The 144179-nt window shown below is 41.7% G+C and overlaps 2 long non-coding RNA genes and 1 pseudogene across 2 annotated transcripts in view; 1 reads left to right on the top strand and 2 right to left on the bottom strand.

The window, feature by feature from the left end:
• Positions 1-3122, top strand: part of LOC143439051 (uncharacterized) — a 5483-nt gene extending 2361 nt beyond the window's left edge. Inside the window, exon 3 of the long non-coding RNA XR_013107504.1 lies at positions 2236-3122. This is a non-coding gene — a long non-coding RNA (uncharacterized LOC143439051). The remainder of the gene's footprint in view (positions 1-2235) is intronic.
• Positions 3123-27447: 24325 nt separating this feature from the next.
• Positions 27448-39076, bottom strand: LOC143439050 (uncharacterized). Its single transcript, XR_013107503.1, has 3 exons — positions 36782-39076; positions 35827-35983; positions 27448-29541 (listed from the first exon to the last, which is right to left on the bottom strand). It is a non-coding gene; the product is annotated as an uncharacterized LOC143439050 (long non-coding RNA).
• Positions 39077-80619: 41543 nt separating this feature from the next.
• Positions 80620-131262, bottom strand: LOC143438737 (glyceraldehyde-3-phosphate dehydrogenase-like; annotated as a pseudogene).
• Between the last annotated feature and the right edge of the window lie 12917 nt (positions 131263-144179).

Raw genomic sequence — 144179 nt, 5'->3', positions numbered from 1 at the left:
ATAATTAAAAAACGATAGATCTTTTTAAAAAGCAGGAGACCATATCACAGTAAGTAAGGGCCTGCAGCTTACACCATAGCACATAAAGCCCACGTAATTAAGAACAAGCCAGACAAATAGGCTCACGAATCTCACTCCTCTTAATATTAGTGTGGCATTAGCAAGGTTCTTAGCTTTTCTAAAGATTTGGCTTTTGTTTGTGAAATACAGATTTCAATGAAATAAGCCATAACAGAGCCCCTGACTGGTAGGAGGCACTCAGTAAGGGTCAACTGTTACTGCTCCTGTTATTTCCATGAGGTTCTTAGAAGCACTCAATAAGGACACACACACAGGTGAACATTGTCTAACAGACTCCGTAGTGTTCATGGTACCCGATCATGACTGTTGAGTAGCCTGTGAGAATGGAGCATTCTAAAGCACGCTATTGTTCTCACGGCCATCTTCTTAATAGAGTTACACTTATACTCAAGATTCTGAAAAAAAAAATCACTCAAGGCATCTTTGGAACTCTCCTTTAGAATGATGAATGGGGAGTTGGGGAGACAGGTCGGTTGGTAAAAGGCCTTGTAAGCAAGAATTCATGAGTTCAATGCCCAGAACCCATATCAGAAATTCAGGTATGATGGCACACAATTGTAATTCCCATGCTGGGGAGACAGAGATAGGTGAATCCCTGAGGACTGTTAGCTACTCAGCATCACCTGATAAGGGAGCCTCAGGCCTGTAAGAGACCCTCTCTCAACAAACAAGGTTGGTGGTGCTTACAAAATGACACTTGAGGTACATGCACACACACACACACACACACACACACACACACACCAGTAATCTTGGAATAGTGTCTTAAACATCTTTAATTACATCACATTTTCATCCTTGGAGGACGGGTATCTCACTGGGAGCTACTAAAAGCTGCCCAGAAGCTATGTCTTGTGAATCTGGTGGGCAATAAAACTGGGAGAATGCTTTTTCAGAAATACAAATTAGATTTGCTTTTTGTAAACTGAATCTGACCTCAGTTCCAAGAAAGGCTTATTGAGCAAATGTAGCCATTTTAGAATATGCCTATGATTTCCTAAAAAGAGAGTGCACAGAAAGAACTATCATTCCTAGTCCATCTGGGGGAGGGGGGAGACTGAAGCTTATTATTTCATGATCACAGCTTATAAACATACTTCCAGGAAGGAGCTTATAGTTCCACGTGGCAGAAAAAGACATGTTCTTGAGTGTTCTATTTTGCTTTCTGTCACTGTGCTAGAAATAGAAACACTGTGACCAAGAGCAACTTAGGGAAGGAAAGGGTTAATTTTAGCTTATACTTCCAGGTCACTGTCCATAGTGGATTAAAAGTCAAGTAAAAAACAGAAAACAGATAAACACTGTTTACAGGCTTGCTCACTGTTTCCTGCTCAGCTAGCTTTCTTAAAGAGCATAGACCCATCCACCTAGAGGATGACACCGCCCACACTGGGCTGGCTCCCTCATAACAATCATCAATCAAAACAGTCTCTTATGGATATTGCCCCAGGCCAATCTGATTGAGGCAGTTTTTCAACTGAGGTTTCCCCTTCCCAGGTGATTCCAAGCCTTCCAGAATTGACAATGAAAACCAACCAGAACAATAAGTTCTTTGCATGTTACCCAAACCTCGAGTTCACTGCTCTTGGCTTTGACCTCTTCTTGGCTTGTGTGCGGCTTTAGTGCAGAGTCAGTTTGCTCATTTTTTCAGAACCCATTGCTCGTCTTCTGGGTTTCTGATGTTTGTGCTAAGCCCCCATCAGAAAGGCACATGTATCATGTTAGTGAAGAGAGGAGAATGCTATTCTTGAGGGCACATGAGCACGGCCAGGTCCTGGAGGTTCTTGCTGTGCATCATGCAGAAGTATGTGAACTTGCCCTTAGAATTGAGAGGCAGTTTGGCCTTTACAGCTGGAGAGGATGAAATTTATCTCATTGTTCCTTTTGGTTCCGCCACACCCTCATTCTACCTTTCTATATCTTAAGAATAAACCAAATCTTACACTCCTTGCATTAACCATAAGCACAACAAGATTGCAAATTATCCTTGGTCCTGATCCTGGCTCTTCAATGAGGAAGTCTTTGTTAAGAAGGGAGGAAACCTGTCCTGAATCTCACTCCGGAAAGATTTACAAACTGCAAACTAATTGCAGTTTTACAGCATTGGGGTTTGGCTTGAAGAGGTTTCATTTGTAACATGTATGTCTATTCCAGGGCCATGAACTGTGGCAGGCTTCTGATAGCCCTGGTGGTATCTCCAAAGCCATACTTCTCATAATTGATGAGAAATAGCTTTGACCACAGAGAAGAAAGGGACTACCAGAATGCTCACAAGTCTAGAGATGTGGAAGAAATGCTTCTGATGTTCAGGAAGAACTTGGAGCAGCATCGTTCCTATAGGAGATGTGGGGAGACAGGAAGCCTGGAGTGCTTTTAGCCATACAGAGGCAGGGATGCTATTGTGCCAAGCACTGTAGTTGAAATGGATTCATTTGTTCAGCATTGGTATACAGAAAAAAACAATTCAGACTTCATTGTAGGTCAGAGCACCTAGAAACCTATGACTAAGATGGTAGAGACTATAAATATTCTAGTTATAAATTACCTGATGGCTTCGTGGTTTCTGGTCATTCCAAATGATCGTGGCATTACATGCCTTAGAAGAGTGAGTGTCTATGTAGGCTTTGCACGATATACACATTTCAGGTATGATGCAGGCATGACAGTGACATGACAGTTGGTTTGTTAACATCTATTGTTATCACTGTAAAGTCACCTTTGTTACCCCCTCTTCTCATGGCTTTCTAGAGTGAAAGAGAAAGGAGGACCTATGGGGAATTAGGGAGTCTCAGAATATCCCCCCCACCTCCATAAAGAGTATCATATATGTTAATTTATGTTAATGTCTTGTATGTTGCCAAAGGAAAGGAGGCTAGAACTGCTGTGTTGGAAAATGACATTTGATGTAAACACAGGCATATCATGTACAGAATTCAAATGGAGCTTAGGTATCTTAAGATAAGAAGACAACATAATAAGACAGTTTTCTAGTAAACGAGTTTAAGGCATATATTCCTTGAGGTGGGTTCAGCTGCTGAATATAAAATAATAAACTATGTATGAAGCTATCTTTTTTTTTTTTTGGTCCTAGTATTGTTTGGTTCTAGTTACCTTCATCAACCCCACAGGCTGTCTCATTACTTGGGCTCTTCCCTCAGCTGTTGCTGGAATTATTAGGGGACATAAGGAGATATAAGGAAATACGAAAAGTGCTGGAGGGAAATACCATTCAGTGAACATCTACTGAGCTGGTAGCACGCCGTGTGTGTGTGTGTGTGTGTGTGTGTGTGTGTGTGTGTGTGTGTGTGTCCAGTTACAAATGGCTATAGCACATACTTTAGTCCTTAAAAATAATCCTGTGTTTTCTTACTAATTAACAATTGAGCATTTTTGCTATACAAAGGAGACTAATTACTCAAACACCTACTAACTAATAGAGAGATTAAATAATTTGAACCCAGGTGCTCAAGTATTTTTTTTTTTCCTGAGTCCACACATAAGGTATTTACTGTGCGTGGTGGGGTGTATCTGGTCCCCAGAGCATCTCAGTAGGATCTAAGTGCAGGCATTGGATAATAGAAACTTTGAAATCCTGGGACCACTGTGAAGAATTAAAGGTAAGTATAAATCTTTTCAGCCATATCTATGAAATGTGGATCGAATTATGCGAAATTGCCAACATTTGACATATTTCTATTTATAAAAATGAGAATTTGAATGATTTAACCTAATGGAAGATGTATGATTGGTCCTGAGGTACACTCAATATGAGGACTGGAATCAAGATCTGGTGATTAAAATGAAAACATCGAGAGGTCATTTCCCTTAGCTCCAAAATCTACACATTCCACAGTTCTGAGATAACGGAATTGGTAGCCCCGAGCAACTTTTGTTTTATGTAGTACTGGAGATTGAATCCATAGCTTCATGCAAACTATGTAGGCATGCCACATCCCCAGGCTTTCAGAACACTTCTCTCTAGAGGAGGAGGAGGCAGTAATTTTAATTCTCTTGTAGTCCCATTGGCACTAGGATGTGAGATACAGGCTTCTCCAGCTTAAACCATTTTTCTGGCTCTTAGCCCTCTATCTCAGGTCCTGGGGGAACCATTGTTAACCATGTTGTGGACTGAGTTTCAGAGAGAGAGAGAGAGAGAGAGAGAGAGAGAGAGAGAGAGAGAGAGAGAGAGAGAGAGACTGAGACAGATAGAAAGAGAGACAGAAAGAAAGAGAGGCAGAAAGAGAAAGTGAGAGAGAAGACAGGAGGAGAGAGCGAGAGAGACTGAGACAGATAGAAAGAGAGACAGAGACAGAAAGAAAGAGAGGCAGAAAGAGAAAGTGAGAGAGAAGACAGGAGGAGAGAGAGAAAGAGAGAGAGAGACAGACAGACAGACAGACAGACAGAGAGACAGAGAGACAGAGAGACAGGATGGATATACCAAGTGCCTACCTGTGTTGTTAATCTTGTTTCCACCCCAGTTATAGTTATAGTGTTGTCTTTTATCTGGAAAATGAAGTTCTCTTGAGAAAAGATAGACATTATACTTCAGAAAGCCTAACTCACTAGACTCATTTCCAGAATGTTCTGGAGATTCTGACGATTTTCTTTCCAGAACTTTTGAGTTTGGAATCTGTGCATGCAAACACTTTTTCAGCAGGAGTTTTGCTGATGGTTACCCATATATTCAGCCTTACTCATGTCTATGGACTTTTGGACTCATGGGCTGCCTTTCTTGGAAGCAGCAAGGTCAGGGTGTGTGTGGGATTCTCTCTGGTAGTCACATCTAACTAATCCAGGATGCATTCAGCAGTTCTATGATCATTAGCTAGAAGAAGACATAAGTCAGCCACAATTATACTCACACAGCATTTACTAAGTATCTTCCCCGTATTAAACTAGGGTCAAAAGACTTCCAAGGCCTGATCCTGTTGACTGCGCTTGAACCTGGAATCCCCCTGTCTCAAGTCTCTCAGTGCTAAGCTTCCAAGCATGCACAACCACGCCTGGCTTGGGATTTAGTTCTTTTGACAGTAAGGTCAGAGATGAGAAGGTAAAAGGGACATCATTAGCCCGGTGCTACCCAGGACAGCATGGAAAAATGAAATCCCACTGAGACCTAGAAACAAAGAAGTCATATACAACTGAAACACACTGCTAGACGCAACAGAAAAACCTGGAGCAGATCTGAATATGAGTTTCATGGACAATGGAAGTAGGAGTTCTGTCATCTACTGGTCTGTGTTTGTGGATAGAAACTAAATTTCTCTGAGTTGCATTGTCCTCAATGGACATGTGGGTGCAACACTATCTCTGTCATTGAGATGATGTCAGGGTTACCTTGCACATACACATGCATAGGAGATGTTAGCTTATCCATACAGCTGACATTCTTGTTTTCTGACTTAGTGCTGCCTTAGAAAGTTATAGGTTTCTTGGAAACCCCACTACTTTGACCAGAATGCAAAAATATGGTGTTATATACTTAAATCTTAATAGCAGCCATTTCACTTTTTTTTAAACATTTATTTTACTTTTAGATTTATGCGTTTGTGTGCATGCATGTTTTTGTGAACACTTGTGTGCGGGTGCCCTCAAAGGCCAGAAGAGGGTGTTGATCCTCTGGAGCTTGAGTGGCAAACAGAAACAGTAGTGAGCTGCCTGGAATGGATGCTGGGAACTGAACCCCAGACAAGCAACAGGTACCTTTAACTGCCAAACTCTCCCTCAGGCCGCCCCTCCCACTTTAGTTTTCAAAATTAACAAACAAAACATTTTCCAAAGCATCTCAGTATTCATCCACTTAATCACAGGGTGCTGTTTGGTTGATGCCTATGCCAGGCCTGTCTCATCTAACACAATGGACCGAATGATCTGGTCCCCTGAGAAACAATCAGTCTATACCCCTTTAGGGAAGTGCTGCTGGGATTTCTGGTCTTCAGCATCTTCATCTTCAGCATCAAAATCTCTAGGTAGAAGAGGGAGTTAGAAGCCCTGGAGCTAGAAAGCATCACCGAGAACAAAGTTCTGTGCTATAGCAACTTTCTTATCATATACTTTTCTATCACCTGCCTGTGTTGTTAATCTTGTTTCCACCCCAGGGCATTTGAATAGTCCTGTCTCTTAGCTTCGTCAGTTACTCTTCATGGAAAAGTACCTCAACACCTTATCTAGAATATCAACTGTCTGTACACTGATCTACTTTTCCTTCACCCAACAGGCAAGTGGACTTGCCACCCAGAATTTTTTCATGGGCTTTTTTTTCAGTTATATGTGAATCATGGGTTGTCTCCATACCCACTTGCCCTTAAACTCTGCCTTATCTAGAGAGTGTGTCTATGAAGGCCAAGTCTTTATGTTATTCTTTGATGTATTGCCAAACTCGTGACGGTGCCAGGCCCATAGCTCAGGAGATGTTCTTATGGAATGGTTCTACCTGGGGTGTTTCTAGTGGAGGCGTAGCGCAGAACCTTTGGTAATGGACACCTCCCAGCCTCTATCATTCTGTATCCCTCTCAATCTGCAGCCAGTGCATGGCCCATTCTATCCCTCTTGCTCTATTTGGTAAAGATTCTTTTGTCTCCTTTTACTTTCACCAAGGTCAGGGCCCCTTACGTCTCCCAGAGCAGGGACATTTGTTCCTGGCATCTCTTCACAGACATGCATTTGATGCTGGACATCTATGTGAATAAGTCTTTATTCTTACTTTGCTGACTGGCTTATGTTCAAGGTACTGCTCGATGGTTGCTAATGCTTATAAATGTGTCAAGGAAGGAAAAGTGAAAAAGTCCGGTGTGTAATGAATCAAATGTGACCTGGTCTGAGCTAGAGCCCTTCCAGAGATACACCTGAGACCAACCCCCTCTCCACCCCATCCCACCATCATTTTCTTTTATCAGAAAGGACTCCAAAGCTCGGTAAGCACTTTGAGTTTGTGGGGGTGCATTGACAACAAGTGTACTTCTTGCCCTGCCCACTTGCAGCCTCAACAGGTTAGGTCAGGCTAGACTTGGTCAGGCCATCATCCTCAGTTTGACCATTAAAGGTAGCACGAAGGATTGGGCATAGTTGTGCATGCCTCTAATTTCAGTACAAGGGAGGCAGAGACAGTTGGATCTCTATGAGTTCGAAGACAGCCTGGTCGACAAAGTGAGTCCCAGGCCAACCAGAGCTGCTATATCATGATGCCCTGTTTAAGCAGGGTAGGAGAAGAAAAAGAAAGATCATGAAGGGTGAAAACAGAGAAAAAAGAGGGGTTATTTAATGTAGACACACCAGGATAAAAACAATGAAGGGGTCCAGAGATTCATCAAGTCCTTCTTTGGGTCCAGTCATGGGTTAGATTCGAAAAAATGGTGAGACAGAAAATCTTCAGAATCAAGCAGCTCCAGTCAAGGTGAGGTCCTACACACCATTAACCCATAGGCTCTAGTTGTCCTGCAGGATGTTGTCACTTGCTGGAGGTTCAGCCCCACCTTCACTGTTAATTATCCTCATCTGGAGAGTGGAGGAAGGGCGGATGGTCTTATGGAGTTCGAGGCAACATGAAGGAACAGCTGAGGACAGTAAGTTATATCTTTGCTTTTGGCCAAGGTACAGCTACAAAATGAAGGCAGAGGTGCCAGGCCTCCATCCTGCCTTTAGATGCCCGGAGGGCGCAAGTGAAGAGTGGATAGATGCCTTTAGCGAAAGCAACTTCTAAGTGCCTGTTGCATTTCCAGTTTCTCCTACATATAAGTAAGCTGTGTGTGTACCATTTCTCTGACCTCTTTGAAAATTAGTGTGTATCCACCGTTATGTCTCACATCAGTGTAATATATGCACCATGGGAATCACTGCTCAGTGTTCACAGAGAGGTGACTCCATTTAAGAACCCCTGCCTAGCAGTCAATACAGTGGGTGCTTCCTCTTTTATTATGGAAAGTTGTTATCGAAGGGTAGATAATGTTTCAAACTTTAAGAACTACCAGCAAATCATCCCACGTGTTGCAAAACCATCATCCATCCTTAGTCCCTCCATAAATAGTATGATAGCAGCATGCACTTCACTGCTTGACAACACGACATGAGCATGTCGCTTCCTCACCCACGAGGGTTTAGGGTTTGAAGAAGCTAATGGACAAGCGGATTACGTTTATAGGTTTGACTTGCCTCTCTACCCTCCTTTTCTCCTTCTCCCCCTCCCTCTTGCATGTGTACGATGTATGTGTGCCCACTCACATGTTTTCCCATGTGGATGAGGATGTACATGTATTACAAACACACATGTAGAGGTCAGAGGCCAGAGGGTGTCATTACTCATTGTCCATGTTTTCTGACGTGTACACTAGGTGAGCGAGCTGGCCTTCACAGCTCCTGGGGATCTTCCATCTCTATCCCCTACCTCCCCATAAGAGTACCAGGGTTACAGATGCTGTCTCTATATTTTCAAGACTTGCTTTCATGTGGGTGAAACTCAGTCCCTCACACTTGAGCAGCAAGTGCTTTTCCCCACTGAGCCATCTCGCCAGTCTGCATTGTTCATATTTATATCTCATGTGCTCTTTCTATTTCTGTGGGTTGTGAGTTCATGAGCTATTCTGTTATTGTTCTGGGTTATTGGCCATCTGACTGAAAACAAGGACCTTTGCATGTATTAAATGCACCAGCCCTTTGGACAATGAAAACATTTTTATCCAGTTTTCATTCATCTTTATGTTTTATTCATATCTAATTTACTGTGCCCAAAACGTAGTAAAATTGGTCACTTTTCCATTGAGAGATGATTTTAAATTCCAAGGTATTTCAGCTTCTTCTCATATTGCAATCTTAAATGATATATTTTTTTCATTATGTTTTCTTTAGAATATTTTATTATGAAATATATCAAGAAATGGCACTTAAAAGTATAAAAATATTCTTTTAGAAAATACATATTTGCCCATCACTTAACTTAAATAAAACACACTGACAAAGTTGAAACCTCCACCTGACTCCTGCCATATTCCTATCACTTCCTCTGTGCTAGTGATTTTCTCATTTAGTTTTGTGATTTGTGTGGTGTGTGTATGTGTGTGTAGGTGCCAGAAGGCCAGAAGACGGTGCTGGATTCCCCAAAGTGGAGTTACAAGCTATCGTGAGCCCCCTACTTGGGCATGCTGGGACCTGTACTTGGTCCTCTGCAAGAGCAGCCAGTGCTCTTAACCACTGAGCCGGCTCTTCATTCCAAGGAATAGCTCAAAGTCTCAAAGTTTGAGGAATGTGGTCCATCATGGCAGTGAAGGTATCGTGATAGGTGGCTTCACGGTGGTAGGTGGCTTCATAGCAGTGAAAACTACATATGGTTAAACAAAAATCAGAGGAAAGGCAGAAAGTAGAATAGGCCTGGCTGTTTATTTGGAGGTGTGTGTGTGTGTGTGTGTGTGTGTACTTTTATCTCAAGTTAGTTGGGTTCTAAGTGAGATGTTGGGCACCAATGTTTGTTGTAGTAATTTCCAACCCCAATTAGCCCATAAAAAAACACCCAATCCAGTAATTATATGATAAGCTATATGCTTAGATTGGGCAGATCTAGTGCCATACTCTTATTCCCCAGCTATGAGACCCTTGGTTACTTGTGGTTTCTCCTGGCCACACAGTTTTGTTTCATCCTTGCTTCTCCTTTCTCTTCTTCCATTGTTCTCTCTCTGTTTTCTTCTGGTCCTCCCTCTCCATTTTTGCCCCCACTCTCAAAAACCTCCCATCCCACCTTTCCCTTCCACTGCCCAATCACAGGATCTAACCTTTATTGACCTGTTCAAATGGGAAGAAGGTTCACATGAGACCACCTAAGTATGTGATCAACTTCTCATGGGGGCCACTCCTCTTGCGGAAGCAGAATTAACATCAGAATTCAAACAACATCAGGACAACCCATAACAGAGTATAAACCTTGAGACATGCCCTCTAATGAGCCACTCCTTCCAGCTTGGCCTCACCTAGGTTAGCCCAAAACCTTAAAGGTTCTATAATTTCCCTAAACAACAACATTAGCCAAGGACCAAGGGCTCAACACATGAGGCTGTGGAGGCATTGCACATTCAGAAGACTTTAAAGACATGGGCATATGTTCTTAAACAAGGCCTGGGATTGTCCTGTTAAGGAGGCTAGGCCTAAATCTTTATTTCCAAGAACTAGATAATTCCAGGCAAGTCCAGGCCTCAGAAGCTGCCCCGCCACCCGGCCTAAGGCAAGGAAAGACAAATGGGTCAGTAGCTGCTTCCAGACGTCCTTAGCTACTTCCTTAGCCAACAGTTTCCAGACCTCTCCAGCAAGTTTCCAGCTCCCACACCCCAGTGATGGAATGTCCGTAGAGATGGACCCAAAAGATTAACATAGAAGTCCCTTATCCCAGAATTCCCTAATGCTCCTTAAATCAGGCCTGCAAGCTCACTTGGGTGTCTCTCTATCTTGGTAATGGGGTGACACCAGCATGCTGGACTTCTGCAGAATAAAACACTCTTTGCATTTAATACTATTTGAGTCTGGACCATCATTCTTCAGTGAATCATGGACCCTTACGCTGTATGTTTTCCTCTGTAGCTTGCTTTGTCCTTTGATATACTTGTGAGGCTTTGTCTGTACCAATACACTAGTTCCAGTTGATTACAATGCTATTTCACAGTTACCCACGTGTCTTTCTGGAAGTGGACATTAGGATGTCCCTGTTGTCTTTTATTTATTAGAAATAAAGAAGCAAGGTGGTCCTGGTTGGGATCCTGAACAGTAGAGAAAATTTCCCTGGCATAGAACTGAAAGCCTTACTTCCCTGTCCATTATTCCAGCTCATGCCATACTTGTCTTGAGGGACACAGGGTCCCAGGAACTAGGCTTAAGGGACCTCTTGCTCTCTGATCTCACTTTGTCCTTAGAATATTGAAACTTTCATGCTATGCCAATTTGACAGGGCGCAAAAGAGAATCTTGTTCAGTTTGATTCACTTGATGAGTAGTGAGTTTGAGAATCCTTCCTTTTTATAATTTTCCTTCAGTGTTGGGGATTGAGCGCAGGGCTGCGTGCACCCAAGCTAAGCATTCTCCCTTTGACCTATAGGTACAGCCTGAATATCATTTGTGTGCTCATTAACAAGGTTTCTTTTTTATTTAAATGAATCAGTTATGCAGCTAGAGAGATGGCCATGCAGCTAAAAGAATGTGCTGCTCTCCTAGAGCACCAGAATCAGGCATCTCATAACTACCTGTAACTCCAGCTACAGGAGATCTGATGCCCTCTTCTGGCCTCATGGGCACCTGCACTCTCATGATTTGTATACACACACACACACACACACACACACACTCACTCAGGAATACAAATGAATCATAAAAACAACAACACTCAAAAGAAAAAGTTGATCTCTTGTCTATTTGAAAGGCTTTAATTTTTTTCTTATATTTTAAATGTAACTTGACTAGGGATACTTCTGTATCTTTTTTTGTGTGTATGAGCTATAGATGTATTTCAGAAGGATGTGTAAGAGGGGACTATACCATTTTTGCATTCTTTACTATTTGAAGAAGAACTCAGATCTCCTCTTGACTGTGGATTGGTCTGAGTGTGTCACTTCTAATGAAACAATGATGGCATTTTTTTAAATCAATTAGGCCACAAAGCAGGTGTGGCTTCCTGAAAGTTTGCACTTCACTTCGTGTGTGACTTGTCCTGGGGTAAACCAGCTGCTATGTTGCAAAAGCATTCAGACTGCCCTGGAGTGAGGCTCATGTGGTCAGGAACTGGGGCCAACATAAGGAAGAAATTGAGAGTTCCTGCTGACAGCCATATGAGTGTGCTCACTTAGATGTGAATCCCTGAACACCTGTCACCCTTCAGGTGGCAGTGGCTCCAGTCAACAGCTGAGAGACAGCTGCGTGGAAGACTCTGAGCAAGAACCACCCAGCCAGTCTGCTCGTGGCATCCCAGGAGACCTGTGTGGCATAATAAACATTTTTCCGTTCTAGTTTCATACTATATTTCACTCGTTATAACATAATATCATAAATGAGGTCACTTACAGATAAATTTGGTCCCCAGAGTCTAAAGGCTTGGAATTACAAGACTAAGACCTTAAGGCTGAGATTACACATTCTGGTCTACAAACAGCGCCTTCCAACTGTGGTATGGCCAGGAAAATACTGAACCTCTTTTTAGAGGGACACTAACTCTATTCTTGAAGCCTCTCTCATGGTGATCAAATCACCCCATTTCCAAACACATTTGAGTTGCATGTCAACATACAAAGGGAACACAAGCATTCAGTCTAAAACAACCGCTCAATGTTGAGTTAGCAAAAGCTATGGATAAAGAATCTTAAGCACCACCAGCCTCTCAAAGGTGAAGAGGAGGGAGGATGGGTTGAGGGACTGTGAGAGAGGAGGACCAGGAGTGGGGGGGCAGTAATTGGGATGTAAAGTGACTGACTAAATAAATAGATAGATAAATAAATAATCTAAAGCAGTAGTTGATATCGTTTTGAGACATTTTGTCAAGTAGTGCCCAAGAGTTAATACTATAACTTATGTCATTGTATTGTTGGTTTTCATATTTTGCCACTGATTTTATTGCTTAGGATTCTAATATTATATATATAATATATAATATTATATATATGTATATATACATACACACACACACACACACACACACACACACACACACACACACACACACACATATATATATATATATATATATATATATATATATTAAACCTGGTACTAGCTAAAACTCATTTTATTCCTTAACTACTAACCTGCCAGTAATTTAAAACTAAATTTCATAATTATGTATTTTGCTGTTTATTTTTGTGTTTTCATGAGCCACTAAAATACAATAACATAGAGCTTTGTCAGTGTCTTTTGGAATCCTTCCAAGAAACTTCACAAGTTTCCCTTCTTGCCTTAAACTTGAGAGTCTTCTTTTGCCTAGCCAGTTGAATGCTGGGATTACAGATGGATGCAAGGACAGCTGGCCGTAGTATTATATTCTTGCTGAGTTCTACTTTTGCTCTGCTGTTTTGTAAGAATGGAATTCAAACGCTATTGTTTATAAAATCTAGGCTACATCTGAAGCGTTCGTAACCTTTACTATTTGGCACCTTTTACAATCAACGTTAAATTTGTACCAAATGACAGAAATGACATGTTTCTTGTTTGTTCCCCATGCATCAAAACAAAATAAATCAAGATGGACAAATAATGAGTATTTTAGATTTTGTGGGCTACGTGGTCATGGTTCCAGTGACCCAGCTCAGCTATTATAGCGGGGACAATGGCTGTAAATAACATACAAATAAATAACATACAAATAAATCCTCTAGTTATGCTGCAATAGGATTTTATTAATGAAGAGGAAAGAAGGGTTGGGTTTGGCGGAGTTTTAAAATAAATCAGCTTTCAGAAACTTTAACTTGCACACAGACTCTCGGGAATCTTGTTAGACCCAGGTTTTCTTCAGTAGGTTTGAAGGACACCCCTGCATTTCTCACCAGCTCCTGGCTGATGACTGTCCGCTGGTCTCCAACCACTCTATCAATGTCGGAGTTGAGATGAACTGAAATCTGTCCCCCGTCTTTTCCTTCCACCACCTCCTTCTTCTCTACCCACTGGCCAAACTCATTTGAAAAAGGGAAGGTGTAGTTCTTTTAAGTTCTGAATTTCTTCGGTGGCTATCTGTTCTTTAAACTTTTGATCTCTTTCAAGGTTGGTTTTACGAAGTCACAGTTTCCCAGACAACTTTGTATTTATGTGCAAAGTGCTACACAGAGTAATTATTACAGATTCCTCTCCATGCGTTGTTATTTTTCCATTCTTACCTCTCATGTTATATGTTTCTGCTGCAATCTGCTAATTTTTATCTCTAGTCTACTTTATTTATTTTTTTAATGGTCCATTGCTTGAGAACATTCTTTGATTATATCCTGTTTGGTTTGTTTTTTTTTTTTTTTTTTTTTTTTGTAGTTTCTGTTTTGACCTTTATTCTCTCTTCCTTTAGCTCACATGTTCTTCTAGGGTCTAAGATGTCCATAAGACCCTGGTTTTCCACTGACCTTTGCTTTTATCGGAGTACACAGAACCTGTTATTAATCATGATTATTACTTTCTACAGAGGCATATTTGGCTTAAGGATTATGTAAGAGTTTCTACTTCTCTTCATGATAGTTTAGTTTTGAATTTAGGTTCCGCTTTACTGTGTGTTTATCTGAGAATGTCATCTACAAAAACTTTCTCTTGATCCAACCCCCTACTAATGGTTTTCTTCTGATCTTTGAAGGTTTTATGGCATGAATCTGAAAACGATGGTATTTGGTACCCAGAGTCACAAGTGATCTCCCCTGTGAGTTATGTCTTCCATTGTTTTGATGTGCCCTCTTTGACTTGTTTAAAGCTTTTTGGGTCAGTCTTTGACAACTTTCCCTATATCCGTCTTTCTCAGCTTGTTGTATCCGTACCAGATATTGGTGATGCCATTCTTTAAACCCAAGGCAGTATGTCACCTGACAATGAATGAAGGCCATCGTCATTGACAGACATTTGCTAACTTGACTTTTGTTATGACAGGGCATCTCTCAGTGTCTCTTTCTTACTTCCTCACTCCAACTATTTCAGGTGTCTCAAGCAATAGACAATGGAGCTATCCTCTGCCTCACTTTCCCTTCTAATCTTATCTCAGAGTTGGTTCTCGACTCAAACCATTCCTGGTTTCTAGATCTTAACAGTTTGGCCATCAGTGTCTGGACTGTTAAACTGAGTAGATAAAAGATCCAACACAACTGAGACACTCCCTGCCCCCTCGACTTATCCCTGTGCCAGCATTAGAACAGAGCACCTTGTCTGGGCAGGATGGCATCTGCATGGTAAAGCCTGAGCTCTTCACCATCTATGTATATGAATGTTGTACCTATCATCAACTCTTTGGGGTCCCAGAGGGGGCAGTCAAGTCAACAGTCCCAAGATTCTGGCCATTACTTCCACTTTTTTGTATATGTTACTGGAGTTCGTACTTCAGGAAAGCAGCTGTCTGCAGAGGACAAGCCATGTGACAGGAATGTCTGTGTGACTCTTCTCTTCTTAGTTTATGTTGGAAGTCATGTTTTTGTTTCAGCATATGCACTTTTGGTGTTTGTTTCCTGTGGTTCTCTATAAAGTTATCTGACTACAGTGAACTCTTCCCTTGAGATCTGTAGGACACTGTTGCAATGAACCTTAATAAAAGGCCTTCATGGACTAGCGAGATCGTTCATCAGGCAACAACACTTGTTCCTTAGCCTGATGACCCAGGTTTGATTCCAGGAAACCACTTTGTAGAAGAGAAAATATATGCCCAAAAGTTGTCCTTGGACCTACACACACACACACACACACACACACACACACACACACAGAGTAAATAGTAAATGTGTACCTATACTCATACACAGGAACATACACATGCACACAAATGAAGAAGGAGAAGGAGAAGGAGAAGGAGAAGGAGAAGGAGAAGGAGAAGGAGAAGGAGAAGGAGAAGGAGAAGGAGAAGGAGAAGGAGAAGGAGAAGGAGGAGAAGAGAAGGAGGAGAAGGAGAAGGAGAAGGAGAAGAAGGAGGAGGGGGAGAAGAAGAATCAACTTGAAGACTCAAAGAATGGGAAATTTTCTCCTCATAGTAATTAGTACTACAACAATGAAACAATTCTTAAATCACTATGTATAAGCTGTCTATATGTTTTATGTATATCAGTTAACCCACTTTGCAATCTTAGGTAAATGATGTCATTACTATTATCATCGCAATAGCTTCATAAGTTAGAAAACTTCGACTCAAAGAAGTTGAATGAAAAAAGTGACGTAAGTCTGAAAGAAACGTGGGTCTGTCTAACTCAAAGATTACACCATTATTAATGGTGCTTACTGATTGGTTTTCCCCAGAAGTAAACAGATTGTATATTTAGTTGATTAATAATCTTATGCTGAAATAGATTCCATATCATAATCAATATGAAGGCTTTGCTCACTAGAGAACATTCTATGAACAAGAGTAACACCAGAAACTCATCAGTCAAAGGTTACAGCTTCTAGATAATAACTTTCCAAGTTATTATCTACAACGTTTTCTTCTACGTTGAGTGTCAAAATTCTCCCAAAGACTCATGAGTTAGAGGCTTGTTCCCCATGGTGGCAGACTAGAAAAAGGAGGAAAGCTTTTAAGGGAAGTCTTTAGGTCATTGGGTGTATTTCAGAAGGTAGTTGTCAGATCCCAGGCCTCCCTCTTCTTTCCCCACGGCTTTCCTCTGCCCTGTGCTCCCTCGATAACTTGCCGCCTTGCCTTAGGATCAAAGCAATGTGGCCAATCAATTATGTACTGGGATATCTAAAACCACAAACTAAAACAAACTTTTCTTCTTTGAAAGTTAATTATTACAAATATTTCATTAAAGTAATGAGGTGCTAACACCGACACCCATAGAAGATGGCGACTTGGTTGGAATAAGTCAGACAAGTTGCTATAACAAATACACCTCAATGCCTGGTGATTTCAGCCATAAACCATTGTTTTGCTTGTGTTAATTCACATTAGCTGTATATTTCTAGTTATTCATTGTGGGACGTAGACTCCTTTTTTTTTTTTAATGGCTCCACTCTTACTAGGTCCTGGAGTCTTCTTCAATTAGTATTGTCATTCATCAGAAGAAGTAATGTTATGGAAGACTTTCTGTTATTCTTCAGTTTCTGAGACAGGGTCTCAAACTCAGGTTTTGTCTTAGTTTGATTTCTGCTACTATGATACAAATTTCCTGCGGGTTGGGGGGGGGAAGCACTTTAGGGAGAAATGGTACACTTAGCTTACAACTGCAAGTTAAAAATCTATTATAACTTGAAGCACATAGTCACATCTAGGGTCAAGATCAGAGAAAAAGAATGCACGTATGGCTACTGCTCAGCTCGCACTTTCTGCTTCTACTCATCCAACAACCCAAACCTAGGAATGGTACGACCTACACTGAGGCTGAATCTTCCCACCTTAGTTAACATAATCAACACAATTGTCCACAGACACGTCCATAGGCCAACCCGATCCAGGCACTCTCAGAAGCTTCTAGATTGTGTCAAGTTGACAATTAAGACTAACCATCATAGGTTGGCTATGTCTTCTGGCCCTGTTTAATTGGTTGCAATTGAGTCTCACAGTTCCATATAAAGGAGGTTGGGAAATGTAGTTCAGGGCCCAAAACAGAATAATACAGTCGTGAACCCAACAGTGTCTTTTAGACAGTTTGAGATCAGATCTCACTTTTCTTATTCTGAGTAGATAGCAATCTATTCAGATGCCATCATGTCTTTTTCATCTAAGGACTTCCCTAGCACAACCACTGATAGGCCCCTGTCTCTACAACTGGATTCTTCTGGAATGTGTTCGGTTTAAAAACTCATCGGGATTTTCTTAGCTTCTCTTTCTCTCACCGGGTGGCTGGTAATTCTTGACTGTAGGCCTGTTTTTAATGACTCACTTCTGGTGAGGTGAGTAGAGAGGAAATGACAGGATGTTGTCTGCAAATATGTATTATAAAAAGACTATTGATCTGTGTGGGGAGAATTCTCTTCCTTTCCTTTTTGACTCACTTCACTCTGAGCAGAGCCAGCTGTGATGTCATGAGCCACCCTGGGGAGATGACAGTCAGTTGTTACTATGTGAAGACATCTAGGAAACCAACAAGGAAGTACTGTGAAGCTTTCTAGCCAATGTGTAGCTGAGCTTGGAAGTGGACTGCGCCCCCCCCCCCCAAGTGAGCTTGTAGATAACTGCAAACCTAGCCAACAACTTGACTTTAATCCCTAAAGACCCCGCCAACCCTGAGTCAACTAAGCTGTTTCTTTGATTTCAAAACCACAGCCTCTATAAGATGCTAAAGCATTTACTGGTCCAGTCCTCTTGATTGGTAATAATTTATGGCAGAGAAATAGATTAGTGAGGCAAAGTATTTTCTTTTCTGCTTTAACTCCTTGGTCATCCTGTGGGTCTTTGGACTTTCTCCTATGAACACATACAGGTTAGCAACTTGTCCTATAACATTTCCCAGCATGCCCCTCAGAGCTGGCACTCATTATTGGCCATGGGATTGGCAACTGTGTGATCTGTTCCCGGAAGCATGTGTAAGTGCAGCAGTTAGATGTTCACAGAACCTGTTTCTCTTCCTTCTGCATACGCTCTTCCTTAGAGAAGAGAGGTGCTGACTTTTGCCTTTGGGTAGGTGTGTTCTCTGGGCTGTCACTGCACTCTTATAGAACAGCATGTTTTTCTAATCTTTGCACCTATCCCCCCCAACCCCCACCCCATGACACCATAGAGCCTACTTCATTCATCCTATTAGAGTAAGTGACAGAGAAAACAAATCCATCCTGGTTTCAGACTTTGTAGATGGAAGAAAGCTGCCAGCTTTCCTCTTGTATCCTATGTGCAAGCAGTTGCTATCAGTTATCACATTTAGAGCATGTCACTACTTGGGTACGTTTAAGTAGTGAAGCCTAGCTGGAGGAACTATGTCACTCGGGGTTGGTTTTGTGATTAAAAGCCTCATCCTACTTCCCTGTTTGCTTTCTTGCTTTGTTTGAAATACGAGATGTGATGTCTAAGCCTCCTGTTCCCTCTCCATGCCTACTACTTGATGCCATGGTTCCTACCATGATGGACTCAGCCTCCGGCACAGGAAGCAAAGATAAACTCTACCATAAGTCACTTCTTGTTTTATCACAGCAACAGAAATGTTACTGGAGTAGATGGGGAAGGCGGGGAACTTGAGCTGGGTAGAGTTTTATCCAAACTCCTAGTTCTATTACAAACTCTCCCAGACTGATGAGCCTTTAGGCTTCTTTCTTCCTTGGTAAGAGGGGTTTTATGTACTTTAGAAGAGAGATAATCTTCTAATTAAAACCAAATGGTAATGCCTGTGGGGCAGAACATAGGCTTCTGCAAACCCATTAGTAGAATAGAATTTTTTTTGTGTGTTTGGTTTTTTTGTGTGTGTGTGTGTGTGTGTGTCTGTGTGTGTGTGTGTGTTGTTTTGTTTTTCAATGTCTGTACAGTCATTTTTTTTTCTAAATGACTGTTTTTAAAATCTCTTAGTATTTCTGTCGGGGAAGAGACTTCAAAGGTAGACTCCTCTTAGCTTTCAAGTAGTACATTGATTTCTTGGCCTAATCTTGTGACTGGAGAGTCAGCCCTTCTTCAAGTCACATAGGCCTGGGATATACTCTTCCTCCTAAAGGGCTGCCTGAGGGGCTGATATACTAAAAGGAGATGCAAATGGGGGGCAGCTATGGAAGCATATACTTCATTTTATTCCTTAAATTCAAAGGCATAGCCTTTCCAAATGCTACTGCAGCCTTTAGCTTAACCCAGTGTGGCTGGGTGCACACTCTCAGTTCTCCCAAGAATTAGGGGAGGGATATATTGGTCAAGTCAACAGGAAAGAATTCCACAGAGAGTTTTGTCAAGAGCTTTACTTGACAGGCTCAGTGATGGGCCCACTGGATCCTCATTCCGCGATGCAAGGCTGAACTCTGTCAAACGCCTCCTACTTGGGGACATGTTCCTGCAACCTAATTCTAACCTTTATCACCCAGCTTTTATGTTTTAGATTTTGTATTTTAATCTTTGTTTTCATGGCACGCATATGCGTGTTTTGCCTTCATGTATGTCTCTGCACCACATGTGTGTGATGACCATGGAGGCCAGAGAAAAGCATTAGAGTGCCTGGAACTAGAGTTACGGATGGTTGGGAGCTGCTGTGTGGGTGCTGGGACTTGAACCTGGGTCCTCTCGAAGATCAGACCATGCTATTAAATAGTAAGCTCTCTTGCCTGCCCAGCTCACCTTCTTTAATACTTGTTTTCTTGAAGAACAGACAGAGTAATTTTAAATAACCAATACATATTTAATGATGCACAATAGAACTAAGTATATTAGTATTGATTTTTGAAGGAAACGTTATTGATTTAGTTCTGCAGCTCCCCAAACAATATTGTCTACCAGCTGCAGAGAGTTTCCTTGTTCCAAGTAAAATTAAGCTCCAAAATCCTCAGCTCGGAGTAAGATTACCCAAGTGCTTTCTTGAAGGAACATTCTGCTGAAGTGAGAATGGAAGGTCCGTCCAAAGAAAGGATGGGGGTGGAGATGGAGTTCACCTTTGAATGGGGCCAGCAGACCAGCAAGCCATCAGCAGACTCTACAACGGTGAGTAGCAATTGCCATGCGCAGAGGTGAACACAAGGCCTCCTTGTTTAAGTAGTATTTTCTAGCCTTAAGGTTAGACCACAGATTATGTCTGCAAGGTCTCTCTCTTCTTGGTCTGTTCTCTCCCCCCACCCTCCCACCCCCCTCATATCTCTCTCTCTCTCTCTCTCTCTCTCTCTCTCTCTCTCTCTCTCTCTCTCTCTCTGTGTGTGTGTGTGTGTGTGTGTGTGTGTGTGTGTGTGTGTGTGCATACTCCTGTAGGCATTGTAATTCCATGGACAGCATTTAATAGAAGACTGCAAAGAGGAACTGTGGCATGTTTGACAGCCCTAGATAACTACAGGGGTCAGGCAGGTGACAATGTATTTTTCTTTGTTTTTTTTTTTTTTTCCTCTTCTTCCTTTTCTTTTGTAATGATGCTGAGCTGACCTAAAAACACATTCCTAATTCCTAATTGGGAAACGCACACATGGCCAAACCCACTCGGTAGGGGAGGTGGCGAGCTCCATGGGAATGACCTCACGGTACACTGTCACTCATTCTGGCTCTAACTTGTCCTCATGCTGAGGCACACATGTCGGGCTCAGATATTCTCCTCTACAAAATGTGTCTGTGGAAGACATAAAGATACGCACCTCATGGCTTCCTCCAGGAAAGTCTCTGGAAGGTGCATGGCTTGGCTGAGGGTCCCCAGGTGCCGCTGTCCTTCTGGATCTGGGGTGGAGACCATGCTCTCTACTTTGCATGCATCAACAGTGACAGACTGGGGAGGCTGTGGAGCTGGTCTCTCCCTAGCTGGAGCAGGACTCTTAGGAAGCCTATGTTTCAGCCTTCCACGATGTTCCTCAGATTGTCTCGGACTTGCTAGGCTTTCTTCTCCCTTCACATGTGTCTTTCCAGCATTGTACTTGGAGACGTCCTCTTCTTACCACTGCTCCTCCTTCCTTTGACCGCTTCCTAGGATTTCCTAATCTACACTTGATGGTTTGGCTCTGCCTTGGCATCTGCTTCTTCGGGGAGTAGGATATGCTGGCGCAGCTCCTTTCTCAAGAGCCTGTTCTCTGGGTATTTTCTGATCTGCTAGCCAACCTTCCATCATTAGAACAAAATACCCAGATAATCGACTTATATAAATAAATAAATAAATAAATAAATAAATAAAGGCTCATGTGGCCTCAGTTCATGATCAGTTGACAGCGTCAGGATGCAGCCGAGCCACATTGCCTATGGTATGGCCAGTGTACTAGTTTCATTTATGTTCCTGCGATAAAATACTCTGACATAAAAAAAAAAAAAGCAACTTAAAGGAGAAAGGTTTTATTTGGCTTTCAAATCCAGGTTACAATCTACAAGGCAGCTGCTAGTCACATCACATCTTACTTTGACTCAACTTGATTTCTCCACTCTTACGTAGCTCAGGATCCCCAGCCTAGGGAATGGTACCCCCCCCCTCCCCACAGTGGCCTGGGTCTTTCCACATCAATTAGTTTCAAAGCTGACAATTAAATTGAGTCATCACGATCAAAGAGCAAGAGAAAAACAATAAGGAGTCTGATGTCTGGGCTCCCATAAAGTAACCCAAGTGAACTTAGGGGAAGAAGGTTTAATTTTTGGCTCATGGAGTCTATTACAGTAGGAAAGGCATAGCAGCAGACGGGATCCCAGCCAGAGAGGTAGGAATGTGGTCATGTCTGGGCAGATCTGTAAACAGAGAGATGGGGTTGCCAATGCTCACGTTCTCCTCCTTCCTTATACTTAGCCCAGCCTATGGTAGCGTGATTCATATTTTCAACACTTGTCTTATCCACTCAGTTCACATTCTCTAGAAAAGACTGTACAAACCTAGTCAAAGTGTGCCTCATTAGTGCCCTAGCTGCTTCGTAGTCTTATCAAGTTGACAACCAAAGTTAACCACGGCATGGCACGTCTAGCCAGCCTTCTGCCCAATTGCTTCCTCAACTCTAACTCCAGGACTTCAGATCTCTAAGGTGTTTGGCTCAATAAGATAGCTATAGCAGGGAGAGGAATGTGAATACTTAAAGAGGGTGTCTTTAAGAAGTTCTGGTGCTTTCCTTTACTGATGCTAGAACACTTGTGTATGAATACATGTCCACTGGTTCATATCCTCATGGACAGCTTTGTTCCAGAATGTTCTGAATTGCTTTTTTCTCTTTTAACATTTATTTGTTTGTTTATGTATTTAGTATATGTGTGTGTGTGTGTGTGTGTGTGTGTGTGTGTGTACACATTTACATGCCACAGCATGTATGAGGCCAGAGGACAACTTTCAGAATTCTGTTCTCTCCTTCTACCATTTGGGTCCTGGGGATTGACTTCAAGTGGTCAAGCTTGGTGTAAGGTTTGTTTACCCAATGAGCAATCTGGCCAGCCTGGTTGTGAATCACATACATTGAGTATCATTCCTGTTACATACATTGAATATCATGTTAGCTCACCTAGGGGAAGCTGAGTGTCAGACCAACAGTAGAGAACAACAGTTCTCTAAAAGAAAATATATGAACCTCCATGCTGAGTCCCATACATAGAATGTGACAAATGTGTTAAAAGTTAAGCAGTGCAAAGTTAGCTTCAGGTTCAGTTTGGCTGGACTTTCCCACAAGTTACTTAAATTGGTTTGATCTTTGGAACTTTTCATGTATTTGAAGAAGGCGTTGTGTCCTCTTTGTAAGAGAAGGACCCTCACTTATTAATCCTTTGCCTTGAGTGAAGCGTCACAAAGGACCTTGAGTGCTCCATTTGGGTGCTGATTTATTCCATTTCACCTTTAGCATCATGAGCAGACTTTTGAGCTCCATTTATAGGTGAGAAAAATGGATTTTAATTAAAAACTTGTCCAAGAACTGGCAAGTAGAATACAGGAAAGATACGAACCTTTAGGTTGTTTGAGTAGTTTTGTTTGCCCTGTGGTGATTTGAATAGGTTTGGCCCCCAAAGACTCATGTCTTTGAATGCTTGGTCCATGAGGAGTGGCACTATCGGGTGTGGCCTTGTTGGAAGAAGTGTGTCACTGTTGGGGTGTGCTTAGAGATCTCCTATGGTCAAGCTCCACCCAGTGTGGAATTTCAGAGCCTCCTCCTGGTTACCTGAGGAATACAATCTCCTGGCTATCTTTGGATCAAGATTTAGAACTCTCAGCTCCTTCTCCAGAACCATGTCTGCCTGGATGCTGCCATGCTTCCTGCCATGATGATAATGGATTGAACCTCTGAAACTGTACTCCAGCCCCAATGAAATGTTGTTCTTTGTAAGAGTTGCCTTGGTCATGGTGTCTTTTCATAGCAACGAAACTCGAACAAAGAGAACTCTCATAATTATTGTTCCGAACCACTATATCTCCTTGCTTGCCTGGGTACATTGTTACACGGCCCTGACCACACACAGCATGATGTAATGGAACAAGTCTGCCCTAGAAGTCAGGAGGCTTGGGAGTTAGCATAGATTCTGCCTCTTAGAATATGACCTCTTTGAGCTTCTGGATCTTCACATATAAAAGGAGCTTAGTCCAATCTGACTCACCAGATGGATTGAATAAGAAAGTGGAAGGGGACACTGTGTGATCACACGCTGCCAAGCAGAGGAAGATGATATGATGATGGTGCTGATGTGAGACCATATAATAGCTGCTGCTTCAGAAGAGTCTTAGGACTCTCAGGAATTGCTTCCTTGGCCGTGAGCTGGGTAGACACTTCAACCTCCTTGAGCACCTTGGATCTTGAACTCCAAAGAAGGTATGAAGCATCAAAATGATGTCAAAAACAGACCAACATACCTACCATTGAACTTGGGGAGGCAGAGCTGTCAGGTCTACAGATGAGATTCCATCTGTGTGTTCAAATAGATAATACAAACAAACAGGCAATTACACACACACACACACACACACACACACACACACATGGAAAGACAGACTTTGATTCCTTCAAAATTAAATAAAGATAATCCTTAGAAGTGTCTCTTGGGTGCAGTGTTACCGACAATTGTCAGTCATAGTGTCTTTTCCTCAAATGTCTGAAGTCTTATCTGTCCTTACACTACTGCCCAGTCCCTGTCATTAGTGTTTGGAACATTTAAGGGGCACCTGATAAATGAGACAAGAGAAATGTTTCTGTGTTAGGAAGGGTGTGGTGCACAGGCTGTAGGAAAGAAGCCTTGCTGGGCAGTCAGGATTTGTGTAGAAAGAGGTGTGAGTGATCCTCTGATTTTAGAGATGAGGCTGGAGTCAACAATTTTACTTTAGATCAAACTAGAGGAAGAAGCACAAAGAGTATATGTCAAGTGAGGTAGGTTGTGGGTGGTCGTGATCATAGAACAGAACAGGCAGAGTCTAAAGCCAGAAGCAGTGGACGATATCTAGGGTGGAAACTGAACTAAAAAAAGGATAATACGTGTGTGTGTGTGTTTGTGTATGTGTGTGAATATATATATATATATATATATATATATATATATATATACATACATACATATATTAATATATGTTAATACATATATGATAAACAACATGCCTGAATATTGAATACAAAAAAGTCATTCAGTTCCATATACTAATTTACAGACCTAAGCAAGATATACGAGTTGGTTTGACCTCATTAGGAAACTAAACTCTTCCATTTAACTCATTGTGCAGCAGGAAATAAGTTGCCCACCTAACAGATAAAATTATTATGTGGTAGTGTCCTTGTGAGGTGTATGATATAGTAGAAGATGTGTCTAGAGGTAATCCATGTTTCATAAATGTTGATGGTTATAACAAACTGTTATGTTAGTCTTTATCCTTTGAGAAAAGGGACTATCTTTTTTTTTTTTTTTTTGCTTTAGATATAATCCATCTGAAAGATCATAGAATTGGGTTCATAAGTGTGATTTGCAGAGATAGGCAGTGAAGGCATTCTTGTCCCTCTGACCAAATATCTGACAAGGAACAACTTAAAGGGGAAAAAAATCATTTACTTTGTCTCATAGCTCCGAGGAATGAAGTCTATTGTATGAGGGAAGACATGGGGATAGGAGCCTTAATCAGGAATCCTCTCTTCTCTCTCTCTATCTCTGTCGCTCTCTCTCTCTCTCTCGATATATATATATATGTGTGTGTGTGTGTGTGTGTGTGTGTGTGTGTGTGTGTGTGTGTGTAACTTTTTTCCTGTCTTTTTTATTCTGTATAGGTCTAGCCTGTGGAATGGTATAGCAAACATTTAGGACGGGCCAACCAAACCTCCTTGGAAACATTCCAGAGGCAATCAATGTCTCCTAGCTGATTACAATATATTTCAAATCAACAATGAAGATCATTTCAATTAGTCTAATTGTCAACTTCATTCAGCCTGATAGGAAAGTCTTAATGGGGAAACTTCCTGGGGTAGGGGTAGGGGTTTTGACTTGTTTGTTAACTAATGGAGAGGAGTCTAATGCATTAATGCATAACCCCATTTCTAGGCAAGTAGTCTTTGCCTGGTGGAGTTCATGGTTGGGGGTTGTATGTGGCAGATGCTCCTCACATCATGGTGGCTCAGGAGATGGAAAGTGGGGTCAGAAGTAGGGTTGGGTTATAGGCTTCAAAATCCCACCAATTCCTGCTAACCTGATCCTACCTCAGAAAGGAGCCATAGACAAGAATTTTACTAAAATACCATTCTCTGGGGATCAAGCATTCAAATACTAAGCCCACTATGGGAAAATCAGGGTTCCCCTTTGTGGGTTGTTAGTCTCATTAATAAAAGAAATGAGAAATGATTGTGGAAGGAAGCATGAAAAAAAAATTATATCAGAGTAGGAAAAGAAACACAACAGGACAGGCAAAGGCCTTTTGCAATGGAGATTGGTGAACAGCAACACAGCAAAGGTGAGGCTGGGTAGAGATTCAGAGAATGAGCTAGAAGGTCAGGCCATCAAAACTTGAAAAAAAAAAAGGGATGAAGAATTAACTTTTTCAGACTTGGGATTCAGAAAAGCAGGCATGCCTGAAGGGAAGCAGGGGTAGACTTCACAGTGTTCTCTGACAGGAGCCCTGTGAACAGCTATGCTGAAGGAGGGGCTTCTGGGAAGGAACTGTCCAATGTAAGGGGATGATTAGTCCTCCCTTGACCTTAGTCTAAGGTCTCATTGGGTAGAATCTTCAGGTGTGGCAGTTAGGATAACCCTCAATTGGGCCCATCTAAGAAAGCCTGAAAGTGCATTGCTTGTGGTTCTATTTGTAGAGCATCCAGGTGGGATGGGAGAGGTCTTTGACAGGTACCTGGATGGAGATGTGAGGGAATAAGATAAAAGCAGGAGTCATCAAAAAGAGAAACAGACACCGAGTACGTTGGAAGCATAGGGGACTTAAGGTTTCCACTATTGGAAACATTCAGGCCAAGGAGAGTAATCAATGGGAACTTGGGGGATGATATTAGGTTGCCAAGGACTATCTGAGTGCTGGTTGACTGTAAATGGGAGATAAAATGAAATCAGCAGTTAATTATACAAGGTCCAAGACTAATAGGACCATTGTTAAGATTATAAGAAATATAACCCAATTTTAGCATCGAAGCCCAGAGATCTAATTCTAAAGCTGTTGACTAATAAGGTAAGGGAGATGTTAGCAGAAGTGTATTGTATAGAGAAGCGACATTTTGTTTGCAGTTAGGGAGAGAGTGGGAGTCTTTTAACTTAACAGCTGGTGGTCACTGGGTCACTGCACCTGGCATGTCAGCGGTCTAAACTCAGGGTATAACAGGGAAGCCTTCAAGGGACTGGATCATCATCTTTTGTTTTTAAAAAAGCCTAGTTTAGTCGTTTTAAAATGTATTTTTCCAATAAACTTTAATATTTTTATATTCAGTGTTTAAGACCATGTAAAAGAACATGTAAGAAACATGTGAATGTGTGTATATAGGTATGTATGTGTATGTGTGTGTAAGAGTGTGTATATGTCTATGTGTGTAAGTATGTGTGTGTGTATGCTTGTGTATATGTGTGTGTTTGTTAAGTCAAGGTCTGATCCTCAGGGGTCACCTGGCCTCCAGCAGAGTCCCTGAGTCCTTTATACCCTTTCTTTACTGCAGTTGAAAGGTCCGGGACTCCCCAGAAGGGAGGTCCACTTAAGTCACAGGATAGCACGCACCCAAAGGACACACGAGAGACCGTCTTGCTGTAAAGTACATGAGGTGCTTTATTAAATCAGAGCTCTGGGCCAGCCCATATCCCCATATCTCACATAGGGGATAGAGGGACTGACCTCGTGTGGCTCAGGGGTCTAGCGCTTATATATAGGCGGGGTGGGGAAAAAGCGAACTTTTGCGCGGGTGCACAGGATTGGTTGTTTTACTTTTTTTTTAACACTAGCAGGCCGTACCATGGGGGCAGTGTGTAGTTCCTCCCTTGGCCAGTCAGTTTCTGGGATGTTCTTAACAGGCCTTTGTCTTGTAACTCCCCCTCCTCTGTAACTAATTAGATGGGCCCAAACCTGCTGGCAGGCACTTTTAACTATTTAGGTTAGGGAAAGGGCCCTGTTATTATTATTAGTTTTGGCCTATTGTTTGAGGCTTGATTCACATTCACCTGGAATGTGTCCTGGGGTGGTGAAAATCTTACATTCAGTTCCTCGTTCTGGAATCTGCACTTTTCTGCCCAAGGTCTAAGGCGAAATATCTACACACATTTCATAAAATGGCCTTTATAATTTTTCACTCTACACAGTCACATCGTATGTTAGCATAAATATTTAGCAAGAGATGTTACATGTGTGGCCAGGTAAAATAGCCTAAGGGATATAGGCACAAAATAGCAAAACCAGGAGACAGAATTTTTCATGCCCTGATCCAAACCACCCACCAGGAACAGCAAATTATCTGGATCTCATTTTGATCTTCTCTGGCTGATAGGGCTGAGGCCCTTGTATGGTCCCTTCCTGTTTCCTCAGAGGAGTTTGTTTAGTAGCCCTTTGTAGTTGCCAGAAGTTACCAGGAAAGTCAGTCGGGATGCCCTTTCATATGTTCATAGCATTGTTAATAAGAGAATTTAGAAACGGACCTAGCAAGAAGCTCAAGGACAATATTATTAGAATTTAGGAGAAAAACAAGGTCAGTAAGCTCTCATAATCCCCAAACTCTTGCATTCATCTGACCTTAGTGTCTAACACCATGTAGATTCCATCAGGTCCCACTGTGAGTTCCTTGGATCATGGATGCAGAAGCTTCTGAATGCCTGAGTGGCTGAACCTGGGTAGATAGTTCCCTCAGTGGCCTTGTGCAACCCTCAGGCTCTCTCTTTCTAGTGTGCTTTCAGTTTTGGAATGCTAGAAAATTTAAATCTCCACAACACCCAAAATAGGGAGCTCTAGGAGAAGAGGGAAAGCTATGCCTTTTGCAATGGAGATTAGCAGGCAGCAGTATGGTGGAAGGTGGCTGGGCTGAGGGGCAGCACATCAAATGAGAGGAAGCTTATGGCCTCCAGGAAAGTATCCCCAGGCTTTGCCCAGTATCTGAAAGAAAAGCAGAGAGAAAATGAGGACAGGGAAAAGTCACATCTTTCTGAGTGTGACTCATAAGAGCAGGAAGGCCAGGTGATAGAGACTCCACAATTTCTTTCAGATGGAGGCTTTGTGAATAGGTGGGGCTTCAGCATGGATCAAAGCACATTACCTCATTAGGTAACTAATCCTCCCTCACCTTGGCAAGTCTTCAGGTAGCTCTGGGTTTCCTCAAGGCTTGGACTCCTCTCTAGGTAATAGATAAAGCCCAGTTGGATTAACCATTAAGAAGGACACAGACAAGTAACGACTTGGGCCACCACACAGAGCCAGTGGTAGATCTTAGATTCATTCATTCCTTCTGGTCAAGAAGGAAGTAGGTTGGCCTTCAGGGTGTGGCTTCGTCTTAATGGGCCTCCAGTAAGCCCAAGGGCTTCTCCTGTGGTAACTTAAAGTCTAAAGAGAAGCAGAGTTGATGCTTGCCTTTCTAGTGTCACTGCAGAAACAGGAGGTGGAGTTCAAAGCCTCAACAACCTCTAAACTCATCTTTAAAAGTCCAGGGGAACCATTTCAGATTCAAGGCAAAACATTCTGCCCCTTTTCTCAAAGTTCCATATGCATCCCATACAAAAAAAGCAAAAGCAAACCAGCGCTTAACTCAACCTCGACGGTCCTCATGGTCTTCACACGTTCTTTAACAGTTCCAATACCGCTCAAGAAGAGGAAGTCAAAAGTCTGTTCTGAGACTCAAGGCAAACTCTTAACTGTGATTCCTGCAAATAAAAACCAGAGTCATATCCTTCCATTATACAATGGCAAAGAGTAAATATCCCCATTCCAAAAGGGAAGAACAAGATAGCAAGAGAAGATTAGAAAAAAAAAAATCAAGACAGAAACCAGCAAAACAAACATGAAATCCCAGAGTTGTCCAGTGGGCCACATGGTAGCAACAGCTGAATTTGAATGGGTTTGGGCAGCTGTGTCCTTATGGTCTTGCCATTTATAGCACACAAGGTCTCTCTCTTATGCCAACTTTCTTTATGCATGCCTATTGGCTCAACAGATGTTTCACTTTGCTGGCATTTCCAACATCGTGAGGTAGCCAGTGTAATTTAGGCCTCATCCTCGGAAGCTCACAATTCCCCATCAGTATCAGTGTCTAAAAGAGAAATAAACTAAGTCCAACCCTGTCACATATTTCCTAGCTTCCTAGACCTTCCTCAAAAAGCTGGGAGCAAGCTTTCATGATTCCCAAACTATTGCATTCATCTTACCTTAGTATTCAAGATAATGTAGATACCATAAGGTACCTTTGTGAGTACCTTGGACCATGGGTGCAGAAGCTTCTGAATGGCTGGGTGGCTGAAACTGGGTAGATAGCTTAGTAGGTGGCCTTGAACAGCAAGTAGAGCCACTCACATGCACCTTCTTTCTAGGGTGCATTCAGTTTTAGGCCCTGGAGCCTGTGTGGATGAGGTGGTACTGTTACCTGAAATACCTCCACCTCACCTTTCTTGTTGTCTTGGTGACAGTTGTTTGGCATTTTTTAAAAGAATGTTATTTTCATTTTTTTTAAACAATTATGACTTCTTTGACTGTAACTTTAAACTTGCTAGCAAGACTGCATATTTGCCATGTCTTGGTGCTCCAGTTTTTGCTCTGCATTCTCACTATGTGTGATTCTATTACTATTGCCAAAATTAATCAGCAATAATCATGCCACCGCCTTAAGATTTAGTTGTCTTGACATTATCTCCACCAAATCATTTCTTCACGTTTTAGTTCAATCTCATTCAAATTTTTAGAACATGAATAAAATAATAATAATAATAACAATAACAATAATAATAATAATAACTTTTTTGCCAGATTCTAACATTAGAGGCCCTTTATTCCAGTTCCTGGTAGACCAGTTATTTCAACTTGAAATCCCAAAAGCTTGTCTTTCATTGTCCACATCATTATTCATTTTTATTCTAGTCTTCCAAAATTAGGCCAAAATTTCCCATTAAGCTGCTTAAAACACTCTAAAGATTTCTCTACCCTGCCTCTCCAAACTCTTCCCAATCCCTTCCACAAACCAGTTTCAAAAGCCTAAGAATCATGCAGTCAGATTTCCTCAAAGCAATGATGCCATTTCTCCTAAGCCAGTTTTGTGTACTAATCATTTTTGCATTGGCATGACCAAGATACATGATAGAAACAACTTCCAAGGAGAATCCCACACCTCAGAGCATTCTAACCCATGGTAGAGGGCAAGGCCAGCAGAGCTCATGATTGGGAAAACATATGAGAGGCTCTTCATGTTACAGTGGACCAGCAAGCAGAGAATGAGCCCCGAAGCAGGGGCTGAAGTATAGCTTACAATGGCTCTTCAGTACCGACCTACTTCTACTATCTGGGTTCTGCTCCCACAGTGCTGTGCAGTCTACCAAAAAGGAAGCATTAACCAGAGAATAAGACTCCCAATGTGAGGCTTTTGGGGAACATTCAAATTCAAAGAACACAAACGGTGTTCTAAATTTTGGATATTTCTATCTGGAGAGTCTACTGCAATTTTTTTTTTTTTTTTTTTGCATCTTCTTAGGTAGTTTTTCTGAAGTCATGGATGATATCTTACTGATATGTTAAAGATAACTTAGGAAGCCAGGTTGCCCGGAGTCCAGTTTGCAAATGTGTGGGTGATGGAAAGTGAAGCAAGCAGATGTGGAACCTCTGGGGGGGGGGGGGGGAACAACAAACCATATCTGCTATGGAAAATGAAATGAGACGCAGACTTTTACAGAGACTAAAAGGGAAAAACCTGAGCTGAGGAAGTGGGAAGTGTGTGAGGGTAGGGACAGAGGAGGGAGCTGAGGGAGGGAGCACAAAAAAAGTTAGAGATCTTCGTACTGCAAGGTCTCATAAGCAGTGGAAAGGGCTCAATTGCCCCAGACAGAGAAGAGTACTGTCTTTAGAAAACCAGAGAGTTGAGGGTATGGAGACCATTGTAGCCTGGGCATAAATATCCCCATGACGGCGGAACATCTCACGTTTAGTTTAGTCATTTCTGACGGAGCAAAGCGCTCCCTTTCAGTCTCTGATTCAGATCCATTCTTATGAAAGAGAAAGACTTACAAAAAAAAAAAAAACCGGTTAAGACTATTGTTCAAAATATCAGGGCAGCATTATTTTGTTCATCAATTCAGATTTAAAATTTAATTTCATGGTACAGTGAGTCCACACACAGTTATACCTATTAAGGTCACCCATTCTGAGTTCACCAGCTCACTCTGGGCATTGGTGATTGTAAACCTCTTTAGGAGATATGAATCACCGGTTCCTCTCTCTCAGTGGTCACCATTTTCGTGTGATTCAAGACTTTCAGTTGCTGGCACACCTACAGTGTGGGTTATCATTCACCCAGTTTCCGGTCACTGCTCCTGGACCCATCATCTTAAGAAAACAAACACAAACTTCTACAAGATCCTCTCAAAGCTTTGAAGCAAGGCAAGGTGGGGAAGGGAAGAATAGAGTCTTGCTTTGTTTCAGAAAGAGGCATCTGTACTTCATTTGAATTATTTACCGAGCTTCTCACTTCTTTTCTTAAAATCACCACTTCCTCTTTGTGCCACTCATAACGCAATGGCCAGAACCCACTTAGCTTTTGTAGTTCTTAGTGTGTGTGTGTGTTATTGGGATAATGGGTGTTCAATTGGTTAAATTCTTCTTTGTGTTCTACTCGATGTGAGTCTAGAATTTTCCTGGAAGGCAATGCAGTAATGCAGGTTGGATTTTAACTGACCTGGAAATGCATTCACATCTGAAGCTATATGAATATGAACACACACATACACAAGTGGTACCAAACAACATTCAGATTATATTACATGTCCGTATCCACGTGTGTGTGAAATATCACTGGTATTTGCTGGTCTTTATGGCATATGCACATTTATAATATTTGTATAAGGAGAGTCATCATGCAGAAACTGTCTACTCATACCTTCCAAAACACCTGCAATTCAATTATGTTAAATTCAGCACTTGCAGAGATGTGAATTGGATTTGCAACAAGACCTAACAGAGTAGAAAGAAAGCCAACACCAGGGAAGTTCTACAAACAACCAGGAATATGAACTAGGGAGCTGCAGAGAAACAACCATCACCCTCTCGTCCTGCCTCCGTAGTGCTTGAACCTCCTCACTATGTAAGTAGCTGGCCTTTCCTCTTCACTTCTGCAACAGCATGTGTGTGTGTGTGTGTGTGTGTGTCTGTGTGTGTGTCTGTGTGTGTGTCTGTGTGTGTGTCTGTGTGTGTGTCTGTGTGTGTGTCTGTGTATGTGTGTATACATCTCTGTATGTCTGTGTGTATGTGACTGTGTCTGTATGTGTATCTGTGTCAGTATTTGTATGTCTGTGTGTCTATGTCTCTATATATGTCTCTGTGTGTGTGTCTGTGTAACTGTGTCTGTATGTGTATCTGTGTTAGTATTTGTATGTCTGTGTGTCTATGTCTCTATATATGTCTGTGTGTGTGTGTCTGTGTAACTGTGTCTGTGTGTATTTATGTATGTGACTGTGTGTGTGTCTGTGTCTCTGCATCTGTGTGTGTGTATATATATATCTGTATGTCTGTGTGTATGTGACTGTGTCTGTATGTGTGTATGTGTCTGTATTTGTGTGTATGTGTCTCTGTGTGTCTATATCTCTGTATATGTCTGTCTCTGTGTGTGTGTGTGTGTGTGTCTGGGTAATTGTGTCTGTGTGTATTTATGTGTGTGACTCTGTGTGTGTGTCTGTGTCTCTACATCTCTGTGTGTGTGTGTGTGTGTGTACTCACATGTGTGTAATCGTAGAGGTCAAAAGCTGATGTCAGATGTCTGACCTCAATTAGTCTCGATCTCAGATTATTCATTTACAGTGCTGGAAATTGAATTTAGGGTCCCATCGTGGTTAGTTAGGCAAGGACTCTCCCACTGAGCTGTACTTCCAGCTCTACCTTTGACTTTGTTGAGATAGAGACTCTTATTGAACCTGAAGCTTCTTGATTCAGCTAGGCCATCTGGTCAATGTGCAAGGCTCTATCTGTTTCTGATGCCTCAGTCTTAGGGACACCTTATGTACATGGGCCACCATATGTGTTTCTTTGTTCTAACTGTGGATTCTGAAGTTCCACACTCAGGTCCCCATGCTTACACAGCAGGCACTTCACCAACTAAGTTACCTCCCGAGCAGTACTCTTCCTATGTAAAAAGATAATTTAAATAAAAAATAATTTAAAAATAAAAAAATTGATATTTTTGTTATACATAAAACTTTGAGTCCAACTTCCCTAGCACAGAACAGTTATATTTTTCTTTGTATATTGTAGAAAGGATATGTAGATACATTGAAAAGAGAGCAAAATTATAGCATCAGAAGACTGGAGATCTAGTAATGACTCTGTAATGTCATTTATCCATGCGAAAGCTTACCTATGTATGTAGCCAGTCAACAGGGACTGGAAACCTCTTGCCTGATGTTAAGACAGAAATAAGAACAAATAAATCCTGTTCTCTGACCAGTGCTCATAAAACTTTGTAATGTCAGGAGGTAAATGCTCACATAGTGTAGGCATGGCATTGTGGGACTACAAAGGCAATGTATGCAGCTGAAGACGAAGCAGAGGGGAGAAACTTTCAGCCGAAGGGGGTGATGGCCTCAGGATGAAACTTTGCAGAGCCAGAGAACAACACTTAGAACAGAGCAGAGGCAGGTCACGTTTAGGGAGTTACCAGTGCTTTGGTTCAGAGGGATATTCAAACAATAAGGAACTTGGGGGGTGAGGGGGTGGGGTTAGTTAGGAATGTTCAAGATGTTTCAAAAACACGAGCTTCTAAAATTCCTTTTCCTTATCAGTGACAAATAAGACATCAAGTGCTAAAGTCTGTTTGGTGGCAAAGAAAAGGATTAAGTGTCGGTGGCAAGAGTAGGTGACTGGGGAAATGTTGACTTCTTTGGCTGCGAAATCTCTGATTTTCTTGAAAGCAATATGTCTTGTCTGGATGGCAGGATGTTGTGGTTTCACTTGGCAAGCTGAACTCTGGTGGAGGGGAAGGAGAGTCACGTTTGGAGGACCTTGAATTGAAGCCAAGAGTGAGGAGACATTTGTCTTGGGTACCTCACCACATACCCCCAAAAGAGCACACAATTTTTCCCCACTTTGAGGTGCAGGCAGGTCTTTTTACTTGGGAAGAAAACTATGATTTCAAGAGTTTGGACCATCAAGTGACTCATTCTAACCGTATTTTGATGAGGTAAGGATGCCTAAATGAAAAACATGTGGATCCATTTTACTGAAGATCCGTACAGATTTCAAATTAGGGAACAAGGATCGCGGGGAAAACCATGCCTTGAACTTCATCCAAGTGTAAATGCTTGAGGAATTGTTTGGCATTTTCATGAATCTCTGCAAAAATCCAGCTATAGAATTCTGTTCTGTTCTGGGACGTTCTCCCAGATCTTGAGATCTTTTGTGTTTGGACTTCTGTGTACATTTTTGTATGTATGTGCTTTTGTGTGTTCAAGTGTGCTGTATGTGTGTAGAAATCAGAAGAAGAAAAAAACCTTCCAGTTTCAGCCCTCAAGACATTTTTCACTTTTGTTTTTAAAAGACAACTTCTCACTGGCCTCAAAAGAGCAAGAAGGCCAGGCTAGCTGGCCAGTGAGCCCCAGGGACCCATCTGGCTCTGCCTCCACAGAGAGAAAATTCTAGCACATGACACCATGCCTGCTTTTAGTTAATTAATTAATTTTTTTTTAACATGGGTTTGGGGGCATTAAACTCAGGTCTTCATTCTTGCAAGGTAGGCATTTTACCAACTGAGCCATCTCTCCCTCCAGAATCAGAATCTTTTGTGAACAATTGGGAAAAAGTAGTCCAAACAGTGAGGATGCTTACTCTGTTGAATACACAACGCCCTCACATGGGTGATTAAAAATGTCAGCTCTTGAGATAAATTCCTAAGGACTGTCTAACAATCCTCTTCTAATCTCCTATAACAACACACAACCATACTCACGTGAGTTGGGTCTCACCAGGTCATGATGCTCTCAGGAGTCGGTGGTTTGTAAGAACAAAAGGTTTCTTTCTTCTCTGTATGTTGTGGCATTGGCTATGGGCAGCCAGAGGTCCTCTCCACACAGGTAGGATACAGAAAAGAATACAAGCCCTTACCTGGGCTACCTCATTCTCCTGTGAAAGGGAAAGAAATCACTGACAAAACCACACACTGCTTCCCCCAACTTTTGTCTACAAGTGTTATAACTAACTTCTACCTGTACTTGATTGGTCAAAGGAAGTCATGTGTCTAAGTTCCACAGTTACAGAAGAAAATAATTCACAGGGAGTGAGTTGCATCCGGGGGCTGTTCCATAGGATAGCTTTATAGAAACAAAGATGCTATCTTGTGTTTATCATATAGTAGGTGTTGGAACAGATATTGACTGGCCAGATAACAAGTACATTTTCTTCTTTTCTGTTTGAAAAGTAGGTCTATTGATATTCATTTTTATAGGGATTCTAACGAGATCAAATATTAATTAGCTTGGGTTAATTATTGCATATTATATTAGGATCAGAATAGTACATTGATCCTATAAATGCATGCAAGCATAATTTCTCAATTAAAAAAAAGATGGCCAAATGAGACAATGGGCTTTTCCCCTTATGATTATTCCTGATTTGGTTTTGAGACAGAGTCTCAAGTAGGTCATGTTGCTCTGTACATAACCATGGGTGGCCTTGAACTTCTGACTTTCCTGTCTTCTCCTCCCAAGTGCTGGGATTACAGAGGTGGCACACCTTACCTGGCCTCCTCCCTTATTATTATGGCATGCGACTGTCAAAGTGGTCATGATGTGAGCACTTTCCAAGCTGGTCAGAAAAGCTCGTACCCTAGAAAGGATACTGCAGACTCCTTCCTGGTTTTCAGTCCTCTCTCTGCCATCTGCACCCTCAGTGACACCCTTCAGCAGCACTTCCTGCTCTTACCCTGCGTGCTCTCCTGAGGTGAACCGTTCTGGGATATCCAGTTGCATGGATCCAGGGTGAACTTTCAAGGCTCCAAGCGCCTCTGTTAATAGAACAAGGATCGTCTTTGCCTACAGCCTTTAGATACCTCAATTGTAGACAACAATGCAACTGTGTTACTTGAAAATACCTCTTTGGGAGGCACACTTGTTGGAGCAGGTCTGAAATCCCAGTCCCCTGGAAGCAGAGCCAGGAGAACTGTTTGAGGCCAGCCTGAGCTACGTAGAGAGATAGCGTAACAAAGCTATGAAGCCATGAAGACATCAGTCCTGTTTCTAGAGACTCAAGAAGTTTTCGATCAATGTTTGCAGATAGGAGATGCAAAGGCAACCCATGCCATGGCCTCAGTTTTCTCAGGACAACAATATTCTATCAGTCAGCTGAGAAAACGGGGAGCCCAGAAATATCTGCGGTCCATTTAAGTTAGCAAACGGCTGCGTCCACATTCTGGAGTTCTAAAGCAGCGTTCATTATTAATCAGTCATCTTAGTCATCACTCTGTTAATTCAACACAATGAATAATTTGGAAGCCTTTCTGAGCCTCTTATGTTTCCAGACACCCTTATTATAATTACACATTTTTGTCTTGGTCTTTTTTTTTTTTTTTTCTTCCTTGCTGGATATAGACCATACATATTTGTTTTTCTAGTTCCCAAACACAGACTCTCGAGTGGATCCCTTACTAATTAGGCAACTTAAGGTCCTCGGAGTATCCTGCATTCTTGGCAAACATGGCCATTTACCAGCTGCCACCCCACTGGCCCTGCCCTGGTGGTCTTCTTAAGAACCTCCTTCAGGAGTGGAGAGTGCCGTGTCCCCAACTGCTACAGGATGGGTAGTGTTATATCCCTGCCTCACAGAGAGAGAGGGTGATATCCACTCGGGGAATGTGAATGTGTCAGGATCTCCCAGTCTTTCTTTGAGTTCACCATCAGCCAGCACAACTTGCAGAAGAATAGGCTTCCCTGTGCCTTGATGATAAAGGCACGTGTGGTCTCCTTCCTTTTTTTTTTTTTCTAGCAGTACCAAAGAGCAACTTAGTGTCTTTGACATCAGCAGATTATACTACAGGAAGGCAGCTGAGACAGGGGAGGAGAGGAGGGAAATATACCTCTTACTCGTACCTCTCACTCTTTCAGTCGGAGAGATTACTCAATATTGACCTTTCCACCACCATAGAAGTTTTCCCCCATGATCTCTCGGGGGTTTTAGGATTCCATTTACACCTGTATTTTGGCAGTGCCTGAAGTTAAGCCCATATCTCCCAACACAAAGGCTTTGTGTCCTTTGGATGCCCTGCAGTTACTTCAGATATAACATGTCCAACTAGGCATTGCCGATTGTTCTTGAGTCTGCTTTGCTTCCTCTCTGCCCTTTCTAGAGAGGTGAAAGAATAATGTCTTCCTTGCCAAAATCTCATGTGCTTAAAAGTCCCTATTCTCCATACCCAGAAACATGTACTAACCTTACTGCTTTTTTTGCTGGCCATGAGTTCTTTAATGTAGAGTTTATTATTCATCTATATGTCCCTCGCTGATAGAGGTGGGGACCAGACAGCAGTAAATGTCTATACAAACATGATCACATAAATATTGAATGTTTTCTTAATGCTTGCAATATCAAGAAGAACCTGCGGAGTGCTTGTAATCTAGAGAAGTCTGGAAGGGCTTGGACATGGCTCTAAACCTCATTTTGGAGAACAGTGATTATGAAAAAAAGTTCAGTTCAGGACCTACAATACAAAATATGGAGGTCATGATACCAACAGGCCTTAGCTCAAGCAGGTAATGAGTGTTGGGGTGAGGTCTGGTGCGATGGTGATGAAGATGGCAGATAGGGATGAAAGGCTTAAGATCCAGGTCCTAGGACAGCTTCAGAAATCCACACTAGGAGGCTGAAGGAGCTGAATAGAGCCTCCAAGAGGCTCTAGGAACGATACACAACAGGAATGGCTTATAGCTTAGGCCAGGAGGGTAGTGTGTAATTTTCAGTTGTCCTGGTGGAAGTACAGAGGAGGATACTTCCCCCAGTGTAGATTTCCAATAGAGAAGGGTTCAAATCCACAGGCTAATTGGGATGGCCATAGGGAAACTTGTGACTGATGGCCAGAATATGGCACCATATCAGCACTGCTTAATCCCCTCCCACACTGGGCAGGGGATCCCAGAAACAGAAAGGCGCTATGCCACTGGGTGAGAGTTAAAAGAGGACCCCCACATTAGACAAATATAATTCGCTCTAAAAGCTTGGCTTGACATTACTCAAAATTACCTAGATAGTAGAACCGGCATGGGAACAAGGTACCTAGTATATAGAAATTCTCTATCATTACGACAGGTTTTTTTTTTTTTTCAAATCTCAAAATATTCCTGAATAAAAGGCTTCCTGGAAAGGCCTACTAAGCACTGCTAGGTACTACGTAGAATCCACACAATCTCACTAGATTGGCTCTATTGGAATTCAAACATGCCTTGCATCCAAAGGAAATTAAATGAAATCTACTGCATTTTTATTGGTTATTAGACATCCAGCTGGCTAGGTTTGGTGGAGAGGAATGAGAGTTGTTTCCTGACTAGTTAACATGCAGCCGTTCCCAGGTTCTTCACTAGGGTCATAGTCAAGAAATGCTTACTCTGTCTCTTATAAACCTACCCTTGTGCCAGGCTGCAGAAATGGGCATGAACTCTCAATGAAGAAGAGGATATGTGTGGGGGAGGGGAAGATGAGATACTGTCGGGCTGGGCTGTGAAGTCGAAGTCAACCCTTTCCTTGCTTCCTCTCCTATCAAACTTGTCAGCTCCTGTCCTTATATGACCCAGAGAGCCTGTTTCTTGGGGCTGCCAGTTGACAAGTAAGGTTGCCAACAGAAGCCAGTTGCTCTCTTCTGACGTGGGAACTTACAACCTGTCATCTTTTGTTGTCTGCGGAGCTGAGGACACAGCCAAGCCAGCAGGGAGAGTCTGTCATTGAAGCCTAGATCGCATTGGAATGACGTAATGTATTCACACATACTGAGGAAGAGTAATGAATGCTTACTGTGCTTACCACAGCTACACTTCTCAGCTCTCAAGTAGCGGGGGGTGTGGGGTGTGTGTGGGGGGGGATTACAGGGGCAGTGACAGAGAGAGGAACTGTTTGTTCTTCCTTAGGTCTAAAGCCAAAACAAAGAGATGGATAACAGTGGACACAAATTGGCGTACTCATCCACCTGCATCTTTCCTAGCATCTTCAACAACCCATCCTGACTCAGAAGAGAGCCAAGCTTCTAGGTGTACTAGAGGTAGGATACAAGGAATTGATTGATTGAGAAGGTTGCAAACAACTTGAGGGAGAGAGAGAGAGAGAGAGAGAGAGAGAGAGAGAGAGAGAGAGAAGAATGCAATAATGGGGTGGGGAGAGATGAAAATGAAGATCGAGCAAAAATACACTACAAATTAAAAGTCCCCCTGGAGAGCTGTTGCATCAACACCCTACTGGATGGTCAACAAATAACCAGTGGACTCAGCAAGAAAGTTTGAATCATCCTAAATTGGGGTGGGCCGCACAGCTGCCTGGAATTTCAGTATACATTTGTTTAGGCAGCTCCCAGATTACTTCTTTCTTCTCACTCTCTCTGTCTGTGAGTTTCCTTTTGATGGGGGCAATGACAGGAAGCTCTAGGTGGCATCAGTTGGAGAAGCTTCGAGACCTACCAGGGCCACATGATAAAATATCATTCAAGAAAGCCCTGGAGAATATGCTGACTCAGGGCTAAAGTCTTACATCGAACAGACATTCAAGCATCGAGCCATTGAGGAGAGACCACCAAAAAAGATTCCCTGAAGGGGGAGGACAGGCTGGAGCAGCCAGATACAATCTACCCCCGGAAAAACAAGCCAGATTACCCCTGCACACTTCTAGGCCTTTGCACACAGTGTGACCCCAAATACCACCTCTCATATGAAAAGGGAACTTGGCCTGGTTGTCCATCATAAGGAGTGTTGTTAGATTCAACTGCAGTGACACACCAAAGCTATGATCATGGCTGTTGACCAGGTAAGACACCTCTGACTTTCACCCAGAACAGTTTTATCCATCCCCAACCTCCAAGACTGACCTCACCAGTTGTGAGAGTATGTGATTGTTTAATTATTTTCACTGTTACATGTGAAGATCATACTTCCATCTTAATTTGCTCAGATTACAGTCATTGGAGGGACTAGAGAGCCTGGTGGCAATAGTGTCTCCACAGTGAAATCCCTATTGATATTTCTCCATCGATCTCTCACATCCATCACTGTTGCTTTAAAGTCCCTGCAAATTGACCAAAACTCCCTGCCTGACACTTCTCCTTACCCATAATTCATTTCTTTCCGTGCCCGTGTCTTGAAGCAGCCAGTGAAGGATTATCGTTACATCCATCTCCCTTTGTCTGCACACACATATGCACGCAGTACCTGCCTGCACGGAATACCAAACCTTCTGGAAATAATGCACAATTAGGTCTCTTGGCTGCACTTCAAACAAACACAAAAGGGATATTTTCCCTGTTTTAGGGATGAAAGGCAGAGGCCCGCTCACTCATGGAAAGAACACTACAAGGACTTACACTGATTTCTCTGGCAGCCCAGTCCTCTCACACGGTATACCACAGTCTTCCTTACTCCCCTATGGAAGAGTTCAACACATCTACTTTCTACATTGGACTGGGGAAAGTGGCAAATCTATGCTAAATGACGGTGTACCATGGGGCCCTGGGGATTGAGGGGAACCAGAGAAACCAGAGAAGCATCTTAATCTATGGCCGGTCTTCAGCTTACACTTTCTGAAGTTGTTTCGTTTGACTAGTCAATCAACCCTGTGCCGATCTAGTTCCCTGCATTTGAGCTGTGACTCCCCAGCTACTAGAGGAAGCACCTAGTGCTTGGCAATTCTGTCATCTACCTTGCAGGCATGGTGCTAGACCAGGAGAATAGATCCAAGGAGCTCAGGGAAAGAGAGTGTGCCTGAAACCTGCTCTCAGCCCGAGTCGAGAGTCGGAGGTAGATGATTAGATGTCATTAGAAGAGTCTCTCTAAGCCCCGGGACATAATTAACAGAATGGTGGCCACCTGCTGTCAGGTGCCAGCTTTGGGGGTAATTAGTAACCCCCCCACCTAAGGATCACAAGGTCTAAGAAAGGAAAGAAGCAGGGAAAAAAAAAAAGAGCATTCAAAAAGGCAGAGCAAAATCCCAGAACAAGAATTTGAGAGTTTAGAACAGCGATCTGGAAGAAATCAATCAGTCCTTTAGGAACTGCTGATGTCACAGCAGTTAAGTCAGTGAAGTATCACTGAACCTGTACACCTAGAGACGCTGGCTGACCTACTCACAGCCCAAAGCCACTGTCACTGTGCAGCAGGGTCTGTCCTTTCGTATCTTACAAATAAAGGAAAGGAATCGATACGCAACATGACGAAAGCCTGGGAGAGCCTGGGAGAGCCAAACCCGGTTGGCAGGTCACAGGCCGAGAGAGGCGAGAGAGACAAAAAGGGCCCGGAGATGTCAGCCTCAGATTTCTCAAGCAACACAAAGGCTGTTGGCTTTCAATGCACACTGCTTGCCTCTGTTCACGGGAGAAAGGGGAACAAGGTGGTCAGTGTTAAAGGAAAGAGGGGGACAAACGCCTGACGACAGTCTTGGAGCTGAATTTAAAAACATCAAATTAGAGGCATGTGTGCTGAAACGAGGCTCTGCTGCCTGGGAACGCACCTCCCTAAACAAATGCAGCAATTACTACGGCTGGTGCTTTGGCTCCCGGGTAGCACATTGAACACTGATGGGGGCCAGCAAGCCCACTCATTTCCCAAATCGCCCCTTTCACAACATCTCCACGGGAAAGTTAGGCCTGTCAGCTCACAGCTTTGATGGCCACTAATACGACACTGCTCCAGGAGGACAAAGCTTAGTGTATGCTTAGACACTGTTCACCTAGCATGATCCATAGCCAGCAAGACTTACTAGTAGAAATCTGTCTTTTACCTTCCACATTTTAAAGACTCGGATCAGCTTACTAATATTATTAACCTAGACTTCACAATAGTATACACACACACACACACAGAGAGAGAGAGAGAAAGAGAGAGAGAGAGAGAGAGGGAGAGAGAGAGAGAGAGAGAGATGTTCCTAAGAGTTGTACCAAATGGCAGCCCTGCATCCATATATACCAGTCCATATTTTCTTTGAAATTCAAAACCACCTCTTGTTCTAAGCAGGTTGTACTTAGGTTGTACTCACAGGTTGCTGGAGTTGATACTGTAGCTACCAGGCTCCATTCTTAACTTCCTCCCTAACATAAAGTTTCCATAAACTCTGTTGTTGTCTCATTTCTGGATCTCTGGGTTTCTTTTAACATCCAGCTCCTAAGACCCCCGAATCGGCCTTATTCCTGCCCTGTCCTGTTCTTACTCCACATCTCCTGCCTTGTCTTATCTCCCTAGCCAAGGCTTGCAACTGCTTTTTGTAAGCATTCATTGTTCAGGGTCTTGGTGTGACCTGAATACATTAGGAAAGTGGCAGGAGATCAGGGAGAAAAAGAAAGAAAGAAAGAAAGAAAGAAAGAAAGAAAGAAAGAAAGAAAGAAAGAAAGAAAGAAAACAGAAAAGAAAGAAAGAAAAACAGCAAAGCAGAAAATGCTGTGTGCAAGGTCCTTCCCGACAGAAAGCAGCGTTTCCTCTGGAGTTAACAGTGACAGAGTTTGTTGGGTGGGTTTTAATGTGTTCTGTTCTGAGCTTCTAGTTTCTAAAGACTTGAAAACCAACAGAATTGAGGGAACTGTAAAACGGTAGCTAGCCAAGAGTGAGATCTATTACATAAGTATGAAGGAGTAGGAGATTCCCAATAATTATCCTAATATTTGTTCCTTTCAGTAACAGAAAGACTTTGCCCTGAGTAGAGTTGGGTGGTAGTCCCGGCTTCATTACTAACAGAGTTCCCAGCCTTACCTATCACAAAAAAAATGACTTTCCTACTCAAATCAAAGAAAAACATACCAGCCAATGCCTTAGAGATACAGGGACAAAGTCTGTGGGTACTATTAAAAGGTCAGAAAGCTAGGAGCTGTGAAGAAAAAAAAAATCACAGCAGGCCGAGGAGAAGTAAATTTATTCAAAAGTCTGTAAGAACAAATAACTTTCTGCTACCTTCCAGTGGGCCCAATGTGAAGAGGCACCTTGTGCTCCCACTGCCATGCATCCCCCATACCGTGGCTCTTCTAAAACTGTAACCCTAAATAAACTCTCCTTCCCTCAAAAAAAAAAGTGGGGTCTGGAGTTAAAATCTGGAGCTCGGCGATTAAGAGCACCTGCACCACATGGTTTCTACCACCGGCATGGTTGCTCACAACCGTCTGGAACTCTAGTCCCAAGACATCTGATGTTCTCTTCTGACCTCCATAGGCATCTGGACACAAGTAACCATGCAATAAAAAAAAAATCTTAAAAAAAAACATTTTTAAAGGAGGTGAATAACAACAAAATATTGAAAGACTAATGTTTTGACAAAAAAAAAAAATCAAAAGAAGACATTACATCTTACCAACAAGAATCACAAACCTTCTTAGGAATGAAGAGGCCACCGTTCTGGAGGATTGGAAGACTCCAATGTCTTGATCTCCCTAGACTGCTTTGAAGATTGAGCATAAGCTGATTAAAAACCCCCAATAGTAATGTTTAATGTGAAAATCAGATTCTAAAATTAATGCATAAATGCAAGGAACCGCAAAGAGCCACACACATTTTAAAATAAGGAAAAATGTTAGGGCATAGCATTGTTTGGTTGAAGACTTTAAAAGATCCAGACATCAAGATACTGAGGGAGAGACAAAAGGCGTGGGAAAGTGCAGAGTCCGGAAAGAGACCCACAGATCCGTATGTATGATAGTTTTGATGGTGGTTCTGATGCAATTCAATAGAGGTAAAGAAAGTCTTGTTACCAAATAGTGATGTTTTATAGGAAAATGCTACACCAAATAAAAATAATGAAGAAAGAAATCGGACTTCTGTTTTGTGCTGTATTAAAAAATAAATCTGAGAGAGATTATGTATCACAAGCACAACAAAAATACATCTTTTGTGCAGACAGGAATAATAGAAGACACTGAAACAGAGCAGGTGAAGAATGGGGTTCCTGGACCAGCAAGATGCCTTAACACACAAACCTGACAACCTGAATCTAGTTTCCAGATCCTATGGTGGAAGGAAAGAACTAAGTCATAAAAGCTGTCTTTTCATTTTTACATGTGTACCATGGCAGACATTCTCACCCTCAAACACATATATCATACACACTTATACACATATATCAATACTAATTTTTAAAATGAAGACTTCATGACTTCAAAGCAATACACCCATTAAAAAGAACTATTGTGCCAACCCAACAAGAGGAAAGTTATATCTGGCATTAGAGACCTAGTCAACTACACACGGCTATTGAAATCATGGGTCTTGAAGGAGAACCTCTAATGGCCACTTTACTAAAACAGTATAATTCCCAACTACATTCTAAATATTTATCTTCATACCCACAGAGAAGTGTAGTTCTGACTCCGTACGCAAGGAAACGTCTCTTTGCCACAGATGGAGACCATTACAGCAAAACCACAGTGGATCAAAATGCAGACTTGAGGAGCACAGCACTGACACATCTACAACTCCAGCACCTAAGGCTCAGAAACCGCTTCAAAGAGGAGGCTGAAAGATTGAAGATCCAGAGGCACAAGAAGATGCTGTAAGATTTAGTCTCCTACCAGAGAAGACACAACCACGAAGTCTCATCAACCTGGACAAAATCTGAAATACACATTCTCTCTCTGTCTCTGTCTGTCTCTGTCTCTCTGTCTCTCTCTGTCTCTCTGTCTCCGTCTGTCTCTATCTCTCTGTCTCTGTCCTTTGTCTCTGTCTCTCTGTCTCTGTCTGTCTCTATCTCTCTGTCTCTGTCCTTTGTCTCTGTCTCTCTGTCTCTGTCTGTCTCTGTCTGTCTCTCTGTCTCTGTCTGTCTCTCTCTGTTTCTGTCTCTCTGTCTCTGTCTGTCTCTGTGTCTCTCTCTGTCTCTGTCTGTCTCGCTCTGTCTCTGTCTCTCTCTGTCTCTGTCTCTCTGTCTCTGTGTCTCTGTCTGTCTGTCTCTCTCTCTCTCTCTCTTTCTCTCTCTCTCTCTCTCTCACACACACACACACCAGTATTAGACACGATAATGTGGATGCAGCAGAGTTCAGAAGCCCTCAACTGTAGACAACTACAGGCAACTGAGGAAGGCTGAGCACTGGAGAAATAATCTTTACCAGGGAGAAGTACACCAACCAGTCATCCAGTACGAAACAGTCATCCTTGAAAACACACACAGACACACACACACACACACACACACACGCAAGCACATGCACACACATACGTCATATATTTGACAACAATTAAAGAAAAAGAGGCCATGAATTTGAAAGAGAGCTGGGATGAAGAGGGGTAGGTTGGGGAAGATAAATGAGAGGTTTAACAAGATAAAAGGGAAAAAGAAAATGCTGTGATTATAATCTCAAAAGATATAACATTTTTGTTATCATCAATCATCATCACTATCGTCGTCGTTGGTGTTGGTGAGCTTTTTGAGAGAGGGTTTCTTTTTGTAGCCCTGGCTGTCTTGGAAATTAATCTATAGACTAGGCATGGCTTGAACTCAGAGATCCCTTGCCTCTGCCTCCTGAGGGCTGGGATTTAAGGCCTGCATCACCATCACCTGACCAAAAAAAAATTTTTTTTTTTAAAGAAAGAACTATTGTGTCACCTCCCCACCACAAGCCAGAAATACAAGAACCAAGAAAAGAAACACAAAGGCTCTAGAGAGCCTCAAACAAAGACTTCACAACAGAGTAAGGGGGGTGTGTCTTCACAGAAATCAGATTTTAAAATCTAAGAAACACAATAAAAATACCACTACTATAATTGAAATAGAGAGTGCAAAGTATATAATTAAGCATGAGGATAAACCATGAACCCAAGCAGATAATTCAAAATGCCACATATAAATTACGGGAAGCTGAAGATAAAATTTTAAGAGAAAGGTGGGTTTTAAGCAGAGTTCCTGATTTAGGAAAACATGATCACAGAAAAACAAAGCTGATGCATTTAAAAACTTAGCACACTGAAAACAAGATCAATACAACTGATTAAGTATAATTTAGTTTAGTCAGTGAAGATGGGAGACTGCAAATACATAGAAACAAACTGAGTGCCAATTGCTTAAATAGTAATGCAAAAATACTCTGATGAGAAGGGTCCATTGAATTGTATGCAACTTGGATATATCTGGTGGAAAAAAAGAAATTACCATAGGGATCTATGGCTTATAAATAATCGTCTTAATTTAAAATTAAAATAGAAATGAATTGCTTTCCTTTGAAAAGATACTCCAACAAAAAAAAATGTACTAAATCGCTGAAGGTTTGTGGGCAAATAGATTGAAAACTCTGAGAGACATGTAAGTCCAATATTATTTAAACAGTTCCAAAGGGAAAAAAAATACTGTTTCAAATTAGTTTATAAATCTCAATATTTACATCTTAAGATCACTGTGTTGGAAAATGATGATGAATGTCATTAATTTCTAAGCAAGATATTTGCAAGTGGATACTGGCATACATAATAAAAATAATGCAAAATGATCAGGTGGTTTTATTAAGTGAACAAAATGTTCTCCATATTAGCAAAGTCTCTGATATATTTAATCATATAGCTTTAAGGAGGCTAGAATCATCTGAGCATGCTCACTGATATTCTAACACATATCACCACAACTGAAGAATAGCTCCTGGTCCACCATGTTTCCACTGGACAAGGGTTTGGAAGATTTTCTCTATGGAACTGGTTGAAGAAGCACACCCACAAAACCCAGAAAGTACTAGAAGCCCACAGCCTGAAGGAATTGGATTCCTGTCACACACTGAGGATTATATAGAAAATCAAAAAAACAGATCTTGTGTGATGTTTGACTTAATTTATATAGTTCAGAAAATGCAGCTTAATCATTGGTTCCCTAGGAGCCAGGCTGGGAAGTTGGGCCTGTGCTGGCTAGTTTTATGTCAATTTGACATGAAATAAAGTCATCTGAGAGAAGGGAACCTCAATTAATAAGATGCCTTCATAAGATCAGGCAAGCCTGGAGGGCGTTTCCTTAATTAATTAGTGATTAATGGGGAAGAGCCCAGTCCACCGTGCATAGTACGAGTCCTGGGCTGGTGGTCCTGGGTTCTACGAGAAAGCAGGCTAAGCAAGCCATGGAAAGCAAGCCAGTAATCAGGATTCCCCCTGAACTGCAGCAGCTTCCTTCTCCAGGATTCTGCCTTGTCTGAGGTCCTGTCCTGACTTCCTCTGATAATGAACTGTGATGTGGAAGTGTGAGCCAAATAAACCCTTTCCTCCCCAAGATGCTTTTGATAATGGTATATTATCATAGCAATACTATCTCTGACTAAGATGGGCTTATAATGGGTCAAGAAGAAATGTTTTGGGAAGATGACACTGTTTTTTTTTTGTATTTGTGTTTATATAGGTTCATGCCAAAACTCAGCAAACTGAGTACACAATATATATAGTACACAATATATATTGTATATACACAATATTTTATATATAGTACACAATATATATTATAGAGAGAGAGTACACAATATATATATATACTTTATGCATTTTTAATAATTTTAATATTTCAAATAGTCTCTGAGCTCTCTACTTAAAAACCTGAATATTGATGTATAAAAGTTTTACTTCCACAAACATGAATTAAAAATAGCACTTTGATTTTTTTTTAAAGTGTGATAAAGTAGAGATGATAGGTGATTTCTTAACAACCTAGGGTATATCTGTCTCAGCCCCACATAGAGCATCATTCTTAATTACAAGACCACAGGCAAAGTCTCACTCAGAAGAAAAACATTGCCCGCCATCACCACTATTAAAATGATAAGGATTAGATATCTCATAATTAGGGAGGGAGAGACAGAGAGGGAGAAGGAGAGAAAAGAGGGAGGGAGGAGGAGAAGAAGGAGGGGAGGGGAAGAGAGAGAGAGACACAGAGAGACACACAGAGAGAGACAGACAGACAGACAGAATATCTACATGAATCTATGTCTGCAGGTATGGGTCATAACCCAGAAGGCTTAATTTAATTATCTGAATGAAACTGCAAATTAACAAAGCAAATTGCTAGGAGGACGTAATTGGTAAAGTTAAACCAGCACTATGATACCTGCACATAATGATCAATATCAAGACAATATTAGAAGAAGGTCCCATTTATATCAGGCCCACAGAACATAAAAGGGTTATTAAAAACAAAACCTGATGTGCAAAATCAGAGACTCATTAATAAAACTTGGTAAATTTACTAAAGGTAGCAAAAGTTTCATAATTAGACTTATTTTAGACCAAGGAGCCCGACATCACAAAGGTGTCAATAGCTCTAACCCAATTTTTAAGATCAATGCATTGGAAGTATTAACATTTTCATAAAAGCTAAGCAAAAGCCGGGGAAATGGCTCCATTTTAAAGCACTTCTCCCACAAGCAAGAAGTAGATTCTCGGGATACTCAGAGTGCACATATGTGTCATCCCGGATCTCCTGTGGAGGGGAGAAGAGATGCAGATCTATTTGTCATTGACTTTAAGATACAGATGGGCCTGGAGCTTTTGGCAAAGCAGAACCAAAAGATCAAAGATGGCCTGACTTATGGTCAAGATCCTGTCTTGAACAAGATGAAAAATGAGGAACCATCCCTAGGGTTATCCTCCAACCTCGATTGCGTGCGTGTGTGTGCGCACACACACACAGACACACACACACACGTGTACACATGCATGTGCGCACATGGACCTTTTTTTTAAAGTTAGGAAAGATTTTTAAAAAAATTTTAAAAATCTTATTTTAGAAAGACACACATGGTATGTACTCACTTATACGTGATATTAGACATAAAGTATAGGATAACCATGCTATAATCCACAGACCCAAAGAAGCTAAGGAGGACCCAAAGGAGGATGCTTAAATCCCACTGAGAAAGGAAAATAAAACAGACATCAGAAGTGGATGGAGAGAGGAGACTGGGTGGGAAATGGGGATGGTGAGGGAAACAGAGGCGGGGATCAAGTGTGGCTTGGGGTGGGTGGTGGGAATGAGAGAGAAGGGAAATTGGTGGGTTGGGGAACATCTCTGGGACAAGCCAGAGAGACCTGAGGTCTGGGAGGCTCCTGGGAGGATATGGGGGTGACCCCGAGACACCTAGCAGAGGGGGATATGGAGCCTGAAGTGAGTGGCCACCTCCTGTAGCCAGGGAGGACTTCCAGTAGAGGGAGGGGGACACCAACCCACTCACAAAGCCTTTGACCTCAGATTTGCCCTGCCTATAAGAAATGCAGGGATAAAGATAGAGCAAAGAGTCAGAGAAGAGCCAACCAAAGACTGGCCCAACTTGAGACCCACCCTGTGGGAGAGAGCCAACCCCTGACACAGTTAACCATACTTTTCTATGCTTGCAGACAGGAGCACAACTGTTATCTGAGAGGCTTCATCTAGAAGCCAATGGAAAGAGATGCAGAGACCCAAAGCAAAACATTAGGGAGTCTTCTGGAAGAGTTGGGGAAAAGACTGAGGGAGCCAAAGGGGTCAAGGACACCACAAAAAGACCTACATAGCTAACTGACCTATGCCTGTGGGGGCCCACAACTAACCAAAGAGCATCCATGGATTGGACCTGGTCACCATACCCATATGTAGCAGCTCTACACCTTGGTCTTCATGTGGGTCCCCCAACATTTGGAATGAGAGCTATCTCTGGCTCAGAATCTGTTGCCTACCTTTGGATTCCTTTCTCCTAGCTGGGCTGCCTTGTCTGGCCTCGGTGGAAGAGGATGTGTTTAGCTCTAATGAGATTGGATGTGCCAGGGTAGGTTGGTACAGGGGTGAGCCCCCCCCCCCCTCTGAGGAGAAGGGGAAGGGTGCATGGGGAAGGGAGTGGGAGGGTGGGACTGGGTGGAAAGAAAGGAGGGAGGTTGTGACTGGGATGTAAAATAAATAAATACATTAATTGATGGGAAATACTTATTTTATGCACATAACTGTTTATTTTCATGGATGTATGTGTACTTCTTGGTGCCTGTAGATTTCAGAGCATGTGTGACATTGGATCTTCTGGAACTGAAGTTACACATGGTTGCATCCACGAGGATGCTGGGAACCAAACTTTCTACAAGTACAGCCAGTGCTCTTAACCACTGAGCCAACTCTCCAGAGAGGCCTGAAAAGACGATTTTAAGATATGAGTTGGTATATTTAGCAAAATTCTGAAGCAAAGAACAAAGTAAGAGAAGTAGAGTATTTAACTTCAAAATCTTAATAATGAAAAGACTATGACCCCATGCATGCATGGCATTCCTAGAAAAACATAAAGTGCTCAGAAAGAAAATGAAAGAGACATATCAACAAAACTACCTCAAATGAGAGGGGGAAGATAAGTTATTAAATAAAATTGAGTAGATCTGGCGGCTCCTCTCCCCAGGCTTCAAACCAGGATAAATTCCAAATAAATCTAAGCTTAAGCATAAGATATAAAATCAAAAAAATAACTAAGAGAAGAGATGGAACAATTCCATTACAAGCTTGGATGGAGAATAAAGGTGTCTAAATATAGCTACAAATTAAAAAAAAAGATTGTTAGGCTCTAGTACATGAAAGTCAAAGAAAAACTTATCATGAGGACATACTAGTTAACAAAGAAAAACATGAATGTTAAATTCAGTTTAAATCCTTACAACAAGTATTCAGAAAGGAGGCTTATTTCGAAGAAGAAGAAGAAGAAGAAGAAGAAGAAGAAGAAGAAGAAGAAGAAGAAGAAGAAGAAGAAGAAGAAGAAGAAGAAGAAGAAGTAGCAGCAGCAGCAGCAGAGGAAGGGGAAGGAGAATGGAGGAGAAAGGAGAAAGGGGAAAAGGAGAAAAGGAGAAAGGAGAAAAGGAGAAAAGGAGAAAAGGAGGGAGGAGGGAGGAGGGAGGAGGGAGGAGGGAGGAGGGAGGAGGGAGAAGAAGGAGAAGAAGAAGAAGAAGAAGAAGAAGAAGAAGAAGAAGAAGAAGAAGAAGAAGAAGAAGAAGAAGAAGAAAAGGAGGAGGAGGAGGAGGAAGAAGCAGCAGCAGAGGAGGAGGGGGAGGGAGGAGGAAAAAGAAGAAAAACAAGAACAAGAAGCAATAGCAACACCCTTAATTTTTTTTTTTACAAATTATCATGAAAATAAGCAAATAATATTTAAAACATCCTCCAAGTATTCTTGAATACATGGAGTGCAAACTCCACATGTTCAAAGTACAGATGTAGACAGTGGCGGATGAAAGATGGAAGCACAGTTGAGTTTTTTGTTGTTGTTTTGTTTTGTTTTGTTTTGTTTTGTTTTTTGGTACAGTCACTGACAAAGCATGCATACGCCTGCAAAGAAACTTTCTCTAACCTTACAATCAATCACCCCAAGGAAACTCCTTGAGTCATGCTGAGAGTAAAGGGGGAAGGCTGCTGGAACAAGGCATGAGGTCACCAACATTGAGAAAGAAGAGAGGGAAGGACCAGGGAGTGAATATGATGCAATTATGTGCAAGAAAATATCACAATGAAACCCATTATTATATATAATTAATGCATGCCAATAAAAGCATTAAAGCGGTGTAATGATACCTCCAGAATCTCAGACCATGTTTTAATCTGATGGTGACTCTTTCTCCTGAACAGTCACTTTTATACATTGCTGGTGCACATATTAATTGTTGCCATCCCCAAGGAAGGCAATTTGGTACTATGTATTAAAATTACAAATGCCTACAGCCTTTGCCCCAGCTCTTCTCTTTCTAGAAATGCAACCTGGAGTGGCATTAGGGCACATGCAAAATGATATAGAAGAATCTCTATCACAGCATTGTTAGCCACAGCAGAAGATTGGACGCAATCCAGTTCTTCCGTAGAAGGACGCTGAGTTTTCATTCTGCTTACTTTTACAGCCACCCTGTTTCTGAGCCGAGCACAAAGCACTCACAACATATATATACTCCAGTCCTTCTTCTGCCAGTCCACACTCTGGACCAGCTAAGGCTGGAACAATCCCAACTGCAAGATGGCCTTAGGAAGCCTTTGGGACATCAGCACAACCCTGAGATGCATAGAAGAGGAAGGAAGGCAAAATCACAGTATCCCTGTTAGTCACTAAAGCAGAACTTTTCTCAGTTGGATAACCCCATAGAAAGGATGTGGTACTGTGTGCATTTTCCCTAGATACAGGAGGCGCCATGAATAGTTGTTGCTTCATCAACTCCTGTTTTAATTGGGACAAGATATTGCTGATTTACCCTTGTCTGTTTTAACAAACGTATCCCTTCTGATAAAACTACATAATCTGGATGATAATTTTGCCGAGATACCGATGTTTACGGGTTGTCTGTGAGGCCATAAACAGTGATAATGCCCTTCCCTTCCGCTGGCAGCCAACTCCCCTCAGATGAAATAGTTAGAAAATGCAACATTCTAAATGAGGGTTATAAAAACTGAAACTATGAAATGATCAGAAAGGCCAACATTGGATGGTCTCTACTTCTGCATTTACCTCAGAATTCTTTGAAAGAACACAATTTTAGCACATTTGTTGTGGTTGATAGTCTTTTGAGCTTTAGTCTTTATTCAGCACAAACTCTTCAAAGGCCATTCACAGAAAAAAAAAGAGGAAATCTCACTGGACAGTAGACAGCAAGAACTCTGCAGAAGGGTACTGGTTTCAAATCCGCTTTGTGTGAGAAGGCTCATATTAAGTGGGTCGATCTGTGTTCGTTGCATCACTTGAAGCGCTGAAGATACACTTTGGTGAATCCTGTGTTTGGAGACCTTTGGGGACATACTATATTTATACTCTGTTAAACTAGGTCAACTCCTTTGTTAGGACAATCCCAGTGGGAGCTCTACATTTCACCTAAAGATAGCAAGAAAAGCATGGCCACTTCGCCGGCTTGTCTAACCAGACTCATTCCGACGAAATTCAATCTTGTACTGTCCTCTGTCCAAAGAAATACTCTCTGACTTATTTATGTAAAAATATTTCCTTAGTGCCCAGTGCAAAGTTATTATTGTCCTAGGTGTGGTGGAAATACAAATCCCTGCTGCCAGAAGAAGACAAAAGAAGAGAAACACCTACATGCAAGCTATGAACAAACAGAAAGATGGTGGGTGTAGTGCCCTGAGATGCTGGCACTTGAACCAGAAGAGAGCTTCTTACAGGCAAATGGCATCTGAGACTCATAGTTAGAATGAACCCAGAACACTAGCTAGAACATTTTTAGTTTTCAATACTAGCAATGTTCTCTCTGGAAAAGTTAAGGCATAGCACAGACACAGTTTTCTCATGATTAAAACAAGTGCACAAGCCACAGACAGTTCTCTCTCATTACAGAATTAGATATGAAGTTCTTCCCTTTGAGGCCAGCCTTAAATTCAACTAGACAGCTGGTGGCTACTCCCAAGATGTAGGTGCCACTGTTGTACCATTGTGGATATATTGTTATGTTATGCTGGTCTTTGTTGTTCGTAGGTTTTACAGACAGGTAGAGCTATGGATTGCTTTCCTACTTCGGTAGCTTGTAAAGCACCTCTGGTGAGTATATCAGCTAGTCTTCAGGAAGAAGACTTCCAGGTCAATTCCACGGGAACACCTACTAGTCCTGCGTCTGAAGGGTGTGGTGTCCTCAACAATAGGGCCTTACTTTCAAGTTCTGGAGACAAGGGCATTAGAAATACCCTGTATTATTTTGAGAGTCTCTTGGGTTTTCTCGATCAAGAACTCAAAGGGATGTTTTTTATACCTAGCACTGGGGTTTTTAATGAGATGGGTTCTCTCTAATAAAAGTTCATGACTCTTGGAGGGAGTATTATTACTCCAAATAGCATTGTGTCATTTAAACTCTGTGTATATGTATGCGTGTGCACTAATACATATCATATATTTATTATTAAGTAAATGTAAAATGTTCCCTATGATTTATAAACTCATGGCTAGTGAGGTCACAGACCCTAGAGGAGATTGTATTTTTGTCACTTTCTAAAACTGGTATAATCTTTAATGCATTATAAAGACTTCTTCTTATGCCCATATATAAGTGCAGGTTTCACTTCTCATCAAAGAAACTTCTTATTGCAGCAGATGGAGCCACAGAAAAACCCAGCTGCTCAAATGCCTATGACAACTGATCGTGGAGTGCTCAACCCCAGTTAACACATCCAGAATACAGCCCTTACGCCAACGGCTCAGGGGACGTTGTGGAAAACAGGGGCAGAAAGACTGCAAGAATGAGAGGACTAGGATGTCTGCTGCAAGATAGTGCCTTTTTTACGTGATAGGGAAGCCGCACGCATGGAATTTCAGTAATATGGGCACTTAAAAAAGACACGCATAATGACAGCATCAGCTGGAATGCTAACACGAGTGGAGGAAATTTTGCAAGGACTCACTCTGGATGAAGCGCTACTTGCAGTTAATAGCTGCTCAGAGAGGAAGGATGGAGAATCAGAATCAGTCTTCTTCACGAGAAAGTCCTCTGATGGGTATCTAATCCCAAGTAGTCACTCCTAGACACGTATATGTACCGGTAACACAAAGTGGACTCAGCAGACTGTGTGTGTGAGTGTGTGTGTGTGTGTGTGTGTGTGTAAAGGAATAGTAGTTTAAAAGGAGATCATGAGTTGGAAAAGGTGTGGGGACAGAGGAGCAGTTAGAGGAAGAAAGAGTGGAGGAAATTATATAAATATTCATGATGTATGAAAATTACTAAAAGGCTTTTTTTTTTTTTTTTTTTTTTCTTAAGTTCAGGAAACTGGATGCAATGGAATGTACTGTAACCGATACCCTCAGGGAGCTGAGACTGAGGGATCAGTTGAGCTCAGGATATTGAGGTCAGCCTGGTTAACACAGTGAAGCCTCAGTTCCCAAAGCAAAACAAACACAAATATATAAACAAACAGGTTGTGATGTCTGTGATTAAATATTTTCTTTTAAATTTTAACTTGTCTGGTTTTAAGATGTATTTGATAATGTCTAAAGAAAACAGAGTCAAGGATAAGAATAACATCAAAACTCCAGTGATGAATCAACATTTAAACGGAATATGCTGTATACGAAAGAAGTTAAATCTTGCTGTGCTGGGGCATCTAGTCTTGTTTACTCAGTAGATATAATATTAGATTCTGGATTTGATTACTAATTGGGATACTAACGACTTAATATGCATTAGAAAAAGATAAAAAAAATCTCCGAAAATTGGGGTTTTGTGAAGAATGGCAATTAGTGAATCATTCTTCTTTGGGAAGAGAAGGCTGTGACCCATAATAGACACCTTTGGATAATTAGCATGAATCAGTGTGTTAGTCAGCTTTTCATTACTGTGGCGAAAAATCTTGAAGAGAACACTTAAAGAACTGAAGAATTATTTGGACTCGCGGCTCAAGAGTGTTCAGTCATCAGGGGACATTGCTTCTGGGTCTACAGTTAGGTAGTACCTTGTGACCAAGGGCATGCAAGGCAAAAAGAAACTTGCTCAGTGTGCTAGAAACACTGAGAAAGGAATGGGGGAGCTGGGAATAAAATGGACCTTTCTGGGTATATTCCCGGGACTTACTTCCTCTAGCCAGGTCTAAGGTCATACAGTTAGCTCTACCTCCTACTAGTCCATTGAGCCAGGAATCCAGCAGATTAATAGTATATAGAGTGGAGTAACTATTGCTGCCATGGAGACCAATCTCCAATGGAGGATATTCTCAGTCAAACTTCAGTCAATCAGTACTACTTGTAATTATTCTAGACTAGAGAAAGAGAACTCTTTGGTAAAAAAAGAAAGCAATTTTTATTTTATTACATGCGATAACTTGCTGGTTATCCTATCTACACAGGAACTGTTTGTGGTGTCTCGTGTTATTGTGAGCAACCCATAAAACTGATGACGAGCATTTGATCAGAGTACTCCTCAAATTTAAGATGCATTGAACCACCTGGGGTCTTGTAAAATACTCTTCGTTGTCAAAAAATACTTGATTATCATGAGTGTTGACATTGATTATCAATTTGACCCATACCCAGAGACACCTAGGAGACAGTCTTGTAGGCGTATCTGTGTCAGACTATCTCAGTTAGTCACTGTGTGTGACTGTGAAGGAATTTCTCCACTAGGTGAATTAATACGAGAAGATCTGCCATTCATGTAGGCAGCACCATTCCCTAGGCTAGGATCCTGAACTGTACAAATATGAAAAGTGGGCTCTGCACTAGCATCTACCACTTTCTGCTTCTTGATTGTGACTGCAATGTGATTATCTGTCTCAAGCTCCTGCTGCTATGACATCCTTGCTATGGAGACTGTAATCTTGAACTGGAAGCTTAAGTAAATCTTTTCTCTCTTAATTTTCTTTGGGGGGGGGTACTTTCCCCTACAACAATAAGATAAGTACCTAATGCAGGTATCAAGAACAGAAAGTGTTTTGTTTCCTTGGATGGAAATTCAGGTTAACAGAATTTTTCATTCACTTCCATTTTGAAAGGCCTTTTATTCTGTTATTCATTTAAGTCCCAGTGTAAGGTATTTGCTAGATGCTCTGGAATAGTTGAACATCACAGCACCTGGGATACTGTGGCAAATTTTGGAAATGGGGGGATACTTAGCACATTTGGAGTGTATTAACATGATTAAAGAAATGTCTCTGGACAAGGAAAAGCTGTAACAATAGTCTTAGAAGCAGATGGAATTTCCATTGTAAACATCAAGTTGAGACCTTCAGGCAGCCTTCTGGGGAAATGAGCATGGTTGGCAACAGACAAGACTTGCCATTGTCTGAACTAATACTCCTTCAGGATAATGGTTTGGCTATACAGATGTTTAGTTTTCCATGTAAATATAAGCAGTGTCCAACTGGACAGTCCAGGGTTAGTGTGACAAATCAATGCGCTCTCAGGGCTATATATATATTCTCTATATTCCAGTTTTATCATCCTCAGAATTTGCACCGCATTCAGCATCAAGTGTATCTCTGATTGAAGACATTTATGGTGGCTCTCACACACTGCAGGGTTGGGTAGGAGGAAGGAGATTAAGCAAGTACTTGTTACTTTTGAATAAACCGTTCACAAGGCAACTGCTGCTTGCACGTCATTGGTCAGAGCATGATCACAAATTGAATGTAGCTGGAAAGGAACCTGGGTAAGGAGGTATTCCTAGCTAGATAGATTTTTCATGCTTGTTTTTTTGTTTTGTTTTTGTTTTGTTTTGTTTTGTTTTTGTCAAGAATCAGCTCATTAATGAAGTGTGGGAAGCATCTAACAGTCTGTACCATTAGTGGTTAGTGGAACCGCTCTGAATTGGAAGGAACTACGCACCCGAGCATAATTTTTGACATACGAATGTGAAAGGAATACAAAGAACAAAATTGAATGCTGGGAGAGTCTGTAATCAAGATGAATAGTTTCTCAACGTTAAGGAGCTGCGAGGACGTTGGACTAGGCAAGCATAGTAATAGGTTAAGTGAAAGGTTTCAGGATGACCAGGATTATGATGGGCAGAATCTGGACAGAGAGAGAGAGAGAGAGAGAGAGAGAGAGAGAGAGAGAGAGAGAGAGAGAGAGAGAGAGAGAGAGAGAGAGAGAGAATTATCCATGATACACACTAGTTAGTTCTGAAGACTCACCATGTTCCGGATACTTGGTTGTGTCTGTTGTGATGGCAGAATTTTCAAAAGATTCGGAAATACTTGAACATTTCATGGTTGTGACTGTAGGGTTTGGAGGCAAGGCTCATTGGCTTTTTCTATGTTGACACTTGGAGGTCTGTTAGTTACCCCACACCTCATGATTTCAAAACCAGCACCCCCACCTACCTCCACCATAGTTTATTTGTTGAAGTCCATAGAACATTGGACCATTTTACTATTAATCTAAACAAAATACCAAAGCACAGGCATATTCTTTGCTGAGATGGGTTTGGATAATACCCTGAAGCTAGATATTAATTTTTTGTTATTATCTATTCTTCAAAAACGTTCCCCTCTGAATTTTGAATCATTTCCTGTTTGGATGCCCTCAAGTTCAATTTAGCTATGTGCTCAAAGGATGCTATAACCCATACACCAGTAAGTCTCCATTTAGCCAGTTTCCACAGTAATCTTTTCAAAGATAGACTCCATTTCCCAAGTGCACTTATTAATCAAATTGTAGACAAAGTTTCTTACCTTCTCTCTGGACTAAGAATCCAATTTTTCCTTGACAACATACTTCCAATGTCAGGGGTTAAGCTTTTATTAACCCTTTCTAAATCCACCCTCAAGTGGTGAATGAAACATCCCTAGAGTGCAGCTTTGACCTCAGCCTCAGCTTCACTGTCTTTAATTGGATTGGAGTTTTCCCTCTCTTCCTTCATTCCTTTAGGCTCCAATCAGAAGCCATTGAGCTCTTGGGATATATTAATTACACATATTTTGACCATGTCTTGGATTTCCTCTGTGTTCATGTCATCTCTATACTGTTCTTTACCACAAAACAGCTCAGGGACCCACAGCTTTGGGAGTTTCCTATCCCCAAGCAGTGCGGAGAGGACAACCTATGTGAGTGCATGGGGAAATTTCTATGATATCACGTGATGAGGAAAAGGTCCCCTTTCCATATTCATAGGGCTGCCAAGAGTCAGGGGCATCCCTCAGGCACCTCAGTAAATGCCAGAGCATCCTCCATGGAGGATACTGGCCTTTGGAGGAAGGACTAAAATCTACTTCTAAGTAGAATATCTACATTGGAAAAATTTTAAAATAAAAATGGTCACAAAAATGTGATGCAACTATGAGGTGTGTTTTTTTTTCATGGTGTTGTACAGACAGAGCAGAGCTTTGCATCCAGCAAGGCACCACCCATTTTCACTCCTTTATCATGAGCTCGGTGAGTCTGCAGAGAACGGGATGCTGAGAGATCTTAGCGGGTTGTTCAATGCGGGTGCAGCTGACTCTGTACAAAGCGAGGGGTCTCTTCTGCCTTATTTTCTTCTCCTTCTAGTATGATCACCAGCTCCTGTTCGCTTACCCAATAAGTGGTGCGACCTGCAGCAAGCAAAGATGTTGGACCCGTGGAATTAAACTGCATGTCTGAATCCATTCCCCCGCTTTCTCCCAACCATACAAACAGTACTCCTTCCCTCCACCACACTGGCAAACTACACTAAGACGGCCAAACAGTCGCCTTTCTAAGTTTCTAAACAGGATGACAAAGCTTAGAATGACTGAGAAAATCCAACAACAACCATCTAGTTTTACAGAAGAGAGAACTAAGGCTCAGAGACGGAAGTGGTACCCTGAAGGTCATAAAGACTGTCAAAAAAACAGACACAAGTTTGCAACTCTGAGTTCTTGACTTACGAGCTTTTTTATTTTTTTTCCTATTGTGTTTTAAAAATTATTTTAAAAGTCATTCTTTACTTATTTTAGTTAAATTAGACATTTTGCTAAGCAAGCGTGCAGCCTGGAAGAGTAGGCAGTCTTAGTAGCGTGATATGGGAATCCAGTAGGGACATAGCCTGGTAAATCCACTGTACATTGAAAATGTCATAAGTCAAAAAGTACGTTTGATACCCTAGCCTACTGACCACCATCGCCTAGCAACACAACACACCACAGAGCACTAATGCTTACCTTTGTGACTGCATACCTGATGAGAGCTGTGGCTGGCCAGCATCCTAAGAGATGCTGCTAGCCCTGGAAAGAGTCTGAGGTTAAATTTTCAAGTCTGTTTTCCACTGAATGTTTATCAGCTTCACACCATCTGTAATAAGGCCCGAGATTCTAGTCAAAACATTAGATGTTGGGGAGCTTCTGTATTCTCATGCCCCACTTCATCTTTGTGGCAGTGCTGCAAGACAAATCATGATGGGAAAAACACAATCAACCAACATCCTTAGAGAGCATCTTAGAGGTCTGTGCCAATGTGAGAGCCAAGCTCATGCAGGCACCAGTACATGGGAAACTGAGTATGAAAACCAGTGTACGAGTGCCAGTGCATGGGTGCCAGTGCATGGGTGCCAGTGTATGGGTGCCAGTGCATGGGTGCCAGTGTATGGGTGCCAGTGCATGGGTGCAGTGCATGGGTGCAGTGTATGGGTGCAGTGTATGGGCACCAGTGCATGGGTGCCAGTACATGGGTGCAGTATATGGGTGCAGTGTATGGTTGCCAGTGCACAGGTGCCAGTGCATGGGTGCAGTGTATGGGCACCAGTGCACAGGTGCCAGTGCATGGGTGCAGTGTATGGTTGCCAGTGCACAAGTGCCAGTGCATGGGTGCAGTGTATGGGTGCAGTGTATGGGCACCAGTGCATGGGTGCCAGTGCATGGGTGCCAATACATGGGTGTAGTATATGGGTGTAGTGTATGGTTGCTAGTGCACAGGTGCCAGTGCATGGGTGCAGCATATGGGCACCAGTGCACAGGTGCCAGTGCATGGGTGCAGTGTATGAGCGTCAGTGCACAGGTGCCAATGCATGGGTGCAGTGTATGGGCACCAGTGCACAGGTGTCAGTGCATGGGTGCAGTATATGGGTGCCAGTGTATGGGTGCAGTGTATGGGTGCCAGTGCATCGGTGCCAGTTCAAGGGCACCAGTGCATGGGTGCACTGTATGGGCACCAGTGCATGGGTACAGTGTATGATTGCCAGTGCATGGGTGCCAGTTCATGGGTGCAGTGTATGGGTGCCAGTGTATGGGTGCAGTGTATGGGTGCAGTGTATGGGTGCCAGTGCATAGCCACCTTTAATTGTGGGGCTTGTCCGGTACACATCTTTCCTTTGTTCTCTGTTGGGCTGTGTCCTTTCAGAACTGCTGAACAGTCTTACGCTGCCTCCTTCTTTCCCCTGTCCTTGCAGTGCAGCGCTGTGGTGTAGAGACAGTCTGTGTTTATCTTTACTCACTCCCCTGGACCTCTCAGGGGGGCTGCCCCCAATTAATGTCTTCTTACTGCAGCATGGCAGCTGCTTCTGGAACGACTATAAATGACACACTACCCTCTCGGAGCTTCAGTTTTTACATGAACATCACAGGTCTCATGAGTACAGAGCTGGGAGGTGACAAATGGCTGCTGTACAATTATTAGTAAGATTACAAATATGCCAAGGCTATTACGCATAAAGTGGGCAGAGACATCTGTTGCTAGGGGGACATCCAAGTGATCACTCATCGTTCTAGCCCAATGGGACCCATGTGACAAATCCAAGCCAGAGCACAGGAAACAGAAGTGATGTGTTTCTAACCAACAGAGAGTAAATGTCTTTTTAAGGTGGACGCAGCATGTACTGACTATGAAGGAGTCTCTATAGACCATGAGTTGTGGGCTACTGTAGAACCCAGATCAGGCTAACCCATACTACAAATGCCATATGTCAAGACACCAGGTCAGATTTTCTTCAGATGACTGATTTTTGTCCGTGTCAGACATGAGGATTTTCTTTTAAAGTCGGGTTCTATTTTTCTTCTGTCTTTGAAATGTGGCCTCACCTGTGTGCTGACACATGTAATTAAGAAGACTACTAAGGGTCCAGAGATGTGTCTCAGTGGCTCAAGTATATGTTCTGCAATTCCGAAGATGAGAGTTCAGAGTCCACGCAAAAGTTCTCTTAAGCATGGAGGGCAGAGGATTCATTTGTTACCATGGATAAGCTTTCCTTACCAACACATGTTCCATCAATTCAATAGCTCCATTAAAGCTTGAGGTAATTTCATTTTAACACGTCATTTTTTTTAAGCAGTCTTCATTTTTCATGTTTTTATTTATTTACTTATATTCTGTGGGGGCAGGGATGGGGTACGCCTAAGGAGTCAGAGTTTCATGCTGGTTAGATACCTTCCTCAATTGTTTCCACTTTTGTTTATGGAGGCATGTTGTCTCTCAAGCCTGGATCTCACAGGTTCAGCTAGGCTAGCTGGCTAGCTTGCACTGGGGACCCTCTGTCTCTGACTTATTTGGAATTGTGGTAGAGATTGGTTGTTCTGCTTTCTCAGCTTCTCTTGTGGATTCTGAGGATCTTGAAACAAGCCCACTTTAGCCACAGAAACATCCCCCTAGATCTATGGTCATCTTTCTCTTACTACATGGATCAACACAAAGATGGGGACGCATTTCAGAGACAGAACAAAGCCAGAACCTAAGCTAGAAACAAAGTCCTCAAGCTTAACAAAGGCAAAAAAAAAAAAAAAAAAAAAAAAAAAAAAAAAAAAAAACCCAAAACAAAAAACAAACAAAAAAACCCAGTAACTTGAAGAAAAATATTACTTGAAATTTTTCACTTAGAAAAACAAGAACTGCAGTTTGACTCCAGTGATGGCAGGCACAAAACCTGTGCAAGATCAAGACACGCCAAAATCCCAGCATGGGTCGGGGAGGGGGTTCAAGCAATCCCAGGGGAAAGTGTTAGGGAGGACGGGAGGAACTGGAAGTGTGTGGGGGGGGCGGGGGATGGGGGGGATTTGATCAGAATTCCTCATATGCATATATGAATAAAATTTAAAAACAAAACAAAAAGGAAGTTCAGAGCAGAATATGTTACACATAGTCCTAGCTTTCCTTAAAGTAGATAGTTGACCTACAGCACGGAAGATAATTTGCCTGACACTAGTTTCCACAGAGGTGTTATTCTGATGTTTCTTTTACTTAATCTGTTGTCACAGTAAGCTCAGAGCAGGGAATTTCTACCGAGGTGCTGAGGTGCTCTTGCTACGCTTCACTCACACATGGAGGTGACTTGGCACACAGGCGGCCATAGTGAAAACCTGTTCATGCTAAGCTAACCTTCTTAATATTGGCGTGCTGGTTAACTGGTGAGTCCTTTCTTCCAGCTTTTCGAGCACAACCAACCTAAAGAAGGGTCTGGCTAGTAGCCAGTCAGCCAGAGCAGGAAGCAGCGAGAGGTCAAAAAACGGAAGCAGACTTCAGATTTCCCAGCCTGGATAACACTGGGAATTTCACTGCTGTGAATTGGGCAAATGGCAAGGCAGAATTGGTCCAAGAATTGGTCTTTCCAGGGATGGAGCTGTGCCAGAAGTACCTTGCAGGAAGCCAACACCTTGAATTTGGAAGTAGAGAAGGGGATGCCTCTTTATCTGTTCATAGGGGGATAGAATCAAAATTGTAGACCTTGGTGACTCTCAGCGACACCATCCGGCAATGTTTTCTATGTGTCTTTCATTTTCATTGTTTCTGAGTGCTCGTACATTGCAACCATGGGCAGTTGGTCTTTCCTTGCATTGCATACTAAGTTAAGGAACAAACTGTAGCACTTTTATGGGGGGAGGGATGGAGAGATGTGTGGGGAGCAGAACTCAAGATGGCGCCTGGCTGGGTGCCAGACGCCCTTGGCATGTTGGCTCACCATTTCAGGAAGCCTGGGTGGCACGTAGGCTAGGCTTTACTGTGCATGCATTTTGCTTGTTCATCGTTACATAAGATCGGGCCATGTGATGTATGTGCTCAGCACCAATCGAGAATGACTTCGTGGCAGGTTCTGATTGGAGAGGACACAGAGATTTAAGGGCTGGGAGCTAAGCTCGGGGGCTTTTTGCGGTAATTCAAGGTTCCTGAATAAACCGTGTTGGGAAGGAGATGCCCTGTCCGTTGTCTTCTGTCTGTTGGTCGGTTCAGGAGGCAACAGAGATGCTGAATTCAAGTGCTCTGAAAAGTGACAGCAGTACAGAGGGAAGCAACCAGAGCACAGATGTGGACCCAGATGTGACAGGATAAAATAAGTGACAGTGGAATTGGGTGATTTACATTCGACCATGTTTGTGTGGCAAATCTACACTTGGTGCAGTTTTCTTACTAGTATCTAGCAGTTTCATATAAAGTGTGGCATCTCATCGGGATACTGAAACTGCATAATATTATATTTTAGGACACAGTGGAACCTAGCATCCCACTCCTTCATCCTTTCTCTTCCCCACTTCCTTTTGATATTTCCTTCCTTCCAACAGGAATGATTGATCTGTACAGCCATCTACTAGTGCATTTCTGTCATAATAAGCTAATTTGGTCAATCTACAAAATCACACCATTTGGTTAAGCTATAAAAATTGGATGATAATACATTTTTGCTATTGTAGAGACAACACAAAATAAAGTATTAAACAACTTAATAAGGACAAATGACTTGTCATTTTGCTTTCATTTGTGACATTGGTGTTGATGGCACTAAATTTCAGAGCTAGAAAAATCTGAACCTGGCCATCTGGGCTTTGAGATAGGGTTAACCAAAAATTATTAGGTGTGTTCTTTTGTCTAAATACCAGGCACTTTCCCTAATACTCTTTCCTTCCATTGTCATTGTGTGGGCTTGAATGAGAATGGCCCCATAGACTCATATATTTGAATAATTGACCCCCAGTTAGTGAAATTGCTTGGAAAAAAAAATTAGGAGATGTGGCCTTGTTGAGAAGATGGATCACTGGCATTGGTCTTTTATGTTTCAAAAGATGCATGTCATTCCCTGCTGCTCTGTCTCCTGCCTGTGGTCTGAGATGTGAGCTCTCAGTGGTCCCTACCACCAAGCTTTTGCTCCACCATCATGGACTCTAAACCTCTGGAATTATAAGTTCAATCAGGCACTTTCTTTTAAGTTACATTGGTCATAGTGTTTTACTTATAGCGATAAAAGGTAACTTTTAAAAACAGTCATATAGCTACGAATGCGCTCAGAGAGGCTAGAACTATTGCATGCCCTGGTTCCTGGGACAGCCTTACTGTCACTTGCCACTGCCTACCCTGTTGATACTTTCCAAAGTGTCTTAATTTGGAAAACCAGTAACAAAGTAAGTCCACAAAGAGAAGGCATGGTTGTAATATTTTGTTTGTAGGTTTGCCTGATTCTTTGTTTCCTCACTGATTAATCTATACGAGGCAATGCTCTATGGGACAAGGAGGTAGGGAGGGAGAGGAAGGGAAAGGAGAGGCAGAGAAGAGAGGGCAAGAGGGAGGGGGAGGGGGAGGGGGAGGGGGAGGGGGAGGGGGAGGGGGAGGGGGAGGGGGAGGGGGAGGGGGAGGGGGAGGGGGAGGGGGAGAGAGAATGAGAAACCAGGACCAGGAAGCTTGGGTAAATAACCATAACAATTCCTCATAGTTCTGATATCTATGACTTCTTACAGACGTCAGCCCTTTCTGTCTGCTTTACAAGGACTGTGCCGCTGTGCCACCAGCAATCTTTCAACACTGAAAAGGAGAAAGAGAATCCATTACTCTGTTACAAGAAGAAAGGGTTTCTATGGCAAGAACGATATTGAGAAGAACGGGTGATGGGTTTACAGGCACTCATAATGCAAAGCTGTGTGCTCAGACAGGAAGAGCTTGTAAACACACACACACACACACACACACACACACGCACGCACGCACGCACGCACGCACACACACACATACACACACTCAGGCATGCACGCACACACAATGCAGAGCAAGCAGTCAAGGACCACAAGACAATGTGTACATGAACAGCCACTGATACCTGTTTAGCAATAATATGACAAGTTACAAAACATTCCATTTTGAGTCTTTGCATCAATGATGAATCATTGACTCTTTCCATTGTAGCATCTTCCTTTTGTATTATTTTTTCCCCTTTGTATACACCAGTGTTTGCAAAGGCGATATCTAGAATATGGTTCTCACTTCCCATGGGAGGTTTCCTGCGAAGCACGTTGTGATAGAAAAGCTTTGGGCCTTGGGCTGGATGGGTTCAGTATTAATCCTTGCCCTGCCAGTTATCAAAAGCACGTGCTGCCTCATCTTTATCTGAACCTGGCTCCGTCATTCATGAAGAAATGCTAACATTGTGAATTTAGAGGAAATTTTTGAAAATCGAGTAAGGTAGTCAGGGCACTTAGCAAGTAGGAGTTGGTCTCTCTTCCCAGTCTGGTTCTTTAGAAGTAGCTATAAAGGGCTGTGGTGCTTGACTGGTGAGTGGTAGGAACATCTGCCTTGCATGCATGAAGCTCTGAAGTCAATACTCCCCACCCTAGTACTGCCGGAAGAAATGGATTGCAAACATTACAGCATAAACACTGTCATTATAAATGACATCTCCCATGTTTCATAGCCATAGCAGTAGCAGGGGTTTTAGCAGAGGATGGAGTCATGATGGGTAGCCACTGGCGACTTGATTCTTAATTCTACCATGAACTGATATTCTTAGGAGAAGAGGTTTGTTTAGTCTTCTGTGAGACCAGCTGTAAGTCTACTAGCACGCCGAGACTGAACCTCATGTAATTTTAAAATTCCTCAGTTTTAAAGTCTAAGGCACTTTCTCCCACAGGAATCTACATGTATTTCATGCTTAGAGGAAGTTGGGTCCACTCTTTCATGTAGTATAGGTTCTATTCTAGATTCCACACCTTAAATGCCACCTGTGTAGTCTAGGCATTAGGAACTCTGAAAGGATCAGAGAAGACAATTCTAAGCCATAGACACAGCCAGGTAGAATGCAGTATTTGGGATAATGTCTTTGATTGAAGCACTTTGAAGAAAAACCTGGAAATGATGATGCCTTTTGATCTTATATGAGGAGAACAGTATTTTCTTCTGGAAAAAACAGTATAGATAAGACAGAGGAACATGAGGAAGAGATCGTAGAAAGAGACGGCACAAATCAGAAACACTCAGGGAAAATAAACAATTGTGAGGAGAAATGGGAACTGGTGGAAGACACGTCATAACATCATATCCCTAAGGGTGTACAGTTCGTGAGTTTACTTCTGGGTCCTCTATTCCATTCCATTGGTCTGTGTGTCTTTGTTTATGGTAGTGCCTTACTGCTTTAGTTCCTATGGCTCTGAAGTATAATCTCGGGTCAGGCATTGTACTATCTCCAGATTTAGACTTTCTGCTTAGTCCTTTCCTTAAAGTCTTTAGACTTTAAGCTCTTTTAGGTCTTGTCCATCTCCATATGAATTTCAGAACTTTTGCTAATTCTGTAAGAATTGTCTGCTATTTTATTAATAAGTATTTGAGCATCAACTCCAGAACAGATGCTAAATTTGGTTCTGAATAAGGCTGTTCTCTGACTTCAAAAATGTTTTATTACCAAATTAGTGGAAAAAGTATACCATTTTTTATATTGTGGGCTACTTCCTGTTTAACCACTCTGTTGTATTTTTCTAAAGCTCCATTTAAATTGAAAACTCTTTTAGAGATCTTCACACAATCTTCATCATTCCGCTATGAATTCAAATGTCTGTTGTGTGAACTATTGTGGAGCTGTGTGAACGAGCCATCTACTTACCCAGGACAGGACTACAACACAAATTAGGAAATGATTCCACCTTGGTGTGGCTTGGCGAACCAATTAGTTTATTTTATTCTTAGGGGAGTGTGGATGAAAGGGTACCTAAAAGATACTTGGCACCTTACAAGCGACTGTGCCATCGAAGAAAAGTATCTCTCAGCAACTGTTAACTGCCTATTTATCCTCAGGGAGGTGGAGAGGGGTTGTGGCTCCACCCTGGCAACCATTAACTACTAATAAATCCCCAGGTTGGGGCAGAGCCTCATAGGTCCCTCCCCAACTCCTTAATGAAACCGTTATGGGCCCAATGTGTGCAGTTTGCCTATAGGGACTCACAGCCGTAGACAGTTCAGGAGGGCAACATCCATCCACGGAGTGCTTGGGGGACTATTTAACACAAAAAGGCCCGAGTGAGGACACTTAATGAACAACAGCTATTGGAATCTGCTGCTATTTGTGTAATTCAAACAGAGTTGATAGTGGGGGCAGTAAAGAGACTCCTAATGATGCTAGGTGATCAGTGGAGGCAAAACCGGAGACATTTCCCTAGAAGAGCCTTGGCAACTGTGGAAGACGATGCACTGATGACAAGGGAGAAGCAGGACAGTTCCAGAAGTCAGATTTCAATGGGGTACTGCCCACACCCCAACGCTGAGAGGTGATGGTCCAGTGATAAAGTGAAGATGAGGAACAAAGCAAAGTTGAAGCTCTAGGCTGTTCTAGTTTGCTTCCTTGTTGCTGTAACCACATGATGACCAAAAGCAACATGGGGGAAGGAAAGAGCTATTTGGTTTATAGATTACAATCTATTGTCAAGGAAAACCAGGGAAGGAACTCAAGGCCAGAACTTGGATACAGTAACAGAAGCAAATACTCTGAGGGAGTGATGCTTAATAACCATGCTTGGCTACTTTTTATCTACTGCCCAGACACACTCGCCTGAACCTACAGCAGGCCAGGCACTTTCAGACCTATTAGGAATCAAGAGAATTCTCCATCAACATGACCCAGACCAGTCTGACAGAGGTTATTCTCCAAGGAAGATTCTCTCTTCTGAAGTGTGTTGAGTTGACAAGTAAAGCTAATGACGATGCTCCAAGGTCACAGAAGCTGGAGGAGGGCCATGTTTAAAGAGGAAAATCCATGGAACTGCACAAAGCTCTCCCAGAGAACACAAAATCACATACCAAAGGGAATGATGAAGTCCTTAGTGAACAAAGCCAATCACGGGGAGCAGAAAGCACAGCCTCTGACATTGTATATAAACTAAAGGTAATTGAACACTAAGCAAGACATATTCATAGCAGTCAAATTATATAAAACATGAATACATCACTATTCTTGTCCATTTATCCAAGAGTATAGTGGCATATGCATCACATGGGTTGACAGAAGCTATTACCAGAATTCGGAGATGAATCTTTTGAAATATCAACAGAAGCATTATGGCCAATAACAATCCTATCTAAAATAGATCATGTAGATACTGCTCTATCAACACAGACCAAGAAGAGCAACAGAATTATAGACTAGAGTATCATACTATATGGTGCCTTTGTACATCCTAAGTTTTTATTTGATTTTTATTTGGCTTGGTGTAGAAGTTTGAATATGCTTGGAGGTGCCTTGTTGGAGTAGATATGGCCTTGTTGGAGTAGATGTGACCTTGTTGGAAGAAATGTGTCACTGTGGGCATGGATTTTAAGACCCTCATCCCAACTGCCTGGAAGCTGGTCTTCTCCTAGTGTCCTTCAGATGAAGATGTAAAACTCTCAACTCCTCCTGTACCATGCCTGCCTGGATGCTGCCATCCTCCTGCCTTGATGATATTGGACTGAACATCTGAACCTGTAAGCCAGCCCCAATTAAATGTTGTCCTTATAAGAGTTGCCTTGGTCGTAGTGTCTGTTCACAGAAGTAAAACCCTAAGACACGTGTTGATAAGGCTTGAACACAGGACTTTAAACTTAGTGCTACCCCAAAAGTATACTCTCGACCTTCCTTCCACAGATTTTAATGAGTTAGCAAAAAAATTTATCTTCTTCAACACCAAATATAATAATGAACTTCTGCCCTTTGAAGAGACATGACATGCATATATATATATATATATATATATATATATATATATATATATATATATATCTGTGTTTCCTTTTACCTATATTATGGCTAACAAAGTGTGAAACAGTGGCTAAACTAAAAAGTGTGTGAGCTGGTATTTGATGCCTGGAGTTGTAAGGGAGCCATTGCTACTGTCTTATGGGCAGTCTTGGCCATGATTGCTATGTTTTGTTTTTTTTTAAACTGGGTCACTGCAATTCGAGTTTTACGTTATAAGTCTTCATAAGTGCCTTAAAGAAGCAAGAAATCTCATTCTCCAGTGATTTTATAAACATCATGGATGTTACTATAACCTAACTATGTAGCTATGTGTTAGAGTACAGGATACCATAGGTCTAATCTGCTACACACACACACATACACACAAACACACACGAAGGGGTGTGAAGAGTTTACTGGAACGCTTCTCTTTCCATAGGCTAATATCAAACAAAGAGTTAAATCTCTCACTTTCAAACTTTGATGTAGATTTTAGGAGATCTGAAGCTAGGGGAAATAATCTTTAAACATCATGCCTTTTATTCCAAGAATCAACTACTTGAAATAAAAAATAACTTTTTTACTTCCTGACTTGAAATGCAGAAGTGCCAAGGCCTAGAAGATTCCAAACACAGTACAGAAAGAACAGATGGGGGATGTAAGCAGCACTGGGAAGTCTGAGGAAAGGAGCAGGGGAAAATGCTAGAAATCACAGACAGTGGTACCAAAGTGAAGACTGTCTTTGATGGGCTCCACCATAGACTGGATATGGCCAAGGAGAGAAGCAGTGAGCCACCACCCAAATAGGGAATTTATACCACTCCTTGCAAGGCTCGGGAACATCAAGGAAGAGGGAGAGGAAAGAATTTAAAAGCGGGAGGATGAGAAGCTTTAGGAAATGTTGTCTTCCAGACATGACCTGGCTGTTTCACTCATGCGCCCACATCAAAACTTGGACAAGAGCAAGCCAGTCAGTATTCCAGCATGATCTGGGGAGGACCAGTCAACGTTCCAGCATGAACTGTGGAGGACCATCAACATTCGAGCATGAAATGGAAAGGACCAGTCAATATTCCAGCATGATCTGGAGAGACTCAGTCAACATTCCAGTATGAACTGGGGAGGACCATCAACATTCCAGTGTGAACTGGGGAGGACCAATCAACATTCCAGTATGAACTGGGGAGGAGCTTATGAGGTTCCAGTCTCAGCTGAGGGATCGTTGCCAATGTCTTTTCTTCTCTTACACATTTTCATAGATGCAGATGTTCAGAATGAGCAGTGACAATGGCTAATGTCTGCTGAAGTCCTACTATGTGTTAGACATTTTCATAGGCACAATTAACTTTCTAACTTAAAGTACTGGTATTTAAGGTGAACGCTAACATTACATACCACTATGGAGAACATCAGAAACCAGGAATTCCATATCTATATTCTTCTTCTGCTCATTGGAAATAACTTGGCATAGGATGCTTTCCTCAGAAAATAGCCTTGGTTTTACATGGGAAGAAATTCATTGACATATACAGCAAGGCGGAGTGGGGAATTTAAAGATAAGAAGAGGGGCAAAGTTATTAAAATAATAAGAAGAAATATATACAGAGGTAGCATTTTTAATGAGCATAATAGTATTGAAATCTTGGTCTATAGAGAGAAAGAGTTCATTAGGTTCTGAAAACAAACAAACAAACAAACAAACAAAAAACAAACAAACAAACAAAAAAAAAAAAACACCTCACCCAAAGCTCCGTGTAAATAGAAAATAGAAAATAGTAGATGGGGAGGAAGGTAAAGATTTGTAAATGAGCAAGCAAGAGTCCAGAGAGTAAGTAAGCATTATGCCTGTGAAGTCACAGGATGCAAAACATAGACTGCCCCAGTAAGTTCTCCAGGAGCCATTAGTTCGCACAATGGAGACATAATCAAAGATAGTCAATGCAAGGCACATGGTAACAGAGCAGAACTCATTGCACTCCTCCGCCCTTAGCCCATTGTTAAAGGCCCAGTGTCCATTCTGTGTACAAACTCTCATTGTTGGCAGCCTGGACTGTGGTCTTATGTAGAGATGTCAGAGACATTGTTCAGGCCAAGCAAGAAAGAGGGAGGCTGGACTCAGATCAATCCAGGTTTAGCTCTCTTTCTCCTTCTGTTTTAGCAGGCAAATAATCTGTTGCAACTTTGCCGCTTTGCTTCCATGGCTTGGCTCTGTTCCCGTGCACCCTTTTGTTTTAGGGGATGCCTAAACGGATTTCTCACAGAGACCTGTGAGTTATCACTACCTAAAACAAATGTAAGCTACAAAGGGAACAGGTAAAGCAGTCTTTCAAACTCCAAAGCTGGTTGAAGTTTCTAAGAATTGTATTAAAAATCTTCCGTTCTTTCTGGACCATATCACCATGGAACGACCAAGTCTCAGCCTTCTTTGTGTACGTAAAGAAAAGTAAGCTCATTGTGTTTTCTGTTATGGGAATGTCCTCATATAACGTATCTATGTTAGTGTCTGGCAAATGGTAGTGTATTCAGTGTGGTCATATGCTGCAAGATGTTTCTGTTCATAGGATGGTGGTCCCGTACAATGACATGGCCTAGTGATGTCATAGCCATCTTAGTTCTAAGCCTGATTTGGCTATACAATAAAAATGCCTAATGACACGTTTCTCAGAAGTAATGCATGATAGGACATGTTTGCCTCCTCAGCTGGCAGTCCTGTTGTTTTGGAATCTTACATGGTAGACAAAAGGTTTTGGTCATAGAGATAATTGGAAATGAGTGTCCAGGAGTCACATGCCAATGAGGATTCTAGACTCCCCTCATCCTTAAAGACACCCTTCAATACTTACATTTAACTTCATCATTTTATTTGAAACTATACACTTTCGGGGTGTGTGTGTGTGTGTGTGTGTGTGTGTGTGTGTGTGTGTGTTCTTGTTACTTTTCTCTGTTTCTCCTTCCCATAAGTTTCCTCTGCCCTCGAATTCCCCACAATGGTGACTGGCACCCACATTTATCTAGACACTCTCAAAACTTGGGGATAAACTAATGCCTTTCAAGCTGCCATTTTGATTAAAGACTATTGTAAATATGGAATCACCTAAACAAATTTACCATGAGGTAGCACACTGGAGATACATCCTGCTTCCTGAAGAACCTGTGTCTGCAACCAATACGGTTGAGTTAGTAGTAACACCCAAATCTCTGCGGGGTGTGGGGGGTGGGAGGAGGCTTAGAACAGCCAATTTCCAGTTTTAACTTCATTGTATGGCCAAGAAATGGAAACCACCAAATGTTTCTTTGCCTTGATTTTGTATGATGGTTTCCCTAGACTTCCTGACCTCTCCATGACCTTTCCTGCATGCATGAAGACAAACTGCTTCCTAGGGCAGGTCTGCAAAGGATTGTTCTGCCTAAGGCAGCCTGAGCTTACAACTGCAGTCTGAAGAGATGAGGAACTTGAAACGTGCATATCCCACTTGGGCTCGCCAATCTCCCCTCGGACCTTGCAGCTGAATGGTAACCATATCAGGTATAAGAAAGAACAAAGCCATTTCCCAAATCTGCCTCCCCCCCCCCGCCCCTCTCTCGCCCAGTATGCCATGCTTCCTGTTTCCCTAGTTATGAAAATGTGTTCATCTGTCAAGGGGAAAGCTGCCCCACTGTCTTAGGTGTAGAGAACTCCAATCACAGCAGCTGCTGGGACCAGACCGAGAGCCAAACTCCTCATTTGTTTTGGCTAACACTGAAGAATCCGCTTAGGCATCCCCTAGAACAAAATGGTGCGTGGGAACAGAGCCAAGCCATGGAAGAGAAGCGGCAAAGTTGCAACAGATTATTTGTCTGCTAAAACAGAAGGGGAAAGAGAGCTAAACCTGGATCCATTTGAGTCCAGCCTCTCTAACATATTCTCCACTTGCAACACAGATGATTTCCTCTAATATTGCTCAACAGGTGCTAAACTGTAGCTTTCGCTGAAGACTAATCATGTAGCCTTGGAAACTGCATTAAAAAAATAACACGGCAACTCCCAGGATTTATAGGCTATTTCTCCAGAGTACTCAGCACAGACTCTATACAAACGGCATGCATATTATTACATATATGTATACTAAGTGTATAGTGAGTCTTTGCCAATGCAATTCTAAGGAAAATATTATTGCCATTAGGCACTCTATGCACGTATGAAGCACATTGCAAACCAATAAGAAATTATGCTTGCCTGTGTCTCTCTTAGGTTATGTGTTCTTTATGCTGTGTCCTTCACTGAGCTCTCGTTTTTCTGAAACAGGCACTCCACACACATGTGTGTTGAAGTCTGTGTTTGCTCACTCCAACTTCTCCAATGTGTCTGAAGTCAATCTCTCGCTGTCTTTCGGGAAGATGAACCTAGGATGGTCATTCTATTGAAAAATCGTCCAGCACTGTCTATATTCAAAGCTTCACTAATTTCCCTGTTTTATACGTTGCGAATAAAACCCAAGACTGTGTCGTTTTTAAATTATTCGGACAGTTCACGAAGCCAAGTCCACACTACAGTTCATTTAGTTAAACTAACAATGAAAGATAAGACTTTACCTTTCCCCTAAATTTGCCAGAATGTGGTTAACCTTGAACTCTGGTTGAATGCTGAAAATCTGATTAGAGAGAGGGAATTACAAAGGAAAACTCTAGCCAAGATGAAGAGACAGAGAGATAGCTTAGGATCCTTAAACAACTCAAGAACTTTGAGGGGCGATCCCCAACCTGACTAGATTTTATAAGACTGTCTTCATGGGGCCAATATAGCATGTGTGGGGCTTCATCAAAAAAAAAAAAAAAAAAAAACCTAAATAAATACTTTTCTGAGACAAAGTAAACAAGAACCCAGAAGTGGTGGGCAGTGGGAGTTGTAGTGGTGTACTATCTGAATTTCTGGGTCTTGGAATAAGGCTGTGATCTAGAAAGAACAAAAGGACATGCCTATCCTGAGCAATATACTGAACAAGCTCCAGATGGGGGAACATGAAGGATACAGTCAAGCCTGTAAGACCCTCGTGGTTGGATCTTTCTCCTTGAATGCCTCCCTTCCAGAGCCAGAGTGTTGACCTAACTGAAGCTCTTGCAGCTATAGCCCCCTTCTGTGAGGTATAGTGGTTTTTGTACTTACTTCTGACTGGAAACAGCCAGTTAATTCTGTCCAGACCCACTAAGAAGAAGGAAAAAAATCCTTTCTCCTTGACCCTTCCTATGTATCTCCTGCTTATTCCCCTGGGTTGGGTCCATCCTTCCACATTATTTCAAATGGAAAAGCGGGCAATTTCTTATTTGATCTGATTCCATTTGGTTGGAATTATTAAATGCAGCAAAAACAATGGGGCACTGTTGTGTTATTTCTGTTTTTGTTTCTTCCCGTACCATGTCATCTCAGTATTGATGAAAATCGTGCAATGTTCAGGTCATTGAACTCCATCTTGCTAAATATCAGATTCGGTAGCAGGATGCTAGAGCAAATTTCAAGATGGCCACTTGGCACTCCGTTGTCAGAGCCTGTCTGCGGTACCATCTCAAAGATCAGCATTACTGGAGCAAACGCAGAAGAATGGTAGAGTTATTCAGCATAAAAGTGACATTTATGTCAAACAAACATGGATGGAAAGAAACTATTCATTTACAAGAAGCCCATTGCATTTAGCAGAAAATTCTGCATAATGCATGCAAACCTGTGCTCTCACCTCAGGAGCCAAGCTCGGAATTATTACCAAAGAGTTCAACTCAATCCAACCCAATCAAATGCATTATAAATGTACATGTGTAAAAACCCTAAGTCTTTAAGACAAAAGGCCTATGAGGCAGGTGTCAATGTTGTACCAAGGCAATGGTGGTAACCCCACAGTCAGAATATTACATACTTAAAATTGATTTGTTCCACCGGTGCTCTCAAATATCAAATGCTTTGCTTTTGCAAAACTTTGCCTGTTTGTTTACTTCTTTTAAGTATGTCCTTATAGCTTAACGTACTTCCTTGAGGTTGAAATTTAGTCCTCTGTGCTAGGAGGATGAGACTCGGAAGAGCTTGATGGGTTTTGAACTTCTGAGAAAACATATTTAAAGTGACCATTAAACAGTTGATAATTTTTGCTCGATACTGGAGACTGGAAACCTAGGATGGTAATTCGTTTGGGCTTTAAAACAAGAACTTAAATGTATTAACCTCGGGTCCTTCTTCTTGGTCACCAAACAACATGGTGTTAATTTAATACTTCAATGATGGTCCACTTGGGATAAAGCTTAAGGAGACAGCTGCTAGCCTTGACTACTATGTTACCAGGGGAGTTTTTCTAAAAAGACCTTTTGATAGAGAACCCTCTAACAGTGCCAGACTTTTAAAGGGAAGGCTGACCACTGGCTCCGTCTCTCGTATGAGTGTGCCAAGGCTCTTGGGGTAGGGTGTATTACAGTGTTCACTGGATCTGTCACACATAACTTTGGTTGAAACTTGACACTGTCCATATTTGAATCTCCAGCTGGTAGCTGTGAGGATGCCTACAGCTCTCATGACCTTTGCTGTCTTAGCATTCTTGCTTACTCTGCGTTTCCAGAGAACTTCTGTCAGTTATCTCTGTCTGTATGTTTCACAATAGAAATTTAAATGAATTGTTTACTTTAAAACACCACCAATAAACTTAGCAAACTTATGGAACACACACACACACACACACACACACACACACACACAGAGAGGCACACATGTTAGTTGAGTCAGGGCCTCACCATAGTCTAGGCTGGCTTTCAATTTGTGATGTAGCTGAGAATGGCCTTGAACTTCTAAACACCCCCCCCTCCGGTGTCTATCTTCCAAATGCTGGAATTACTGACATGCACCACCACATACAGCTTATAGGGCATGTTATTGTGAAAATAATTGTATTTTTTTTCAAACATTAGAGAGAAGAGGATTAGTCCACCATTTTAGAATTCTTACAGAAGAAGCTAGAGTTGGGCTATGCTCTCTATGTAGTGACACCACAGTCATAGTGAAAAGGTGACACACAACTTCAGGGTGTTAATAAGAATAGCTTTGTTCCTCATGAACTACCTAAGAAAGAGGCCACCTGGGGTCTCCATACCACTTGAAGGACACTTTTTAGACATGGACACTCCATACCACTTGAAGGACAGTTTTTAGACATGAAACAGAGGCCCAAACAAGCAATTATATCATTGTGATAAATGTTGTAAAAGATGGATGAGCTAGATATCCTGGTTTGATTGTGACACAGTGTGTAAGTATCTCGAAACTTCACAGTGCATTCCACAAACATGTGCAAGTAGTGCAAATAGTATGTGATAACAGAAAACTAAAGGGGGCTGCTAAGATGCCTCAGCTTCTTCTATGTCTATTTTGTGGACATGTGAACCTGCAAGCATGTACACACACACACACACACACACACACATACACACACATAGAGACACATACACACAAATGCAAAAAATGAAAGAATAACTTGTCCCTGTTTTTTAGACAATAATAGATATATGATGGATATACGGTAGATAGATAGATAGATAGATAGATAGATAGTAAGAAAACTGTACTGATTCATGTATAGATGATGATTGATAGGAAGATAGAATATAGATAAGTAGATGGTAGATAGGTGACATGTAGAAAATAGATAAAAAATAGTACATAGCATTATCTTTATTTCCAAAGTAAGACCACTGAAGAAGAAAATGACTTTCCCAGAGTTCTACAGATTGCAAATGTTAGAGGCAGCTTCTGACCCTACTTACAGCCTTATCAGTGGCTATAGTCCATCTTAGAGCAGTGGTGTAAGCAGTGGTGATAAGGGGACTGTAACAGCCAGAGTCCTGATTAACACTCAGGAAAGAAGACCCTGGAAAGTTATGGGTGTGTTACATACAGGGTCTGCTCGTGTCCTCACAACAGGACATACTGTCACATTATCACCCATCATCATCATCATCACTACCATCACCAGTGTCAGAAGCAGCAGCACTGGGCTGACAAGAACCCTGCCTTACCTAGAATTGTAATGAATATGTAAGCTCTTAAATTATAACTTTGTGTTATTACTGTAATGACACATGAAATATATGCACAGAGGGCAATGTGGCCTGACACTTCATTTGACTCGAATCATGACCAAAGAAGACTTTTGCAGAAAAGACCTCTCCAGAGTGTCTCACTTTTACTACTTTGCAAAGGAGGTGTTCAAAGTATACCTGTCCTGAATAGCAGAACACTGGGAACCTTGGTGCAGACTCTGTGCCTCACTATAGGGATGCCTTCAGGGCTGTGGGTGAGCAGGCCTACTTTTTTATTAAATAAGCCAACCACACTCTGTATTTAGGCAGACGTCTTTTCAGGGTTTGTGGGGTTTTCTTTCATATGTTTTCTATCTACTCTGTATAAAGCCGACAATATCTTTGTTTTCCTCAGGAAAAATCTTTGTCCCCTTATAACTTATATTCCATTCTGTAACAGGTAAGAAAAAACTAAAAAAAAGGAGAAAAATACATTAGAAAGACAGGGGGAGAGTAAAAATGAACAAGAAAAGAGGGGCTAGTGAGAAGGAGAAACGGCTTGCTGTACAAACCTGGAGGCCTGAGTTCGATACCTGGAACCCATGTAAGAATGAATGGAAGGGAAAATCTGAACCCACATAGCTGACCTCTGACCTCTACATGCCAGTTGTCGTGTATGTGATTGATTACACTCATTACACACATACATGAAGGAAAAAAGAAACATTTAAAACAGGAACCAATGATTTACTATACTAAAATTGATCCAAGAAACAATTTTAGGTACTGGTCAAGGGCATTGATGGATAAGTAAAGCCTTCCATTTGCATTCTTAAGGACACTGAGATGTTAGAGCTGGCGCTTGCATGTCTGTCTGGGCATCATGTCACCATGCCAAAAAAAAAAGTCTATTCTCCAATTCTCCATACATAATAGTACAGTGAGTCTTTGAAAAATATCAAAAATAAAATTTCCATGTGATTCCTCTCAAATTTTACTTTGGGATATATACCCAGAATATTTGAAAGCAATATTAAGGCAGATCAAAGAAGTGTTATTCCTGATAGCTAAGGGGGAAACATAAGTCAGATATCCACCGAGAAATGAGTAGATAAATAAAATATGGTACATATCCACATGTACACACATTGAACTATTATTCAACCTTACAAAGGAAAGAAAGATTGAAGCATGGCCACCCTTATACATGTGACATTGCTTGGCTTATTTTATGTGGTCTTAGTTAGAGTTTTGTTGTTCTGAAGAGACACCATGACCATGACAACACTTATAAAAGAAAATATTTCATGGGCAGGGGGTGGGGGCTGGCTTACAGCTTCAGAGGTTTAGTCCATTATCATCATGGCAGGAGGTATGGCAGTCTGCAGGCATGAACAGGCTGGAGAAGGAGCTGAGAGTTCTACGTCATGATCTGCAAGCAGCAGAAGGAGACTGTGTGCCACACTGGGCATAGCTTGAGCATAGGAGACCTCAAAGCCTGCCTACACAGTGACACATTTCCTCTAGCAAGGCTTCATAATAGTGCCACTTCCTATGGACCAAACATTCAAACACAAGAGTTTATGGGGACTGTACCTATTCAACCACCACATAAGCTATAAATATTTTACTAAAATATTTAGGAAGCTTTTTTTTTAAAGTTGATATATATATATATATATATATATATATATATATATATATATATATATTTGTGACTGTAAATATATATATAAATATATATAAATATATATGTAAATATATTTACATATATATAAATATATATGTAAATATATATATAAATCAGTGCTGTGACTGGTTATGGTCCTTGGCTTGTAACTGAGCATCTGTACTCTCTGTGTTTGCCAACAGTTCTAATTCTACAGGAGAGAAAGAGAGGAATCCATCTGGCTGTGAAGGGTCTTCCCTTCCCAACCTAGCCACCTCTTTCAGTTTTCTTGGTCCACCCAGGAAATAACAGTTGACTGTTCTGCTGGCCCCTCCCCTGCCACCATCCTTCTTGGAGAGGCTACCAATCCCAGAAAGAACTTGAGAGGAGCTAGCGTATCATGGGGTGAGGATGTTTCTGATGCAGGCTGAAGCTCCCTCCTTTTCTACATACCAGAGAAGATTTACAGTTATACCAGATGGTGAACAAAGTGTTTCAGGAAGGGTAGCACCAAAACTCTGGGCTTTGTGTTTCTTCCACCAGTATTCAGTCTTGCTCTTGTAAGAAAAAACAAACAAACAAACAAACAAACAAACAAACAGACAAAACAGATGATGAAGGCACAGAAGGGTTGGCATTCTAATAAAACTTTATTGATAGGTATGAGAATTTGAACTTCATATAATTGTTATGCGTCTCAAAATGTTAAAGTTAACATTTTCTTCATCACTTAAAAGTACGTCACTCTTAGCTTGCCGACTATACAAAAACAAACACCCCCCCCCCAAAACAACCAACCAACCAAAAAACAAAAACAAAAAACAAAAAAAACAAAACACCAGATTGAACCAACACATTTTCTAAAAAAAAAATATACCTGCCACATTCTTTAAAAAGAAGGAAATATGTACGTGGAAGATTTGTTCAAAAAATTTTAGCACAGAATGGTGATAGCTTAGGTGAGCATGAAGGCTGGGTTTTAAAAGCTCCATGTTGCTCATAAGCTATGAACTCCTGCATCTTTTCATCCACAGATAAGTTGACTCCCGAGCGAGCTACCTAACAACCGTTTTGTGGATTCAATGAGTTCAGTGAATTAAGACTGTTGAGCGGGATGACTACTGTCTGGGACCTTCTCCTGTTAGCGGTTGTCAGGTCCTTGTCCCATTATCATGTTGGGTCCTGCCACATTTGATGATAAAGAGGTGGTTGCAGCTACTGGAGACATCTTTTCTGTCAGAGATCAGAAAAGACTTCAAGGTACTTTGAAGTGAAATGGATTGAGAGGGGCTCTGAAGCAAGAACGTCAGGTCAGTCCGTCAGTCCGTCAGTCCGGTTTCTCCCTTTCCCTATGCATATAATTAGACTTAAGCGGATGCTCACTGATGGCGTCTTCCTGAGGCTGCCTGGGGATGAGCGTTGTGTTCTAAGAACTCAAAGAAGAGGAAGAAGGTAAAATGGAGAGGCCAAGAGGAACTGGAGCCTTCCTGAGTCCCGTTCCTACTTCCATCTCCTTCCCATTATACTTAGGCTTCTGTCCAATCCTTTGTCTCTTCAATTGACACTGAGTTATTTATGTATCTATTTCTTTGGTGGTTTGTGTGTGCAGGCATGTGTGTGTGAATGTGTGTGTGTGTGTGTGTGTGTGTGTGTGTTTTAACCTTAACCACATTCATGCCATGGTAAATGTGTGGTGATCAGAAGACAGCCTGAGGGAGTCAGTGTTTTCTTCCACCATACAGGTTCCTGGGATTGAACCCTGGTCATGAGGCCTGATGACCAATCTCTAACCAGCCCAGCTGTCCTCTTCTCTGTATCTTTCTATCATCAGAAAACTGAAAGACAAAGTTCCCCTGGCCTACATTTCCTTCACTCCTGAGGCTTCTGAGTTGTGTAAAACTCTGCTGTATAGACCTTCTGTCTCGCTTTTGTCAGTCTTTGGTTGTAGGAGAGTCAGCCTTGGCCTTCACAAGAGGGAAAGACAGTACTTTGTTCTCATTCTTTGGTTCCCAAGGTGAGCGCAGGCTGGCTCTACCCTGGGAACTATCAGCTGTGCTCCAAGCTCTTTCCTCCCCCTCAAAGTATGCTTGCCTCGGAGCCTCTTATGAGGAATGAAGAACTTCCCACAGCTTCTGATAATGTCAATCATACATTTGATGACACAACTCCTGTCCCTGCAAGCACTCTTTCTCTTCCTGTACCTGTCTCTAGAGTGTTGGTGGTTTTTAACAGTGACAAGGGCAAGGACATCCTGGTTTTTTGTTGTTGTTGTCTCCTCCAGTCCTTTTCCTTTTCACAGCTCTGCTGGGAGCCATTGCCTCACACACTGAAGTCCCTCAGCTCTTTCTCCAATCCTTATAACTTACCCATGAAGCAGGCTTGAGAGATGGAAACTTAGGGGCTGTAGGAAGACAAAGAAACCCCTTACCCTGGAGCCTGGTTGAAATTTCATCTGATAGGTGAGAATTTTGATACAGTTAACAAAATTCACTGGGAAAATACCCTATACTGAAAAAGAAAATATTTAATTGCTATAGAGCTATCTCAAATTAAAAAAAAAAAAACTGGCAATCATACTCATAGCCAGTGCATATATGACTCGTGACTTTATTCTTCGCCCTTTCCCAGTCATAAGCCTGAAATTTTCTGAGCCTCTCACAAATACATTTCAAACCGTATTTACAGTCAAAGATTGTCTTCGTTTCATTGCAGCTTGCGTGCTGTGAGGATTCCTGACCCTTCGACCCTTTGTGTTTTCATCTCATCAGCTTGTTCTCTAGTCCAAGGCTCTGCAGAAACCACCCTATGACCTCACTCACTAAAGAAAAGAAAACAGGACGGTCCTTAGAAACACTTTGAACAATGGAAACTGCAGAAGCCACCCAGACTCTCCATGCAGCTATGTTAAGATACTCAATGGTTATTCTCTTTTACGTTGAGAACTCTCTTTTTACGTAAGCAACCTCCCCTCCGTTAACACCTGTGCTCAGATCTGTTCAAAACTTTCCCTTGGCAAGATAGATCAGGCGACTTCCCAGTCAGCAAAGTGATAGCCACTTGTAAAAATATTAGTCTTTTCTATCAAACACTGTAAAACTTATAAATTTGTTTTTGCGGGGGCAGAACAATCTATCAATGGTGTTCAAGAGAGTGGGGCTCCCTAAGCTCCTCCCCTTCCTCTGGGGGTCTGTGATGAAAACTGTGAAGGGAGATGTTCAGTGTCGGGGTCTGAGTTTGGACAGGGGCTCCTCGGCAGCTTAGGGTCTCTCTCTTGCTCATGTTCCTTGCTGGAGTAGGTGGTCCTGAGCTTCTTACTCCTATCACCCCATTGCTATAGTGTATTTATTGCAATCCCAGACAATAAGCTTTACAAAGTTGTCATTGAGAGCAATGCCAACCCCAGCATCAAAGATGGAAGAGTGGGCATCGCTGTGAAAGTCACTAGAGACAACCTGGTCCTCAGTGTAGCCCAGGCTGCCCATTAGTGGGCCCTTGTATGCCCGCTTCATCATCTTCTTGATGTCATGATACTTGGCAGTTTTCTCCAGGCAGCATGTCAGATCCATGATGGATACACTGAGAGTAGAACCCAGGAAACCATGCCAGTGAGCTTCCCATTCAGCTCTGGGATGTGCTTGCCCACAGCCTTAGCAGCACCAGTGGATGCAGGGATGTTTTGGGCAGTCCCACAGCCATCACACCATCGCTTCCCAGAGGGACCATCCACAGTCTTCTGGGTGTGAATGATGGCATGGAGTATAATCATGAGTCCCTCCATGATGCTAAACTTGTCACGGATGACATTGGCCAGGGGGCTAAGCAGTTGGCACAGGGAGCATTGCTGTCAATATTGAGTTGTCATACTTCTTGTGTCATACCTATCACAAACATGAGGCATCAACAGAAAGGGCAGAGATGATGTCCCTTTGGCCCCACCCTTCAAATGGGCCCTGACCTTCTCCTTGGTGGTGAAGATAGCCATAGACCCCACAACCTGGTTGGCACCAGCATTATCCTGCTTGATGTTAGTGTGATTTCACTCCTGGAAGATGGGGGCAGCCTTCCAGGTGATGACAAGTTTCACAGTCTCAGTCGTGACTCTGCCATGGAACTTGCTGTGGGAAAAGTCATACTGAAACATGTAGACCGTGTAGTTGAGGTCAGTAAAGGGGTCATTGATGGTGACAACATTCACTTTGCCAGACATGAAGGAAGCCTTGGTAGCCAGGCACACAATACAGCCAAATGCATTTCTCCAACCTTCACCATTGGTGTCTCAGGGATAAGGCTGCCACGACAGAAGATGCATCTGTCTCTGGAACGAGGATGAGCAAAGAGTCAAAACTTGTATTCATTACAAGGAATTCAAATCTTTTTATTCACCCCATTTTGTAAGACTTTTATGCAAATGTTTGCCCTCCTTTGTTTAACCAAGGCCCTGTTGTACTCTTGAGAGTGACAGAAGTAAGTGACAGAAGTGGCCTAGCCCACTCCTTCCAGTTTTTTTTTTTTTTTTTCAACTCTTTTGTGCCAGTTCTTTTAGAACTAGCCAATCTTGAAAAAGTGTGAGGTCAGACAGATCCCAGCCAATGAGGGATAGACACAGCCACCAGCTAGGTTACAATACACCACCCTGTTGTCTGCTCTTCCCCATGCTCCATCATGTCCAGACAGAAGTGCTGTCTTGCTAACACCCTTTCAGTTGTTTGAGTGTTCCTTTGTGGAACATTAAGATTATTTCTAACACATACAAACACGAGTGCCAAGTTTGATCACTAGCATACAAATGTACTTGTGTGTGCACGCACACACACACACACACACACAAAGAAAGACCAAAAAGGCAGCTAAGTTTGGTGGCACATGCAGGTAGAAACAAGAGGATCCCTGGTAAGGACTGAGTCCACATCCCAGTAAAAATTTGATCTCAACAAAGTAGGCCGTTTTGAGGAACAACACTTAAGGTTGACCTCTGGCCTTCACCTCCCTAACCACATACACATCCATGCCCTGTCACACCCCCCTTCTCTTAATAAATTCCAACTTCGCTTCACACTTATTTGTCTTGAAATTCTTTTCTGTGGTGAAGCCAGGAACTCCAGCTTCACTGGAGGAAGCAGTCTCTAAAATAACTCCTCAGGCCCCAGCAGGCCGCAGCGTTGGACTGTATCTCTTGCTTTACTGGCCCCGTTATTCACAGCTTCACTCCAACATGTATTGCACTATTGGATCTTTAGAAGGCAGCATGATGGATTGATTTCTATGTCAGGCTGGCCCAACTGCACATTCTGGGGGTGTCACTCATTGCCAGTGGGATGCCGGGAGGATGATGCAATTGCCTTGACTCTTTGCTTACACGTCAGGAAAACGGAGAGCCTAGGAGCTAGCACATAATTACTGGGAAGAAGGGGTTTTGTTGTTGTTGTTGTTCATTGGCTGGGGTTTGGTTTTGTGTTTAAAGCATCGACTGCTCACTTTTGGCTCACATGTAACTAAAGGAAGTAGGCAGTAAGCCTTGTCAGTCTTCCTTATTTTGGCTGAAGGCACAGACGTAAGTCATTGTCCTTAACCTTTCCCATTGTTGAGTCACCTTGGAGTCCCAGACAGTCGAACTTTGTAGGACAGGACATGCTCCCTACACCAGACAATGGCAATTATCCTTGAGGACAAGAAAGCCTCTTGGGAGAAGTGGATCATCTCCTGAGCATCACACTGTCCCTTCAACAAATGAGAACTTCTGTGGTCACCGAGGGGACCTGCACTGAGAGAATGATCAACAAAACCTAGACCAGAACCTCATAGTCATATGTACCTCTGTCCCCATTCCAATTTTTCATCTGTTTAAGACCAAACCTCATGCCAATGCCTTGAAAACAAACTGGTGGACACGGTGCTTCTTCATCTGCCATACTGCTCAATGCAGCCACATTTACTGAACCTCTTCCTTTTGGTTGACAACACCGTTGCTCTTCCTTCAGTGATGTATTAGGGACAAAGGGCCTACTGAGGCTGCTAGAATCCAGAACCCAGGTGTTGTCCTATAACCCTATCAAAGGACTGTGGTTCAAACAACACAGGATGACAGCAGTCAAGCTAATAAGAACTTCCCTCTTTCACTTGTTCACTCGTCTGTTTTACAGACACCCACTAAGCATCTCCCTGGTCCATGAAGTCCATGTTATACAGCAGGTCCACTGAGAAGACCCTTTGGTACCTCACCTGCCTGTTCTCCTCCTCACCTCTCCTCTGCCTTTCGTCATTGTTCCAAGTTTCCAGGTCCAGTCTGCAGACCGATTTCTCTGTTTCCCTACATTCCAAGCACCTAGTCTTGCTTGCACTTGAATTTTCCCATCCTAGGATGAAGCCCACATTATCACTGTCTTAGTTGCATTCTTGTTGTTGGGATAAAATCTCCTTACAGAGGCAACTTAATGGGGGAAGGAGGAAGAAGTGACTCAAAGAAGCAGTCCATCTGACTGGAAGTTAGACTGGAAGTAGCTTGAATCAGCTTATGATATTGTATCCAAAGTCAAAAAGTAGCAGGCAAGGGATGCCAGTGCCCAGGTCCGTCCGTCCTTCCTTCCTTCCTTCCTTCCTTCCTTCCTTCCTTCCTTCCTTCCTTTTTCTTTCTTTCTTTTTTTTTTATGGATTCCAGGACCCAAGCCCATGGAGTGGTATCACCTCCTTTGTACTGAGTCTTTCCACTTCAATTAACTAAATCAAGATAACCTTTTACTGTCATACCTAGCGGCTGAGCTCATCTAAATAATCCCTCATGGTTGTACCTGGAGGCTTGTCTCCTAGGTGATCACAGATTCTGTCAAGATGACAGTCAACAGTAACCACAGCAACCTCAAAGTGGATTCTACTTTCAAGCCATTCCTCAGGTTTTGATTAATCAGAAATGAGTATCTTGGAAGGTTTGTGCACTGAGAAGGAAGAGATCAAAGCAGTGCTTCCGGAAGATTAATATGCGTTCTCAGGAGTCCGGTCGCAGTGGGAAGTGGCCCCAGGCAAGGAACAAGTGAAGAATTTTAAAAGTTTAAACATAAATTGATAAAGACTTAAAATGAGGTGATGATGGCATTAGTCATAAAAAGAAGAGAAAGAGGCTGTGAGAAGCATCTTGAAGGAGGCTGTGTAGGTGTGAAGTAGGCTTGGGATTTGAGGATCACGCCACGACTCATCATCTCTGTAACCCAGAGACCAAGGATTTTATTTTATGGCTGAGCCACTCAGATGTATCTTTTAAAAACTATTATTATTATTATTATTATTATTATTATTATTATTATTATTACAAATACATACCTGCAACCAGCTGAGTCCAGTTGCTTTTATGCAAATGCTTATTATGACTAACCTCTTGGTATTGGATAGCTATTTAGGAACATAACACTGGGGGAAATTGATTCTCCCTCTTTGAGCAGTCATTAATTGCCTATCTTCATCTAAGTGTAGGGTCCCATGAAACTTTTTCCATCTAAGCCAGCATGTCATATGGTGCTGCCATTTTAAGTGATACATGTACTCTGTTGAGAGTACATGGGAGAGACTTCCCTGACCATTATGGAAAACTACGCCCGACAAAAATACATAGAGCCAATGACCATAGGGTACCCATCCCCAATTCACACACCTACCACACAACCCCTACAGCTAAGATCCAGGGAACATCTCAGAAGAGAAGATACAAAACATGTAAGAGCCAGAGGACTACAGATTTAAATTTTTGCTTTCATGGACAATGAAAAACAAGAAAAGTTCACAGGTCTGTGCTGTGTTGCTAATAGGTCCGTTCTTGCTATGAGTATGTAGACGTTGCTTTAGAAGGTGGCAAGCTCTTTATCTCTGCTCTTTCCTGTACATTTTTTGCCTGTTTACTACAGATGGGACCCAATGGGAAGCCCCTTAGACATCAGAGAGGATCTGTCATTACATTCAGTTCTAATGCTATACTCAAGCTTGTGGCGATTGTTGAGAGCTAGATGGAATAGCACTGCCATATAGGAAATAGCTATAGAAGTTACATCGTTAGGTGTTTTAAAATAGAGCGAAAATACTACCAATGGTTAGATGCCTAATTGAATTAAATAGGAGGGCGGCATTTTGTTGATATAAATCGAAGTTGAAAAGCAAGGCTGTTCTAGGAGTGCAAAGAAGATAATTGGAATACGATAGACTCTTTTAATTAGAAAACAAACAAGTAGTACACGGAAAGGGGGTCCTTTGTTGCTTCCTTTCCCACAAGGTAAGGTCAGCTTGATATTGCATTTCGGTTGTGTAGTTGGGCTGGGGAACTGTTTTTCTATAATTTCTTGAAGCACGGGTTTATTCAGTGTGGCTCAGGTGTGAAGTCCCTGGGGACAGTAGCAGCAGGTAGAGCAAACTGGTCTGTGGCACGAGGATGAAGGAAGGGAATTTCTGAGCAGCAGAGACTAATCCTCTTAGTCATTTCTGAAATCTGAATAGGACTCTTCACCACTTTAAGTCCTATTGTTTCTAGGAGTAGCATCTCAGAATGGGTTCTACCTTCTCTCTTTCATGTAGGAAACAAAACAAACAAAAACCCAGGATGCTAGGCAGGGCCAAGAAGGCCAAGACTAAGCCATTGGAATGACCCCGACTAAAGGTTGTAAAGATCAAAAAGCGGGGGAAAGACAGGATAGACAGGATTTTAAGGACATGACAACTGCTCATTGAGCTAGGAACCAGGATTACATCCAAGACAGGAACTGTGCAAACTATGGAGCGGATAATCGGGTGGAAGAGAAATTTATCTCATGCATGGTAGCTTGTCAAGGCATCAGTCTTAGACTGACAACCCTCTCAGTATCTGGAAAGGCCTGGGTTTCTAGAAAACCTGTCCACAGACAGGTTTTCATTAAATTCTGAACCCTGTGTGTGACCTAGGAATGTCACTTCACCTATAGGGCCTAGGACTCCTTCTCTAGTTTTGAAATGGTAGAAGAATGTATTCTTTTAGAGCGGTCATAAGAACAAAGTGAGATAATGTACACCCAGCACAGTTTTGCAGAAAAAGGACATGCCAATAAATGTGTGCTGTTTCTCTCTTTCCTTTATATTCTTTATCCGGGTAGGGCCTACCCAATCCCAGAAAGGCCAAATTGTTTCACAAGATACATTTAGTACAAGAGGACAGAGCTTTTGCCAAAAAACTGTTAGAAACTTGAAACTAGTAATGTAACCTCACAGTTTCACCGATGCTGACAGACCCAAGACTCCTGGGTCTGAGATGATGGCTGAATTACTCAGCACAGCAAGCGAGATGAACATCAATACTTTTACTGCTTCTCTGCACCAGTTCATGCAGGACCAAGAGAATCAACGATGCCTGTACGCACTGTGGGGTGTGTGACTAGACAGAGGTCCTGGGTTAACAATACAATACAAGGTTTGTATGAGAAACAGAAGACATACCTGACCCACACTTTGGACTAGCCTATTTTCCCAAGTCTATTCATTATGGAACATCCTTGAAATGGATCAATGGCTAGAAGAAAAACATCTGCTTGCCAGACATATAAATGTGAACCACATGGAAAGATGGTTTCCAAAGGACAGAGCAGAAACACTCCATTTCTTTCTATCATCTTCCCATGCTCATCACTACAGAGGGTTGCTGCATGTGCCTCTACCCTAGAAAGATGGTGCCGCACACAACCCACCTTCCCCTCTCTGCCTTTTTTTTTTTCATTTTTTTCCATGACATTGGTGCTGCAGTCTGTCTGTCACCGGGAACTTGCTAGCCTCACTTTTATCATAGCCCACAGCTGTGGAGGCTCCTGTCCTGATCGTGAAACAGGGCTTGTCTATGGGAAGTCTCATGTACGCTAAACCTCCATGAAAACTGTTAGGGTGATGTGAAGAGAGGGCTCCAGCATCTTTATTGTTTTCGCCACAGCTGGAAAAAATATGGTCCCAGCTTGGAAACTTGAGGCAAACTGATGTCACTATAATGGATTAGGAAATACAGTATTTCAGACATGAATCTTCAGGTATGTGGGCCCAGGACCAGATGGATGTCTGTAGTTAACAATAGGTCGCCTATGTCAAACTACTTCATGCACACCAAGTCATATTCCTATTCCTGACATTTCCACTATCCTCTCCCCTCCAGTAAGGAAGTAGTGATGGCACATGCTGTTAATCCCAGCACTCGTGAGGCAGAGGAAGCTGAACCTCTGTGAGTTCAAGGCCAGCCTAGTGTACAGAGCAAGTACCAAGACAGCCATGGTTACATAGAGAAACTATGTCTCACAAAAGAAAGAAAGAAAGAAAGAAAGAAAGAAAGAAAGAAAGAAAGAAAGAAAGAAAGAAAGAAGAGAAAGAAAAATGAAATGAAGAAAGAAGAAGAAAAAGCAAAAATGAAAAAAGAGAAAAAGACACAATCTTAAAGGATGTTCTTCCAGTATAAATGTGGCACATTGGAAAACCTACTGCTACCATTTACAAATGCTTCCAGAGGTGGCCCATTCATTCAGTATCATTCAGTTCTAGACAGTGCTATCACCACTGGAATTCAGAGGTAATTATCTATAGTCTTGTCCATCCAGGATAATTTACTGGGATTCAGAAAGTAAGTAAGAAATGAGGATGTAAAGTTAGAAGCTTTATGATAAGGGAGTGACAAACTGATATAGTCTGGGGGATAAGAGGGACATTTCATCCTATTTTGGAAGATTGAGAAGTTTATTGGTTTTCTTATAGAAATTAAATTTAAGCTGAAACTCCACGAATTAATCATTTTCAAATCTGTATTCTAGAGGTGAAGGAGCTAAGACTTAAAGAGACTAAATGTCTAACCTGATAGCAGATGGTCTGTAAATGATAAAACCAAGACTCAAATATACTTTATGTTTGAATTTCCCCATGGATGCATTTATTGTGTTGTCTCTAAGCATACAGGGTTTTTGAAAACATCATTTATAGGAAATAGATCTTAAGAGTGTGGGAGTAGGGGGTTTTCAGGGTTTAGTATGAACATAGTTGCATGGACTTGAAGTGGAGGTAGAAATGCAAAGCATACAACTGCTTTAGAAAGGTAAGAAGTATAAGGCTGGGATAGAAGGAGACTTTGGAGAAACATTAAATGAGCCTTGAAACAGAGCAAATGGTACTGTAAGTTCTTAAGAGATGTGGTGATTTAAATAACAATGGCCCCTATAAGCTCAGATGTTTGAAAGCTTAGTTACTAGGGGCTGGAACTATTAGAAAGGATTAGAAGGATGAGGACTTGTGGCCTTGTTGTAGGAAATTTGTCACGTAGGGTGGGTTTTGAGATTTCAAAAGCCCATGCCAAGCCCAGTTCTCCCCTGCCCCCCACTGCTATGGATCAGATTGTAGCTCTCAATAACTTCTCCAGCCCCAAGCCGGCCATGCCTACTGCCATGCTTCCCGCCATGATGAGAATGGACTGAGCATCTGATACTGGAAGCAAGTCCACAATGAAATACTTATTTCTTTTTTTTTTTTTTTTTTTTAAAGGAATTGCCTTGGTCATGGTGCCTTTACACAGCAATCAAACTTTGACTAAGGCAGGAGGTAACAAAGATGAAAATTAATAAGAGGAGAAGGAAAGAGAGGATGAGAAGGAAAGGAAGACCAGAAGGGGAAGGGTTATGCAAGTTGGCTTTACATGGATGGGACAAAATTTTGATATAATCAGCTTATGAAAAATAAGGTTATTTTGGTTCATAGTTGCAGAGCTTCTGTTCATAGCTAATTGTCTCTGTTATTTTCAAACTTTTGGCAAAAGAACATCATGGTGGGGAGTGTAGGGTATATCAATGCTACTCCCTACTTGGTAGCTGAAAATTGAAAGAGTGAAGAAGAGGAGCCAGGTTTCCACAACTCCTCCAAGATACGTTCTCAATGACCTAATGTCCTCCCGCTGTAAGCCTCATCTCTTGAAGTGTCATTACCTCCTAAGCTCCCTCAGACTAATGACTAAGCCATTAGCATAAGGCCCTTGGAGTATATGATCCAAAGGCATAGAGATGGGGAAAGATACAGAGTCGAAAGAAAGAATAATCATTTAAGAGCTCATGGAAAAGAACTCTATGTGCTAGCAGAAGTTAACTGGCTCTGTTTTATAGTTACACCTAACCCAGTGCTCCATCTGAGATAAGGCCATTGCTCCTGAAAGCAAGGAGACAATACTTCCTCTAGACCCCAGTAAAAAAGGAGAGACTTCAACCAGAGCATTGGTTCCCCAGAGCCCCTGCTTATTGGGTTCTTCAAAGGATCCAGACTAGTAGGTCACCCAGTTCTTGTCAAATATTATTGCTCTCACTTTGTCTAAGGCTTCTGCTATATGTAGGGAGAAATGAAGTAGCAGACAATGAGAAGTGACTTCCTCTTTCTACTTAGACCCTACAGGACTCTGGAGTTTCCTTCAATTGACCTTGACATCTGGAATAAGTATAGTATACTGGAGTTGAGTCAGAGGCAATGCTGAAATAATCACCCACAAAAGTAGGAACTGTTTTTGAATTGGGCCAGGGTTTATAGCCTCTGCTGTGGTTCGAAACTTCCCTCTTACCCCTAAAGCAAAGCCAAACTCCTTTGAGTTTCAAATATCAACCATTTAGCTGTTGGTTGTCCTAGACTTTTCTTCTGACTGAACTCTCAGCCAACCCAGGCAACATTTGGGTCCAATTTTATGGAAAAATTGGGTGAGCTCCTTGCCAAATTCCTATGAATCTTGTGTCAAACTTGGGGATGTAGGCTAGGATTCAGGGTGTGGCCAAGACTCCAGAGGAATTCTGTGGTTGCCTAGTCCACAAAATGACAAGCAAAGGCCATGGGCTGAGCTACCTCCAAGGAAGTAGTTTAATCTATGGCACTCCAGATTGAGAGCTTTTAACCACAGAATTTGTGTTCTCATAGAGTTCTGTGGTCATTTAGGAGAGTTGGCTTCTGCTCATTACCCATCATCCCATTGTATACCTCATCATCCATGTAAACAAAAACAGAGACATGCAGAAGAAAGATAAGTCAGACATCCAAGTCAGTAAGACAGTTGCTACACTTGGCTATCAGCTTGAGTTAATGGCTTCTTCTGTAGAGTATTACAGAATCTGGACCTTGGATGCCTTCAGACTCATACTTTTTATTTTGTGATGAGTTAGTCCTTTATATCAACAACATAGAAGGTCCAGTAGATCCCTTCTCTGGAAAGTTTCCTGTGAGATGGTATTTATATACAGGGGGTTAATTAAGAGTGTTCTTAGGAGTGACACGGGAGATAATAAGGGAAACAGGTCAGGGCATAAGGAGAATTCATAAGCAAGCAACAAAATGATCCCCTGAGCAGCTTTGGCAATGTGGTCATGGGTTTGTATAGTCTTTTGTGGGAACTATATCTTGGAGATAGAAATGCCCACAGGAAAGAATGTGTCTTTTATTAGAGAGAGATTTCCAGGAAAGGCCTTTAGAGAGCTTGGAAGGCGATATTCCTGGGAACTAGAAAACCTTGGTCTAGAAAGAGGCAATGTGCCACAGATCTGCATCAGGAAGAAGAGTATGAGTCTATGGTGAAAACTCACAGTGCTGCTGCCAGATTCAAAGGTGGTGATTCCAGTGATATGATGCTGTTCATAGGACCAGAGTAGGACTCAGGGATACTAAGATATTAAAAACAGACCAGCTCAGGAGATAGGAGACAATGATAAAGGTGGATAACTCTGTAATATATACATTGCAATATATATGTCTGGGTAAAATTGGATTTAAGATGGTCATAGATGGTCATGGGTTAGGCAGAGGAGCAGTTGAAATGAAACAGATGTGCTGTGCATGTGAAAAGGGATGCAATGTAGCTCAGATGGCTGTGGAATTTCCAGAACTAACTGAAGTCTATAAGCTTTGAGCTATGTCTAGTATCCAGAACAAACACTCGAGAATCCCTAGTTTCTTTGCAAATACTAATGTGACTCTTTCTCAGATCTTGGCTTTGGTGATAACGTGTCCCAGAGCCAGGCTGACTGGCTACAGGTCACCAAATGAGCAGACATGAATTGTAGGGTTTGCTTACAATGTGGTGACTTGGGTCTATTAGTTTCTACGTATCTAGTGTTCTCATCTGCTTCAATACACCGATCATTCATTGTCCTGAGATACATGGCAATGTGACTACTTCTGCTTCCTAAACTGTGTAGTAACATGGAGTTCCTCCCTCCCCCTACCTCAGCAATGGATAGGAAACCTTGGAGCACATGTTGGACCACTGAGCTCCAAGCACAGATGCGTTTTTAATGACTTTCCCTTCCCCCTTCTTACTTCTTGTCATAGTCAGGGTTTCTATTCCTGCATAAAACATCATGACCAAGAAGCAAGTTGGGGAGGAAAGGGTTTATTCAGCTCACACTTCCACACTGCTGTTCATCACCAAAGGAAGTCAGGACGGGAACTCACACAGGGAAGGAACCTGGAGGCAGGAGCTGATGCGGAGGCCATGGAGGGATGCTGCTTACTGGCTTGCTTCCCCTGGCTTGCTCAGCTTGCTTTTATAGAACCCAAGACTACCAGCCCAGGGATGGCACCACCCACAATGGGCTAGGCCTTCCCCCCTTGATCACTAATTGAGAAAATGCCTTACAGGTGAATCTCTCGAAGGTATTTCCTCAAGGGAGGCTTCTTTCTCTGTGTTAACTCCAACTTGTGTCAAGTTGACACACAACCAGCCAGTACACTTCTCACTATATTTTTTCCACAACATGGTATCTTCTGTGTCAAAAACAGGCAGGCCATTTAGACACCTTTGCTGCTGTAATTATTTTAATTATTGCTTGGATTTATTCTTCTTGAGCAAGTTTATCTCAAGGTGGTTTCTTGGTTCTCTGAACACATCTGGTGTTCTCTTCCCTGTACCTGCTACAATCTTCCCACCCTCTGGAACTCTGTTTGTGGGAGTTTCATTTTAATTGTTAACTTGATGCACTCTAGAACCACCCGAGAAGGGAATTATGCCAACGTGGCTTTTCTGGGTAGAGTTAGCATGTGGGATTGTCTGTGAAGGGGCGTCTTAGCTATAGTGACGGATAAGGATGTAAAGGATTGTTCATTGTAGGTGGCACTATTCCTAAACTGTGCAAATGGAGACTGAAAGTTGGACACGAGGATATATGCATGAATTCATTGTTTTCTTTTCCTAGTTATTGTTGTGGTATGATCTGTTGTGACAGACAATAGCCTGGAATTATGAGCCAGATAAACCCTTTCTCCCCTAAGTTGCCTTTGTCAGGGTATTTGTTCTCAAGCAGTTTAGTTGTTTAATTAAATCTATTCTTGGACATCTTTATGCATATGCACAATGCCTTCTGATTCCTGTTGCCACCCACCCTCCTCCATCACTTCTCTCCCATCCCTCTCAACCCCATCTCCATTATACAAACCCCTTTTGCATATTTACTTTTCCTGTTTTGTTTTCTTATGTTTTATGAAGACGGGTTTGGAACTCACCATTGGAGAGTCATGTGCTTATCAGTCATTTCTCAGCCAATGGCAGAGATTCCTCAATTCTTAGAATCTACTATTGGCCACTAGTTTGGGTGAGACATATGGAGTAGGTATTACTTCTTGTACCCTCTCCTACCCCCAGATAGCCATTGGCGGGGTCATTCTTTTGTAGGCACCATGTCATCAAGCACAGTTGCGTTGAGTTTATGATTGGAACGGCTAAAACCTGGCCAGAAGATGGCATTCCTAATGGTCCTGTTTTCTACCTTCTGGTTCTCATAGTCTTTTCATACACTCGTCCATAGTTTTCTATCGTTGCCTTCTATCACAGCAAATGGAAACTAAGATACCGTCCCATTCTACCCATATGAGAGGCCATGATATGATGATCTCCACTTGTGGTGGCTTGTTACGGCCTATCTCAAGAGCATTGTGTATTGGTAACTGTAGGGACAATGAACATATGACATTCTAACTGCCCGCTGGCCTGCAGCTACTCATGTATTCATCTTCTTTGAAGTCTTTTTTGGCTTTTGTCCCATCTTGATGAAACTTCACTCTTCTTGCCCTTTTTGTAATCTACCTTCTCTTCTCCTCTCCTGTTCATTCTTTCCCCCCTTCTCTCCTCTTCTTACCCCCTTTCCACTTCTGCTCTAGTTCTCTGTCTCCTCTTACTTCTCTGTCCTTTGTCAACCTATCCTATCTCTATCCCATCCCACCAGGACCCTACTACCCCACCCCAGCCCATCCTATCCTCAACTGAAATTTCCCAGATGAAACAGATTATCTGTATGCATTATTAAGTTTCTGGTTATAACACAGTATCAATAATGTCCATCATCTAGCTAGCTAGATCAATAACCTATTTACCTGAGCAACCTATTTAGAAATATTAAAATTGTTTGATTGCTTTACCTTCCTAAAACCACTGAGAGAACCAGATAGACCTCAAAATGACAATTAAAATTCTAATATAAGTTCTATTCTAATCAAAACAGTGGCGCTTCTTAACCCTTGACTCATGGTTTAGTTACCTGAACAAGATAAATAGTTCTAACTTCAAAGTTAACTTCTCTGGTGACTAGCCTTTTGAACGTCAGTTAGTGTTCCCATGCATAAAATAGGAATGATTATCAACAGACAGGACAGTGGTACAAGCTGGTCAGTGATAAAGCTACACATTACCAAAGGCAGACGTCTGAAAGATGGAACTAGATTATGCTAGCCGTGGCCTGACCCCCAAGTCTTAACTCCACAGAGAGCCAGCATCAGTAGAGTGTGAGAAGGCAAGAAGTTGGAGATCATTTGTTTTCTACCAGTTAACTAATCCTAAAGAAGATAACCTGCTGTTTTAAGTAACATGGGAAAAAAAATACTTTCTCTAATTTATAAGGCTGATTTACATTCCAGTCGCCACCTAATTATTCATATGGGAATTTTCCACATCTCCGGTCTCAGAGGAATGCTGTCCCTCAGGTTTCAGGCTACCTTCTCTCTGCCACCCAGCATGTGGATGACCCAATCCCCCTCCTCAGCTATTTGCTGTGGGCTTAGGGAATGCAAACTCATTTTGACATTTTTCCTGAACACAACATGGTCTGAACCCCCAAAAGCCATACAAAGCATTCCAGAGTAAATAGAAGAACCATTTGGATTGGTCTTCTGTTTTGCATTATCTGCGCCACTACTCACTTCCTCTTTAGCAGATGATCAAGAACTAGCGGCATGGTGCTTACAAGACTTTACAATCACAGAGAACTCTGCAGGACATTGAAACATCTTAGGGGTAAAACTCATAACCCCTATATTTGCACCTGATAACAGACTGCCTTGGGGAAGGGTTGTAGACTAGGTGGGGCCACCCTAACAGCTCCAGTTCAGGACAGGGATTTTTAAAAAAGGGAACCTTGGTGTCAGCTGTTTTGAATCAAAATCAGATAGAGTCTCCAAGACCAGAGGGAACAGAAAAGTATGTCTTGCATTGCAAAGATGCTGATTGTTTTAGATCAACTTATACAAACTTTAAAGGAAGACAGAGAAAACAGGAAAGAGGGATGTTTTCCTTTTCAGCTAAGAAATTCCTTAACTGCGTTTAGCCAAATGTAGCCCCCCTGCTCTTCGTTCCTTATATCTTCAGCCACCTCCATGTCCCAAATAAGCATACAGTAAAACTGAACTAAATGGAATCGGCTTGTTGCCTAACGATCTTTTAAAAACCTCCCAAAACCTAGGGATGTTGAATAATTTTTATTTCAATTACTTTTAATTGAAATAAATATAAAGCCTCCGAGATTTTAAGCATGCCATAGATGCTTCCATAAGCCATATGTATTGTTTTCCATAGTCCTCTTCCTTCTACTCACGCGAGTATCAGATAGCTTATTATTATTCCGTTTCCAATTTCTGTGAAATAAACTCTTTCATTTTTTTCTAAATGTATTTATTTTTATGTGTATGATATGAGTGTCTCGCCTGCATGCATGTATGTGCTTGGTGCCTATAGAGGCAAGAAGCAGGTATTGGATCTCTGAGACTAGATTTAGTAAAGGTTGTGAGCCAACATACCCATCCTGGGAACTGACCCTGTGTCCTATGCAAGAACAGCCAATGCTCTTACCCACTGAGCCATCTCTCCAGCCCAGGGATCAGTTTTCTTAAAGTCCACATATGAATAAGATTATGTGAAACTTCTCTTTCTTTGCCTGGTTTATTTCACTTAACATAATACATGTTGTATCTGATGAGAGGATTTCATTCTTATTCTGGATAAACCCACCTTGTTTTATCCATTGCTTAGTTAACAGTTACCTAAGTTGCTCCACTTTACAGCTGGTGTGAACAGTGCTACACCAAACACAGGTCACAGCTGCTTCTTCAACAGAAGGATTTCACTGATGTTTTACCAATGACTGGGAGTGCGGGTTCCTGGGAGTTCATTCTATTTGTAATTTGCATTCCTAAGAACAGCAAGTAAGCCTTCCTTATTCTCCCATCTCTGCTGGGGCCTTCGTCTTCCTGGAAGAGGATGCACTGTCTGGTGATTAGCGACATTAAAGCAAGTTTTTATAGATTACTTGGCCATTTTGCCTATTTTCTTTTGAGCACCGTTTTCTAAGTCTTACAGCCCATTTCAAAACTCAGGTCAGTTGACGCATTTTGTTCTTGAGGTTTTTAAAGTGTCTTGTGTAGTCTAGACCTTGCCCTCTTGTCAGATAAATAGCTGGTGGGCATTCTTTCCCCACTTCAGGCTGTCTCGTCACCCTGGTGACTTTTCCATTTGCTGTACAGGAGCTTGTTGACTTGCTTCTATGTTTGATACCTTGCTCATTTCCTGTGCTTTGGAGTGTTAAAAAAAAAGATTCTTGCCCATTTCAGTGTCCTGTGATATTCTCTTTCTTTCTTTCTTTTTCTTCTTCTAGGACTTTAATAGCTTCAGTGCTAATACTCACATTTTAATCCAATTTGAGTTGATTTCTGTAATTGGTTAGCGCTAGAGGTCGGCTTTCATTCTTTTGCATGTGGACACCCAATTTTCCCTGCACCACTTCTGTTCACTCTGAAACTCACGTTGTTAGACATTTGTCAAAATTAGCTGTCTGTATGTTCACAGCTTTCCATCTAAGATAACTACTTCCGCCTCGTTTCTCTTTTTCTTGCCTGTTTTGAATGTCATTTGACAGGTTGTTTTTGTGGATATAGCTCAATGGTATATTTTAATGGCGGGTAGTCTACTGCCTCCTCTCTCATTCGGTTTTCTTTTTTTTTTTTTTTTTTTTTTTTTGGTTTTTCGAGACAGGGTTTCTCTGTGTAGTCCTGGCTGTCCTGGAACTCACTCTGTAGACCAGGCTGGCCTGGAACTCAGAAATCCGCCTGCCTCTGCCTCCCAAGTGCTGGGATTAAAGGCGTGTACCACCACCGCCCGGCTATCATTCAGTTTTCTAAAGTGGCTTTTGACTATTAATAAATTTTGCTGTTGCTGCCGCCACTGTTGTTGTTATTCTATATAAATTTAGCATTGTTTTTCTTGTTGTATAAACAATGCCACTACCATCTTGACAAGTAGTGCACTGAATTTAATAAGGTCCTCTGGATATTGCCATGGTCACTTTAGCAATATTTGTTCATTGTAATCATGGGGTGTCTTGCCATCTCTGTGTGTCCTTTTCAATTTTTCTTATTTGTGGTTTTGCACATTTTGTTGTAGAGATTTTTTTTCCACCTGACTGGTTAAATCTGCTCCTGGGAACTTTGTTTTCCTGTTTAGACTTCTCAAACCTAAACAGAAAAAGGGGAAGCCTGGGTCTTGGCTTGATGAAGAGAGAGCACTCAACATAGAAGTGTGAATGGACAAAAATGGTGTGTGACATCATAACTAGAAGGTCTTCTGTAAGGCCTGCTCGATCACTCAGGTTCTTCCTGGATTCCTGGGTCACATCCATATCTTTCTGCACAGAGCAGGGCACCAACCACCTGAGTCCTTAAGAGAGAAACCTTGAAAGGTGTGGCCACTGCTGTGGCTTCGGTTCTTTCCAGCTATAAACTGTGTCAAGGTGCCATATTTGGGGGTAGACTTTCCTTCATCTCATCAAAAGGCCTCAGTAAACAGGGTGAAGGATGGGCTTCGTGAGGCAGGTGTGAAAAGAGTGGGGGAAGCCATGAAGAAGGAGCATTGAATAGCAGAGATAACAGTGAGGACAAAGAGATCAAGAAGGGACAAGGGATGTTCATTCTGCATAGGAAGGGCAGAACTTAGTGGCCCAGAAACTTTTGTTCTTCCAGAGGACCCCACATTCGCTTCCAGCACCCACTTCAAGTGGCTCATAACCACCTTTACAAACCATCTTCAGCTCCAGGGAATCTGCTATATACATATGTATACACATACATGCACACACAGAGAAAGAGAAAGAGAGAGAGAGAGAGAAGAAGAAGGAGGAAGAGGAGGAGGAGGAGGAGTAAGGCTATTTAAAAAGGAGGAGTAAGGCTATTTAAAAATTAGGACATGTGAGTAGTAAGATCTATATCTATTTGAGGAAGGACCTGGAAATTAACCAAAGTCTCCCAGCTATGTTTGGAATATCCATCTCCATCAAATAATAATTCACTGTCCCACAGGCATAAACCCAAGCTTGCCTTCCTGGATTTGAACCTGCCATCATTACCCTTGTGCAAGCTTTTCATCCTGAAAATTTACCTGTTCTAAAACATTAGTAAGATAAATGTTAACCTTAGAAACATTGCCTAAAACCATCTTTTTGCCATGCATTCCTTTCATCTAGGGACCTCTCACTTTTATGTTTTACTATTGTACGTTTATAAAAAAAATCATCCATTTGATCAACTCTATAAAATGTTCTTTGTAAGGAATTCCCAGCTAAGAAGCAGAAGGGGTTAGAGGGGTCCATCATGAAAACGAAGAGAAAGACAGCAAGCAGTTACAGTAACCAGGGTGGCAGATGATGGAATTACAAGAGTTTGAATTAGATACGGCAGAGAGATAAAGACTAGGCTTGAGAGGAGGAGATCGATTTGAATTCTGGGAATTCTGGGTTGCTCCCAACACAGAACATGGCTTATGCCAGAGATTATAACAAAATTAAGAAGTATTCCTACCATATAGGAATTATATCCATTATGAATGGACTTGTTTAATTTTGCCTTGGAAAATCTTAGGAATATTGACAATAGCAGAGAGACAGAGAGAGAGAGAGAGAGAGAGAGAGAGAGAGAGAGAGAGAGAGAGAGAGAGAGAGAGAGAATAGCAAATGGTAGCTGACTTAAGAGAAAACTAAACAACAAAACATCCTATGGAGTATCCTACAGAGTTTGTGCAAAAGATTCTTTCCTCCTTTTCACTACCAACTTGGGAGGCAATAGCTGGTACTCACTCAGAGACATCACTTGAAACAAGGTACAAAACCAGGCTTCTATTATACGATGTGTGTTCTTCCTAACAAAAGTGTTCCGGGCTTGCGGTATCCGTGGCTCATTCTCTCAGAATCAATCAAGTCCCCTCATTCAGCTGAAGTCCAATGGCATTGTCTGTCCCTTCCTCCAGGAGCTGATCTCTGCCAGGTAGAAAATTAAGTTTCCTTCCCTCTTCTCTTTAGACACAATGCTTCGGCATCACAGAACCCTTGCTCTGTGTGGGAAACCGACTTCCTGTCTCAATAAACAGGCACACACAGGCTTTTGCTGGACACATAATGGGGCCTTTTTGATTTTATACAAAAATCATTCCACACTTAACACATCAATGAGGCCACTTAAGCTCCACTGCATTTGAATTAAAGGGGAATTGTGTGATCAAAGGGTGTGAAAAGAACCACACAGGGCGTTCTTCAGATCCTCGACTTTTGTTACATTTGATACATAACAAGCCCAATAAATATGCTTATCCCAGGAGCTAGGTTCATTATCTCATACCCTTAAGCCTGGGGAAAGGACTCCCATATTCTCCTTCATCTTACTGTCCTTTGGCTTCTTTTGCTGGGTTTTGGTGAGGAAATGAGAAATACTTGCATGTTTTACGGGGCTGTGGGTGAGGTTGAGGGATGAAGTCGTTTTGTCTTGAGGCTTTGTTGCTATTTTACTAAATAAAAATGTACATACATATTTATATATGGATATGTATATCTCTACCCCATTGATGACATACATATCATTATAAATAATATACATACTTCAGATGTGTACATTACTAGAGTTACTATCATAAACACTAACAAAACCAGGGGAGTTTCCTTTTCTTAGCAAATTTGGCTTACAAAGCAAAAAGAGACATTAAAATTCTTGAATGTTTAAAATTGAGTTGGTGGGTAGGGCATTCTATAGCTTTTTTCACAGCCTTTCATGACATAGACAAGCATGGCTTCTGGGAATGTTACTCAGTAGTTCACATTTGCTGTGTCCTGAACAGATTTGGAAATATTCTAAAGAGAATTCAGGCAGCCTCATAGGCCAGGTATCTCAGCTACATATATATATATTCACACATATATATATGTATATATACGTATATATATGTGTGTGTATATATACATATATATGTATATACACGTGTGTGTGTATATATATATATATATACATATATGTGTGTGTGTGTAGTTTTTGAATCATAACTGAAGTACTAGGAAAATCTGTGTCTTATACAAGTACATAAAACCCTCAAAAAGCAAACTATGCATCCAGCGAATTTGAGTTGATAGACTACAGCATCGTTTAAATTCATGTAATTCAGTTAACATTAGGTTGGGATTAGATTCTTTTAGATATTGCCTATATGAACATTGGACAGAATTTCTGAATTGTTCATATTGATGTTCAATTCATATTAATTGTTCAATTCATGTTTTGAATTGAACAAATATATATATATATTAGAAGACCAATTACAAGCCACGCACTCTCCTCTGTGAAAGGCTTACCTTCTGCTCAGTAGCAGAAATGAGGTAAAGACAAACAGTGACAATGTAGATGTGGAAAAAAAATCTTAACTGGTACCTAGAAGAGGAACGTGAGCTCCAGCAACCCACGTAGCATAGAGAGACTTTCCAGGACACACTCCAACTTGTATGAGTGCACAGGGTCTTAGAAGATGCACAGGAGGATTGGAAGTTTACCAGACACAAGGATAAAAGGGAAACAAAGTCAGTTAAAACGTGTGTCATCGGAGGCGTGCTTGGCGTTACAGTGACCTGTTAAGTGGTTCTGAATCCTTGGATGTTGTATGCAGTCTCTGATGGGATGATTCACTGAGTGAACGGTAGCAGCTGAGAGAGGTGACACGCTGTGCATTCAGAAGCAGTGAAGCCCCGAGTAGGGCCTTCATAGACGAGAGTCACTTCATTTCTCTATTTTTTTTTCCCACTGAGTTGTGTGTGCCCTATCCATCCTCTGATGAAGCACTCTGACCTGCTGATTTGTATAGCTCTAAATAACTCAGCCGGTTGCCTTTGCTTTCCTAACATTTGATTGCTTGGTATTATGTATGCCAGCCATGTCGATGATGGCCTAAAAGATTTACTCCATCCAGATATTTGGATTGCTGGGTAGACAATCACAAACATTTGAAGAAAAAAAAAAAATCCATGGGGGTGAAAGGCTCTACGCCATGCTTCCTAGATGAATAGCTGTTGATGGTGTCACTAATGGCAGCCCAGCTCTGTTTAACCGTGGTTATAATATCAGATGACCATATGTTTCTGCTATAGTTTGGGACAGTCCAACCTTTCCAATAAAGCCTACGGACTTTTCTCTGTGGCAGGAATAAATAAAAACTCAATGCAGATGCCCCGAAACAACAACAGGCAATGAAGTTGTCCATTTCTTCTAGGTTAATTCTGTACGTATATAAATGCAAGGTCCAGGCAAGTCCTATTTCTTCCCATTTGCCTTTGTCGGTGGAAACAGGGTAAGTTAATTAGGTCTCTTTCCTGTCACAACCTTCCTATCCAATCCCACTTAAACTCACAGACCACAGGGATGTACCCTTCTGCTTTGGGATGTAGGAAAGAACTCCTTTCTTCCTTATTTTCGTTTGGGGTTTGCTTGTGCTTGAACTGTGTGGTGGCCTATGCTAGAAGTTATTTAAATGAGGCCTAAGGTGGGCACTTTCACTCAGTAGTGTTCAAAACTTGACAAGACATAGAAGGGGACGTTTGAGTTAGGAAATGCTTATGACCATGCTATTTTGATATGATACGCATGGAAAAAATAGGAAGGGAAGAAGGCGAGGAAAAAGGGAAAAGGATGGAAGGACTCATATGTATTGAATATAGGGACAGGCACTTCGAAACCTGTCCACTATTCACTTAGAACAAAAAATATGACCCTACCCCATATTGCTCAAGCTCTGAGCATGAGGAAGTCTATACACTCATTCAAATGAACGCATTCAAGTGGACAGAAAGACAAAAGGAAGTGTTTTCAGAGGAAACAAATGAAAGCAAAGATATTGGAATTTATGCCACGTGAGGATAAGCTAAGTCTTTGTACAAGTTTTCAACTGGAGGAAAAAGCGATGACTTCTTAACAACTGTGTCCTAGGTGGAAGGAAGACACACACTTGTGAGGACTTTTGTTAACCCAGATGCTACCTGTGCTCAGATTCAGCTGCTATAATCCCAACAGAAGTCAAAGTGTAAGTTAAGGCCAGTGTCTACCCTCTGCTTCTTAACTTGGCACGCGTGACCCTTTGTGACCCAGACCTACCCAACTTTATCAGCTTTAGCTGACCCACCTATGCTCCAATGAGAACTGAAACCTCAGGTACCATTCTTACTAAGCTCCTTCCAATGAGGTATCTCTACGATTGACTCCAACTAAGTTCTCAAGTCTGGGACAAAGAGAGAGAAATACAGTTTGAATTCCCCTTCCCAAGTCTCAGGTTCGATGGGGGAAAAGACTACAATAGACAAAGGCAATGCTGACTCATTAGAGAATCCCAAATGAATCATCCGAAGACGAATTAATCCAGCCTGCTCTGCTCCTCAGCTCCTCAGACCTAGACGTCACTTAAGGAAGTCACACTCATTTTATAACTCTTAGCCCTGTTCGGGAGTCTCATATTTGGTTGCTCTTATGTTGTTTTGGTTTTCTAGTCAAGACTAGGAATCAGACACCAGCTTCCTCATTCTTCACCTTGAACTGTATCAGACAAAGAGATAAAAGAGAGTTCCCAGCCCCGCCCTGTAGAAGGGTCATTATAGTGCATTCACGTTCTTAGCAGGAACAAAAGTAATGCAGATTCCTGAATGCTGGTGACAGTTCTACATTGGGAATGTGTTTAATATCATTGACCTGTACATTTCAAAGTGGGGAAGGTGCTAAATTTTGTATGTGCAATTTCGTGTGTGTGTGTGTGTGTGTGTGTGTGTGTGTGCTCATGCCCGTGTGCCCCTGTGAACTTGTGTGCACTGTATACATGCAAGAGCCCAAAGAGACCAGAAGAAAGTGCTGATCATCTGGAACAGAAGTTTCGGGGTGGTTTTAAGGCACCATGTGGGTGCTAAGAACCAAACACTGGTCCTTTGTTAGAGCAGCCAGGGCTTTTAACCTCTGAGCCTTCTCTCCAACCCTGGCATGTGGTGGGGAGAAAAGGAAGACACAAAAGTTCATCATGGAAATTTCACATAGAAAATAAGGCAATTCTGTCACCCCGCCAGCATTTCTCTAAAACTGTCTAGTGTAGTGACATGCATTTAAGCTCCAATCCTCCCAAGGAGCTGAGGGTCTAGTGAGGAAGGTCGAGGAAGGTCGACACGGGGAGCAGCATGTGATGTGAGGTGTTATGTTAGCTGCTTTGCTGATGCTGTAACAAAATACTCTAGCAATAGCAACTTAAGGGAGAACGGCTTATTTGTGTCACAAGTCCAGATTACAGTCAATCATTGCAGGGAGGTCAAGGTGCAGGAACTTGAAGCCGCTTGTCACATTACATCCACAGTTCATAGCAGAGAGAATGCTAGTACTCGGCTCGCATTCTCCACTTTTATATATCCCAAGACCCAAACCAAAGGAATGGTGCTGCCCACAGTGGATGAGTCTTCACATCTCAAATAATGGAAGGCAATTCCCCTACAGACATGCTCATAGGCCAACCTGATCTAACGATCCCTCACCAAGATTCCTGTTTCAGGCGATGCTAGACTGTGTAAAGCCGCCAATGAGAACTGACTATTATAGATGCTCTGACTGCGATAGCCATCTCACAGTTGGAGTGCCCAAAGAGGGATGAAGGAAGGATGAAAAGCATCCCTGGAGGAATGGATGCTTGGACCAAAGAAATGAGGCAGGAAGAGAAGAATGTTGAAGTCAATCGTAGAGATACCTGGTTAGAGGGAGCTTAATAAGAATGGTACCTGAGGTTTCAGTTTTTATTGGAGAGTAGGTGGGTCAGCTAAAGCTGGCAAAGTTGGGTGGGGCTGGGTCACAAAGAGTCATGCATGCCAAGTTAAGAAGCAGAGGGTAGATACTAGCCTTAGCTTACACTTTGACTTCTGTTGGGGTTATAGCAGCTGAATCTGAGCACAGTTAGCATCTGGGTTAACAAAAGTCCTCACAAGTGTGTGCTTTTCTTCTACCTGTGCACAATTCTTAAAAATAAACTCAAGCATCCTACAGGAAATAGGGGAAGGAAGGGGGTGGGTGGAGGTTGACTACTCAGTCCTGAGCCTCTGGTGGAAGCATTTGATGTTACATTGCTCATTGCTTACTTAGTGCTGCTCAGGCCCCGTGCTTTCCTGGGCCCTGGTTCCCCATCTGCAAGTGAAAGCATCGTGATCCATTTCAGATGTGTGCTTCATCATTTGGAGACAAGCACTTTGACTACAAATGCATTCGATGTCCTCATCAGATTGTATGAATAATTCATGGTGCACATCATGTGGGACTAGATTATATTTGGATATTTTATGTTGATCGTTCTTAAGCCAGGCTGCGGTGACTCATCACAACCTTTGGTAGCATTTTTCAAGGGTAAAGAACATGAAACACAAGGCCTCATTTGAAAGAAAAGGAAATAAGGGAAAAAAATCAACATTAGGGGAACTGAAAGCAGAGGGCAAAATCACAGTGGTTGGTTTCATATGTGCTTAAAGATCATTAGTCATAAAGAAAGGAGTCTGGGACAAATAGAGAGACATAAGGTTTTCATTCTCCTTCCCAAGTTCCTAATAACCACCACTCTACTTGGCTTCCAGGAGCTCAACTTTTCTGTATGTTGCTTAGAAGTGGGATTTATACAGTATTTGTCATTCTCTGTGTGACCTATTTCATTTAGTGTCATGGTCCCCAGACTCATCCGTGCAGTCAATGATACTGTGGTTTCTTTTGTCAAGTCTGAATAGCATTCCCTGAGTGTTTGCAGTGCATTGCTCGTGTCCTTTTATCAGCTGACTAAACACTCAGGTCGGCTGTGTGTCTTGGCTACTGTGGAGAGTGCAGCAAGAAAATCTTACAGGATAGGTATCCTTTGGATAGCCTATGTTAAATTTAGATACCTTTTGCGTAGTGACATTGCTAAATTGTATGGCAGAACTCTTTTTAATTTTTGAGGCCTCTCCATACTCTTTTTCTATAATGGCTGTATTTGTTCATATTTCCATCAACAACATTTTGTTTGTTTTGCATATTCACTTTACATCCTGCTAATTGGCCCCCTCCTGGTCACTGCTTCCCACAATCCTTGCCCCTGTCCCTCCTCCCCCACTCCTCTGAGTGGATGGGGGCCCCCTGGGTATCCTCTCCGCCATGCCACTTCAGGTCTCTGTGAGGTTAGGTGCATCATCTCCAACTGAGGTCAGACAAGGCTGCCCAGCTAGAAGAACATATCCCATATATAGGCAACAGCTTTTAGGATAGCCCCTTCCCCACTCAACTTGTTCAGAACCCACATGAAAACCAAGCTGCACATCTGCTACATATGTGCAGAGAGGCGTATGTCCAGACCATGTATGTTCTTTGGTTGGTGGTTTGGCCTTTGAGAGTCCCAAGGGTACAGATTAGTTGATTCAATTGGTTTTCCTGTGGTGCTCCTATCCCCTTAGAGGCTGCAATCCTTTCTCCTGTTCTTCCATAAGAGTTCCCGAGCTCCATCCACTGTTTAGCTATGGGTGTCTGTATCTGTCTGAGTCAGCTGCTGGGTGGAGCCTCTCAGAGGACAGCCATGTGAGACCCCTGTCTGCAAGTATAGCATAGTTTCTTTAATAGTGTCAGGGATTTGTGCTTGCCCATGAGGTGGGTCTCAAGTTGGGCCAGTTATTGGTTGGCCATTACATCAGTCACTGTCTATCCCTCATCCCTGCATATAGACCTTGAAAGAGGAATTCTCAACTTCATACAGAAAAATTTAAAAAAGCCCAGGAGAACCAAAACAATCCTAAACAATAAAAGAACTTCAGGAGGAATCTCCATCCCTGACCTCAAACTGTACTACAGAGCAATAGTGATAAAATAACTACATGGTATTGGTACAGAAACAGACATGTTGATCAATGGAATTGAATTGAAGACCCAGGTATAAAGCTACACACCTATGGACACTTGATTTTTTGATAAAGAAGCCAAAACCATACAATGGAGAAAAGAAAGCATCTTCAACAAATGGTGCTGGCCTAACTGGATGTCTACATGTAGACAAATGCAAATAGATCCATATTTAACCCCCCCCCCCAAATAAAACTCAAACCCAAGTGGATCGAGAACCTAGAAATAAAACTAGTTACACTAAATCTCATAGAAGAGAAAGTTGTAAATAACCTTGAATACATTGGTACAGGAGACAATTTCCTGAACAACAACAACGAAAACAAAACAACAACAACAAAAAACAATGGCTCAGGCTCTAAGATCAACAATTGACAAATGGGGGCCTCATGAAACTGCAAAGCTTCTGTAAAGCAAAGGACACTGTCAATAGAACAAAACGGCAGCCTTCAGATTTGGAAAAGATCTTCACCAACCCTACATCTGACAGAGGCTAATATCCAAAATTTGTAAAGAACTCAAAAAGTTAAACACCATCAACAATGTTTCTATGTGGATTTTGGTACCATGGTGCCAAGCCCTTCTCTGCCTAGGTTTTCCTACTGGGGCAGCAATCTTAATGAATGCATGTTAACACAAATTGAGTGCTTTCTAAAAACTAGATGCTCTATGACTTGATGAAGTTCTCACCTGACCTCTCAAGCAAGTGTATGGTGACATTACCAATGTATGTGTAACAACATTAAGGCTTAAGAATTTGAGTTACACTGGTGTCGCAAAGTCCTTAATTTCAACACTTGGGAGGCAGAGGCAGGCAGATCATTTTGAGTTTGAGGTCAGCTTAACCTACATAGTGAGTTCTTGGCCAGAAAGAACTATGTAGTGAGACCATGACTCAAAATAAATAAATAAATAAATAAATAAATAAATAAATAAATAAATAAATAGTTACGTGATAGACAAGAACCCACAGGAAGCTGCTGAATGGAATGGATAGCAGGAATTTATTACCATACCTTTCTAGCTCCAAAGTTTCTAACTAATTTATTTGCCACCATCACTATTTGCCTCTGTTTCTCAACTGAGCATCACTCTGAGATAGAGAGTTGAACGTAATTTTTTTTTCTTAAAGTAAAATACATCCAAAAAAAAAAAAGTGAAATCAATAGTTCAAAGAGATTTCCAACTGTGGCGGTTCGAGTATGAAATATTTCCCTACAGGCTCACGGATTCTAACACTTAGTTCCTATTTGAGAAGGTTGGGAAACCCTTTGAAGGCGGGAGCTTTGCTGGCGGAAGTTCGTCATCACTGGGGATGGGCTTTGAGAGTTCACAAGTCATCCGGCTCTCCGCTCTGTGTGGTTAAAGATGAGACCGCTCAGCTTCCTGGTTTGAGTGCCTGCAGCCGTGGACTTCTGGAACCATATCGCAAAATAAACTCTTCCATAAATCAATTTTGGTCATACCGTTTTATCATAGCAACAAAAATAACTAACACAGAAGCTTTTCTCAGCCTTTGCGCAGGGAACAGAAGGCACTGAGAGTAGATTGTCCTGGTCGAGGGTGGACCCACATCTGTGATCTTTGGTGAAATTGCTACACAACCCAGCTCTGCTTTGCAGCCACCTTCCGCGGTGCCTCAGTGCTTTGGGGAAAGTCTGACTGAGTCCAGCATTCCCTGTGCCCGGTTCTGGGTCTGTGATCTAGCATTCATTTTACCTTTGGAGATCGGAGCAGCAGATAAGAGAAGAAACAGTCTACTTCACTCGCGTTTCAAGAGAAAAGAAACAAGCCTAGTTCTTTCTCCTTCAGTCTTCCCCGGCGCTTTTTTATCGCTTCTCTTACTTCTGTGCCTCACTGAACCGTCGTACCCCACAACACAAACACACACACACCACACACACCACACACACACACACACACACACACCACACACACACACACACACACACACACACACACACACACACACTGCTGTGTCTGGCCCACAAGAAAGGTGCCACACAACAAACAATAAAACACATGGTTGGGATTTTGTCTTTCTCTTGCCTTCAAATACATGTTATCATAACTCCCCTAGAATCAGAGCTACAGGAAATTGTGAAGCATCCAATATGGGCAGTGGGACCCACATTCAGATCATCTGGAAGAACAGAGAGTATTAGTATCCCCTGGCCCATTCGTCTAGCCCTAAGGAGTAATGATTTTTAAAATCAGAAACATTATCAAAATGGTCACTTTTAAAACAAGTGGAAGGAGTATGAGTTCACATAAATTCTCCTGTTCTTGTACTGTTTTAGTGTGTGTCACTCATCAAGTTATGCCCAGGTGTTTTCAAAAGGGCTCGTGTACTTTTCTGTCATCTCTCTCCTTGCGTTTTAATGGAAGTAGCCATTTTTTTTTTCTGTATAAAACATCTCCTAAGGAAAATATGCTACCCGTTATTTTGATTTTGGTGTTTTTACATAGCCTTTACCTCCTAAGGAGTCTATGGAGTCTTTTGGGTCTCTGAGGTACTTTCTTCCTTACATCATGCTGGAGTAATTCTGTTTTTCATTGTCTTAAAGGTTTGTGCCGCTGCCATCCTGCTCTGGCAGATTCTGGAAAGTCCTTTGGTGACAGCAGCATGCCTAACTTCACAAGTTGTCTTTTAAGAGTCCAGGATTGTTAAGATATAAAATTAACATATGCTACTTACAAAGTTAATCACTTAACAATGATAAGCAAACACATTTCTTCAAAATGTCTATCTGATGTCAAAACAATTGGTCAATTTTACAAAAAAAATGTAGCTAAATGAAATCATACAAATGAATGTGTCTACTAAAACTTCAACGTTTCACTTAACTGTATTTCTTTCATTTTGTGATAAAATATCTTGGCTAGATGGAGCTTCAAGTTACAAACACATATTTAGCAGATTTTTAAAAAACACCTCCATTTAAATTTTTATGCATGTATGATGCACACTTTTAATTTGTATGTGTGTGTGTATGTATGCATGTGCAGATACTGTGGAGTTATTTGAGGAAGAACATATATTTCTTCTTAAGTTGTTATATTTAATATAAAAGGAAAGAATGTATTACATCTATGATTGTATTTCCCATAAAAAGGAAGGATATATATTATATCTATCTCTGTTATATTGAATATATCTATGGCTACATTTGAAAAGCCTGGACACAATTTCCCATAAAGTATTAAGCACTAAAGACACAGGTACATTTTGTCTGTAATATGCCATGTGTTGAAAGTTTCCTTCAGGCCAGGCACACATGCAGCCTTGCTATAATCTTAGATGAAGGATGCTTGCATTGAAGACACCACTTGATCCCAAGCTGGTGTTTATTTAGTTTTACACGAGAATCACAGAAAATGAGCAGCGTTTGCCTTTCACCTGAGTTTCAGGTGCTCCATCAGGGAAGCCGGTGACTAGGAAGCAGTGTGTCATACTTCCTGTCTACAGGAACACAGAGGTTCCCACGCTGATGAGAATAAACAGTCTCTTTTCATTTGGAGAATCCCTTCAAAATATTAAGAGCCTGGCAGACGCTTGTGATGAGAAACCCTCAGTGTCTTCTCGTCTGCTGCTTAGATCTTTAAGTTTATGGGATGGGATACACTATCCACTGCAGTGGAAAATTAACCAGGCGCTTTAACAAGGAATCTTAGGAACATAATGGCTGAGAGTCAATCTGTGTGTTGTTAAGGGAAAATATTCCTGAGAGTAAAACTCCTTCATCCATTACATAGGGGGAAGAAGTTAGGACTGAAGGAGGTAGAGGAGGATAAAGAGAAGGAGGAAGAGTATGAAGAGGAAGGGGAGGGCTAAAAGAAGGGGGAGGAGGGTTGGAAAGAACCCGTAAGTCATCCAAGGGTGATTTTAAGACCAATAGGTATAATATGCACCAGCACTGATAAATACCAAGCTTCCTTTCCTCTCTCTATGCTGCGAATTGAGCCACAGGCTTGGAGTCGGCTAGGCAAGCTCTCTACCAAGCTGCAACCCTAGTCCCAGTATCACCTTTGGAGGAGAATAGTTTTTTAATTGGCCAGGTAATACATTTCCATGGGATGAGTAACCACTTTAATATTTCTAAAATAATACGCTGGAAGGCAGCTTCCCACACGCTCCATTTATTCACTACGTAATGAATATGGATGTTTATATTTGCATCATAATGAGGCATAGGGTTTTGTTTTTTTTCTAAAATATACTCTATCTTGTACCTAGAAAAGTTCCCCTAACATATGACTTGATCCTGAAAACAAAGTTGGGCTGAGAGTGAACCCCAGTGATACAGTGCTTGCTTACTGTGTTCAAGATACGGGCTTTAATGCTTCCCTGGTCCAGTAAGATAAAAAAAAAAAAATGCATCAGTTGTATGTCTAGAAAATTTAACAATACCAGATTAACAGTCATAATTATATTATTTAAAAAGTGACATGTCTGCATCCTTGATTTTGGACATAGATTCTAAGAAATGGAAGCTACCATTAGCACCAAGCATTTACAAAGCTTACGAGAAGCCTATGCCAAAAGACCCCTTCAGACATACTGCTGAACACGTATACTTATGGATTTGTTTGGCTACATTTATGATATAAACCAGGTCCAAAATGGTACCAGGGGATTCACGTTCAAAATAATTTCCTCCATCATTGTTCTGGGTGCTTGTGAGTTAATTCTTCAGCAACACAAATACAGGCGAATCAAAGAGATTCTCTTGTTCCATTGACCTGGACATTCCAGCTGGTGTCTCAAACACTGAGAACAGTGTTCTTTCTAAATCGACCTTATGAAGACAAAGAAAAAAACCCACTTCACATTGCAGTTTATGTAAATCAGGGTCTGACTGACTGACTCTACTTAGTCCTTCCATCAGCAGAGTTATTCTCTACCTCAGGTGAATGACAACACTCTGAAAAGAAGTTTTGTGGTGACCGGAAATACCACAAGACTAAGTGGTGGGTAAGTAAAACCTCATTGTCTGCTCACATACCTGCCCATATTTGTGTTTGTATCTTTGAACTAGGCTCCCTGTCACAAATAAGACTGGACAAAAGATATGAAATGGCAATTGAAGAGTTTGAACAACAGGCAACGTAGACTAGTGATTACTGGATGTAAAGAAACAAGATGGGGTCTGTTCCATCATTTTGCAGGAGATGCTTTCTAAAGTTCAGAGTGGAAATCATATCAAGCTCATCCTTGATTAAAGAGAGAAAGGCAAGTATGGAACTGTTGTCTCATTGAGAATTTACGGATGGATCTCCCAAATCAAAGATGAGGTTGAAAAAAAAAAATCTATTTAGGGGACCCTTGAGTCTTTGGCTGAGCACATAGTCTCACCTGTGCTGAGCCAAAAGTCAGAAGCCAAGCTCGAAACAGTAAATAAACACAGGAGATTGAAAAGGGAGAAAAACTAGTGATGGTTAATGTCCAGAACATGTGCTAGAGTCTAGGTGAGGTGAGGGATGGTTTTTAGCCATCTGTAGAGTAGAGGTCCCATTATGCCCTAACAGGATTGATTCAAGAATCCAGAAAAGTCATTACTTAGAGAAAGAGAAAAAAAAATCTATCTCAAGATTCCAGAGCAGCTCTAACATAATTTGAAAACTCCTGAGAGGCTCTGCCAGAGCCTGACAAATACAGAGGCAGATGCTTGCAGCCAACCATTGAACTGAGCATGGGGTCTTCAATGGAGGGGTTAGAGAAAGGACTGAAGGAGCAGAAGGGACTTGCAACCCATAGGAAGAACAACAATAGCAACTAAACAAACCCCCCCCCCCCAAAGAACTCCCAGGGACTAAACCACCAACCAAAAAGTACACATAGAGGGACCCATGGCTCCAGCCACATATGTAGCAGAGGATGGATGGTCTTGTAAGACATCAATAAGAGGAGAGACCCTTGGCTCCTATACCCCCAGTATAGGGAAATGCCAGGGCAGAGAGACAGGAGTGAGTAGGTGGGTCGGGGAGCACCTTCATAGAAGAAGGGGGATGAGGGTAGGATAGGAGGTTTCCAGAGAGGAAACTGGGAAAGGGGATAACATTTGAAATATAAATAAAATATTCAAAAAAAAGAAAGTAAGAATCAAGATAGCTCTCTCTACTGCCTTTCAGAACACACTACAACACCATTAAGGCAGATAACAAGATCCAAATTCACAGTAAGATTCAGATTTATAATCCTCAGCACCAAATCACAAATTACTTGACATATACAGACTGTAGCCAGAAGGAAAACCAGTCAATATAAACGGACCCAGAAGTGACAAAAAGAACGGAATTATTAGACAGGAACAACCCAAACGGCTATTGCCAATAGGCTCAGGCATTAACAAAACATGATGCAAAATATCAAGTAGAAAAATACAATACAGAATTAAGATATTATTTTTAAAAAAAAAAAAGAATATAATAGGATTAAAGACAAAGCCTAAGCCTCTCTGCCAAAAGAGAAACGTGAAAATGTGAAGTGAAAAAAATCCACTGGATGAGCTTAAACTTAGAAGAAAAGATAAATTAATTTGAATACCAAAAAATACCAACTATCTAAACAAGCAGAGAAGGGAGAAAAGACTAAAATGTTAGGGTTCACTGACCTTAAAAGGATTTAATTGTAGTCTCAAATTACAGCACCAGGAAGGGATATGTTATCTTAAGGCAAAAAAAAAAAAAAAAAAAAAAAAAAATCACTGAGATTTCTCTAAAATCGAGGGAAAAAATATCAATTCTGAGATCTTAGAAACTTAATTAATCCCAAAGAGGATAATTCCAGGGAAAACTACTTTAATACCCATCATCATTGGACAGCAAAGATCAGCAATAATAAAATAACATCTGAAAGGCCAGAGAGAAAACTGTAACCTAAGAAAAAACTAGTGACTTCATCACCAATTGATTCCAGAAGACAATGGACCAACTAAGGAACTCTGTATCGTTCCAGAAAGGGACCTGACTGGGGGAACGGGACAGGGTAAGGAAAAGAAAATAGAAACAAAACCAAAACAGACAGATGGACATACAGAAACACAGAAAATCTCCTATTGGGTGGTCTGGAGAAACTGCAGCACCTTAGAAACTCATATGTTTCCTAGAAGCTGGGTTATTGCATGTGGCTGAACAAGGAAACGGGGTTACTATACACAGATAAACAAGGAGTCAGAGTTTATGATATAAAGCTGGATGGAGGAAACAGAATTAGTAAGTCTTGGTAGGAGCAGTCTCTGCAGGGGAACAGTCTTTAGGTCATGAATATCCAAGGAGGAGAAAGCGGTCAGGGACATTTTCGGCACACACTGTCAACACTCACAGTTGTTCCTCTAAGAAACGTTATGCTCTGAGCATCACTACAAGGGGACAGCTCCCCCTTTTTTCCCCACATACCTGAGTCTATGGGTTCCTTGGCATCCTCATCCCTATGTCAATAGCACACGTTCCCTCAAGACTTGACTTACTTATGACTTCCCCTACTTCCTACAACTGACGGATTTTAAGTGACAGAAGGAAAAGACCAACAGAGTTCTATACAGAGTGGGAAACGTTTCTTAAAAACACAGAGACGCTAATTCTATACTTGACAAAAAAGTAAGAATGTGTCACAAGCACACCTGCTCTACAGTGCAAGAAATGATAAAGGAAGCTGTAAAAAAATAAACACCTGATTTCAGATAAAAAAATCAGATCCACACAAAGAAATGAAAATCTCCGAGAACAGTACTCACATAGGTAAATATAAGCCATGATTTGTTTTTTAATTTCTTATGAAAATAATGCATTGTTTAAAGAAAAATGAGTAACAGTGGATTGTATCTTTTGTATCATGTTGAGAAGAAATCTTTGAAGATTAGGAGACAAAAACATGATAAGCAATATTTGCATTTCTTGTGACTTACGTGGGGTGGGCCGATTTTAATTCAAGACCTAATGATTCAGAGGACCAGGGAGTTTGATGTAAGACTTTGTCTTCTGTATAGGACAGGGAATCTTAACCATACGGCTTCCTAAATAAGACCTGAACAAATGATAACCCCAGCTGAAATGTCAGCAGAAAGATTCCACAGGGCTCCACTCCTAGATGAAGAAGACCTACAAGCAACAAATTAACGGCTGCTGAGAGAGGAACAATCAGTCTTCTTTTGGGACAAGCTCTCTGATAGGGTATACAATCCCAACTGGTAGGCCCTAAAGCCATATATACACATGAGCCATGTGAGTGACAGCAAATGTACTCAGAAGGAAGGGGGGGTGTGTTTGTGTGTATATCTGTATGTGTGTGTGTGTGTGTGTGTGTGTGTGTGTGTGTGTGTGTGTGTATGTCTGGTATGTCTGTGTGTCTGTGTGTGCAATTATAATGACTAAAGAAGGAGAGGCCATGAGTTAGGGAGAGAGTGAAGGGAACATGGAACATGGAAGGAGTTGAAAGGGGAGACATTGGGGCAAAAAAAATGATACACACATAGCACTAATATACGAAATTATCAAAAATAAAAGAAAAATAAAAGCTGACCTGTATTTTTCAAGCCTTTGCATAAAGACTCCAAACTCAGATGGCTTCACTGGTAAATTCCATCAAAAAATTAAGGAAGAAATAATTGGATATCCTGTTGGATTTTTTCAGAAATATCAAGGATGGGAACATTTCTAGATATAGGTGCCATATTGATACCAAACCGGGCAAAATATTATGAACACTACCAATTAATACCTCTTATTAAAAGGATCATAGAGAAAAATAATCAACTCAAAAAAAAAAAAAAAAAAAAAACCCAAGGGATTCTCCCAGAAATGCAAAGTTATTTTTTTAACATTTAAAATAAAATCATGTTTATAGACTGCAAGGATAAAATACAAATCATTTCATTATCTTTGTCAGTCGAAGAACTAGCATTTCAATGCTGACTTATTATAAAAATAGCAACTATCGGGCAATTAAACATAGATACAAACTTTAACCTGATAAAGGACATTTATTTTCAAAACTACAGATTACATTACATTACATTTAATCAAAATAATGAACTGAAGGCTTTCCCTCTCCATAGACCATAGAACTCAGAGGAGTTAGATGCCCATCTTCTCACTGGTACAACCATCTCTGTCTGGAGAGCCTAGTCAGTGAGGGAAAACAACACCAAGAAAGGCATCCATGGTAGAACACACTTTAGACCCAACATTTGGGCAGAGGCAGGTGAACTGTGTGTTCTAGGTCAGCCTGATCTACACAGTGAGCTCCAAGACAGCCAGGGCTATGTAGAAAAAGCTTGTTTCAAACAAAACAGAGAGAGAGAGAGAGAGAGAGAGAGAGAGAGAGAGAGAGAGAGAATGAAGGAAGGAAAGAGGCTACAAGAACTGACTGAAAAGTCAAAAGCAAAACTTTCTTGAATTGTCCACAGTGTACACAGAGAATTCTAAAGAATCCAAAAATATATATAAAACTAAGAAATGCATTTATTATCTCAAAATACACAAAAATCAATGAAATTTCTAACATTGCCAATTAAAAGTTAAAAAAGGAAGCTTTGGTCATCATTTACAATATTATAAAAAATGAAATACCATCAAAGTTAAGATAGCATGGTCGTAAAGATTAACAAAGACATTAATAAGAAGAAAGCAAACTCATTTTGCATGATTTCATTGAAAACCAGGTGCCAAAATAACAGAATGGGAAAGGATATTATTTTCAACAAATAATATGATGATAAGCTGTCTGCATGAAGATGAGGAAGAGAGAGGAACCCAAACTCTGGCCTTATATTATGTTTAAGATTTAATTAGATTCACTAAGACCAAACAGTACAAGTCTGAGGCTTTATAAACAATACATGCATGGGCAGGATGGCTCAGTGGGTACAGCACATTCTATATTCCAACCCCCAGAAATCACATAAAGCTGGGTACAGTTGTATCTTATGACAAGATGGAAGCAGAGACAAGAAAATCCACTGAACTTGTGGGCCAGTTAGTGTAGCATACGCAGTATCTAGCAACAAAAGATCCTGTCTCTAACACAGTAGAAAATGGAGAGGACACGACATGTGTTCCTATGCACACACACACACACAATACACTCACACATATACACTCTCTCTCTCACACACACACATACACTCTCAGATATACATAGAGAGGTATAAAAATGCATTCATGATTGGGGGATACACACATATTCATTAGTAGGGACACAGGATAGCATGAAGTATAAAGAAATGGTGTTAAACAGCCAACAGAATCACCACAAAGTACTTTACAAAGGAAGTGATATGAATGACCATTTTGACATAGGAAAGGAAAGGTGTTCAAAAATACTATTATTCAAAAAACGTAATTTATAGTTGAATGTGTTACTACACATTGCACTACTGCATTGTTAATACATTGTTACTACTACAGTGCACCTAGTAGGAGGGCTGGAAGATTAGCCACACTCAGTGTTGCTAGAAAGTGGAACAACAATTGATAGACGTATAAAGAGATGTATAATCTTCTGAAACCTACTTGGTCATATTTTTTACACAAAGTTATCCACATGCTTCCTCTATGATTCAGTACCTTCACTTCTAGGTCTTTTACCAGAGGGAAATGAAAGCATACACACAGACAGAAGTACACAAAACATTCTCTGGAACAAAACAAGATGAAAACTACAGGAAAGCAGATTACTGTGTATTGCTGCATCCATCACATACAAAATGCTTCTTTCTTGTCCAAGGTGCTAAAGACAGCAGTGGGAAGGACTCTCAAAGCAATTGAAGTAAACGAAACCAGGTCTAAAGACATGAGACTGCATGACTCTAAGCAGCACCAGAATCCACAGAAAGGGTGACAGTCAAAACCAGGAGCTGCAATTGTTCTTGGAGTCAAGAGTTGATGGAGAGAGAAGGAAGAATAGCTTTGGGGAGTGGGAGAAATGGCCTGTGTGGTTAGAAGATCCATCTGCTGCTGTTGTATCAGCTTTGAAATGTTAGCCTGTTCTAATTCCAACTGATGGAAATTTGAGCTGTTTCAACACGGGGTTTTTCATTCGCTCATACATGATTTTATCAGCAAGAAATATTATGTTACACAGGAAACTGCATCCATCTAAACACAACTGGGCAGGAGTATAAAATCTCTCTCACATACAATACCTCAAAATCTGTGCTAGATTTTCTGTGCTCAACCAGGTTTTTAGGAAGTAGCCAGCCCCCCTCAGTGCTCACTCCCTTACAAAGCAACAGCAGGTCTTTTTTAAAGGCAAAGTCAATTTTGATTTTTGAGGCAGGGTAAGTATAGCCCAGGTTGGCCTTGAACTTGCTATGTAGCTGAGAATGAACTGGATCTTCAAAACTCCTTCTGCCACCAACCCCCAAATGCTAGCATTACAGGAGTTCACTGTCACATCTAGTTTCGTGCAGAGGAAGGAATCAAACCTATTCGTGCCTGCTGGGTGAGCAGCCTGACAACTGAGTCTTACCCCTGATACCAACATTGATGTTTATTGTAGTAGTTTTTCATTTCTTATCCACCAACATGTGAAACTCACTTTTTACTAGGTTTTAACTTAATTTCATGTCACCTAGTATTTTGCCCCAATATGATTCCTTTTTTTTTTACATAAATTTATATGGCATTTTTATTGCTTGATTTTACATGGAAATTGTGATTTTTTTTTTTTTTTTTTTTGTAATAAGCATTTAGGCTGGACGTGTTGCTCGGTTGGTAGAATGTTTGAAGCCTTGGCTTTGAGCCACAGCACCACATAAAACTAGCCGGGTATGGTAGTACATTCCTGGAATCCTGGCACTCAGGAGATGGAGACAGGAGGACCAGAAGTTAAAAATCATTCTTGGCTACAGAGCAAGTCCCATGTAGCCTGGCCTACGTGAGACTCTGAATCAAACTGGATAGATAGATGATTGATACATAGATAGGTAGATAGGTAGGTAGGTAGGTAGATAGATAGATAGATAATAGATAGATAGATAGATAGATAGATAATAGATAGATAGATAGATAGATGATAGATAGGTAGATACATAGATGATAGATAGATAGATAGATAGATGATTGATAGATAGATAGATAGATAGATAGATAGATAGATAGATAATAGATAGATAGATAATAGATAGATAGGTAGATACATAGATAATAGATAGATAGACGATAGATAGATAGATAGATAGATAGATAATAGATAGATAGATAGATGATAGATAGGTAGATACATAGATAGATAGATAGATAGATAGGTAGATAGATAGATAGATAGATAGATGATTGATAGATAGATAGATAATAGATAGATAAAACATATTGACCTAAAGCAAAACTGATGAGTACTGTTTATACCCATCTATCTATTTATTTATTGCAAATTTAGTAAAACTTTACAAAGCATATCCCTAAAGTCTGCATTTATGACACATAAGAGATGTTGGTAGTAACGTTGAGTCGGTGTTAACACTTGCATTTTTCTAAGGTCCACTCCTCATCCCCATCAACATGATATCGGGCTTCTGGTGCATCTCATTTTACTTCCCAATGAGTTGCAAACTACTCACAATTCTCCGGCTACGTCAGCTTTGTCTGTGACTCTCTGACCTTGACATTACTTATGTTTACAACATCGCGTCTCCCAACTTTGTCAGAGTAATTATTAACAGTCGTTAAATTTTAGTTAAAATATCACTCCCCTTGGGACTCCTCCTGCCTGTCTCGTCAGCCTGATTAAACACCCCTTGCTCAGCCCTCACGGCCACTCGCTGCACGCATTTTTAGTCATAGATTTTGACTCATTTTTGAAGATGCTAAACACTCGTCATTTCTTGGAGAGCATAGTTTTTAAGTGGGGGACTGTGTGTTCCGTCCAGAGATTCCACTCCAAGCTCAGTGTCTGCCATGTATGAACAATACAGAATAACGTTATCTGAAAATTATCTGACCATGAGAGTCAATATACCGTTTAATGAACTCATTCACTAGCTTCCTATTAGATGAGCAGTCTGACACAGACAGGGCGGCCTAAAATAACCCATATGTATACATTCTGGAAATTAACAGCTCCACGTGAGTCCCTATGGGCTCAGTCAAGGTGTTTGCAGGACTGTGCTCCTGTGGAAATGCTGACTGGTGACTCCTACTCCTTATTTTTACTGGTCTCTCAAGTCCCATGTTTCTCTGTTCGAATCCCTCTCTGCCGCATCTCTTCATTTCCCTCAGCAGTTTCTCCTGTCTCTTCACCTCTTCCTCTGGACAACAAAGGCCTGATGCCCAGCAGGTTTGTCTAGAGGCAGCTAAGATGAGGTGGGAAAGACCTAGAAGCCAGACAGTAAATATTGTCCTGTCTGGATCCTCTAGACTCCAATGGTTGGTGTGCTTCTGTTGACTTAAAGGAATGCTACACATTTTCTGTTCCACTGGTTTTCCTTATCCTAAAAATGCCTGTGAGGATTTTGGACTGAGTTGGATGATCCACACTGACCTCCCTAGTGTAAAATCTTTAACTTGGTCCCATCTCAATGTCCCTCCTGCAGGGTGAAAAGTATTCACAGATCCCAAAAATTAGAATCTAGGCCTATAAAAAGGCTCACTGTCTTCTGAGCTTTGCAGAGCCCGATCAGCTGCCTGAAATACCCTCGTATTCAATTCCATACAACTGTGTGTATCCAAATGTCATACTTCCTCAAGGACCTCAAGTCTTTGCATAAAAGTTGTGCTAATGACTGTATCTCTACCATTCTTATTTACAATCGCAAGATGTATCTGTCTTTCTGCCAACACTCTTGGTCACTACTTGTTGGCTCCCCTTTCCCCATAGCTGATTGACCACATGTATTGTGATTTTTTAAGATACTTTACCAAATAGATTGTAGGAGAGTCAGTTTACTTTGCTTTGTGCGTTCATATACCCCAAGCACTTACAACACAGCCTAGGGCATAGTAGTGAGTCAGGAGGCACGTGATGCATGACAATGAATGAGTGACTATATAGCAATAACTTTAGGGTAGCACAAGCCTGATCCTTACAGCACATATACCAAAAGAAGATGTTCTACAGCAAAAATTAGAATCAGAACCATACCTATTTTGCAGAGGCCACTGTCAAAAGCAAATTTTTAAAAACACATATTATAACTTCTCATTTATAAAATCTGAGCACTGAGATATTGCAGACCCAGAGATCGGAACATCTCAGAAAGGTTCTCTGATCAGGGGGTCGCTCCGGCACAGAATGTCCCAGACCAAGAACAACAAGGGACATTGAAGAAAAGAATCGTTAACAAAGCACAATACTTCCAAGTAAGTCAGGTGGTGGCGGAAGTGCTGTGCTGAATTTTATCATGTCAATACTTGGAAGGAATTGGAATTTAATAATCAGATTTATAGATGGAATTAGTCATCGTGTTTTGGAAATACAGTGACCCCAAACTAAGTGTGAATTGTTTGAATATCCTCTCATACCAGCGTGTACACTTCAACCTGTCCCTCTGTTGCTTGCATTCACAACACACAATACCGTGGAAAAGAAAACTAGCACTGGTCTCTTTCTACAAATGCAGGAAATAGCTTCATTCTCAGACTAGTCGTTTCAAGCAGGACTGTATCAAGAATGGGGCGTTTGAAACACATCCTCTCTTTATAGCATATATTATAAGTGATTGTGTGTACAGATATATGTTTGTACAACCTGCATATAATCGTGTGTGTATGTGGGCATGGTTATGTGTGTGTGTGTGTATGAGAGAGAGAGAGAGAGAGAGAGAGAGAGAGAGAGAGAGAGAGAGAGAGAGAGACAGAGAGAGAGAGACAGAGAGAGAGAGAGAGAGAGACCTCCATTCCGATCATGGTATTTTGAAGAAACCAGACCTTTCTGGTCCACTGTAATCTGAAAGTAGAGTTGATCTTACCGAGACTTTAAAATGTAAACATCTAGCACCATGTTGATATTATAAAGTTTAAAAATGAGCCGGATTATACTTGCCACACACAATGGGGGTTGCGCTTATTTGGATCAACTCTGGCTTGCAGAAGGCATACCTTTTTTTTCTTCTCTTCTTCTTCTTCTTTTTTCTTCACTACAAAAACTGAGCCAAGTAGTTTCTTTCCAAATATCATTACATAATGAGGGAAAGCAAAAGGAAAACAAACACAGAGTGGAGCTGGTGGTTACAAGAAATTAGCTTAAAATTTAAAGAGCTCTGATCCCACCATGGTTTCTCTTCTTGTGTTCTAAATGTCTCAGAATAATTGCATCCTGTAAGTTCCAGGGCAAGCATATTCTGTGGGCCTTTAACTAGGTTCCTCACCTTTCAACTTCCAACCCATTGCTTTGGTCTTTTTTTTTTTTTTTTTTCTTTTTAAGCATTTTTACCCCATATTACTATGAAGCCTAAAATCCAACATTCTTGTCTGTTCTAATGGTGACACTTTTTCCTTATCTGAGTGACACCTTCTAAATTAGACCTTATTTTATATCCACGGAAATGGGGACAAATTCTGTAAATAACAAAGAACCATTAATCTGGTAGTTGAGTACCCTAAATTCTTGTCCTGGTTTTCTCAGGAGCTTAAAGTTTGAAACCCCATCTGGGAAAATAAAGCAACGGACCCTGTCTGTCTCTCATGTGCACTCAAGCCCTCTGTATCTATAATCATCCTCAGGTAACATCATTGAGATTCTTCTAGATGTAGCATACTTGTCAAACAACTACCCCATCTTTATTCCCTTGCTTTATCTCCACCTCCAGTTTTATTTTGAGACAGAGTCCAATATAGCCCTGTCTGGCCCTAAAATTCTCTCTGTTTGGTCTTGAACTCACAATCCTCCTGCCTTAGCCTCCTAAATGCTGGGTTTCCACTCTCACATCTACTTCTGTCTTTATTTGTTGTTGTGTGTTTGTTGTCCTGTGCTGGTGATCACGCCTAGAGCGTCACATGTCTCAGCAAACACTACCACAAGCTACACCCTTTCTATCTTCCCCTTTTTGAAATGAGATAGAGAAACTGTTGCAGTGTCCTAATGTGATGCCACCCATAAAGGACAAAGCTCAGACTCCCTTGGCTGTCTGACTCTGCAATGTTGTGCCAATGTCCTCAAGAGAGACAGCTGTAGATTTACCTGTAGAAAAGAACCCAGGCTACGGATACCTGGTACAACTTATATCCACCACTCATCAGATCTTCTCCAGAGTGGTCCTCCTATTGGATAAGATTTTGGTGGCTTAGGTTTTGATGATTAGTTTACAGGTAACAGAACCCATGAGCAGCAGACTCCTTCCCTAGGGCTTGTAAACATGGATAGAGACACATTCTCCTGATGTGTTAGAAAGAGTAAAATGGAGAACTGAGATGCTAGCAGAGAGTTTCTCTTGTCCAATAAAGAAAGCTGGTTTTCCATCAGAGATAGTGAAGTAGATAGAGAAGAAGGATATTTTGGGTAAAATGCATCCCTGTGTTTTGTTTATTCATGAGGTCTAGTCCAGGGCATCACCTTCTGAGAGTTCAGTCACTCTGTCATCCCTTGAGTCTGTTTTTTCACCCTTATGGTCAAATAACCCTGGCTTGCTTTCCTACAGTTGTAACCAACTGCCACAGATGTGTGTCTTAAGCTAAGAGTAATTCATTGTCACTCAGTTCTGGAACCCTTATGTCTGGAATCAAAGTGGTTCCTGCTATAGGGGCTCACAGTGAACCAGTTCCATGTGTCTCTCCCAACCTCTTGTGGCTAGTGGCAATCCCTGATTCTGTGTCCATATGGCCTCCCTACTGTGTGTGTCTTATCCCTTCACAGTCTCTTAGAAGGAGTTGTGTTGTTGGACTTAAGACCCATTGTTACCAATGATGCTCTTCTTTCTCGAGAGATCCTCTGTGCTATGAACTCTGTAAAGATCTTCTTCAACAAGGTCCCATCATGGGTTCAGGGCAGGTCTTTAGGTGAGCCACCATGGACTCACAAGCTTCATGAAATCTATGTCAGTTCTTTTGTTCCCCAATGTATTATAATCTCATACCTATACATATAATTGTGGTACTATCGGCATCTCTGGTAGGTTCTTTTTAATGACCTTTTGCCTACTGCCACCCTTACCTATCTTTTATTCTTTTGTTTCTGTCTGGCCATTTTAGTTTTTAATGTTATAGCTGGAATAACCATTCAGAGACATTTTAGAGTTGCCTCTTCTGTGTATGTCAAAAAGACAAGCATGATGATTGAGTGATCCTAATCTGCCTGGTAGGAAAATATCCTGTTTTGTTTAAGTCCTCCATAGACAGCTGAAAACTCACTAATTTAACTGCTTCTGGAACTGTTTATAAATTCTAGAATAATGCCTTACTGGAGCACATGAAACCCCTTAGGTGTTTTATTTGAAGATTTTTTTTTAAGCAAATAACAAAGTGGAGGCAGTAAGTCTGCATTTGGTCTTTCGAGTGATCTAAAGTGCCTGCTTTTTAAGGGAAATAATCCCTATTATGTGAAGACAATTTTCATGGAACCAGCCATTGGGTGGAGTGAGAAATTTACTCATCCTGCAATCTCAAATAAAAAAAATCCATTATAATACCAGTATATAGCTATTTTTATGTTTACTACCAGCTGTCTGCAGCCCTCTGCTATTACAGCTTTAACCTCTTCCATGGTGTTTATATATATATATATATATATATATATATATATATATATATATATATATATTCCTATCACAACGACAATAAAAATGCAACAATTCTGTTTTACAAGAGAGATGTTTTATTGAGAAATTAAAATATGGATTCCATTTTTTAAAAAAACATAGAAACGGAAGCCGTGTCTTCCGCTTGGTATAATCCTATAGATCTCTTCCGACTTCCTCATTCGGGATCAAGGTGTGGCACCCTTTTGCAGAGGACACCCACCAGGTTTTAAGCTTTGTGGGGTTTGTATTCTGAGTCTACCATAGGCACCTCCTCATTACATCTGGGCTATAGAAACAGAAGCTTAAATTCAGAGGGAACCAGCCATGCAGCCTCCCAGCAGCTAAGAATTGTTACAGTCTTCTGAGGCGTACACAAGAAGGCTCCATCCTCAGCAATCACCTCGTCGAGTTCCCGCCATGGAAAATCTCTTAGTGTGCCACTGAGAAGAAAAATATCTTAAGAGCACCAGCGAAGCGTCAACATTTGCCTTCAGGGCTGTTTGAGGAGAGTGGCAGACTGCCTTGTTGATTCCTTACAGAACTTCGAAGGATCACCAACAGCTTAGTTGTGGTTGTTGAAATACCTTTTACTATCAAGACCTGCATATTATTACTGAAAAGAAACCAAAAATCTACACTTCTCCTTGTGGCTATCAGCTCTGGTTTCTACAATTTTCCATCCCTAAACCAACTTGATCCTTTTTAATGGCACTGATGCCCTCAATCAGGGCTATGTAAACAAGCCATGTTACAAATTTCATGAAGACACATGTGAACATTTAACAGGCTTTGGGGAGACATTCCCGGTTTAAAATATCTGGGTGGATTTTCTTTCTTGGAGCTTATCCGGTCCTAGTAACAGGCAGAGAAAATATCTCACATGCCTGTAAGTATTTGGGCCTTTCTTTGTTCACCTCAATCTTTTCCTTCCATAAAGAAGTGGCGTCGAGGGCTGAGGGGGTTGCAGAAGAAAAATGATGTGAGTGGCAAAAGCCCTGTGGCTGGAGGATCAGATTCCGAGCAGATTCATACACTTCCAGTCCTGTGAAAGTGCCAGCCGGGGTTCCTTTTCACTGTATCTGCTTGCTTAATTGTTTCTGTCTGTTCAGTCCATTCTTCAGTGAAAACATTAGCCTAAGGGACATCTGAAAATCCAAAGGTCGGTCTGGACTTGAACAGGAAATGAGCAATGGTATTACTGGGGCATTAAAGGAAAAGCTGAAAACCAGAAAGAAATGGGTACGATTTTAAACACAAAACGTCTGTTCTTTTTGTTGTTGTTGTTGTTGATTGTTATTCTGTAAAAGTCAAGATAAAAACCAAACCAAACCAAAAAACAATCCATGGGCCCTGTGTTTTTACGTGGCTGGGCATCTAACAGATGCTCTAAGGTATGTGCTGATGGATTTAGCTTAGACAAGGTGAAAAATCAAGAGATTTTGAACTATTACGCAGGAATTTTTAAATTCCTGGATGGATTTCCTGACAGCTATAATTATTTAATTCTTTCAGAATTATCCCTCTCCACCCCACAAACAGCCTCCTACCAAAATTATCAAGATAATTAAGGAAGTAGTGGGAAGGTCAGAATCTCAACTATCTTGAATACCAAGCTGCCCAAATCATTCTGCCACTCGCTGCTGCTGCTTCATTTGTAATGGAATCGTGCTTCTGCCTGGTGCCATGTATGTGCTAGCTGCATTTGATCTCTAGCAGGAGATAGTCTTTAGACACAGAATTCCCAACTGAAGCCCATGTATAGACATTGCCCATCCTCTCCCTGATCAGACACAAAAGAGGAGATGTTCAGACACCACCCTTTGAGGTCACAATTTCGAATACTGCCCCTTTTACAACATTCTTCACCTTAACAAGGAGACCAAACAATTCCAGGAGGGCAAAGCAAGCCATCAGCAAACTTGTTTAAAATGGCCCGGCCGGATACAGACATTTTAAGAGGTGAATAATGAGGTGGAAAATATCAGACTTGAAAAAAAATAAACAAAAGCCTAGGTGTTTAAACATACAAAAGTCATGAGACCATTTATTTTTGGAAGTACTTTGGATCCATTCAGGTGGCCGTAACAAGGACTAGCCAGATAATAAGCACGAGTCCTTTCCTGCCTTTGAAGAACAATGGATGCGACGTAGACCCACATTTGTAAAAGAAACAACCCTGATTTTATATGTGATTTTCTCACAAAAAGGCTGCCCGAGTTTGGAATTCTTTTGCTGGCACTGTATTTCACCGACATTGCACACCTGGAGAAATAATTTAATCAGTAGTTAGATTCAATTATTCATTGGTCATACACGGCACTCCTCAGTTTTAGGAACAGCAAGACACAGGAACTGTTGATTATAAAAGAGGGAAAAGCTGGCTCAGTTAGCTACCTTCATAGAGATCATTCTCCGTGGAGAATGTAATCCTTCGGCGGTTTCTATTCCTGGAATGGACTCTGTATTTGTGGTGGCGGGGAGTTGGGGGGGGGGGTTAACACCAGTTATGGGTCTGAAATGAGAAAAGCAAAGCAAAGCAAATGAACAAATTGCACGTTAAATACATTGAAGGGAGGGGTTGTATTTTTACAGGTATCAATTATCAGCGTTACAAGTAATAAATAATGCTAAATAAAACATGTAACTAAACGGGCATTAAAGAGCCTTTACATATATAGAAGACAAGAAAAGCTTTTTTCCCCCTTCCTATGCTGCAGACTGCAGGCATTTCCCTCTGCCTCTGTCAAGTGCAATTCTTTCTTGATGAATGACAAGGCAGGATAATAGGCTGTGGTCACCATGGCAACCAGACAGCAGCCCTGTGTGCCTAGCATTTTTTTTTTTCATCTGAAAATGAAACCAGAAGCAAAGAAAAGCTGAAAATGTAACCAACAGATTAACTGATACAAAAAAGAAGAAGAAGAAAAGAAAGAAAGGAAGAAAAATAGGGACAAAAAGAGAAGTTAGATTACAAGCAATTAAATTACAGTGCCTAGTCCTCCCCAGGCTCTCCCACTCTCTCCCACACAACAACCGGCTATTTCAAAACACTATTTGATAAACCATTTGGGAAAAAAAAGTATTTTTAGAAATCTCTTTTCTCCAAAAGGTTTTATTTCTTTTTAGAAAATCTAGAAATCACAGGGGTCCTTGGTTCTGTTTTTGTTTTAAGACGGTTAATTTCATTAAACATGGCAGTTCATAAAGCTTTCTGTTTTGAGTTTGCTCTGGAATTTCTAAATTCCTTTCCATGTTCCTTTCCTGGGACTCTCCAGAGACCGTAGGCTACATGTGCAACAGTTTTATCTGGGGACTGGGAAGGGGAGGGGGCAGGGAGACAGAGCTGAGCAATACGACCATTCCCTATTTGCCCCTGTAGATGTACAGGCTCCAGACACTGGATGCTGGCTAATGAACATCCCTCTTCCCTGGAGCTAAGAGAACACTACAGATCTGCTTCATCTCAGGGGAAGGTAACCACTTCAGAGTGTTATATATTCTGACCATTTACTCTATCTCAAAAATCTTCATTGCAGTTTGTCTCAGAGTTGTTGTCAGTCTCAACAACACACACACACACACACACACACACACACACACACACACACGAAAGCAGACCTAAAGGAGTGTGTCCTGAGAGTGGTTGTCCCTATATTGGATATTCGGTACAGGCAAAGAATTTTCAGCTGATAGGTTGAAAGCAAACACCCCACCAGGAGCTAAGTCTTGTAACTTCAGGAAGATGAAGCACAAATTAAACATGTCTTGGGACCAAGATATTTGATGTGAGTCTTATCTCAGCTCTTTCTTTGGTGATATGATAATGCCTGTCGGTGCTTAGCATCAAGAAACCAGTTAGTAACCTCTCTGACCTACAACGTTTTTTTTTTTTTAAATCTCTGAACTCGGCAAAGCAGTGCACCTACTCTGCAGGAATGCAAGGGTTTCTGAGGTCATAGGGCAAGAGCCAGAGAGTCTTCCTTCTTATGATCAGAACAGGACATGGTTATGTCATGTATATGTGTGCTGGGTGTGAGGAGGATAAAGGAGAGAGTATTCACACATAACCACCTGCTTTGGAAGGGTGTGGATCAAGTAGGTTATCCCACATGGAGTGCCTTGAGAACATGACCTCACTTGTGAAAAGGCAAGTGGATCACCCAGAGATGGCACAGAACTTTAAAAGAGAGTCCTCAGACCTGACTCTCCCACCTGTCCTGAGGCACAGAAAAGGACTGATCAGCTCTGGACTCCTCTTTCAAAAACTTTCCCTTGACCTAGAAGAAGGCGGAAATAAAGAACGAGGCCCTCAGAGCAGTTGACAGATGTTAGCTAAAGCACCAAGCATCCGGATGCTGACAAGTGTCCAAAATGTGCTGGTGCAGTCCTCCCAAATTTCCCCCTCACATGCCCAGTGGTTGCACTGGCCACCCACAGCAAGGCCTAATAAATCCCTCCTTTGTCCTCATTTCCCCAACACACACAAATACAAAGTAAACAGTTGGATCAAAGCTTTTAATGTGCTTTGTACTGTTTTATTTGAAAAGATCAGGTCTGATATTTGAGAGGAAGGGTCCATCTGGCTGGGCTGAGCTCAAGAAGCCTCAGACAAATTGTAAACAAGACCAGGGCACAAAGTCCTTGTGGCCCACAGTCTGCTGCTGCCACTTCAGAGCTGACTCTCCTGTGAGCTGCATTTCCCTGGCCTTATGCAAAGGGGGCTCAGGAGGATGGAAATGAATCCTCACAAGTTTCTAGCTTATATATTGGCTGACATCAGTATAGCTAGTTTATTTTTTTTCTCAACTTCTATATGCCTAAAATGATGTCTGTCAAAAGTTTCAGAGTTTGTAGTAGGGACAATTACACGATTTATATACCATTAAAAGCCATAGTTGTTCAAAGAAATTTTTAAATAGTGAGAATTCTTAAAGCTAAGGAGTAAAGAGGAAGGGAGAGGAATAATTGCTTTATTAAGTGTGATGTATCCTCCTAAAAAAGGTTTTCATTATTTACCACTTTTGGAACACCTGGGAGCACACTTACCTCATCTCTTTTTATGAACACAAAGAAATTATCACGTGCAGTGTTCTCACTAATCATGTGTCTTTCTGCAGTGTTGTGAGCGATCTGCCAATGGGTCATGGTCCACTTATTGCATTGGCGTATCCTCGGGTCTTAAGAGAACGCTTGGCTTATAGTAGGCCCTTTAAAATATCTGTTAATAAAACAGATGAGGGTTGGAATTATACTATGGAGTCTGTCTTTATACTGTAGTATTTCGACAAACTCCTGATGGCAGGCAACCTCACTGTCTGACCTTGAGTCCTCCTCCAGGAAACTCTCCCATTGTGTGTGTGTGTGATCACATCTGTGTGTATACATGTGTACATACATGTTACTGTGCATGTACATATATGTTCAGATGACAACTTCAGGTGCTGTTCCTCAGGCACCAGCCATCTTTTTTTTTTTTGCTTTGAGACAGGTTTCCCTAATGACCTGGAGCTTGCCAGTTAAGCAAGGCTACTTTACCTGGGTACCCCATCCTGTACCTGTCCCCCATGGCTGAGTGTGCCAGTGTGCCCAACTCTTTCACTTGGGTTCTGAGGATCAAATGCAATGTCTCCTACAACAACTCAGTCTCCCTAGACCCAGGAAGAAGAGTCTGAGCTAGATTGTTATAGCTCCTAAACAACACACATGTGAAATGTGTCTCTACAGTGACTTCTTGTTTTGTTTTCTTTTAAACTCAATGTCTTTCAGTGACATTTTGTTTGAATTGCTTCCCATTCCAAAGAATTTTTTTCTGAGTCCCTGGAAGCAGTGCTGGGAGAGAAAAGACAAGTCCGTGGAAGGCTCACTCCCCCAGAGGGTAGCAAGGTGGACCTGCGGTGCGAGCACAGGTACAGAAAAGCAAATGCTGTCTTTAATTATCTAGAACAGGGAAGGTGGGACATGATGGGAAACGCAGAACAGAAAGTGAGCATAGACTCACAGCATTGCAAGGGTTAAGGGACCAAACATATATGTGTGATGTTCAGACATTGGTCAAGGAATGGCTTTCTATGTTTGAGCATCTGGTGAATAGACCATAGATGGCAAATTGCTGTACACAGTACTAGCTGGCATTTGGGCATGTATTGAGCAGCTATTTGGGCATGTATTAAGCAGCTATATGGGACAATAAATATATGTATATAGACATATATTCACAAGTATAATACTCATTATCTAATATATATATATATATATATATATATATATATATGAGTATATATCCACATATATAAAACAATTGATATATGTAATATATTATATATAATCATTATATAGAATTCTATATATATTATATATGTGTATTTATATATGCATAAATGTGCACATATTTATATACACATGTATATGTACATTCATGTGTGTATATATACGTTCATATATATACACACACACACACATACACGTGCATTCACACACACGCGCACACACACAGAATCGCATGGTATATATACATGGCAAGGACTCATTAGGTTGTTACTGTTGTAATGGAATTTTACACTTAGTCATTCTATTTAAAAGTAAAAGAGATGACGAACCAAATGTCAGTTCTATCTTTGACAGAGAAGAGTGAGGTTTGGAAATCCATCCCATCACTTACAAGTTTTATTGTTCTCCTCTGAAAATAGAAGTAGGAAGTCCCAGCTCTAAAAGATGGGTGAGGAGCCAGCCATTTATTCCAAGAGGTCAAGACTAAACCAATAATGGCCATGCAAATGCCACGTCTCTAACTGAAGGCAACAAGAATCGAGGTGACTCCGCAGCTGACAGAAGAGGTTAGGGTCCCTATTCTGGGAACTGGGGAGCTATGTAGAGATAGCTCATTCCTTAAAGTGCTTGCCATATAAACTCGAGCACCTGGTCTATAGTCATACTACCAAAACTGGATGTCCCCAGAAACAGACATCAATGAAAGCATGTGTGCTGAAGTTCACATGATTAACACATACATGCTGGAGATCACATGATCAACACAGCAGATACGTCCTGCTGAGGGAAACTTCCTGTAACCATTCAGATTAGTTATTATGCCCACGGGCTTCCAATGACCACACCGGTTTTAGAATAAAACTCCCTAGTTCCTGCAACCAGCAGCACTGGCCAGTTCCTGTGTGTGTGACCCTCTAGGGAGAACACTGTGCCTTCCACCTCGCCTCCCCCTATCCAAGTACTCTCTAATTTGTATGCCAGCTAAAGGCTAAGTCCTCTGTGGAGACTCGTCTCTTCCCCAGGCCATAAACTAACTCCAGCTCTCTTAGACAGCAGACAGTTTCTGCTTTGAATTATAAGCATGCACTATCCACCTCTGCATGGTGACGAGTTCTTCTTATGAGGCCAAAGCTCCATTTCATTCCTGTTTCCTATTTCTAATACCATCATCATCATCGTCATCATCATCATCATCATGAACGACATCGTGTGTGTGTGTGTGTGTGTGTGTGTGTGTGTGTGTGTGTGTGTGTGTGTGTGCAGGTTCACACGTACACGGTGAACCAGGAATATTTGGGGGTCAGAGGACAACTTCTGACAGCCATGTCTCTTCCACCACAAGTTCCTGAGACTGAACTCCAAGTAGCAAGTTTATGTGGCAAACACTTTTACTTTCTGAGCCGCCTACCTGGCTCTACTCTTGTTTCCTTAAAAAGAAACTAAAACATAGGAATGCCTAACCAACATAGCAGTGTGCATGCCTCTGTGTGTGTGTATGTGTGTGGGGGGGATTTTTTTGTTTGTTTAATGCCTATGTGGAATTTTTAAAAATGCATAAAGGAAGGAAGATATAGAGAAGCTAATTTATCTATGTCTTTCCTATAATCAGGCTTGGTTTTAGAATAAAGGCCAAGCTGACCATAAAGGTTAGCATTGGTAACAGTGACTGTGAGTTAGCACTTATCAATACCAGGAGGCAAGAATGAACCAAGACCTAACAGGGCGAAACAGTGGTGAATGAACGACTCAGATCTTCGCAACCACCTTCACCCCCCCCCGCCCCCACCATCACCACAGAGCCCAAATAGCCAGTGCGTGGAACAGGCATTTGTCAAATCCCAGCCCAAATATATATAACTGCGAACCACGAATGATAGAGGAAAGACATTACCTCAAATTGTGGGAATACAAACAAAGGGAGGAGATCTAATTGGGGCCAGGTCATGGAAGGCTTCCTTGGGGAACTGACGTTTCAATTCACGTCTGAAAGGAAGATAGCAGTGGCTCACAGAGAGTACGGAGGCTTGATGGCAGTGGACTGAACAGAGTGGCCATTAACGGGCATCCGTTTCGAAGACTGTGTGTGGATGAGCAGTGGCCTGCCATCCGTGCTAATAATTCCGAGTGTGTGTCAAAAGAAAAGGGAGGCAGGCCATTAGAGGAATGGTTGAGAGAAGAAAGTGATAAAGGAGGAGAGAGATAAGATGTGGGGGTGGGGGTGGGGGTGGGGAACAGTGTAATGAATTAGTAATAAACTTGAGTATGTAGACGGGGGGGGGGGGGGGCGGGAACCACAAATAAAAATGAGATGACGTTGAGAATGCCACTAGTCTCTCTTGTGGGCGTGACAAATAAATACTCTAAACCTTTATCTGTGACTATTTTTGCTTTTTCAGTTTAACTTCCTGCATTTGAACTTGAAGTGAAAAGAAAATCCTACTGTCCTTCCATTCGAATAGACATATCTGTATCCACAGCCTGAGCCAGTGTGAGATCATTGGCCCTGGGGGGTATGAAGGACAGGAGCCCAATGAGTGATAAGGTTATATGGGATTGAAGGTAAGAGGTGAGGCCAATGCCTTGGTGTCTTGGACTCCAGCTAGATTCTGTTTACAAGCACAGTTGTCGTTGCACTTGCGGAAATAACCTGGATCGTGGGTTGCAATAACCTGAATCGTGGGTTGCATCTGGATCAGGAGAAGGCCGATAGAGTTGTCTTTGTGGTTGCTAGGGTCCTTTTGCAGCAGTTAATATCTTAAGAATTAAAAAAGGAGCCAGAGAAGGCACAGCAAGAGTTCTGAGACAGTACACTAAGAGATTTATATGCCTGGTGAGCTGGTTACAGAGTGGCAGCCTGGGCTCCGGGAGACTTCAGGTATGCTTCAGAGACCCTGGTGATCACTGGATTTCCCCCCATGTAATCTGAATGAATTTGCCTAGCTTTGCTGACACTATAACACAGAGATGTCTATGGCAGAGAGAAGTCCTGCTTGGGTATACCTGTGGACTTAGACTCCAGTGGGCCTGGACTTGGTGACTGTTTAGAGTAAGAGGGGACTGCTGAGTGTCTAGATGAACAGGAACGTAGAATGGAGAGAGTAGAAGCTTCGTGAACAAAAGAGGGGCATTGTCTGCTTAGGAGGGTCTCAGAGCTAAATGGTGTTAGGAAACACGAATAAAGTGATTTACCCAGACTCTTCCTCTCCCCTTTACACGTCTTCCACGGTGTCAAAAGATCTGTCTTGGGAGACTGCTTCTCTAAGCTGTTAAGTCTTTGCAGTCTATAAGGCTCCTTTATTAAAGCATTAATACCCATGGGAGGAACCCACCTTATTAAATAATATCTTAAAGAAGGATTAATCCATCAGTTATTCTCCCGTAGGTACAGAGAGAGAAATCCTGAGGCCCCAAAGGGAGGAGACATGGGAGAGCTGAGGGTTGGGCAGAGGCACAGGGGTAAGGAGACAGAAGGCACTGGGGAAAATCCTCTCCAAGTTCACTGCCTCTCTTGGCCCCTGTAAAATAGCTCCCATTCTGATGAAAAGTTGCCGTGTGTACCAAGTGTTCTATCACAAAGAAGACGTGTGTGTCAACGACACAATAAAAATATGCCGTATTAAGGACATTTGTTCTTTAGTATTCATGGAACTTCACCTGGTTGGATATTTAGTCGGATACAAGAAAAGATACTAGCTGGATGAAGATGGTGGGAGAGATGTGCTTAACATATACATAGAGCTGTTTAATGAACACATGGCTGCCTCACCTACCAACTACTGTTGAGAATGGACTGCCGCTGGCATTGAAACAAAATGCAGATTTACAAATGAGTGTTCATTAGTGCTTTGATTACAAGTTTCACCTCTCTGCCTCTGCCTCCTGCCTCCTGCCTCCTGCCTCCTGCCTCCTGCCTCCTGCCTCCTGCCTCCTGCCTCCTGCCTCCTGCCTCCTGCCTCCTGCCTCCTCTGCCTCCTCTGCCTCCTCTGCCTCCTCTGCCTCCTCTGCCTCTGCCTCCTCTGCCTCCTCTGCCGCCTCTGCCTCCTCTGCCTCCTCTGCCTCCTCTGCCGCCTCTGCCTCTGCCTCTGCCTCTGCCTCTGCCTCTGCCTCTGCCTCTGCCTCTGCCTCTGCCTCTGCCTCTGCCTCTGCCTCTGCCTCTGCCTCTGCCTCTGCCTCTGCCTCTGCCTCTGCCTCTGCCTCTGCCTCTGCCTCTGCCTCTGCCTCTGCCTCTGCCTCTGCCTCTGCCTCTGCCTCGTCTCTGTCCATGTATGTGTGTGTGCTGTGTGCATTTGTGTGTGTGTGTGTGTGTGTATCCTCTCTCCCTGACTCTGTATCACATACTCTGTTCACACATATACACATACAAAACACACATACACAATGCACATATGTGCTAGAGTTCAGAAGCCGATAAAACTCTGAAAGTTCTTTATGACATAACTTTATAAAGAACAGCAACAAATATCCAACTGGAAGGAGGACCTGTTTACTGGCTTAGTGGAGAATAAGCCAGTCATCCTGGCTAAGGATTCTGGGGCGCGCGGGGTGGGGTGGGGTTGGAAAATGAAGACCAGCTCCCATGGGAAATGTACAGGTGACTGATGACAATGGCTTTTAATGTAATGACCTCATTGTAAGGACTTTTAACATTTTCAAAACCTACTTCTAAAATTTGCATGGCATTGGGTCAATGGGGGTTATCCTTGGACATCTAGAGTTTGGGTGGCACACTTAACAAACCATGGCCTATATACCCTGTGGTGTTTTAAATGAGACATGTCCCATGTAGGCTCAGGCCTTTCAATGTTTGGCCTCCAATTGGTGGTCCAGTTGGAAAAGTTCAGCTTTGCTGGGGAAAGTACATCACTGGATGTGAGCACTGAGGTTTCTAACCCTACTCCACTTCCAGTTTGCTTTCTGCTTCTTGTTTGTGATGGAGCTCCTGCTGCCGTGCCTGTTGCCTGCTGTCCTTCCCTGCCTTGTTGAACACTTAACTCCTTTGGTTAAATAGACTAAAATGAACTCTCATCTCTGAGTTGTCTTGGGCATGGCTTTTTTTTTTTCCCACAGCAAAGAAGTAATGAAAACTGACTCTCTTCTCCAAAGGCCCATAGAAGGCTTCTGTGGTCCACCTTGGAGAGGATGTCTTCAAATTATTTCAACTTGTTGGGTTGGCGATAAGACTTTTCTTCATTCACAATTAGATGAGTCTGTTTTTGTTTTGCTTGCTTGAGACGGGATCTCTTTATGTTGCTGAAGCTGGTCTTAAATTCATGCCATTCCTCCTGCCTCAACCTCACAAAAGCTAAGATTACAGGTGTGAGTCACCTAGCTGGCACGGGGGTGTGTGTCTTAAAAGACATTGAAAATTTTCAAACCGTGATGACACTGTTTTCTGTCATCACAGGACTTTGCAACGGACTGCTATGACCCTGGTACACGGTCAAGATCAATTCCTATACAAGCCAAGTCATTTCTATTGTACAGAGGCTTGTCTGTGCTCATTATATACTGTGGTATTAACTAGGAGCCTCAGGAAAAAAAAAAAAAAAAAAAAAAAAACGAAGGTCCCATGTATAGGTCCACACTACATTTCCGTGTGTGCATCTTTGATGTATTTATTTAGCTAGATGGTTGAACAGCAAAGCTATTTTATCCCTGCTATTTCAAGGAGTGAACATTCTACTGAAGTGTGAATGCATTTCCTCAGGGATAGAAAGACACCTCCGAGATGGTGCATGCTTTCTCCATTCAGTGACTGTTGTGCACGTGTGTTTTAATGCACTTGACATAGTTATGTACAAGAACAGATGGGATGGAGTCAGAGGTAACAGTCTTCTAGAGCATCTGAGCCATTTTGACTTGACTTTGGGATGGAAAATTTGCCATCTCATCACATTCACAATGTTGACTTACTAGACAAGGCACTGGGCAGCCATCCTTCATGGAGACTCTCAAATTTCGTCTTTCACCATTCTTTAGACATTTCTTCTCTCTTCAGCCAAGTGAAAACTACACCACAAATTTACTTGGCACTGGATGTTTCATTGGATGTGCATGTCTTTACATGCATGCTTCTTCTCACTGAGTGAACACTTTGGGGACTAGGATATGTATTATTCATTGTTGAAGTCCCAGGACACAGTAGACTCTCGCTTAATATTTATTGAATGAGTTAAATATAAAGCATATAACAAATAATTGAAATATTATACAGACAGTTGGTTCTATATTTTTTTAACTCGTTAGTTTACAAACAAGTAAGTAGCTATTTATGAAGCAGACTTATACATAATTCTGTGCAGTGTATTACAATTACGTGAACTGATTGGCTGAGCCTAGTTCGGATGGAAGATATTCCTTGACGATACTCCTTCCAATACTCGGTGTGTCAGTCAAATCATTAAAGCCTTGACTTTTACAGCAGTGATTTGGGGACCAAACCATAAGACCCATTAAGAAATGATCTACTCTAGCTTTGCAGTTTCATAAGATGATAATCTGTTCCTTTGCTTTGTGCTGATGGGATTTGATAAAGCAGGGAGAGCATCATGGAGGTAAAGAGAAGACACTTGGAGGGTAGATAAAAAGTAAAAATGGCATATTGAGGATTTCTTTCCCTTAGATCCTTATTGCATGCATTTCTGGAAATGTGCATAAAATATTAATTCCTATTCTATAAATTTCCAATCATCGTTATGAGTAGTAAATTTAGAAAAAAAATCATCAATGTGTAGAATGAAGTTAAAAATTGTTTTACTACAGTTGCTAAAATCTAGAGACACATTGTACTTTTGATTATTATGTTTAGTAAACTAAAAGCCAACGATGGAGGTCATAATTTTTTTAAGAAAAAAAAAAAAAAAAACCTCATTGCAAATATAAGACAGAATTCGAGTGGGAACATTTACATCTTTAGTCTTCTTTCGGTGGAATTCTAAATTCATCTTGCTTTGTGTACACAACCAATAGCAAGCTGGACTCAAAATTAAACAGTCTATGATTTAAAAAAAATGTGTTTGTGTGTGTGGTGGGCATGTGTTTGGTGGGGAAATGTGGCTGCACGTGACCCAGCACATGTGTGTACAAGTGTGCATGCCATCTGTGCCCCTCTGTGTGAAGGCTAGAAGTTAGCATTGAGTGTCTTCCTTAATCACCCTCCAGTATGTTTCATGAGGCAGGCTCTCTCTCAATCCAGATCTAGCTGTTTCTGCTAGTCTTGCTGGACTCTTTATCCAAGGAACCCCAGTCTCTGCCTGTAGAGAGTGTGTGTGTGGGGGGGGGGGGGTTTACAAGTGGGCTACCACACTCACCTGGCTTGTATGCGGTGCTAGGAATCTGAGCCTTGGCCGGCAGGCTTGCTCAGCAAGTATTTTATCCAGTGAAACATCTCCCCAGCTGAGTTTTGTTTTCTTTTTGCTTCTTTCTTTCTTTCTTTCTTTCTTTCTTTCTTTCTTTCTTTCTTTCTTTCTTTCTGTCTGTCTGTCTGTCTGTCTCTCTCTTTTCTTTCTTTCTTTCTTTCTTTCTTTCTTTCTTTCTTTCTTTCTTTCTTTCTTTCTTCTGCAGTGTTAAAAGATCAAGACACTTTATCTTAATTCTATGACCTGAACTAGACTTGGAATTCAAAGAATTAAAAACAAATTCTCCAAGATCTCTGCTAGAGTCTTGAACTCGGACTCAGAAGAATAGAAAGTTCAAATGTAGTCTTGTATAGTCCATGTTGCCAGCTCCTTCCTCTGCCACCCCATTTATCAAGATGAGATACCGTCTCGTAGATGTTATACATACACAGTAATGGGTAAGAGGAGGTTACCCTCAGCTTGGAAGTCAATTATAGTGGATACTTTAGGAACAGTTTGTGCCTCTTTGTGTGTGCACTCGTGTGTGTGTGTGTGTGTGTGTGTGTATCTCTGTGTGTTGTGCATGTATGTATACACTCACACATTGTGTGTATGACTGTGTGTGTGGGGGGGAATGTGTCTGTATTTGCCTGCGTCTGTTTGTGTGTTTGTGTTTGTCTCTGTGTGTTGTGCATGTCTGTGTCTCTGTGTGTGTGTGTGTGTGTATGCCTGTGTGCATGACTGTCTGTGTGTCTGTGGGAGGTGTCTGTGTATATGGGTTTGTCTGTGTGTGTGTGTGTGTGTATATGCCTATGTGTCTGTGTGTCTGTGTGTCTGTGTGTCTGTGTATCTGTGCGTGCCTGTCTTAGAGTTAGCCACTGATCCATATCTGGTTCTAGCCATTCTGATACACATAGGTTTAGAGAAATTCATAGAACTCTTGATAACTGGTAATCGTGCATCTGGGATGGGAGCTCATGTCGTCACATACCGATCCCAGTATGTGAGGGGCTGTGTGGCGCGGCTGTTGTGAGTTCAATCCAACTTCTCTCAACCCCCCCCCCAAAAAAAAACAAACAAAAGAGTCCTAGAAATCGGAGTCATGGAAGAAGGTTAAAGGAACAGCTATTGTTGATCCTACTGAAGAGACATTCAGAGGGGACAAAATGAGGGTTTTGATTTCGAGCAGCAGTTCCCAGCAGGTCCTGCCAGGATCTGCAGTGGCAGCCTGGCAACCTGTGAGAAATGCCAGCCCCAGTCTCTCTTCCAAATGTGCTGAGTGAAAAGGTCTGGGTGGGGCCAGGCAGCCAGTGGCTAGCGGCTCTTCAAGGTCACTTCCTGAACCCGAGGGTATCTTGTGAGGAGAGCCGTGGAGTGAGATCATGTGCGCATGATCAGTGCAAATCTTTGGAAGGGAAGAAGAGATTTTGTGCATCTGACAGTGCGAGCCCGCCCCGCCCTTAGGTACTAGGACGTGTGCAAAGGAATTCAAACAGAAGGTCAGCTTAGGTCCCATCTCAGGAAGCCTCCCTCTTCCCTCTCTCTTTCCCTTCTTTCCTCTCCCCCTTATTTTCTCTTTTCATGTTTTTCTCTCAAATAAAATTCACATGGAGCCAGATGATACTTTTTACATGTGCTCGTACAGTGATAGGACATGTTTACATAGTTTAAAAAAAAAAAAAAAAGGTGAACTCTCAAGACAATTGTGGTACAACAAGAAACAAAGCCACACAGACACCACATCCAAACTGTCATGGCTTTGTGTGTGTGTGTGTGTGTGTGTGTGTGTGTGTGTGTGTGTGTGTGTGTGTTAGTGTGCAGTTCTGGAGAGCTTGCCTGCATCTACAGCTCCAGGGGACCCGAGGACCTCTTCAGGCTTCTGAGGGCCCCAGACATGCATGCAGTGCACACATAGAGGCAGGCATTCACACATATACATAAAAATAAATAAGTAAATCTTTTCTTAAAAGAAAGAGAAAATAAGGGAAGGAGAAAGACAAAGGAGGGAGGGAGGGAGGGAGGGAAGGAGGGAGGGGGGATGAATAATGCTAGCAAAAGGAACAGGAGAAGCAAGCTGCCAAGTCTCAACACAGGAAGAGCAAGAAAAACCATGGAACAGGGCTTTTGAAGCTTCTAGATTCTGCTGTCACCTGATAGCCTAAACAGGGCCCCTGGAGACATGCAAGAACTTCGTCCTCTGGGGCCAGACTGTGTAAGGACTTTTTCATGGAGTTCAAATTATGTAGAGAATCTGAAGTCAGTTGAAATACCTTCTCATGAGTTCCCTTGGGCAGTCTGTCACTAAATCACTTGGGTAGGTACCAGGCCCCAGCTACCTTCCACCACTCCCTCCTCCCATATGGACAATCTTCACTCAAAGAGAAACTAGAAAGATGTGTTTTGAAGTCAGATTGACTCTTACTCGTGTTCTTTTTGTTTTTGTTTTTTTTTTTTTTTTCCTTGAGGGCATAAGAATCCCAGTGCCACTTGCTCTAAATTCCTCTTTCACAAAGGGCTATTTATTAACCTGAACAAGAGAACAAGAAAGAGGCAGGTACAGTTACTAAACGCATCAGGAAATGTGCTGGCCGTCTCCATTCCTCAAAGATGGAATTTTCCCTCTTTTAGTTAGCTGAAGCAAAGTGCTGATCTAACCAGCTTGCACTTGCCACTGTCAGAATATATGTTTGTTTCCAGGCCCAGAGAAGGGAAGATGCAGGAAAGCATATCATTTTCCCTTAAAGTAGCTGAAGGATATATATGTAATTGTACACGCACACACACATATATGCACACAATTGGAATGAGTTATTCTGATACAGTTTTTTGGTGCAATATTATCTAGAACTATAACTTCCACACGTCACCTACATTTTGCTTCTTTGGGGGTAAGTTTGAGTGAATCTGGTGAATTAGAAAACTCAGAGAAATATTTAACATATCCAATCTTCCTATTTGGGAGAAAAGGCAGGCCTATAGGAAGATACAACACTCAGCCAGTCAGATGCTTGTCTTTCAAAAATAAAGAGTTGAGTTTAATCTGCATGGCACACATTTTAAAAGCCAGGCACAGTGATAAAAGTTTCTAATGCCGGCTATGGGGAGAGGGACACAGATCAATCCCTGTGGCTTCATGGCCAGGGAGTCTAGCCTAGCTGGCAAGCTCCAGATCAATGAGAGACCACATCTAAGAGAGAAGAAAAGACAAATTGTGCTTGAAAAATGGTACCCGAGGTTTTCCTAGTGTATGCTTACCTGCACATACCTGTGTACCTGAACACATGCATACACACAATAAAGTAAAATAAAATACTTTTAAGAGACTGGAATCTGGCCTGAATCTAAGGATGAAGAAATGGATGTATAGCAGGGGCATGTATAAAATATAAATCGGACTCATGTAGTAAGAGAGTCTGGGTTGACAATGCTAAATGCTGCAAAAGTGAATATTAATCTTTCATCATAGAAATACAAGACTGGACCACCATTACGCTCCTTTCTCTTTGTGAACCCACTTCTTCTACACAACTGCATCCAATTCAGAGAAGCAGATTCCAGGGGGCAAGGAGACACATAGGTGTGAAGCCCACATGGATGAGAAAGAGGTTTGTGTTGGTACTGTGGGTCAGATGCTAAGCATCTCTGTAGCTTGATGAAGAGGAGACCCTGGAGGAGACATTCTGCCTTTCCTTTAAGTATCTGAAGGATAGACAAACAGAAAGGTGATCAGATGTGTTATCTGAGGGCATACGGAGGAGGTCTTTGTGGTTCAATTGAGGGAATATGTATTTAAACCCTCTGGGCTGGGATTTCTGAGCAGGGAGGTGAGTGTGGCTAGCATCCTCATCACTGAAAGTCTGTGAACCTGGAATTAAAAGGGAAATTTGACTGAAACATGCGAAGTCTGTTCTGAAAGCCGTGTTCACTTTTCTAGTGTCTTCATGCATCTGTAAAATGGGGCTGGTAGATTCTAAGGTCCTCTCAAAACAGGACCATACATAATCCTAAAATCTTTGATATATATATATATATATATATATATATATATATATATATATATATATATCATATATATATCAACTACTGTGTTTCTATTTTTTATGTAAAAGCTGAGTCAAGTTCAAAATGCTGTGAAAAAAAAATTATCTAGTTATAGATAAGTGGACTCGTCTGTTTTCAGTCATGATGACGGCACAATGTTTAACACAGGTTAACTTCAGGAAGAAAGGTGGTTTCTTGGCCTCACAAGTTCGGAAGCTAGAGGCTCCCACAATACACTGCAGGCTCTTATGGGAATCTTCTCCTGACTGCTTCACTTTATGGCAGAAGCATGTGTGGGGTGGGGGTGGGGCAAATCCCTGAAACACTAGGAGAGATTAGGTAGGCCCAGGCCCTGGCTTTTGTTGTAATCTTTTGAGAGCTAATCAGGCTTCCCCAAGAAATACCTTCATCCTTCTA

The sequence above is a fragment of the Arvicanthis niloticus genome, chromosome 26 (assembly GCF_011762505.2).
Source record: "Arvicanthis niloticus isolate mArvNil1 chromosome 26, mArvNil1.pat.X, whole genome shotgun sequence".
NCBI classification, from domain to species: Eukaryota; Metazoa; Chordata; class Mammalia; order Rodentia; family Muridae; genus Arvicanthis; species Arvicanthis niloticus.
The sequence above is the reverse complement of the archived record's forward strand: the minus strand, read 5'-3'. Positions and strand labels throughout refer to the sequence as shown.